Raw genomic sequence first — 144,179 nt, forward strand, 5'->3', positions numbered from 1 at the left:
AGGGTTCTTTAATCTGCTGTAATTGCTGAATAATAATGATTATCTTTCTTTTAGCATCCCGAATATAATACTGTGATGAGTCAATGATCGACTGAAATCCTTGTGGACTCAAAAATGGATTCTGAAATTCCTATGAACTTCAAAATGGATTGAGAATCTAATCTTTGGAAATCCAATCTAGCAAGATGATGACAATTAAGGGTTTTTTTATTTGCTGGAATTGCTGAATAATAATGATTATCTTTCTTTTAGCATCCCAAATATAATACTGGGATGAATCAATGATCGACTGAAATCCATGTGGACTCAAAAATGGATTCTGAAATTCCTATGAACTTTAAAACGGATTGAGAATCTAATCTTGATGTTCTTGGATCATTTTTGCCTTTTCTTGAAGAGAAGTCATTCCGATTTCATCTTGTTGAAAATGTGGAAAATATGTTTGGAACTGCTTAAGTATGGACCACTTAGCCTGATCTCCATACTACTTTTACCTTTACTCGGAGTGTGGAGTATCCCAAGATGCATCCTCAAATAGGTGATTGGTAGCAAACATTCTATTTTCTGTTACTAACTAATGGAAATCCTACTGAAGCATTTCCCTCTTCAAGCAACTTAAGGCAGCAAGATTCTCTCTCCTCTACTTGTTTATTGTACTATCATGACGGAAGCCCAATGGAAAACCTTTCAAGTCACATGAGAGAGATATCAAATAAACAGCCTTACGCCTCCTAACTCAGCCGATTTACAGATATATATATCTGCACTTTTTGTATATCCCAGAAGTAGCTTTAGGATCAAATTTATCCTTACAATATGTAAACAAGTATCAGGATCAAAGTTATCCTCACAATATGTAAACACGTATCAGGACAACGGATAAATTCTGCTTAATGCCAACATACAGTGAGCTAGGGAGGGAGGAGCCATACAATTATTGGATAGATAAGTTCAATAAATCCTCTAAATGATACCATCAGTTAAAATTGCGATCAGCTGCCTAAAGGGGCAGTTTTTAGTTATGTTCTTCCAAGTTACTATCTGTTCACCATGTTACAGAAAAATCCCTTTCCTGTCCACAAGTTTTTTCGGTTGCTAAAATGAAACAATAGGAATCACCTGCCTCTATATATGGTTGCCTATGCCAATATGACAGAGGTTAATTTAAGTCATGAGAGGGCAGACTTCCTACACAGGTTATGCTTATAGCTTTGATCAGTCCTCATCAAACTAAACACTTCTCAAAAAATTAGTGAAAGTGTCTTCATTAAAGTGAAATTGATGCTTGCTTTGAATCTTGGTCAGCCATAGCTTCGTAAGATTTTATTTATCCATCCCCTGTTTCTCTTTTGGTTGATTAAAATGTCTGAGTTCAACGAGTATTATACAGAGGAATACAAATTGCACCTCAATGGTTTGCACCTCCCATTTATCAGGAGTAAAGATTTGAATGAGGTTTATTTACCGGGAGTATACATTTCCCTACTTTGCCCAAACAACTGCAGACTCAGATGATTTAAATATGACGATCACAGTATTGTCTAGGATCAGGCAGGAGACGCAGATAATGAATAAGTAGCTATTTACATACCTCCTTGCTACCAATATGATGTCCCAATGTACCCTGAAAACTGGCCATTTTTTCTGATAACAAGGAAGCTTCTACCCAGCTTCCAAACATGATTACGAATTCTGCATAAATGCAGAGATTATGGAAATTGATGAGCTCCACAATCCACTGGCTATTATGTCCCCCATGGTTTTAACTAATGTCTTCTTTACTGTTTTTTTTTTCTTTGTTTTTATATGGTTTGTCATTTGATGACGAAAAGTAAGATGAATATGGCTCAGATACCGGTTCTCCCCTATTTTGGCTGGGTCCTGGTCCTGGTCCGTGCCCGGTCCTGGTCCTGGTCCGGTTCGCTCTGGGTCCCACCCGGGTCCTGCCCAGGCGGCTGGGTTCCCTGTGGGTCCTGCCTGCCCAGGCGGCTGGGTTCCCTGTGGGTCCTGGCAGGACCCACAGGGAACCCAGCCGCCTGGGCAGGACCCGGGTGGGACCCAGGGCGAACCCAGGAGGACCTGGGTGAACCCAAGCCCGTGGGTTCCCAAAAACGGGGCCCACGGGTTAGCAAGCATTTAAAAACAATAAAAAAACAATATTTTTAATCATATTCATAATTTGCAAAAAAGATAATATTCAAGTTTCAAGTTTCAAAATGTGAAAATGTCATGACACAATAAAGTATAAAGTTAAACATTCAAATTACAAGCCATCTATGGGATTTAAATTCCATATTCATCTTCATCTGAAGCATCCAACCCAAGCCATTAATTCAGAATATTTATTGGCATTGGCAATTATGGATTTATGATTTATTGATTTATGATTTATCTGTTATCATCTATGTATCATTGTATGGGAAAGTTACATTGTATGTTTGATGTTTCATATTTGTATGTTTGAACTGTGAACATATATAATTTTGATGTTTGAAGTTTGAACATATATATATATATATTAAAAAAAATTAAAATATATATATATATATGTACGGACGAACCCGTACCCGTACCCAAATTTTTTTTTTTTTTGCCGAATCCGCGAACCCGTACCCGAATCCGAACCCGAATCCGAACCGGAACCGGTAACTTAGGAATATGGTAATGCATGCACTAGATTAGGTCTCACAAGCTATATATATGTTTTACTGAATATGATTCTGGATTTGTAATCTTTTGGTGGGCTCAGGTGTCATGTCCTTGCCAAAACAGACCACAAACCTACTCAGATATCACAAGTTTTCCATGCAAACTGCTTCATCTTATTGAGTCGGTGATACACAAAATCTGAGTAGCCAGTAATCCAAGGATCTCACAATTGTGAAAAATAGATTTGCTTAGATAATCATTGTCATGCCTCCGCCCAGTACCAGATTCTTGCTTTGAATCTTGGTCATAGATTTTTAAGTTTTTTTTTCCATCTCCTGTTTCTCTTTTGTTTGAATAAAATGGTTGAATATGCAGAGGAATACAAATTGCACCTCAATGCTCTTCAATGCTCTGCACCTACCATTTTGATTGGCACATTACAACATACAGTCAATGAAAATACAATTTGCAGAACCCATCTTCTAAACATGCATATGTTTGACTAGTATACCCATATCATGACTGCCTAATATTAATTTGGCATTTGCAAAGTATCCAGATATATGGAATGTGCAAATTATAACGGAATGGAATTTTGTTGAAAGTATACAGAGACATATTAGCAAAGGCTTCACAAAGAAGTCCTTCAGTATTCATTACATCTTCAAATATATTTCACTTGCTTTTATATTTGATATTTTCATACCTTCATTGATAGTCAAATAATATCAATTGTCAGTTGTTAAGTGAAATTTCATGACATTTTTTAATGAATATTATTTTTTAGAGTATTTATTTTAGGGGTTAAGTGAAATTTTTAATGTGTGATTTATATGAATTATATGAAATGAAAATTTACTCTTTTGAAGTTTTCTGTCTGTGAATTTATATTTATTTTCTACAACAATCAAACGAGAGTTTGCACAATAATAAAATTTTCAGTGCATGATTTTATTCAGATTATATAAGTAAAATTCACTCTTTCGAAGTTTTCCATCTCTTAAAGTTGCATTTAAAGAAAACTGAGTTTGCATCAGTGAAAATTTTACATTACGCAAAATTCTGATTGAGTTGTACGAAGTAAAATTTACAATTTGTTTTGCATGATAGAGACAATTTAAAACAAGGTTTGGACAAGCGAGAATTTGAACACAGAGAAACTCATTACAAGATTTGTGCACGGCGATAGAAATTGAACATGAAGATTTCAAAGAAGGGATCAACTTACAATATTGTTTAATAGTGGAATGGAAGTATGAAATATGTGACATTTCATTTAAATTGATTATTTATGTTTATTGTAAACATTCCTCAACAATTATAATCAATAAAGATATATCATTTTTTTTTAGGAGGGGTAGAAATACCCCTCCAAAAACTCTCAAAGATGGCCATGAACATCTTTGAGAGTTTCTCTTGTTTCTCTGCTACTATTATTTTGTTTCATTTTTGTTTTTGTTTTTTTAAATTAGTCAAAAATATGATTGTTGTAATTTATTTAAATGATAATAAGTTTTATGGTAACTAAAAATTGTATATATATGAAAAATAATTTGCTTAGATTTCAATTGAAATATAAAATGTCCATCAAAATTTATTTAAATGACATATATTTGTATGCCCATATATGTCGTTTTAAAATACTAATCAAAGTTAACTAAATTACTTGCTCATAGCCAATTAAATACTTATAGAACTTTATAATTCTCAAATAGTTCTCATGGATGGTGGATTAACTTGAAACTACACCATAATATAGTAATAAAAAAAATGATTAATAAAACTTTCTTCAAATAGCTAGAAATGAATATCTACTTTAATTTTATGTGTTTTTAGCTACATTGTTCTTGTAAAATATGATTGTAGTTAGTCCTTTTTTGTGAATGTTAGATTATAGATTGTAGTTAGTCCTTTTAAATTGTCTACTTTATCATAAATATAGAGTTTATTTATTTATTGAATTTAAATTTGTATAATGTATTGTCTATTTGAGTTAAATAGTGTGTACATGTAACATGTGGTAAAAATGCATGGCATACATGGACCTTGTGCACTTTAGGGTTGAATAAAGGGTGCGCCAAGTCTGCATCAAGTGTGAGCAAAGTCATTAAGTCGTATACATGTGATTGATTCATATAAAATGTAAATTGCTATTATTTCGTATAATGGTTGATGGTTTGTATGTCATGGAGTTGTGCATAACACTCTCCATGATGGATAAATAGGACCAATTTTCATTGAAGTTGTATGGAGTGCTATTGTGAGTACATGTATGCATAACACATTTTGGCATGGTACATCCTTGTTTAAATAATATTTATGCTATGATTGCATCACATTTGTGAATTGAATTTATGTGGTGTACATTGTTTGCTCTTGTGCATTAGGATTGAATGATATTTATATCGATGAGTCATATGTGATTGATTTGTATGTCGCATATGATGATAATTCATATTAAGGGTTTTTTGTGTGCCCAATATGTATATGCTAATAATGACTATAGTGCATACATAAAGCTACTTAATATTAAAGTTGTATAATGATATACGAATGAGGTGTTGACATTTTTGCAATTAACTTGCTATTTACATAAGATTTATGTTAATGATTATATTACATGTGTAAATCCAATTTGTAGGGTGTGTGTCATGTGCATTAGGTTTGAATGTTAATTATATCCTTGCATTGTATTTGATTAATTTGTGTTGCATATACACCATACAAATTCATTTCACATGTAATGTAATCATAACATAAATTTAATTTAAACAAGAACATGTATACAAGTCAATTGCATAAATGTCAATTCATATTAAGGTTGTATTGTGTGGAATGTGTATGTGCATAATATTTTTGTGTTTGTGTTGCATTAAGTGTGTACATAGAGCTACTTTTTATGTTTGTGAATTTAAGCTTTGACATTTATTGAATTGAATTGTAGACATTTTATTGTTTATACAATTTTTTTGTTTTGATTACATCACCTAAAAATTGAATTTGTATGGTGTATGTCATGTGCTTGTGTGCATTAGAATTGAATGGTATTTATATCATTGAGTTGGATGTGATTAATTTGTATTTATACACCATACAAATTCAATTTATATGTGATGTAATCATACAATACATTTAATTTAAACAAGAACATGTATACAAGTCAATTGCATAATGTTTTCAAGTCAAGTGTGTACATAGAGCTACTTTTTATTAAATTTGTATGGTGACCTAATGTGAATTAGGTTTTGACATTTATGCAATTGAATTGTAGACTTTTTCTTGTTTATACAAAATATATGTTATCATTACATCATGGAAAAATTGAATTTGTATGGTGTATGTCAAGTACATGGCGTGCATTAGGATTGAATGGTATTTATATCATTGAGTTGGATGTGATTGATTTGTATTTCATATACACCATACAAATCCAATTTACATTTGTGATAGAATCATAACATAAATTCAATTTAAGCAAGAATATGTATACAATTCAATTGCATATATGTCAATTCATATTAAGGTTGTATTGTGTGGCCAATGTGTATATGTGCATAATGGAGTTATGTTTGTGTTGCATAAAGTGTGCACTTAACACTACTTTTTAGTAAAATTGACATTTATACAATTGACTTGAATACATATTCTTGTTTATATAAAATTTATGTTATATCATATGTGGAAACTGAATGAGTATGGTATATATGGAATACAAATCATATATTATTGCATTGTGTACATAAAGCTACCTTTTTATTAAAATTGTATGGTGATCTTATGTTGATTAGGCATTGGCATTTGGAATAAAAATCAATCACATAACTCAATGATATAAATACCATTCAAACTTAGTGCACATAAGCATATGACAATTCAATACAAATTTTGCTTACACGTGATGTAGTTGTAACATAAATTCTATATAAACAAGAGTATGTACAATAAAGTTGCATAAATGTCAAAACCTAATTCACATTAGGTCACCATACAACTTTAATAAAAAGTAGCTTGTAACATAAATTTTATACAAACAAGAATATGTACAAGTTAGTTGCATAAATGTCAAAGCCTAATTCACATTAGGTCACCAACATAAAAGTAGCATGCACATGTAAATATTGGTCACACGATATAACCCTAATATGTATTAACATTTTGCAATTGATTTGTATACATATTATTGTTATATAATTTTTTTGTTATGATTATATATATCACATGTGAATTGAATTTGTATGGTGTATACAAAAAACAAAATAATCACTCCTAAAGAAAATGACACCATAAATTTTATATAAATAGGACTATGTATACAAGACAATTGCATAAATGCCAAAGCCTAATTAACATTAAGTTACTATACAACTTTAATAAAAAGAAACCACAAGTCTAATTCACACTAGGTCACAATAGAACTTTAATAAAAAGTAGTTTTATGTGCACATTTGATGCAACACCAACATAAAAATATGAATTGATCACCCAATACAACTTTAACATGAACTGACATTTACATAATTGACTTGTACATTTCCTTGTGTATATAAAATTATGTTATGATTATGTTACACATGTAAATAGAAGTTGTATGATGTACATTGTGTGTTTGTGCATTAGGATTGAATGGTAATTATATCATTGTTTTGTATATTTGATTGATTTGTATTCCATGTACACCATACAAATTCAATCTACACGAGATGTAATCAACACTTTTTTACATAAACAAGAAAATGTATACAAGTCGATTGCATAAATGTCAAAGCCTAATTCACATTAGGTTATCATACAACTAAAATGTAGCTTCATGTACACACTTGGTGCAACACAAACATATCATTTGTATTCCATTTACACCACTCATTCAATTTGCATATGTGATATGTATAAACATGGATATGTATACAAGTCAACTACATAAATGTCAAAGAACTAATTAACATTAGGTCACCTTATAATATTTATTGGATATAGTGTTTTTAACACACTTGATGCAACACCAACAATAAAGCATATGCACATTGGTTGCACAATATAACCTTACCACATTGACATTTATGTAATGACTTGTATACATATTCTTGTTTATGTAAAATTTAGGTTAAAATTACTTTTCACATGTAAATAGAATTTGCATGGTGTGTGCCATGTGCAATGGTATTATATCATTGATTCATATGTGATTGATTTGCATTTCATATACACCATATAAATTCAATTTACATGTGATGTAATCAACACAAATTTTATATAAACAAAAATATGTATAAAAGTCAATTGCATAAATATCAATCCATATTAAGGTTGTATTGTGTGGCCAATTTATATACATATATATTGCTTTTATGATGGTGTTGTATCAAGTATGTACATATAGCTACTTTTTTTTAAAGTTATGCATTAACCTAATGCAATTGACTTTTTTACATATTATTGTTCATATAAAAATTTATGGTATGATAACATAACGTGCAAATTAGAGATTGAATCTTCCTTGGGATCTTGGGTCCAACCACTCGACTTTGAAGGTATCCCCTTTAGATGTCGAAAGTGCTTCCAGACTGGACATGTTGCTGCAGGGTGTGAAATAGATAAAAAGAAAAAAAGATCTACTTCTTGGTGGAAAGGTGCATCCTCTGAATATTGTTAAAAAGAAAAGCTTCTCCCAGGTGGTGGCACAGGTTCCTCAGACTAAGGGTACGCCTCTTGTTTCTGGTGTTGCCTTGCCTTAGGAATGTGTGGATGCCTGTGGTGGCATCCCGAGTGATCGTTTGAAAAATGTCGGATCTTCTTCTTCGATGGATGACCCTCTCGCATCTTAGATTGTTGTTGGATCTTCTGCTGTCTATGCCTCTCTAGATGTTGGCTATGTTCCTCCTGATGATGGGAGGTCCTCTATTCCGGACCCATACTCTTGGCAAAAGGTTGTTGCTAGGGTTGAGGAGGGATGGATTATTGTTAAAAGTAAAAAATCTAAATTGTCCTAGTCCTCTTTTGATATGACCGTTCGATCCCATAAGGGTAGGTCAAATTCTTGATCCTTCCTGGTTGGGTTAGGGCTGCTGGTTTTTTGCAGCCTGTTGGTTTTTGGTGGGGGTTAATGTTGTTCCCCTTCTTTTGATTGGCTGGGCCAAATCTCTTTTGTGTTCTGTTTCTTTGAGTGGTCTTTCAAGTTTATCTTTCGGTTTGGGTTGCAGGTCCTTCTAAAACCTGTCTTGTATAGGGTTTCTGGTCCCTTAAAAACTTGTTTTTCCTTAATCAAAAACATAACATGCAAATTGAATTTGTATAGTGTATGTTGTGTGTTTGTGTGCTTTAGGGTTGAATGTTATTTATATCATTGAGTTATATATGTGATTGATTTGTATTTCATATACACCATACAAATTTAGTCAACACATGTGATGTAACCATAACATAAGTTTTATATATGCTAGAATATATATACAAGCCAATTGCATAAATTTCAATTCCTATTAAGGTTGTATTGTGTGACTAACTTGTACATGTACATAATACTTTTATGTTGGTGTTGCATCAAGTGTGTACATAATGCTACATTATCTAAAAGTTGTATGGTGACCTAATGTGGATTAGGCTTTGACTTTTCTGGAATTGATTTGTATATATATTCTTGTTTATATAAAATCCATGTCAATTATGGTGTATGGTTTATGTCATATGCTTGTATGCATTAGGATTGATTGGCATGTATATCATAAATTTATATGTGATTGATTTGCATTCCACCTACACCATACAAATTCAATTTACATGTGATATAATCATACCATAAACAAGTCAATTACATAGATATCAATTCATATTAAGGTTGCATTGTGTGGCCAATGTGTATTTGTGCACAATGCTTTTAAGTTGGTGTTGCATAAGTGTACATAAAAATACTTTTTTTTATTAAAGTTGTATGGTGACCTAATGTGAATTAGGCTTTGATATTTATGTGATTGACTTGTATATATATTATTGTTTATGTAAAATCTATGTTATCATTGCATCACCCATGTAAATTGAATTTGTATGGTGTGTTGTGTTCTTGTGTGGATTAGGATTGAATGATATTTGATTGATTTTATATATACACCATATAAATTCAATTTACATATATGAAAATGTATTGCATGTGACCCATGTGTATATGTGCGTTTTTATGTTGGTGATGCATAAAGCATGTACATAAAAGTACTTATATTTTATTAAAGTTGTATGGTGACTTAATATGACTTAGGATGACATTTATGCAATTAACTTGTAAACATATTTTCTTTAATAATTTAAAATTCATGTTATGATTGCATCATTTGTAAATTAAATTTGTATGGTGTATGTCATGTGCTTGTGAGCATTACAATTTATTACGTTGATAGACATATTACACTCACATATGGATGTTAAAACATGTGTTAATAAAAAACTAATCACAATTAATTTGGTGTGCTTGTGAGTTTTAGTGAAATTAAATTAAATAATATAAATTATTGTATTTAAATTCGAGTTATCTAAAAGGAATATCATAATTTAATTTTATTTCATGGTTTGATACATTAAAAGAAATATCTTACTTTTTTTTTATAAAATTAAGAGAAAAAATAAGCAAATTAAAATTTAAGAACATTTTAAGAATTAAAAAAATAAGTTAAATTATTAAATTAAATAACTATTTTTCTATAATTTTCTTTGAAGTTAGAGGATCGAACTGAGTGGAGAGAGCGATGGGAGAGGTAACACCCTAGTTCATGGGCTAGGGCTCGGTTTTGGGCCTACGGGTTATATAGTTTCAGGGGTGTTTGTGAGTGATTGCACATGGGGATGTTGCCAAGGCGATAGAAGGTTTTTGTGCAAATTGGGGAGAGTCTTGAGTAGCGATTCAAGGTGTGTGGAGATTGGAGTGTGTTGTTGTGGTTTCAGAGTGTTGGAAGACTAATTGTTGGGTGAAGCTTTAGGTGTTTTCATTGCAAATTCGTGGTTTATTGATTGAAAATTTGGTTTTTTTGGAACCCTTGTTTGGTTTTTCTCATTTTTGTTCTTAGACTAGCCTTGCATGGCTATGCAAGGAGGCCTTTTTGGAGGGATAAGCATGCAGTTTAAAGATGTTTTGATTGGTGGTTCCCCAACTACGAACATGCATGATAATAGACTTGTGTTGGTAATTCAGCTAGATTTTGTGGTGGAAGACATTAGTTATTTGTCTAAACATGCCTTGATTTGCAAGTTTATGGGGATTCGAGTGTCTGCCATTCCTAGAGTCATGGGCTCAGCGGATTTACATGGAATTCGAAGGGGGAAATGGAAGTATTGTTGGCAGCCAACGACTACATTTTGGTGATTTTCTCTTGCATGTCTAATAGAAATAAAGTTTTTGAAGGGGGGCCCTATTGCTACAATCAAGTTGATCTCTTGACATATTTGATTTAAGCCTACATAAGAGCCTCCGTTGCGAGTTCTTGTATGGGTAAGGCTTCCATGGATTCCACTGGAGTTTTGGACAGAGGACATCTTCAACTTGGTTGTAGCGTAGCTTGGGAAGCTAGTGGGTCCTTCAAGGCAAACAATCGAAAAAAAGGTAATTACCTATGCTTGTGTGTGTGTTGAAATAGATCTAAATAAACCCTTACCTGATTCTATGGAAATCTGGTTGGGAACTAGCTCATGGATCCAACAACTGGATTATGAAATGCTACCATTTTGATATAGAACTTGTCATGAATATGGACATTTACAAAAGATGTGTCCCAAATCTAAATTGGTAGGGGCCTCTAAGATGGGGACAAATACTACACCTCCCAAACAGGATAAAGGGAAAGCTCCTATGAGGGGGGATAAAGAGAGATTTATTCCACTTAAAATTTGTAATGAGGGACAAGGCCAAAAGAGTGTCACTAAATGACAGGCAGATGAATGAGGTGTTTAACAGGTTTGATGCTCTAGATGATTTAGATCAGTTTGATGGAGCTATTGCAAATATGCATGTTGGCTAAGATCTTGTGGTAGCAAGGGAATTAGTTGGTGAAGAAAACAATACTATTCATGTTAATTCATAGGATGGGATAGATGTGCAAATGGACATAGATACCCCCTTAGAGTCCTTCGGTGAATTGGGAACAAGTGAATGCAAAGAAAAGATAGCTCAGGTATTACTAGCTTTATGGCTTGTGTGGATAAGGTAGCAAAAGTAAGGGCACTCCACTTGTATTAGGAATTCATCAAAAGGTTTTAAAGAAAGGTGCTTTGGAGAAGCCTCTTAGGTGGCAATGAAATTGGTTGGGGAGACTTTAGTGGAGTTTGGCCATGTGAAGCCCATTGACTCTCATTTTCCTTCATCTTAGAAATGATTGTCCTATCATGGAATGTAAGGGGGTTGAATAACATCCCTAGACAAAAGGCTATTTGTGAGTTGATTGTCTCTCATTCTCCTAATGTGGTCTTTATTCAGGAAACTAAGTTATTAGTTGATGGTATGATGGACAAGGCTTTAAAGATTTGGGTGTGATGTTGCCAATGCATTGGGGTCCAAGACAATTTAGGGGTTATCGCTTATTTGTGGGACCCACGTAAAATTATCTCACTTTGGTGGACTTCTAGTAGGTCTTCTATTTCTTTGGTGGCTATAAGTTTTGAATCTGGTGAGACTCTTCTTTTTACTAATGTTTATGCCTCAACTGATTTTTTGAGGAAGTGTTTGCTTTGGTCACATATAAGATTTGTTCGCTCTCTTGGATTTTGGCAGGAGACTTTAATGCAATCTCAAGTTTGGAAGAGAAAAGGGGAGGACTTCCCAGATTGGATCCTTCTGCAAGTCTTCTTAGAAATAATACTGAGATTTTAAGAATGGTGAATGTTAAGCCCAATAATGGTCTGTTTACTTGGAATAATAGGTGTGGGGTGGAGGCAATAGCTAAAAGATTGGACATATTCTTGGTCTCCTACTTTTGGATGGAGGATAGCTAGAATTCTAGCTCAAAGATTTTGGATTCGAGAGGGTCAGATCATTGGCCAATCAAGTTCTTTGTCGTTAAGTTTCGTGTGGCAAAGAATCCCTTTTAAATTTCAACTCATGTGGCTTTGAGACCCTTCCCTTCATGATCTCATGCTAAGTTGGTGGAGTGAGGGGAAACCTACTTATGGTACTGCAATGTACTCCTTTGTCACAAGCAACTGCAATTTATTAAGTTTAAATTGAAAAGGTGGAACGAGATGAGCTTTGGCAATATATTCCTGGCAAAAATGAATGCTCACTCTCAGGTTGACCCTATTTTAATGTTATAAATTTCTTCCCGTGCAATTTTGTGTCACATAAACATCTTTGCTCCAAGTCGATGGAGATCATGCATCGCCATATTTGCCCTTTTGTCCACATGGATCATTTTCCAGCTTGAAACTTGGCTTCTAGCAACCATGTTGACCAATTGAGCATAGGATTGTAGCGCACTGTGGAGACGTTCATGTGCCACACTCGCGTCCCACAAATTTGTTAACCTATAGGTGGTTGTTTGAGCATTATGCCTATGCCCAGAAGAGTTTGTAATGCCTTTGTCCACAACCATCGATGTCAGGATTTGTTTGGGAGGTTATATCTCTCACATTTCTAGTCTTTCTTGGGACTTCTTGATCGTTCCAAGATATTTTGAGCTCTTGGCATCCATTCTCTTAATCATATACAGGTTTTCTGGCATCTTGAAGACCACCATTATTGCAGCCTCTTGAAGAACTCACGGTGTTATCTTCACAAGTGTTGGAGGGAGTTTACTTACTCTTGGTCTATTTGCACATCTATAATCTCTCATTTCAACTTACCTATTATCTTAATTGTGCCTCTTGTATTGTTGATTTAGTTTGTTATTGTATCACTTGTGTAGTAGTTTTATCATACTTGTTGCCTTTGTATAGCTTTTGTGTTTTGTTCGTACAAGATGACAACAAGTTGTGTTGATGTCCCAGTCTTGTGCTCTTGTTTTGAGGGCAGAGACTCAACAGAGTCGTCTGAGAGTCTCATTTGTAGTTTGTTAGCTTAGCTTTTCATTCTCATCCTCTAGCTCACCTTTAGCGCTAGTATAAGTGAGGTAGAGTGAAGGTAGGTTTGTTCGTTGAGTTTCATCACCTTGAGGGTGACAAATCTCATCCTCTAAATCTATTACCTGCCAAATTAAGGATCAAGGTTTATTGGAATCTTTGTACTAGGAGGAAGTTCTTGTGATGAATGAACTTGAGGAATGGGAAGTTCAGGAAGAGATTTACGGGAAGCAAAAGGCTCGAGTGGATTGGCTTTAGGAAGGGGACAAAAACATGAGATTCTTTTATAATACAGTCAAGGATAGAAGATATGGGAGTTTAATTAGTTCTCTCATTTCCTCTGAGGGAGTTCTTCTATCCTTCCATAAAGAGATTGCTGAGGAAGCCTTCAGATGTTTTATGAATCTATTTTATGAGGATTTTGCTCTTGCTAGGGAGGAGGAAGGATTGGTGTTGGATTCCATTCCTTCCTTAGTTTTCAATGGGATGAACAAGGATCTTATTCGACCTATTTCCTTAAATGGGGTTGAGGCTATCATTTTTGGCATGAAGAAGGGTAAAGCTTCAAGGCCAGATGGCTTTCATGTCAAATTTTATCAAGAATTTTGGGAAATTATTAAGATGGATCTCTTTTAGGTTGCACAGGAATCCTTTAGAAATAAGCAGATGCTCAAAGCTCTGAATGCTACTTGTCTTGCCCTTATTCCAAAAAAGGAAGGAAAAAATTCTCTCGGCTCCTTTAAAACTATAGCTTTATGTAATGTGGTTTACAAAATAATTACAAAGTTGATTGCAGAAAGGCTTAAGCCATGGTTGAGTAAATTAATCTTTGAGGAAGGCAAATTTGAGATGGGATTATTATAGCAACAAAGGTGGTATATTCTATGGTTGTTTCTAAAGAGAAGACCAAGTTCATAAAATTGGATATGGCTAAAGCTTAAATGATAGGGTCAAATGGGTTTTTTTGCATAAAGTGATCACTGCCTTCGGTTTTGGGACCGACTGGAGTTGTTGGGTGATGAGTTGCATCACTTCTTCTTTTGCTATTCTTATTAATAGTGAGCCCACAGAGCTATTTGGTGAATCAAGAGGTCTTCGACAAGGAGATCTCCTCTTTCCTTCCTTGCCTCTTTATTTTAATGGTTGAAGGATTAGGGAGATTTTTGAAATCTCGAGTTAGATAGGGCTTGATACAAGGTTGGAATTGGGGTAATGGTATTCCTTCTTCTCATCTTCAATTTGTGGATGATACTTCCCTTATGGGTGCTACCAAAATCAATGAGGTCGTCAATTTCAGAAAGCCTCTAGACAAAGATTAATAAAGGGAAATCTTCTATTTTCTTTTTCAATACTCTTGCTCTTATTCAAGCTAGGATTTTCTAGGATTTTGAGGTTTCAGATTGGTACTCTTTCGTTTGTTTATCTTGGTGTTCTTCTCTCAAAAAGTCACTTACATGGGGGATTTTGGCAAGAGATACTTGATAAGTTTCAGTGCAAGGTTAGTTTAATCTAGTTGTCCAACATAGTATCAAAGCCATTTTGAGCCATCCAAATGTAACAATAGCCATCATTGGATGATATGTGCACAACATGCAAAAAACTTTGACAAGTCAATCATGGGAGATGAAAGTTGGGGGATGGATCTGGGTAGTTATTATCTAGCTTGTTTTTATGGATTATGAATTTTTAGATATGTAATGCTGTTATGTACAACAATTATGGTACATACCATGCTTCCCTTGTCAATCTTTGGTCTATCCAACTTTGGATAGATTTCATCAAATTGTGGGTGGGATCTATCATCAATAAGGAAAAATGCATTCTGCTCTTTAACTCAATCACATTGCATTGCAATTTCTTTTTCAAACCCCTCATTCATCAACTTTCATATTACTAGGACATCATCCAACTATTAGCTTCTGCATAAATATTTGAAAGCAGCATAGGGTAAGTGCACCAAGATAGTGAACAAAAAGGGGGGTATAAGTGGACATTTTTTCTGAAATCAGCTAAACCTAAACTTGGAGGAGCAAGTTGAGACTCATCCACTCAAAATTTGAAGATACCCAAAGAACAAAGATTTAAGTATTCTAAATCTAGTTTCCAAACTACTATTTTTTTTCTTCAAAATTGCATAAGATTAAGGGGGTCAAATCTTTCACACACACAAAAGCGTTCCTATTTTTTTTTCAGCAAAACATAACATAGTGTTTGGCGTGCACATCAAAAAATTTATAGTTGCATTTAGTATTTTGAAAATCTCTTTGGTAGAAAGATATTTAAGAGTGAGCTCTAGAAGTGTAGAGTAATAATATATAATTTGTTTCAAATTTGGACAAGTAGTTCAAAAGTTATATAAAAAATGGTACACATTTGTCTTTGAGAACTCTAGAGACATTGGTAAAAGAAATTAAAGATTAATATATTAATGTTGTTCAAATTTTTTAAAAATTATATGGTTAGAAAGCTCAAAAGATGGGTGAGATTATGGTGGCAATTTTACAAATACCCACTTGATAATGTGTAAACCTGATGATGGTGAAGTTGAGAAACTAGATTGAAAGAATAAAATACATAAAAATGAGAGAAATAAGGCTCCCAAGCCTAAGGACAAGGCAAAACGTGTACGAGGTTTTGTTTTTTAATAACGAGTATAAGGTATTATTTTGAAAAATGTGCTCGAGGTTCTATTTTTTACATAACACGTATGTTCTTTAATTTTCATATATGTTAACGTAGATATATTCATATATAGTTTCATACTAATAGACATACATATGTTCATATATATAGATGTGCATATATTCATATATGTAGACATGCATATATTCATATATCTATATCTATCTATCTATGTCTCCTGCCTCTCTCTCTCTCTCTCTCTCTCTCTCTCTCTTGGGTGGGATTCAATTAGAATTTGTATATTTATATGTGATTGAAGAATAACAAGTCTATTTTATTGATTTATACTTCATAATAATATTCATCTTGTGTAGATTGTTTATAATAGTTCATAAAAATGGATCATTTTGTTTTATATTTCATCAATAGCAATACGTAAAAATCTATGTTTAATTCGCAAAATTTGTTGTTTTATTTTTAATAGTCAAAATTTGTCTTTCATTACCAAAAGGTTGCATGTTTACGAATAACTACTCATTTTATTGATTTATCTTTGATAGTAATAGTTCATAAAAATTTGTCATTTTGTTTTATATTTTATCAATCCTTTCTCTTCCGAACACTGAATCACTTCTGCAGCTCAGATTTTTAGCTCTACCCTTTGCATTAGCTTCCTTCAATTTTATCTCATCTGGAGTCTTAGCACCACCCTATTGAGAAGTTTAGATAGGATAATAAATGCCAACAAGAGTTTTAGTTGCTCAAAGATTATCTCATAAATCCACCAGTTCTTATGCCACCAATCGAAGGAAAGCCCTTACTACTACACATATCAACAACAACAAGGGCACTGGGTGCATTTCTGGCATAACGCGATTACAAAGGAAAGGGCATAGCCATCTATTATATAAGTCAAACACTAGTTGGATATGAACTTAGTTATATTCCTATTGAGCGTACATGTCTTACTATAGTTTCCCTTGTAATGACCGAAGTTGACTAATATTCTTTAGAGGTGGCATCTCTAAGATAGCTTTGACTTTTGTAGAATCCAATTCAATGCCTCTATGTGACACTATGTATCATAGGAGCTTCCATGAGGCTACTCCGAAGACACATTTCTTGGGATTTAATCTCACTTTATATTTCTCCAACTGAGTAAAGATTTTTTCTAGAACATTCAAATAGTCTTCTATTATGAGTCACTTTCCCAAGAGGTCATCTAAATAATAAATATTTAAAACAATTTTATAGTGTAAGACCAAAATGCAAAACCAAAATTACAAATGATAAAGACTACGAGGCCTTACCTCAAAGTTAGAACCACAAGATGAATACCAAGGAAATGCTTTATGTTATTGATTAAATAATAGTATATATTAGAATGCAATACATGCTCAGATTTCCCAATGAACTTGCCATTCCTTCCCTTCATCAAACATGGATGAATCAAAGGTTCAAGTTCCTTACATTTACAATGGAGTATAGTCTCACATAGTAATGCATTTTCATTAGCTTTCTCCATGATCTTAAGGACCAATACCTTGATTCTCAATGATTTCAATTTCCTTGCTTGTTGTTGAAGTATCATTGCAAGATAGAGTGATGCCATGCCCCTTGCTTGTTCTTGTATTGTTATTTTCCTTCCCATTTTTGTTATTTTGCTTGTTTTGGTGTTTTGTATGTATGTATTTCAAGACTCAGATCTAGTCCAATCGTTATGTATGAGAGCTTATGTAGTTCTTTTGATATAGATGCCAACTACTCCTTTATATAGAATTATATTGTAATTTTTGTGGTCATAGGTTTGAAACCCTTGCACTCTCTAACACAAGGTACTACTGAGGTGCCCTTTCCTATCAACTTGGCAAGGACAACAGAAAGGAAATCTCAACCGTTTGATAGTGTTTTGGTCATATTTAGAGTGTACAAATATATTTTATATAAGTTATTTTAGTTATTTAGGTAACTTTTGGAGGGATTGGGCAAGGTAAGGGAGTTTGGAGTATGTTTGTATAGAGAATTTTCGCTCACCCCTTGCGATAAAACCCTAATGTTTTAGAAATTCGGATATACATTTATGAAATAATAATAGAACTACATAAGCTTTCATATATAATGATCAGACCTGATTTGAGTCGTGATACACTAATCTCTCATGGTATGTAAACATAATTATTTAGCATATATACACACGTACAAATACATACATACATACATACATACAATAACAATGCAAGAACAAGCAAGGGGCATGGCATCATTCTATCTATAACATAATATAACTAATTACATTAAACTTTGCAATAATAACATATCTAGTTATTATTGGGTGGATTCTCTTCTGGAGGAAGTGGGTGAGGCTCTTGGGGACTTTCTGATGTTCGACACTGATTCTTTTAATATTTGTCATTCTACCTATACTCACATTTTGGTGGACATTGACGTGTCTAAGGGTTTATCTGCAAAGATCAAGCTTAAGTCTTCTAAGGACCATTGGACTATGAAGGGATTCCCTTCAGGTGCAGAAAGTGCTTTAAAATGGGTCATGTGGCTACTAAATGTGACCTTAGTGTTACAAAGAAACGTTCTGTGTCTTGGTGGAATGGTGCTCCAGATCAACATTATGTTGTTGTGAAGAACTCTTCAAAATGAAGTTTCTCCCAGGTGGTTGCTCAGGCTAGCTTGGCTGCTAGTGTGGCTCCCCTGGCGGACGGGGTGGCTTCCTCTAGGGAGGGTGGCTTTGATTCTTCATGACCTTTGGTGGCTGTTGGGGCTTGTGGATCACAGGCTGGTGGTTCTTTAGATGATGTTGTCCTTCCCGTTGTTGACAGGGAGGAAGTTGGTACTGCTGGCTCTTTGGATGCTAGTTCTTTGGGCTTGGATGACTCTTTCTCGAGTCCTTTGCATCCGACTTCTTGGATGGATTCTGCTGCGAAGGTGGAAGAAGGGTGGATATCAGTGAAAAGGAGAAAATCTAAATCTATGACTGCTTTTGATATGACCCTTCGTTCCCATAAAGGGAAGAAGTAATGTGTTGTTTGTTCTTTTCTGGTTGAGGGAGCCAACTAAAACCCTAGTACCCCCTGGTTCAGAGTGCCTGTATTTGGGATAGTATCTTGCTATCCTTTTTCTTGTGTTGGTCAGGGTTGCTGGTGTTTAATGTCTATCTATTTGGGCAACCTTATCTATTGGGTTTCAGTCCCTGGTTCTCTTTTGTAAGCAGTTTTGGGTCCCCTCAAAACCTATTTTAACCTTAATCAAAAACATATCTAGCATCTCTTTAATATGTATTTGCGTATTTGTTACTTTTGGTATTTTGCTTGTTTTGGTGTTCTTAATCTTCTTCCTTAATTGTTGAACTAATTTTATTCTTTTCCTCATAGGTTCGTTGCATTGATTAAAACAACCAATATTAAGGAAAAGAATAAAATCAGTTCAACAATTAAGGAAGAAGACTGTTGGAATGTTGGATTTGGAGTGAACAAAGACAAACAAGAGTGATGCCATACCCCTTGCTTGTTCTTGGATTGTTAATTTCCTTCCCATTTTTGTTATTTTTCTTGTTTTGGTGTTCTGTATGTATGTATGTATGTATGTATGAATGCATGTATGTATGTATGTATTTATGCATGTGTTTGTATATGCTAAATAATTATGTCTTCATACCATAAGAGACAAAACATACATACATACAATACAATAACAATGCAAGAACAAGCAAGGGGCATGACATCACTCTATTTTGTCTTAGTTCACTCAAAATCCAACATTCCAACTGTCTTCTTCCTTAATTGTTGAACTAATTTTATTCTTTTCCTCGTAGCGCCCAATATTAATGTCGTTGTCTTAATCTTGTGTGTGTGTGTGTGTGTGTGAGAGAGAGAGAGAGAGAGAGAGAGAGAGAGAGAGAGAGAGAGAGAGAGAGAGAGAGAGAGAGAGAGAGAGAGAGAGAGATGTTATTATTGCTAACTTTAATGTAATTAGTTATATTATGTTAGAATAATTATTAATATGATATCAAGATTTATTGCAGTAATAACACTTAAGCATAATAAGTAAAATTAATTGTACAATTTAATGAAACATTTGTTAGTAAAGATATTATAAAAAGAAGATGTTTTGCCTCTTTGTTGTTAATCTCTCATGGTATGTAGACATAATTATTTTGCATATACACACACATACAAATGCATACATACATACAATAACAATGCAAGAACAAGCAAGGGGCATGACATCACTCTATCTCTAACATAATATAACTATTTACATCTTTTCTAGACAAAGCCGTGTGAGCATATCAGTTCAGGCCATTTGTTTCCTTTGCAGTAGAAATGTGAGCAGCGCACTTACTTTTATCTTCTTATATATTCATTATGCCAAGAGGCATCTACAATGATATCAAAGTGTCCGTAAACAAAAATCCATTTTTGAAAAAAATTGACATGCAAATGACAGGTAAATGCATGAAAAATGCCATGTTTCAGCTTTTGTGGAGGTGTTATTTTATTACTCCAAATAAAATAGAACCCTCGCCACTTGTCTCCTCTCCACCTAAATTCACAGTTTTTTGCATGCAAGACTTTAATGAATTTACATTTATTTTACAAATGATTCTTTTCTATTATAAGATATCTCTCGACATATTTTACATATATTTTTAAAATATATGTATATTGGTTATATCGAAAGGCATCTTCAATGGCATACAAATATCCGTAAACAAAAAAATTATTTTCAATAAATTTGATGTGTAGATATTTCAGTTTCTCTATAAGTATTATTTTATTACTTTGAATAAAATAGAATCATTGTCATTTGTCTCTAAGTATATGAAACTATTACATCTTTAATGAGAATGAAAGAGTGTAGCATAGCTCCATGTCCTTCTTGACAACTAATAAACATGCAAGACAATTATATGATATCTTTGATATTATTTTACATATATTATATTAGAATATAAGTATACTAATTGTACTAGAATTCGTATTCTTGTTATATGATAGAATTAATCTTAATTCCTATTCATATAAGAGTTTAATTATTATGTAGCTACATGTGCTTATATTTTTGATATATCAAAATAATTTAACGCGTATAATGGTTAGATGGATAGACAAGACTTACATTCCTTATAATTTCCATTGAGCGTTAAAGTCTAAACATTAATAGAAACCCTCACTCATCCATATCCACTCAAATTATTTTTGTGAAAGATAACTTGGGCACATTAGCCACTATCCTAAAAACCCTTATCATTCATGGAGCCCTGGTTATATTTTCCTAGACTGTTATGAACGGATCTATTTATTATCGGTTTTGAAAAGTTTGAAACTAATTTGTTCACCAAAAATGTCGTCTGCTGCAAATGTTATTGTTTTGCTGGGATTGGGAATAGCTGGGATACTATTGGCGGTGCAGAGAAGGAAGAAGACAATTAAGGAAGATTTCGGTGCATTCGTTGATCGGATTCAGCTGCTTCCGCCACCTCAGCCCGCCCCTCCTAAAGCCACGTATCCTCTTACGGGCCTTGTTTTTGCAATAAAAGAACTGTATGTTCTCTTCGTTTAAACAAAAATAAATAAATTTGCGGTTTATCTTATCCATTGTGATCGCTTTACCGCGGTGCTGGCCAAAGCCGTGGATTGCTTATCCGTTGTACAGATTGTCTGTATTGTCTGTACTAGGGTTCGAATCCCTTCTTTTGGTTCAGTCACCTGATGTGAAACCTCAGAGCCCATAATTTTTTTTTCTTTTTTCCCTTACAGACAGAGACCTTTGTTATGACCTTTGAACCAATATTGCTCACTATTCTTTACACCACGATGGAAATGTGAAGATAAAGAGATTAAATGAAAACATCACTCCTTTGGAAATCTTTATTAGAATGACAGAGGATGGGTAATTAAACTTTGAATTTAGATATTGCTACTGTAAGACTAAGCAGTAGTCTCATGTTTATCAAAATTAATATTAATTTGATCTCCACATTGAAAAATTGGGAATTGATGAAATTTTGATCTGTTTTGTTTGTCTTTTCCTCTTTCCCGGACTAGAAGAAGATAAGAAGGGACTCAAGGGCAAGTTCAAATTGTCACAATGAGCACTCTGATAATTTTTACAAACAAAATGTAGGAACAATTATGTCAATTGTCTGAAGAGAAGTTATTTTAAAGAAAATCAAATATATTGAAAATTCTCACAGCTACTCACTCTTTTAACAATAAATCTGATTGATATTTTTTCACCGGGGATGGCATATTCTTATCAATACCTAACAGTCTTGACTCCGAATATGATAGATTCAGAATTGACAATTAAAAAGTATTGAACACTGGAGGTAAGTATTTTGATATGAGTGAAACCACAATGAATGAATGAAGGAATTTTAATAACGTCTACGAGACCAACAGTCTAAGGGACCCAGCACCAAATTTATGTCATCTTCATGTTCTTCTCGATATCTGCTCTTCGGTTATGGATCTTTATAAAGAAACCAGCAATTTTGTGTAACCTTTCCTCTTCAAAAAGTAGGTATAGACAACCCTCTTTCAAGTTGTTCTCATACTGCCCACGGATATCTTGATAAGCAGCACACTCAAAAATGAAGTGCCATTCAGTTTCAACAACTCCTTTATTATAGAAAACACATGTTCTTTCTTCCCAAGTCTCTTTGGGAACCGTCCATCTACCTGTTTCGCACCTCAGATGATGAGACCTGGTTCTAAGTTGTGACACTAACAATCTAGCCTTACTCTTAATTGCCACTCATAAGTAGTCTTTCTCATCATGTTCCCAAGTGGGGTTGAACTCTTTCACATAATGGGCTTTTTTCCGCCCCATTTGTTTTGTCCACATGACAGCCCTGAATTTTTCTAACACAAGTCTTTTTATCTCTTCCTTAGTATTGGGACACGTGTGCAAGTCGATGTCCCATTTGCTCACCCATTCCTTGTTTTGGTTCATCCACGTCTTCTTTCTATGAACCAGTCTCTCCTCAACAACCAACTTGGGCCAGTGGTGTTTATCCATTTTCTCCACTTTCTTTAAATAGCTTAACAATTGGATAACTGCCGAGGCTTCCATCGGAAACATACCTGTTTCAGCCAGGAGAATCTCATAGGGAACCGTCGATTTGACTTTAAGGTTGCTAGTGATAAGATGTTTTTTGTATTCTTTCAATTTGTTTCCACTTGTGGTTTGACAGACTGTTCCCCCAAACCTCGCAACCATAGAGGACAACAGGTGTAACCAACAAACCAAAAAGAGTCTTCTTCGTTTTCCAATCGATGGAATTGATGCTCCATAAAATAAAGAGCGAACAAGGGAGAACAGTTACAAAATTTGGTTAGTGACAGTGCTTCAAGATCAATGTATATGGTAAAACTATTGAAACAATAAATGATTCGTCTTATATCAAGTGAATTTTTCTTCTTTAACAAAAAGAAATCGAAGCTCTCTTTAAGATTATTGAAAACTCATGGTAGTTCATGAAACAAAAGCTAATAGAAAAATAACATAAGGATAACTGGCATTACATCAACAACTGGATTGAAAATCACACGTCTTTGGGTTATTCACAGGAAAAGTGGCATCGTCTAGACAAGCATTGAGGTTGAGGTTAATTGGCATTTTGACTCTATGATGAATATAAAGGATGTAAACTTAGTGTTTTTTCAATTAATCGAAACTTTTCAGCAAGACTGGTCACCCTCAAACATATCAAAGAAGGACTTGAGGTTTAAGTAGTATCTCATTGCATGTATTGGCTGGTGAAGTTGGTTTGTCCATCTACGATCAATTGATGCATCAAATGATTTTATAATTTCCCTTGTTTTTTATCATAAGAATGCAACATTTCATAGAAAAAGGTTCAAATGTTTTATATATCACTTGTACACCTTTAAATTTGCCACAAGGACTTTTCTATTGCAGTTGTTAACTTGCCACACCGTCTGATTGAGATTGTGCCTGCAATCTATTTTGATGCATATTGGAAGTTCTGATACAGTCGTCAAATCTTAAAACAACCGCTGTAGTGTGCCGGCCCTCCAACTTACCTAAAAATGCAAGGGAAAAAAGGTGGATCGAAGCTAAACTTAGAAAATAGGAGGGAATGCATGAAGAACACTAACTACCTGAATCTGATGCTAAAGATAAGCATAACTCATTCAATTGTAAGAGGTAAGGATTAACACTACAATGGATGAACCATCCATAGATTATTTTAGATCAAGAGTAGAGAAAGAAACCACAAGATCTTGATTATTTGCTTAAAAATATAAAGTTACATACTATGTTGCAGGTTCTCTTAATTTCTAGCAGAAACTTTGAAATTTGGCGAACTTAAAGAAAATCCCAAAAATTATCATTCAACTTGCTCTAAAATTTGTATAGAAAAGGGCTTAGGTTTTTAACTTGAACATATTTTAAAGATGTATTTTTTATTAGCTTTTTATAAAAAATCTATGAGAAAAAAATCGTGAGCTTCACTATTATTTTGTGGGTGCATCTTTTTCTTGCAAGAATGTTTAGTGTTTCATTGATAGTCTGGTGTTTACCCCATGTCCCCATGTGACTGCTTAAGTTTGTTTTCTGTTTAAATTTGAGCAGCTAAGTGTTCCCATGCAAATTTTTAATCATGGAAAAACAATAATTTGGAATCTTTCCCTCTTTTAATGGAGCAGCTACTGTTTAGGAATTGAAAATAGGCTGTGGAAAAAAAGAAGGGGCTGGAAATATGCAGCAACTGCATATTGACAAAAATATCACATGGCTCCACAGCTTACCCTCATTTTTAACATTTGACTCCAATTTTACCTGCAAAAATTATTTTAAAATTAATTATACAATAAAAAAAAATTTAAGATGTCTGTTTAAGAATAAGCAGAAAAATTAAATATTCACGGGGCCACCAGATCTACAAATAATTCCTTAAAATATTGAGCAATGGCTGCTAGCCAAAATAAGCTAAGCAGCCACATGGAGTCCTACCCTTAGTGTTGGGTGGTCTCTATTGTAGATGTGGACATCATCGATTGCCATGTTAAGTGTTGTTCTTGTATTGTAGACTGTCAGCTAACCCCTTGGAATGAGATGAGTCAGAGAGGTCCTGTCTGAGCTAGAGACAAGGCTGTTCGACAGTTGAAAAGAAGATATTAGTTTGGATTGATATATGCTTCCAAAGGCTTACTTGGATTCCCAAAGAGTAGACAAGGAATGAAGAATGATTTAGAGGGTATCGATATGCTACCATTCTCCCTTACTTTGTAAGACACAGCTGCAGTAGGCAAAAATAGAGGATAAGTATAATTTGTTTTTTAAGGTTTTTTAATTTTAATTTTTGTAAAATTTAAGACATTATTTTCTTGTATAAAAAAAATCTATAAACTAATATTCGTCAAATTTAATCCTGATTTTTTTTGCCAAATTTTTTCTTGGCTGAATTTGATCCAAATCTTCTCCTTGCCAAACACGAATACAAACACAAACCTTGTGACATGGGTTACATATGCTGTTCAAGGCTAGACAACATCAGATTGTTTAAAAGTAAATGTTATGGCTAATTACTCCAATTTAAACTCTGAAAGGGTTAGAACATTCTAAATATTAAAGATATTTACAAAGACCTACTCTGTTACTATATATACAAAGCAAATCAAGGGTAGGGGAATTGAATTGTGCCACATGCATTGATCCAAATTGTCCTTCAAACACAAAGAACACATATCAGCATAGATCTAAAATTTGCTAGATATTGGAATCTCTTCCTTTTTTCAACCATTTCTTCACTTGAGAATTCTTGTGCAGCAGATCTTTGTTGGGGCATGATAGGTAAAGATTGCTTAAGGGCTAGAAGAATTCTACGGGCACATGCCTTACCTGTATTTGATGGCAAGTGGGAACTCATTATAAAATGGATGGTGATTGTGGGTCCAAGGAGAATATTCAACTTTCTCTTTCTTTGTTTCTATAGTAGGCTGTCACATGGAAGTATTTCGATGTTGTGGCCATTTGATTCACTTGCGCAATGAGGAACTTCAGCTGTTAGATCATAGCTTATGGGAGATCAAGAATGGGCTCATACGTAGGAGATTGTTATACCCTAAAACACTTCAAAATGGTCAAAGGCTGCAACACCTTTGAGTAGTGTCAAACCTCTATTTTCCTTTGAAACAAAGTTGCTAGGTATGCCCACCCCAACCCCTTATCCCTCTCAAATGAGTTTGGGTCCAAGTCTATCAGGGTTTTACGTAGGTATCTTATCTTAGGAAGTTAGAGTTATCTTGGGTGGACACACAGGCTGACTGACATTTAAAGTTAAACAAAATGTTAATTTAATTAAAGAACCCCTTTTTTCCATAGTTCCACAGGGACCTATCCCTTGTCACCTCCCTGCTGTTGCAGGTAGGGGCATCCTAGAACCACCCTTGCTGAAGTATGGAATGTTGGGGGCATGCCTTGATGTGTGTTCTTGGATTATCTTGTGGACATTAGGGAGCCCCCAATCATTATAATGTTTCTCTATGTCATGATAACAACCTTGGAAGAAAGAAGGAATGTTTATATAGTAGTAGAGGCAAAATTAAAACAATTGTTATTGTTTTTGTTTACTCAAATGCATGCTCTCTTATCTATATTTTAGGAAGTTGGTGATCAAGATTTTCTTAATTTGTACATCATTGACACCTTGGGCTTAGTAGGAAGTGGAGGAAGCTATGAGGGTGTACGGTGATGGATTTTATCAAGTTTTCATAAATGATAAATGGTTGTAATTTTGTGTTAATTGTTGTTAAGTTTTTTTTCTAAAAATAAAGAAGAAAATGAATAAAAAGATTATTCCTTCAATGGTGTAACCCTCATCTTTAAGATTGGTTAGATTACCCAATTTCACTGTTACTTCTTTGAAGAATGAAGATTTGGTGAAAAAATAATGATCATTTGGTGTTGAAGAAACCATTATAATAAATTTTTGAAAATTGACATACATTATGAAGGTCTATGTGTTCTTGAAGGCCTTAATTTGAACTTAGTGGCGAGGGGCTCTATTGCCCTACATTGCGATAGAGAAATTACAAGGGTTGTTGCCTCTCGACCTCATTGGGTGCTCTATCCCCAACCTCCACTTTAGTTTTAACCATAGAAACGGGACTCAGACTCGGCTCGGACTCGACAAGGCCGACCCGGACTCGGACTCGAGACTCGGAGTTAGCCTCGGCTTTAGACTTGGGAAAGTGAAAAACTCAAGAAATTTAGAGATTTTTAAAGATTTAAAACTTGTTTCATGCACCCTTTATTGAATACACATTAAAGACACAATAACATCATCAAAATCGGCTCATTTGATTACATACACAAGTATACATCAATCACATAAGCATAAACGCAAATTGTAGCTGAAGGAAATAACAAACATAGATATATAAATATTGTCAAATGTATACAATATTACAAAACTCATGGAATAAAAAATCCATGTCATCATATGATCATCATTAAATGTTCCATACAAATACCAAAGGTAAATACAACTACAAGCCTATGGCTCAGAGGAGCTTGCACCCTCCGGCCTCGGCCCTGGCCCCCTGCGAAGGCGTCTAAGGTAGGTCCTGGATGATTTGACAACCATAGCTTCTCCTCGTGACACCATGCCATGCTCACCAACATCTGTGTCACTATCTGCCTCTGAATCTCTTGTCTCTGCTCGTGCTCTCCGCTCCTCCTCTGCCATGGCTACAGTCTCAACCCCTATATCTATTTGGTCGATCCAATCAATGTCAGACTTGGAGGTTAAATTTTCCCTACTTCTATCGACGCAGTTTCCCCCCATATTTTTTGACGGAGGTTTGGGGGCAACGCCCCTTGCGCGCCCCCTGTCGCAATACAGGGCGGGGTCGAGGGGCAGCGCTCTGCGAGGCCAAAAAGACTTTTATTATTTAATAAAGGCATCGGGTGTTATTTTTCTATTGGCTGACATGTTGTAACCCTAATTTTTCTCATTCTCAGGTGGAGGTTGTAGTGAACAAAGACGAGATCATTCATTGAAAAAAAACTTTTAAAAATGTTTTTTTTGTCATTTTATTTAACCCAGCCGGCGGCTGAGTTTCAAGCACTGGACTCACCGAATTTGGCGATTTTAGGCCAAGGCAAGTTCGCCCCTAGACTTGGATGAGTCCGAGTCCGAGTCCGAGCTCGCTAGACTCGGGGGGCATAAATCGTACTCGGACTCGCCGAGTTTGGCGAGTCCTGGGCGATTTTCCGATCTATGGTTTTAACATTATGTATTTGTGCCACCAACCTCTACCCCCCAATGTTGTCAGATCTAAGTCCATGGTCCACTTGTTCCCTTGTTTCCTTGTTTTAGAACTTTGTGGATCATTGCTTTTTAAAAAAAGAAAAGAAAATGGAAAACAGAAAACTTAGAAGGTAATCTCAAAGCCTAAAACACAAATACTAAACAGAAACACAACTTTAATTCTAGCTTTACCCAAACTTGTATTTTCCAAGAGCAAAGAGTGTTGGATTTTTGAGCAGTGAAGGATTGCAAAGGACTGAAGGAGCATTTGATAAATGTTAGGGGACAAAAATAGTTTGCACCTAGGGAATTCATTGTTCAAGGGTAAGTTTATTTTAAGTTATAATATTTTTTCCAAGCTTCCTAAGTTTTCTTTTAAATGAATTGTTTTTTTTTTTTTCAATTTGTTCTTCATTTTTAATGTATAATAGGGTTATATTGGTGTGTTTTACTTTTATACGTCGATGTAGCTTAGGGAGGTACATTTTTTTTTTTTCAATTTTCCACGTTTTTTGTTTCAAAACAAGTAGGCATTGGTTTTATTATTGTTCACAATGATTATTGAAATTCAAGTTTAATGGCGCTTCAGAGATATGGGACAATGTTTAAGGATCTCCTAGTAGGTGAGGGCTTTCTTTGGTTGTGTAGTTAGTGCAATAATGAGTACAAGAGATCGTATAGTTGGGTGAAAGCTCACTTCTGCTATGGTCAACCAAGGGATTAGAGTTTGTCTAGGGCCAAACAAAAATGGATTGCCCAAGGAACAAACTCTCTTATATAAGAGAGCAAGCAAAAGTAGATAGTAAGACTAAGAGAGCAAAACCTAAATATCATCCTTTATCCAAGAAAGGATTGCATAGACCACCTATAAGGCCATCTTTTACATCTTCAATAGTGGCTGCCCAACATTTATTCATTGTGACACCGTTTACACAAGAAGGCAAAATCCCCTCCCTTTCCTACAAAATAGGCCCATCAATAGGGCATCTCAAAAGGAGACAAGGGACATAGCAGATGAGCATATTGAGCACCATGGTCATTAGCAACCTTTGAATTGTTTGGATGAAAACAAATTTAGAGAGGGCCCAAAAGGTCAAATCAATGATTTTGGAAGATGATTGTCGGGCTTGCATGGACTACATCTTCAGTTTCATCAAGCCCATTATGAATATGGTTGGGTTTTCTCATATGGATTGACCGCGTTTGGGAGAGATATATGTTGACATGGACTCCAATCTTGAAAAAATTAAGGAGATTGATTCCACAAAAGCATTTTTCAAAAGGGTGCAAAGAATCATTGTTTATTGTTGAACAAGACTATCACACCCTTACATCTCCTTGTGTTTGCATTGTCTTCCAAATATTATGGTACAAAGACACTTGCTTTGTCCAAGAGAGTGGTACCATGCAGAGACATAGAAGTTGCTAATGCGTTCAAGGTTGTATTCCAAAGAATCTTTCTAGATCCAACTGTGGAGGATTTGTTGTAGGTGAGTTTAGTAGCTTCATAATGTTAGAGAATTATAGTCAAATCACTCTTCGAGACAAGTACAAGGATGCTCATACCTAGTAGTTCCTCCATGGGCAAGGTTCTATGTGTGTACAAGTCCTTGCAACCAAAGTTCTACTATAGGTAAACATTTTTTATTTTTTTTTAACATGCTAAGTATTCTTTTGCAGCGTTATATTATGTATTATAATTACAAATTGTGTATTGACTTTCTCCAGTTTTGATAGGCTGAGTTTTTCTTCAACTGATTTGAGTTAGAGTACTGTTGTGACGTTTTCACACATCGCCCCATTGCAAATGGGGACCCTGGCTTTTTTTTTGCTTTTTAGGGTTTGTTTTCTAGGTCTTTTAGGGTTTTGTTAGTTAGCCTTTGCATTTTTGAGTGCTGTCGGGGAGATCAATAGGATAGCAGGTCCTGCTAGAGTGAAGTCCTGATCCTGAAAATTTGGCTAAGTCTGAAAGTCCTGATCCTGAAAATTTGGCTAAGTCTGAAAGTCCTGATCCTGAAATTTGGCTAAGTCTGGAATGTCCTGATCCTGAAATTTGACTAAGTCTAGAAACTGAAAAACCTCAAAAAAACTAGATCTTGCAATATAACTCCTGGAGGTCTAAAACCACTCTCAAACATCCTGAAAGTATATATGGAATATAACTTAAAGTATAAGAAAGAAGAAAGATAGAAGGCAATGTTAATGTTATATTCCATAAAAATTATCCTGATAGAGATTTCAAAAAGTCAAATTTCGCTCCTGTCCTTCACTGGGGATCCAGAGCGAATTTGGCTCCTGTCCCTCTCCAAGGGACCAAGGCAAAGTGCTCCTGTCCCTCACCAAGGGACCAGGGCGAAAAGACTTATTTAAGTCATTCCTGACCTTGTTTGGTCAAATTGGAACATCAAAGGCATGGTGAAGGATGAAATGAACGTAATAGAGCATCCAGACTTGACAATGAAATGATGAAGTTTTTTGCCTAGAAGGTCAAATTCGCTCCTGTCCCTCACTGAAGGACCAGAGCGATTTTCTTTATATGCACAATTTCAAACCTTTTTTGGACATTAACTTTTATTCATAGCATTAAGTAAGGTGAAATCTTCCCTAGCAAAGGAATTTCGAGATGAAAAGTGAAAAGATTTGGCCTAGAGGACAAAAATCGCTCCTGTCCCTCACTGAAGGACCGGAGCTTGAATTCCAAATTTGCATTATCCTTGCAAGATTTAAGTGATTTCACGATTTGAAGAGGTCAAGGGAAGTGTGTTTTATTCGTTGAATATAACTTGAGTGGCCTACAAAGGAGAGAATCAACCCAAGTTGCAATAGGCGCTCCTGTCCCTCTCCAAGGGACCAGAGCGATTTTCTCACAGGACAAATTTCTGGCAAAGGTAAAGCGAATTTCAAGTTTGAGGTGAATGAAGAAAGGCATAATCGGTCCATTGGAGATAATTTCGAAGACTAGCAAAGCACAAGTGAGCTTATAATTGCAAAATCGCTCCTGTCCCTCACCAAGGGACCAGGGCGAAAATGTTCTAAGGCACGCTCCTTCCAAAGATCACATGAATTGAACTTAAAGTTCCAGATAAAATGCCATTTTGAACGTCAGGAACGAGGTTTTGAACGTAAAAAATGAAGGATGGAGCACAAAAATGCAGGAGCGCTCCTGTCCCTCTCAAAGGGACCAGAGCGAAGTTATCAAAATTCATTATTTTTTGCCTTATTTTAGCAAATCGCACTAGATGCCAAGTTCGCCAAAAAACTTTGAAATATTTTTAAAAAATTCTAATTAAAATGGGCATTTAATGAGTTCGCATAAGGCATTTAATAATTAATTTAGCCTTTTAAAAAATCGAAATTTTAATTGCAAAGGCATTTAAATTAATTATTATTAAAATTAAATGAAAAGAGTGCGCTTGGGGTATTATTTTAATATTTTAATAAAGGTCGGCCTCCTCTTTATTTAATTTTTATTTATTTTTAGGCTTATTTTCATCAAGTCGGCCTATGGGGAGGTGAAATGGTGAGCGCTCTATATATTTGGGGCATGTTTTCATTATTCAAATCATTCACTCATTGTTTCAAGTGGGATTTGGAGAAGCAAGGAAGGAGGTGCGAAATCTAGCTTGTGTGGAGCGAATTTCTACTAAGTGTGGAGAAGCTAGTGGAGGGCAAAATTCATCTTGAAGGCTATTGGAGAGGCGTATTTCTTGCTAGTTTGGAGGATAATTTCCAGATTTTTGAAGACATTTGAAGGCGAATTTCCAGATTTTTGAAGAGGAAGGTGGAGTTCTTTTCCAAGCTAAAGGAGGTGCATTTTATCCAAGGGAGAGCTTTGATCTACACTTTGCCTAGCAAAATTCATCTATTTTTACATCATTTCTTAGAGTTTAAAACTCAAGAGGAGGTATGGCGAAATCATCTTGACACCCTTATTCAAGGTTTGATTTTTTAGACATTTTTTGGAAAAATCTAAGTATTACATGGTTAATTAGGAAATGATAACTCAAGATTTATCATGAAATTTCCTAATTAAAATCTTGAATCTTCCTTTTAAAGTTTAATTTTTAGATTTCAAGATATATTACTAATTTTGAAATGTTTTGTAGGCATCAAATGGAGATCCCGGAGTTGGAAAATCAAGCCAGATCAAGGACGGTCTCCTCCAAGGACGATCAAGCAAGGACAAGGGCGACCTCCTCTAGCCTAGCATCGACAAGGACGGCCTTCTTTGGACTAACGTCATCAAGGGCGACCTCTTCCAATCCAGCATTCCAAGGCGAGGTACATCATCATCCTGCAAATCAAGGACACAGGAAGTCAGAGCAAAGGGTTCGTTGAAGAAGCAGATAATTTCAGAAGAGTTAATTAAAGATAGCTTCTCAACAACATCAAGTTGAATATCTACCAAGTTACAAGTGTCAGACGAGGTGGCATCCTAGTCATCACTTCTCCAATCAGTGTGGTCCACCTCAGCATTTCCAGATTCAATGTACCTAACTCATGGAAGGTGGCACAAACTCCGATGTACCTACCCCAGCTATCCATTGGTGGAATTTTCTAGAGAGGACATGTGTCCAAGCAATACAATTTTATCATTGGTCAAGCATTAAATGTTATGTAATAGTTGTAACAAACCCTAATTAGGGTTTTCATTGTTGAATCTTGGCCATTGATCTCGAATTGATCTAAGCCATCGAATTGTATTGAGGGCACTATATAAGCCCTGGCATTTCATTTTGTAAAAAATAGTTAGTTAGGAATAGTTGGAAGCAGTTAGAAGATAGAAATAGAATAGTAATTAGAGTAGAGTAGAGAGAGAAGGCAAAGATTGTTGCCAAGATGTTGTTGTAAAAGACTTGTAACTTCATTGAAGAAATGGTGAAATTTATGGGTCGATTCGACAATTTGCATGGTCTTTATACTTCTCATATTTGATTTCATGTTATTAGATGAGTGGAAGAAATGTGCTTGATTGATGGTGGAATTCGTACATCCATACTACTAGCAGTTTGTTGATTGCAGACTTGCCTTGCGTAGTCAACTGGAATCATTCAGCTTAAGCTTAACTTCAATTGTCGCTTCTTCATTGATATGCATCAACCTGATGGTGTCTATGCCTGCAGTGATGATTTGAACATCATAAAGCTTTCCTTCGAAGATCGCACTAACCTTGTGGAGATGTTCCTGTGATGTCAAAACAAGACTTAGTTAGAATTTCATCAAAGATCATTCATTGTTCTTACATTCTTAGTGTTAGGATTAGATCCTTTCCTCGCCCTCATCTTTTTTCCTTTTTTCAAGTCAAAGCTAGTGAGAGCATATGTTCCAGCAATATTCAAAGCAGATCAAACGTTCAATCATCAAATGTAAGTCCCCTTGTGATTCCAGCAAATCACATCATACCACAGAGAGCTTATCCACACGTAGAGACCTGTTGACGTGTATTTTGTACACCATCATACACAGAATAAAATACCTAAAGGCATCTTATCCTCTCTTGAATAAAGTCTCTAATTGCTGAAGATTCGCATGAAGGATCAGTTAGGATGACTCCAATGTTCTGGTTAGTAGGGTCTCTACGTGTGGATAAGCTCCAGCGGTATGATGTGATTTGTTGTGTTCTTAAGGGGCCTTACACTCCGAAAGTCTTACTAAACTAAAGAAGCTTTTCAAAAAAATAACAAAAGGATAGGGTTTGCAAGAGGTCTAATCTAATCTAACCCTAAGAATGACTTCATGTGGACAAGACTTGGCAAGATTCTACCAACTTCAATTTCGCCATAAAATAACAACTCAATTGAAATTGATGCGATCTTCTAAGGTAACAAATGATTTTCAACGCATCAAAGATCAAAGACACTACCACGAAGGTACATATCCAAGATACAATAATGATTGAAGGTTAAGTGATTCAAATATCTCCAGTCGACCACGCAAGGCGTTCCTACAATCAGCAAGAAGCTAGTGGTTTGGATTACGAATCCTACCAAAGATCAAGTCTCACACTATGTCCTTCAAATTAACACACTACTTTGATTGAGCATGATTCAAATGAATTGAACAACCATGAAGATAACCAAGAAAGTTGCAACAAAACACCATAACTTCAATATTTCATTGATTTCAAAGTCATCATGTACAACAATTGCTTGAATTCCTTTCCTCAAATTCAATCTTGCTACAAAAATAAATTGCTTCTAAACTCTAATCTCTCTAATACATCAAACTCTCTCTCTAATCTCTTAACTATCTCTATTATAAATGAAATGAAAATGAGGGTATAAATAGCATCCTCAATTACAATGAATGGTCCAGATTGAAAGCAGATCAACGGTCAAGATCATGACACCTAAGCCCTAATTAGGGTTTGTTACAAATGGCCTCCTTTTTACTGAACAATATTAAATGCATAGCCAAATATTAAATTCGGCACAAAAACCTAGGAGACATAAACCAATGACAATTAAGGTGCCATGTCATCTATAACAACCTCTCATCTAGAATCTTATTCCCTTTCCAATGTTCCTTTTTAGCATATGCAATGAATCTTGATACGATTCCTTCAATCTTAGCAATTGGAATCTCGGGAAGATTCTTCATACTTTCTTCCAAGTGGATGACCTGATCGAATGCATCTAGAAGAGCTGCGTCCCAAGTAGATTCAAGTTCCTTTGTTCTTTCAATCAGGAGCATGGTGGCAAACATCTGATCATATTGCTCGTCTGTGATATTAGTGTCCTTACAAAAGATGACCTTGATTCTATCCTCTAATTCCTGCATATCCACATCTGTCTCGACCTCGATCCTCCTGCCAAGAATGGTATGAAGTACCTCAAATACTCTGTCCTGGATCGGATTGATCACCTCCTCAACTTGACTACATCTAGTACTGATGTCCTCAAAGAAAACACTCTTCATATGGAGTAAGGTTGACCACTGAAGCAAACTGTGAGGTCCTCCATCCATGATCTTTTCCTGCGCTAAGACCTTCCTTGATGTGTGTCTAATTACTTTCAAGACAGGAATGATAACATCTTTGGTATGAGCAAATGCGGCTACTGTTATCATCAAATTGTGGATTATCTCAAGAACCTGGATAGCTTGATGAATAGTCTTCATCATCCTTGTTACAAATTCTACGGCAACTGTATGAGATTTATCCATCCAAGTACTCGTACGCTGGACCATATTCCTGAATCTTTCTGCCTCATTAATTGATTGAAGGGGAAGTGCCTGCACTGGTGATCTAGCTGGATCTTGACGTCCCAAAGGTTCATTGAGATGACTGAAATATGTCCTCCATGCACCGACCTCTCTCTCAAGCTTTCTACTCTTCTCCATTTCTTCTCTAAGCTTGTCCTTCAATGCCTCAAAGGAATCTGTGGCATCATCTAGTGTCTGTTCAGCTGTGGATGGACCTAGCTGAAATGTCTCTACATCATATTCCTCTGCTAGGATCTCACCTTCGTACTTGTCTACTGCCGGTGTAGCTATCTGTAATTTTCTGGATCCAGTCTCATCTCTAATCATCTTGGACATCTTGGTAGCCTTTCTCTTCTCTGTCACTTCCTGGGAATGTCCAACAAGGCTCTCTAAATCAATCACATTGTCTTCGTCCTCGATCACAATCACCTTCGTTAATCTTTCCTTCAACCAATCTGGGATGGCTGATCTTGTCTCTTTGACCTGTATTTCCTTATGCACTATTTCTTCTTCTCTGTGAGGAGATGTTACTTCGTCATTATTCTTGTCTTCATGTAATTCATAATCTTGGAGAGATCCACTTGGTGACCCTTGAGGTACCTGTCCTTCTTTATCATTCTGAACCATCGACTCCATAGACTCTTCCACTTCAAGTGTCCTTTTCTCTTGTAGAGAAGATGTACCGGATGAACGATCTCGGCTGGCCTCTTGTTTCTTCTTGGAAGATTCTCTCTTTCCAGGTCTTTCTTTCCTCTTCGAGCCTCTTGGATGGAGATTGCCTTCACTTGCACTTCGAAGGTTACCTTCACCTGAATTTCTAGGATTAGGATTGCCTTCGCTTACACTAGCTCCACCTTCGGCTGGTTTCTCTTCCAAAGTGAAAGTCATAGTTATGCCTTGCTCTCTCAACTTCTAATGCTGTACGTCAACCCATCTGCGAGTACAAGACAAGACTGGAGCCATCAAAGCATCTAAATCCACAACCTCGGGCTCATTCCAATCTAACCTTACTGATTTACTCTCTCGATCATAGGATGACTGGATATGTCTGCCACTGTCCTGAGCTTGGTCGGCCACTCTGTAAATCCTGCATTTCCTGATGAAATCCAAAGGCAATCTAGAATGCATTTTTCGTTTCACTTCAAGATCATCTAAGAGATTCATCATAAAATCTTCAATTTGGTACTCATGCTTAAACTTCCTACCGACTGTCTCTTCTAAATATCCATGTGGATCAAAGCTTTCTCTCAAAGCAAAGGATGAAAAAGAATACAAAGCTAACTCCTTCTCTGCGTCATCCATGGCTAAAGCATTAGGACATACCTCAACTGAATTGCCCAATATGATAGGTACCGGAACTCCATTTCCATGTCTGTGTCTGAATGCCTTCGCATAAGCTGCCAACTGTCTTGTTACCTCAAGTAACACTATTCTGTCTGTCGGATACCTCGGCAACATGTATGGAGGTAAAGGACATCCATGTACTCTGATATAAGTAAACTTCGGAAATTGGATAAACCAAGCACCGTACCTCTTTACTAGTTCCTGTGCATCCTGAGATAATCTGTTGTGAATCCCACCTTGCAATGTCCTTGTGATGTTCATCGTGAAGGTATCATTAACTAATTTGTAGTTGCTTCCTGGCAGATGATGCAAGTGAACATAGGAATCACAAATTCTGACCTCGCCGGGTCCTCTTCCAATCACTCCTCTGTGAGGTAGTCCTGCGTACTCAAAGCTCCTAATCAAAGCATATATGACGTATGAACTCATGTGGAAGGACTTGGTAGCCTTTAGTCTCCTCAACTGTACGTCCAAGCAATGGCTAATCATTCTAGCCCAATGAATTGTTCCTTTACCCTGAACTATCACCTGGATGAAGTAGAACATCCACTTTTCAAAGTAAAAAGCTTGAGGTGCACCTGTGACTCGGTTGAGCATTGTAATCAAATCTCTGTACTCCTCCTGGAAATCAATCCTGTGTGGTGTGTTCGGTACCTTACTCAAGCGAGGACGACTCTTGAGTAACCAGTTCTTGTTGATGATGCTTAGGCAAGCATCTGGATCATCTTCGTACATTGACCTGGCTCCTTCTATGCTCTTGTAGACCATATCTCTGTGCTCTGGAAGATGGAAAGCCTCACTTATAGCTTCCTCTGAAAGATACGCCAAAGTGTTTCCTTCCTTGGACACGATCGTTCTGGATTGAGGATCATAATGACGAGCACACTCGATCATCAACTCATGACACTGTACTGCTGGAGGGAAGCCGGCCGCCTTAATGATGCCACTTTCAATTATCCTCCAGGCGACAGGTGATGGCTTGCCAATGTAAGGGACATCTCGAAACTTCTTCGTGCTGAAGTTGCCCAAGTTAGTATCTCCAATGTTGTTCCACTTAGACACGATCTTGGTCTCCACTTCTTCGGTCCTTTGATCTTCCTTCATGAGAGTTGGACGACTGGTGGATGCTCCCGCCTTCGGGGTCGCCATACCTACACAATATTTCATAATGAGAAACTAGATTTTGCAATGCATAACTAGATTAGATTAAAGATTAATTTTTTAGGAAACTTCATGATAAGTCCTTGAGTTATCATTTCCTAAAAACAATTGAGCAACTGGAATTCAAAATTTCAAAATTCAAAATTTGAAGCTATGACGATCAACATTCAAAATCAAAACAAGGGATCCTCGCCATACCTTATTTGAGAGCTTAACTCTAGAATGAAAAATAAAGAGAATTCGCCTAGGCAAAAATCGAAATTAGATGGCTTCAACGTGATCTCCTTCAAATGAACGTCCTCTTTATCAATTCGCCACCCTTGGGGATGCCTTTGACGTGATCTTCAATATCCTTGGCAAGTTCGCTCAATATGGAAACTAAGGTTCGCACCTCCTTTGATGATGCTCGCGCCTTCCTTTGCTAAATTTGCACTCTCTAAACACAATTCGCACTTCTCCTTCCAAGATCGCATGTGAGATGATAAAATGATAATGTGAAAATAACAATTTTCACCCTCCCTTTATAAGCGCTCACCCCATATTCACTTTAAGGCCGACTTTTACAAAATATAGCAATTAAAAACCAATTTTAAAATAAAAAACAAGGCCGACTTTTGTAAATAAAAGAATTTAAATTCCAAGCGCCCCATTTTATTTATTTAAAATAATAATTAATTAATTAAATGCCATCGTTTTTTAATTAAACAAATTCGATTTTTTACAAGGCAAAAATAATTAATTAACATCTTGCGCAAATTTTAAATGCTATTTTAATTGAATTTTTTAATTTATCGAATTTAGCATTTAAAATAAATTAAAAAATGTTTGTTAGCGCCAAAATTCGAAGGTGAAAAGTACAAACCTCATCGCCCTGGTCCCTGACTGAGGGACAGGAGCGAAATATCAACTTGGTCTTGGTTCTCGTGCTTTGGACGTTTAAAATCTCCATCCTTACGTTGAAACTGGCGTTTTTGCAAGGGATTTCGAACTTGAGTGACTTGACTTTGAAAATGAATGTCCTTTAGATGTGATATCGCCCTGGTCCCTTGATGAGGGACAGGAGCGAACCCTACGTTCTTACTTGAAATTCTTCGTTCTTGATTTTAACTCCTCGTTCATTACCTTTCAAACGACGTTTTAAACCCTTTGCAACTTTGTTTTGACATGATCTTCGAAGGATAACAAGTGTTTTAGCAAATATCGCCCTGGTCCCTTGGTGAGGGACAAGAGCGATCCTGGTGTTTCTCTCCTTGATCTCGCTTCTTTAATCACCAATACTCTTTATATGGCAAGCAATGACATAGTTTCTCCATTCCACGCTTGTTTCACTTGACTTCCACAAGGCATATAGATGTTTGGAGGATTATCGCCCTGGTCCCTTGGTGAGGGACAGGAGCGATCTCCATGTTCTAGTCAAAACTCGCCATCTTTCAACCTTTGTTCTTCGTTCATTGCTTCCTAAATGATGTCCTTGATCTTGCCTATCCTTGCCTTGTCTTGATTTTGAAGGAAAATGAAGGATCCTGTGAAAATCGCCCTGGTCCCTGACTGAGGGACAGGAGCGATATAGCTTCCTTGGCTCAATTGATAGTCATTTGACGTTTGAAACCTTTGTATATCATCTTCTTAAGACACCTTAGACCTTTTATCATCTCACATAACCTTGACTTAACGTGATCTTTTGAAGGATTTGGTCAATATGGTAAATATCGCCCTGGTCCCTGACTGAGGGACAGGAGCGAACTTCAATGTCCTGGGCTCATGCTTGCTTTTAACAACTTGCCATTACTTTCATCGTGTAAAATGAAGTCCTTTGATCCTTCTTGGTCGCTTAATACTTGTTAAACTTTCAAAATCTAGGCCTTTATGAAAATTTCGCTCTGGTCCCTGCCTGAGGGACAGGAGCGAACTGGGTGTCTTGGTGTAATTCCTTCAACATTGGCGACTTTGGATACTTCGTTCTTCATTGAGATGCCTTAAAATGTCCTCACCACCTTGTACTTCGTCTTGGAGTGTCTTGAACTTGGAGGAAAGGCAATATAACCATCATATCGCCCTGGTCCCTGACTGAGGGACAGGAGCGATCTTGCTCTTGTAGGCTTCATCTCACTTTGCTAACTTCAAAAATTATCTTCAATGGTCTTGTAGTGCTCCGTTTCACTCATCCATGCCTTGGAATTTGCTCTTACTTGGCAAGAAATTTGTCTAAGGTAAAAATCGCTCTGGTCCCTGACTGAGGGACAGGAGCGAACTTAGGCATTTGGGTCCCTTGTAGATGTTTTGTAATCTTCAATTTGTCTTCAACGGGTTCAATTCACCTCCTTTCTTGCCATCAAACTTAAAACTTGCTTGATCTTTGTTTAAAACATGCCTTATGAAGAATTTCGCTCTGGTCCCTGGGAGAGGGACGGGAGCTACAATGGATTTCGCCTTGGTCCCTGACTGAGGGACAGGAGCGATCTTGGCATTCTGGTCCACTTTTCTTCATGTTTGTGCCTTCAAATTATATTCATCTGGTAAAATGCACTCCCTTGGATCTCTCCAAATCGTCAAGTTGTTAAAATCCTGCAAGGACGAGGTGATGTTTGATTTTAAGCTCCGGTCCTTCACTGAGGGACAGGAGCGATTTTGCTTCCTGAGGCATTTCTGTGTTCGTGAAATTCTTCAATTTATATTCAACGGAAAGATCACGCCTTTCTTTACTACTTCCATTCGAAAAATCATCTTGATCCTGCAGCGATAGTAAGATTTTTGAAAACGAGCTCCGGTCCTTCACTGAGGGACAGGAGCGATTTTGCTCCTATAGGCCAAAATATCATGATTTCACAAGTTTAATCACTTCACAAGGCAAAAACAAATCATTCCCCATGCCCAGGATCAAATATCAAAAAACTCAAAATTTAGGTCAAAATTACTCAATTGAATAAAATTCACATTTTCATCATCAACACTTAGACAAATTAAGACTCTGCACTCAAAATTCCAATTGAAAATAGACCATTCTGGCGAATTCATTCCATTCAAAATTGTATCCTACAAAAGGAAGCTTAAAAAGCTCTCAAGACTGACTGGACTCTAGCCTGAAAAGATCAAAATGGAAACCCTAAGGCTTGACCCTAATCCAGACAACTGACAAACTACCAAAACCCTAAAAAGCAAAGTGAAAGGCGAGCAAAAACGAGCAAAAAGAGGGGGTCCCCATTTTAAATGGGGTGATGTGTGAAATGGTCACAACAAGACCCTACATACAAGAACCTTGAAGTCATCCCGATTGATCCTTTTCGTGACATCTTCAGCATTCGGAGGCTTTATTCAAGAGAGGATAAGGTACCCTTGGGTATTTTATTCTGTGTTAGGCAGTGTACAAAATACACGTCAACAAGTACATACTCCTTTATCTCAATTAAGTGCAACCTGTTGGCTGCAAAAGAAAGTAAAAGATTTTGGTCTATATACATTCTAACCTGCACCTCTTACCACATAAGCAAGTCAACTACAAGGAAGGGGCGATGAAGAATTGGGATGTAAGCCTTGAGTGTACTGACTTGGATGCATCTACTGCTTGGATTTCCATAGTCTCTTTAGAGGATGAGGAGCTCCTACATAGGATGTAGGTAGTGGAGTGGCATTGTGGTTGCTTGTGGTTCAAATGAACCAAGTGATAACTGTGATGCTCTCAATGAAAGAGTAAGATGAAGATTATTGATTGTATTTTGTATTGATTTGACATTTGACATTGAATTATCAATTATCTTTATCATCATCAATTTCAAACTGTCTTTTCAATTTTGTTTCCAGCCGTACCAAACAAGGGAAAAAATTCTTATAGTAGCAAACTTGACCCAACAACTTAGCTTTGAAACTCCATCTGTTGAACACATCTGGATTACTATTGCTTCCTTTCAACTGTCTATTCAATTTTTCATAAATTATGGGTATATATGTATTGTATGTGTGTGAGAGAGAGATAAACTGTACCCAGCTGTACCAAACTTGAGGAGAAAAAATTTCATACTGGTGATCTTGAGCAAACAACTTACATGTACATATGTGTGTGTGTGTGTGAGAGAGAGAGAGAGAGAGTACCGATCTTGAGCAAACAACTTACATTGTATGACTGTACCCAGCCATATCAGCATACTTGACCGGTGACCCAATGACTTAGCTTTGAAACTTTCTTTGTTGAACACATGTCAAGCTGCTTCCAATGATTTTTGAACTTGGTGCAGTGCATGATGGTGCTAGATCAAGGATTTATTGATATTTTTGGACAAGGCAGAGTTGGTCATTAATTGAAACTTCAGAGCAATGCATTAGAAACTATTACACAAAAGCTTCAAGTTTATAATGAATTGTTTTTAGCACTACAGTAGTCAAATCAGATCTGTACTAGAACATGATAATGTTGCTTATTTTTCACTGTATTGGCTATGTGAGAAGGCATGTAGCCATGTTTTTGTCTGGATTTACTTTACAGTTTTGTTAGCAGTATTTTCAATTTTGTTGTTTGGACTTGAAGCTTTTGTGTAGATTTATCAAGATTACAGTTTTTTTATAAATGTTTATTTTCTTGAATATGTATCTCACACAAAATGCATTTATGGTGCTTACCACTTCATAATATATTCTTTTTAATCACTATTGGTATTCTTTCTACGTGTTTTTTCAATAGCCAAATAAACTAGGACCAAGGCTTGAGTTAATTGTTTTAGTTTCCAGAAGGTGTAGTGGAAGACAGTAGATCGCTAGGTGATGAGAGATATATATAAAATATCAGCTTCTGAAAGATTTTTGCATATAGTAAGACAGCCTTTTTGTGTTTAGATTCTTTGTTTATAACTTTAGTCTGGGTACTGGCAGAACTCATTACTAATAAAAGTGAGGAACCATTTAATGTGATGATAGATTTGATGTAGAAGGATATGTAACTGGCTTTGGAAATCCTGACTGGCGGAAAACCCATGAACCTGCTGTTCATACAGCCCCAGCTGTTTCGCTTCTTATAGAAGGGGGAGCCACATGTGTGGGAAGAACTGTTATGGACGAGATGGCATACAGGTTGGCAGTGATCTCCAAATATTTATAAATATTTTGTGTTGGATATACAATTTTAATTATCTTTATATCTAGCTGTATGTTTATCATGTCTATAATCTTTTGCATGAAATTACATCTGACAAAGTTATAGTTCAGGTTGTTGATAGCATCTAAGCTAGCATTATCCATATTTGAGAGGGAATTTCTTTGAAATGAACGTTTGTATTGCTCAACTTCATAATTTTTTATTTTGACTATGAGTCTACATTTATCCTGGAACTTACTACTGCTAGTGAACTTCTAGGTTCTGTAAAATATTTTTAAAGAAAATATGGCTTCTTCAAGTTTAATGCATGAAACCATTCCAACCAGAGGTTGATCTTTATTAACTGTGTTTAATTTGAATTTGCATTTTGAAATCATTATTAATTTTGAACCCTTGCATCAACATGAATCAATGGAAGGATTGTTCATTCCAGTTGCGGTTGTGTTTTATAACTTTATATTCCTAGTTGCCTATTGATTCTTGACAATATAACTTTTTATTTTATCACAAATCTATTAGTTTGGGTGATTCAGATATTGACTTTATCTAATCTTTGCAGTATCAATGGGGAAAATAAATACTATGGAACTCCAACTAATCCAGCTGCACCTTCAAGGGTGCCTGGTGGATCTTCCAGTGGATCTGCTGTAGCTGTTGCAGCAGAGCTTGTGGACTTTTCTCTTGGTGAGGGTCCTAGTTCTAGAAACTAATCCGTGTACATTGCAGCTATTTATCAAATTGAATGGAAACTTACATGCTTAGGTCACAAGAATTACACTTGATGACAAACTACATATATACTAGTGGTAGTGGTTAATAAATTTATTAACAATGAAAAAGAAGAGCTTCACCTGAAAAAGTTTAATTCAATACTAAAAATATGAACCGTCCCAATGATGTTGAATGTGATTGATGCTAATGACAGACTAATAATAACAAACTATGATTATAGAATATATTTTAATCACTGAAAACATCTAACTTTGTTGAAAGGGACTGTCACTGAAAAAAGGCTAGTCCTGGTGAGTGATGGTGAGCGAAATGTTTAGTACTCTATATAATTTGAAAATGGATGGAAGATGCCGATTATACTGTATTGAAATCGTTAAAAGTATTCCTAAAGAATGATTACATACAATTTCCCTGTCATGCTTGGTAAGATGAAATTTCCAGAAAATGACGTTTATGTGTCTGGTGCAGCTGGTATTTTTTGTTAAAGCTCAACTCTTTCCATCAAATTGCATCAGTAAAGTTTTATTGCAATCTTGTAAACTGGTTGGAAACCTGTTGGCAAAATTTGGATTGTACCTATCCACTTGATGACAATAAAAGGCCCAAGGTTTTTTTCCATGTTTTTTGAAGTTGATGCATGTAAGATTTATTTTAAATGGCAATGTTTCTGTATACTTTCATTCTTTCTACTATATAATACAATTAACTATTTCTCAATGCATTCATTGAGAATCGAGATTGTCCAAGAGGAAGCTTGGTGAACACATAAACATCAGTTAATATCGTTCTGGAGGAAGCCCAATCCTGATACAACCACATCACCATTATAGGAACCAAAAAGATATGATGCAAAAGGAGGTGCCAAGGCTTAGAAGACATTAATGCAATTGCTCCTAAATTAGAACTAGAGCTACATTAAGAACACGATAGAGCATTTAACAGGTGCAATATCCTTTTGTAGCTGTATTTTAATTTTTTGGGAATTGTTGTTTAATTGTTTTCTAAGTCTTGGTAGTATGTCCTCTCCCATGAAGTTCTTTTTTGGTTTCTCTGATGGTTTTGTGTGTGTTACGACAGCTGGGCTTCCACTTGGACAAAATCAACTAATGTATCTCAGTTAAGTTTGGACTTTGAGATTTTTCAAAGTTGTATGTTTTTGCATGAGTGGTCTGCTCCTGTCATAGTGGAAAGGTTTTGATGGCATTGAAGGTTACTGCCCAAGGCTACATTAGCCCTTGCCTTTGAATAGATAATATCTTTGGATATTCTTGGTGTTAATTTTACGTTTCTCACGTAGATGACAAGAGTTATTTGCTATTGAGAAAAAATATTTATTCTCTCTACTGAGTTTTCTTTATTAACATATCATATTGACTGTATTCTTTCTTTGGATTGCTGAGGTTTGAGCTGGTTCACAGAGGCTAATATTTCTTTTTAATGTGCTTCAGTAACATTCACTTATTTTGGTTACTAGTTGACATTAAATTAACTTTTAATTTTAATAATGTAATGTTTCTGAAACTTGTTGCTAACATTGTTTGTAAATTTAGAATACAAAACTCAATCTGTATTTTACTTAGTCAAATTTTTATGTCATTCTATATGCCTAGAATGCTGGCAATAGCATTTTGTCCCATCATCGCTGTCAACATTGTTGATCTCTGTGAATGCTGTTTTCTGGATTTTATTAAATGATTCTATTGTTCTATTGTCTTGAGGATGATATGAAGATGTTCGAGGATTCTAAATAAAGAAATTTGGCCTTGACCTCAATTATCTGGTCCATGAAGTCCTGTCTTTGATCACTTTTCCAACTTTTTTAACACTCCAATTTAATAGTAATGTTTTTCAAATAAACTTCTTGCATCTTATTTCCTTAGTTTTCTTGTCTCCTTTCCTTGCAGAGGAGTAGCGCAGTTCCTTGTTGATTCAAAAGCCATCTATCTACATTGTCTCAAATCATTACTTAGTGCCAGTGTCAACAGTTTCTACATGCTGCCTTATCATCAGAACTGCAGGATGAAATGTTTCTTCTTCTACATATTTAAACTGATGTGTATTCATATCTTACTATCAGTATTACTATTACTTAGTGCCATTGTCATCAGAACTGCTCAAAGAACCGTTTTTCTTCTACATCTTCATTAATCCATACATATGTTCTGGGGCAGATGCACATTCGTTCATCTATTCTTAAAGATTTCTATGTACAGAACTTTCATTTTAATTTTTCTTAGCTCTTTATAACTTTCTTTGACACATGAAAGAACGAATGTTTTCTTCCTTTAGATTTCTGCTGGAAAATTATTTCCTCTAGATCACATCAATTCCTGCAACTTACTGCGCTGTCCCTGATATTGCTCCTAGGATCCAGATGAGTTCTTCAGGCTGGTGGATCTATCAGTCCCAAGTAGTAGTCGGTGTTAGACAGTCAGTACTAGATGAAGTAGCTACTCATCATAATAGTTTGACTTCTCCATCCTCTAACAGATGTCACAAGCGCTTGCATACCTATGAACACCCTTGGATGAAGACTGCTATATCTCTGCAAGACAAATCTTCTGTGTCTATCATCTCTCCTCAGTAGCACCTACAATAGTACAAACAATGCTTTCTTGGGTTTCTCTTTATAATAACCTATGATTTTTGCATGATGAGATGTCACTGCAATCTTGAGTTAGGTCCTAATTTACACACCCATCCCTCATCAACATTTAGGATGCTACCTCCAATCAACTTTGCAATATTAGTCATCTCAATAGGTAACACATCCATATTGGTAAGATATGCATTAGGTTAATTGCTGTAGAAACATCTAGTTCATTGCCCTGTCTTGATTCTCAATGAATTATGATCAAGTCCAAGATTTTGGTTTCTTGATTTGGCCTCCAACTTGAAATCCAACTCTTGTAATAAGAGTTCAGACATTGTTGAATGCATAAGTGTATGGTATGCTTAATATTTCAGTACCTCTTGGTGGGTAGGTAAAGGATTAGAAAACAAATTTGTAATGTCCCCTTCTGAGGAATAGTCAGAAGTGACCACTTCCCCTATTTAATTCCCGTAGGCTAAAGTCAGGTCGTAAGAGAATAAGTTAAATAAACTATTTAATGTTACCCAATAAAGTACATTTTAAGGGTAACTTTATTTAATTAATTTGATAAAGTGACTTAAGTGAAATAATAAAAAGGGAAATATTAAAATCACTTTCTTGATTGGACTTTAATGAATTATTTAAAGTGAGAATTTGAAAAGGTTTTGTTTTTTGAATTGATAATATATTACCAAAAGGGAGTCTGAGAGTACATTCATTACAGCATAGAGTGCAAAATACCCCACTTTTTAAAACTTCTGTCACAGTTCAAGATTACACTGCAGTATCCAAGGAAGATCCACCTACAAGTATAGACAATACGAACTGGACGACAGAATGAGATTACAACCAGAGCAAAGTCAGAAGGAGAACATGAAACAGTACAGTCTCAATAGTAGAGAAAGAACTGCCATATATCCATATTCTAAGATCACTCTGAACCTGCCAAAGAATCATAGAGAACATAGCAGCAAATTCTGATATTTCACAGCTGCAAGCATACCCCAAGGCTGAAGCATCCAGCTTTATATAGTTTGGGACAAACGAAGAACTGCTTCTATGAAACTATCACCTGTAGAATAATTGCTAGGTATCATGAACAAATCAAACATGGAGAAGTTCTTCCACTGAAATCTCCACAAAAACTGGCATCCACCAAGAGCAAGGAATACTATCATAGCAGCAAAGCCTGGCACTGTAATAACTGCATGAATATCCCAGTCTGAGGCAAGCAGCGTTGTTTGTCTGGGACAGCTGATGAACTGCCACTCATGAATACTACCACCTGTAGAGTGAGTGATAGGTACCATGAAGGCCTCAAAGGAGAGAATATCTGACCCTGCAATCACTGTAAAACTGGAACCAAAGAAGACTCAAGCAAAACTGTCACTAATAAGATCCATATCATTACGACCAGTAGGAGGCCCAATGCTGGATTCAACATCATCAGGAATGAATATTCTATTCTCAGCTCTGATATCCTGGTTTTTGCAGAATGTGCCTGGAACTTCTTTCTGTGAAAGCAAAACTGAATGATTGAAATCCCTCAGCTCATCAAATCTGCTCCTGATTTTCAAGTGATATAGTCACCACAGTCTAAACTACTCTAAAGCACCCAACTTTATAAATTCTGAGACAAACGATGAACTGTATCTATACATACTGTCATTGCAGAAAATAGCATCAAAATGCATGGTCTTCACCCAAAGGCTCTAACAATTCTGTCGCTAAGAACTTCCCTGTCATAACAGCCACTGGGAAGTTCACTTATAAAGTCATCTTCACGAAGAGTAAAATTTTTATTCCCATCTCTGATATCCAAGTCTTAGAGGAAATTGACCTATTGTTTCTTGTTGTACTGGTTCTGGAACTCTATGAAGGCATTCAAAAACTCATCATTACTCTTCCTTAAAACATGCCAATGACTTGCAAAAGTTGCCTCAGGTCTGCTAGAATCTGTGTGATCAAAGTCCCACAGCCCATCAAATTTAACTCTGAAGGTCTCAAAAGGGATAGTCACCTGCATAGTCACAGTATGGAACATGAGTCTTTTAAAAGACTCAGTAAGTTTCCTCATTTGACCTTGGTACAATTTATCGTTCCTAACCTTCCATAAAGCCCAAAGAATTTCAGTAGAAAGGACAAGCCAGAAGAAGTTTCATGCTTTACGGAGATCTTTAATACATCCAACCAAGATTTCAAAGATACACTGACTATAATTAAGAGACCAATCATTTAAGCCAGCCAAAAACATGGACCAAACTTCTTTTGCAAACAAGCACTTAAAAAGATATGTTCAACATTTTCAGGAACCCTACACAATGGGCAAAGATTAACATCAGATTTAGACAAGGAATGCTTTTTCAGAAAAAGAAGCCATTTGAAGCATGCTTTCTTTGGTTCTACAACACTAGACCACAGATGAACAAGATTCTTAGACCATCAGGCAGGATTAAGGTGAAGTTATAGCTGGGTAATTGAAGGGTTTATTATATTGCCAAGGCAATGTGTGAAGATTGAAGATTAGTTTGGCGCACCTATTTTCATTTCTGTGCATGAAACAAATATTTGTTATGGCGTGAGGGTTGAGAGTTGTCACTGTGATTGGAGCTGGTTGCTGGTTGATTGATTGATAGTTTGGTTAAATGCTGAAACACAAATATTATTCTGGCGTAAATATTGCACAAAATTGAGCATGGGATGAGTATTGATGTTGACTGAGACTTTCAAAGTTGGCAGAAGCATTTTAGTTTATCAAGTTGTGGGGTTTGGAGCTGGCTTGGCGTGACTCTCCTGGATAGGTCGTGGTCTTCAATGAACAACAATACCACTTTAAAATTGATGTTGGAAGCTACAACCGAGAGTAATAGACACTTGGACAGAAAATTCTAAGTCTGTAGGACATTTGAGATTGTATTTGAATCTTTCTTCATTGGCATAAGCTTGTAATCTCCAAGAATACGGTAACCAGCAAATAGAGGTCATATTTAAGTCATTTGTTTCTATATATTACTTGGAACAGTCCTTTATGGAATTAATTTGTCAAACCAAATATCAAAGACAGATTTTTAAATTACATTTTGTTTCACCGTTAACGAAGTGTTGAAATTTTATGTATGATATACATTTTCAATATGGAATGAAACTACCATAAATTCTGAAACACATAAATCTGCAAGAAAACTTTCATGCATGTCAACCATTTGACAAAATGTTACTGGGTGAAAGCACAAAAATTGGTGAAAAATAAGAAGAGATTTCACAGCAGTATCGGAGCTTAGAGCTTGCCAGCCTATTTGGTTTGATACAAAACTTGATAGGACATAATAGATAGGAACAATAGCATCCTAGTGTATTGGCCATGTTAATTGATTTAGCTAGAGGACAACAACAATTGGTTTAGACAATAACCCGGGTGATGGAAACTGTTGTCAGAAAAGCTCGCACCCTTGCTGAGCTATCAACTCAGCAACCTTGTGAAACATGGAAACAACCCTGAAGTGTGGGACCTTGTGCAAGGGGGTTGAATCTTCGGAGAAGGCCGACTTCCTTCTCAATCCAGGTGCAGGTGTTGAACCAACTCAACACTTCAAAATTTACTCCTAAGCCTATCCTAACAACTTGCAGAGGAAAAGGGAAGAGATAAATGCTTAAAATAGAAGGAGGTGATGCACCAAGATAAGAGATTGTTTCTCTCCCTACCCGAAATGACACAAAGAATCAACTGAAATACCTAGGAGATGCACAAACTTCAGTTGTATGAGTGACCCCAATGCATGTATGGAGGTTAGAATTCACTAAATGTCAAGAGGGGAGAAGGTTTCCCAAAAGTCACACTCAGAAATAAGTTAACACAACATATATGAGAGAAGAGCCACAAAACATACACCTATGATGAAGGTAAGGAAATATGCATAGCATACATAAGTTGAAGGAAGGCAAGAATGGTGATTTCAATTCATCATAAGGCCAATGGCCAACTTACAGTTGCAAAAATACAAGATAAATACAAGAGAAGTGAAAAAGCATAGAATAGCTCAAGCCTGCAGGGAGAGAACCCTTGACAATGAGGCATAATAGCCTTTATATAGAAAATTGGTTACAAGAGTGATCATGACCCCTATGTGTGCAGGGAAATGTCAGTTTGGGATTGTAGGGAAGTGCATGCACTTGACTTCTGTAGATGCAAGCAACCTAGCCATACCTTGAAAATGCAACCCTGAGAAGGGTGGATTGACTGACCTCCCAAAGTCAGAGCATGCAGACATGACATAAGTTACCACAACAAGCATGACCCTGTACCTCTCTTGATGGAAATCCTGCCAAAATCATTAAATGCACCCCTGTAGCTCCACAAAAGAAGGTGCACAAGTCGCAAAAGTCGTCGGAGCATTTAAAGCTTTGAGTGTTGATCACGCCATCCGGAAGTGTTGCAAGCCGGAAAGAAGTCCGAGGACTTTGGAGACTTGGGTTCCCGAAGTGAGGAAGACAAGGAAGGAACTTCGGAACCTCGGGGTTCCAGGGTTCCGGGGAAGGGGAAGGAGAACTTCGGAACCTTGGGGTTCCAGAGTTTCGGGAAAGGGAAGAAGAGACTAAGCAAAAGGAAAAGGGGAGACCTAGCAAAGGAACTTTGGAAGCTCAGGGTTTCAGAGAAGAGGGAAAGGCTAAGGGAAAGGAACTTCGGAACCTCGAGGTTCCAGAGTTCCGAAGGAGGCAAGGAAAGGAACTTCGGAACCTCGGGGTTCTGAAGTTCCGGAGAACTGAAGAGGAGGGGGAAGGAAAGGGAGGAACTGAAGAGGAGGAAGGAAAGGGAGGAACTTTGGAACCTCGGGGTTCCGGAGTTCCGGGGAACTGAAGAGAAGGAGGAAGGAAAGGGAGGAACTTCGGAATCACGGGGTTCTGGAGTTTTGGGGAAGGGAAGGAGAGGCAGCAAGGAACTTCGAAACCTCGGGGTTTCGGAGCTCCGGGAAACTAGAAAAAAGCAAAGTTACCCCGAGTTTCCGGGACGGGGATGGCAGGGGACGGCGGGACGCGTTTCCGGGACGGCAAATTTTTTGCCAAATTTGGGGACGGCGGGGGACGGCAAAGGGGACGGCTATATAAAATATAGGAAAAATTTAAAATATATAGGAAAATTTCAAAATTCTAAATGTTCATATGAAAACATGGATAAAGCATGCATACATACATTATATTCATATGAAAACAATAAAACATGGATATAGCATGTGTATGATACTATGAAAAGTTGAAAACATTTTAGAATGTAAATTCTGAACATACAACATTGTTAATACTCAATACACAATATGCAATTATGCATTCATAAATCAGAATTTCAATTCATTCACATTGTCAATATGCATATCAATAGACTCGGAGGTTAAATTTTCCCTACTTCGATTGACGCAGTTTGCCCCCATATTTTTCAACAGGGGTTTGGGGGCAGCGCCCCCAAGGTGGGGTCAAGGGGCATCGCCCCTTGCGGGGTCAAGGGGAACCGCCCCGCGAGGCCAAAAAAACTTATATTTTAATAAAGGCGTTGGGTGTTATTTTTCTATTGACTTGCCGAGTTTGGCGATTTTCTAATCTCTGTGTCAAAATGCCCAAAGGCTACACTGCTGCCATATAGTTTCATTGTCAAAATTATGAATTAAATTAATAAATTTAAAATTTAATTAATGTTATCTTTTTATTTTATTTATTTTTAATAACAATTTGAATTAATAAGGGGCATATATTAGAAAATTTAAATAAAAAATAAAAAATACAACTTTTAAATTTTTTTTAATATTTTAAGGGCCTTAGAATGGGGGACGTCTGGTCGTCCCTGGGACGGATTGGGGACGTCCCAGTCGTCCCCAGCTGACCCCGGGACGTACGAACGTCCCCCAAAGCTAGGGCAGGCGTCCCCCTGTTTCGGGGACGTCCCCTCAAAAAACAGGGCAATTTGGGGACGGGGGGAAATGTCCCCTGGCCGTCCCCAAGTCCCCGAAACGTTCCCGGGACAGGGACGGGGGTTTTCAGGTCGGGGACGTGTCTCGGGTAACTCTGGAAAAAAGGGCTAAAGAAGGAACTTCGGAACCTCGGGGCTCTGGAGTTCCGGGGAACTAGAGAGAAAAGGAAGCAAAGGAAGGAACTTTGGAACCTCTGGGTTCCGGAGTTCTGGGGAAGAGAGAAAAGGCTAAGGAAGGAACTTCCTTCAGACAAGACAACACTTCACTCTTCATAAATCCACTACTTTTCTCCTTGATCAACTGAGGAAGCGTTGGTCCATGGAACATATCTCTGATCGGTTCTCACTGATGGACCAAGGGTGTCATATAATGACAACAGAAATCATGAATGCAAATAACAGAAATAATCAAGGTGGTCTTGAGAAGTGAGAACAATGGCAACAATAATGGCAATAATGGGCATAATGGTAACCATGGAGAAGGTAGCAACATTAAAATTCCTATAAACACTTCTAGGGCAGCAAGTAGAACCACTCCTAAGCCTCTAATGCCTAAAAATTTGGAAGCACACCGTAGAGAGCAAGTAGTACACCAAGGAGATGGTGAAGGTTGGGGTGATTATTTACAGGAGTACCAATCTTTGGGTGATGAGTGTTGTCACAAAAGTTTGCACCCTTGTTGAGCTATCAACTCAGCAACCTTGTGAAACATGGAAACAACCCCGAAGTGTGGGACCTTCCGCAAGGGGGTTGAATCTCCGAAGAAGGCCGGTTTCCTTCTCAACCCAAGTGCAGGTGTTGAACCAACCCAACACTCCAAATTCTACTTCTAAACCTATCCTAACAACTTGTAGAGAAAAGGGAAGAAGAAAAACTAAAATGAAAGGAGGTGATGCACCAAGATAAGAGTTGTTCCTCACCCCACCCGAAATGACACAAAGAATCAGTTGAAATATCCTGGAGATGCACAAACTTCAGTTGCATGAATGACCTCAATGCATGTATGGAGGTTAGAACTTGGTGAATGTCAAGAGGGGAGAAGGTTTCCCACAAGTCACACTCGGAAACAGGTTAACACAACATATATGTGAGAGAAAGCCACAAACACACACTTACAATGAAGGTAAGAACACATACACAACATGCATAAGTTGAAGGGAGGCAAGAAAGACAATTTCAATTCATTCTAAGGCCAATTGCCAAACTTACAGTTGCAGAAATGCAAGAAATATACAAGTCTTCAAGAGAAGTGAAAGAGCATAAGAATAGCTCAAGACAACAAGGGGAGAACCCTTTACAATGAGGCTTAACAACCCTTATATAGAAAACTGGTCGCAAAGGAGAGACTTGTTGATGTTGTTTTCATGCACATGCAAACACAGAATAAAATACCCAAAAGTATCTTATCCTCTCTTGAACAAAGCTTCCCAAATGCTGAAGATTGGCTTAAGGATCACTTGAGACAACTCCAAGGTTCATAAATGTAAGGTCTTGACGTGTGGATAAGCACAGTTGGTTGATGTGATTGCTGGTATCACAAGGAGACTTATGTTGAATTGTCGAATGCTCGAATCGCTGGAACTTTATCATCTGATGTTGCAATCTTGTGATCCTTTTTTATCCTAAACTGGCTTGACTTTGAAAAAAGGGGCAAAAGATGAAGGGTTGAGAAACTCTATCTTAAAGCCTAGAATGTAAGAAGATGGATGAATGATTAGATGGAATCCTACTGGGCAAGGTCTCACCATCAACTTGAACAATTTGACATAAGCTCAGTGCAATCTTCTAAGGGCATTTCAAAAATATTCGAATCAATACCATCAAACATTGATCACCATTCAAGTTAATGCATAAGCAATGGATGTATAAAAATTTGAAGTTAAGTTCATATCATTCCAGTTGACCACACAAGGCACACTTACAATCAACAAGAGGTTAGTGGTATGGACGAAACGGATTCCACACAAATGCATTCAACAAATTCCTCCATTCAATCTAATGGACATGAAAATAAATTGAGAAGTAAAGACCATGCAAGTTGTTGAAGTAACAAATCAAATTCACCATAGCTTCAATGAAATCAATTGTTCATTACAACAAGGTTTGGCAACAATCTTTGCCTTCTAAGTAAAGACCATGCAAGTTGTTGAAGTAACAAATCAAATTCACCATAGCTTCAATGAAATCAATTGTTCTTTACAACAAGGTTTGGCAACAATCTTTGCCTTCTACTTTAACTCCTATTCTAATCTATTCACTATTCTATTCTTCAAAAACTACCTATTAACTACTCACTCTCCACTATTAACCTTTACAAATGAAGAGCTTGAGCCTTTTAAAATGCTCTCAATACAATTCAATGGCTCAGATCAATGGTGGAGATTTTACAATAAAAACCCTAATTAGGGTTTGTTACAACAAGCTCAATTCTGTTAATGAAATAATTACAACACTTTGTCATAACCAATAGATAATAAGGGTAGGTGCCTCGAAGTTTGTGCCATCACAGACGAGTCAGGTACATTGTATCTAGACATGTTGATGTGGAACTTCTCTGATTGGCGAGTGGTGACTAGGATGATGACTAGGATTCCACCTTTAACTTGCACTTGCAAGCTTGATAGATCATCATGAAGGAATATTTCTTGATACTCAACATTATCCAGCTTTAGTGGTGATGATCATGATCTTCTAACTTTGATTAACTCTTTTGAAACTATCCTCTTGAGGGCTTCAATCATGGAGGTGCAAGGTATAGATCTTGTCTTCCTCTTAGTTTTGAAGTATTGATGTTGCCTTGGAACGAATTCTTGATGCCACAACTGCTTGTCTGCTTTGGAATTCCTTCTCCGTGACTCCTTTCATGTTGTTGGTGTTGTGGATCATGTCTTTGTGTAAGTGAATGCTTCTTGTGTAATCATCTTCTTGTGCTTGTATATGAAGTTCCCTTGAGGATATCTTCCTTGTATATTAATCTTGATGTTGAAATTTGATCCTTGAGAGACTTGTTTCAATCCTCCTCCGATGTGATCCCCTTGATTCCTTTCTTCATCTCCTGCAAAACAAACAAATGAGCATCAAACACACATGATATATACCTTCTATATAACCTCCTAGTTTGATATAATTATGTGATTTCATGTGGTTTGCAGGTTTAATAAGAGCATTTAGAGAAAATCCGCTCTCATGAAGGAGCATTTGAAGTTGTCTTTCGCTTCTAGAGAGGAGCACTTGCAGTTCGCTCCAACTTTGATGTTCACGAAGTTACCCTTAAGCTTGTCTTTGAACTTGCTTTGACTCACTTCCCAACATTCTATGGGTTCTAACATTGAGTCTTTCACCATCTATTGATGTAAACATGATAAACTGTCCTTAGGGAAGGCCTCTAGAAGAAATTTGCTCCACATGGTGTGGACATGAAGTTCGCTCCCCTCTCTCAATTCATGAAGTTTGCTCCCCTTTGTCCATTCATGAAGTTTGCTCCCCTCCTTCAGTTCATGAAGTTCGTTCCTAGATGGGAGCACATGAAGTGACCTTCTATCTTGCCTATTCATCTTCTTAACTCAAAATCACTCCTTCCAAGCATAATCTTGCAAATTTGCTCTTGATCTTATGCACATGAAGTTCACTTGTGTGTTTGAAGGTGAAGTTTGCTCCCCTCCTTTGATTCCTGAAGTTCGCTCTCCTGCTCTGATTCTTGAAGTTCACTCTCCTCCTTTGATTCTTGAAGTTCGCTCCCCTCCTCTGATTCTTGAAGTTCGCTTCCCTCCTCTGATTCTTGAAGTTCGCTCTTGTACCTCAGTTCATGAAGTTCACTTTTAACTCAAAATCACTATTTCTTTGCATATGAAGCTCACTCGTGGAGGTCATCACATGAAATTCTCTCTCAAACTCATTCTCATGAAGTTCACTCTCCATCCACAAGACATGAAGTTCACTCTCTTATGCCCAAACATGAAGTTCGCTCCTCTATGTCCATACATGAAGTTCGCTCCCCTCTGTCAATTCATGAAGTTCGCTCCCCTAGGCTTGAAGGTGAAGTTAAAACCAAAATGAGCTCTCCCTTCGTTACTTCATTGTTTCATCAATTCGATCCTTAGGTTTCTCAAACTTTCATTCACAAAAACATGTCAAACTTTCTTATGAAGGCCTAGAATGCAAAATCAGCTCATATCAAAGAATACATGAAGTAAAATTTGCTTTAACGGCTATGCACATGAAGTGAATTGAAATTCAACACTTAGTACTTTCTTGCTCATTCTCCTTCATTCCATTCATTCAAGCTTGTTAAAACTAGGCTCAAGGTGCCTACATACTTGACCCAATTGATGTTTCCCTCTATTAGACCTCTTTCTCTTTATGTTCATTTTGACTTCATTTCACCCCCAAAAGAAGAGCTATCCTCCTGACTCCTAGCTTCTTGATCAACTATACCACTCTAATGCAAAGGCTAATAGCTAAGGACCAAAACACTATCCTAGAAAGCAGGAAAAAGTGGGGGTCCCTATTTTGATGGGGCTATGTGTGAATATCTCACAACAAGACCATTGGTCAAGGAAGAGAAGCCTTGACCTTTGTGTGTGCAGAGGAATGTCAGTCAAGGAATGCAGGGAAGTGCATGGACTTGACATGGTGTACATGCAAGCAACCCGACCATACCTTGACATGGCAATCCCAAGAAGAAAAGTACTTCTAAAAGGAGGATTGCTTGGCATTCCAAAGTCAGAGCATGCAGGCCTGACATGAAGGCCATCAAGTACCATAAAGAAGCATGGCCCTGAACTCCACGTGATGGCAATCCTGCAAAAACATTAAACGCACCCCTGTAGCTCCATGAATGAAAGTGTACAAGTTGCAAGAGTTTGTGGAATGTTAAGAGCTTTGAGTGTTGATCACGCCATCTGGAAGTGTCGCAAGCCGGAAACCTGGGATTTCGGGGTCAAGGAAAAGGCATGGAACTTGGGAATTTTGGGATTCCGGGGTCAAGGAAGGCAAAGGCTAAGGAACTTGGGAATTTCAGAATTCCAGGATTTTGGGGTCAAAGAAGGCAAAGGCTTAGGAACTTGGAAATTTTGGGATTTCAGTAATTCGGGGTCGAAGAAGGCAAAGGATTAAGAACTTGGGAATTCTGGGATTCTGGGGGTCAAAGACTTGGGAAACTTGGGTTTCTGGGGTTTGGAAGACTTGGGAAACTTGGGTTTTCGGAGTTTGGAAGACTTGGGAAACTTGGGTTTCCGGAGTTTGGAAGACTTGGGAAACTTAGGTTTGCGGGAGACTTGGGAAACTTGGGTTTTTGAGGTTGGAAGACTTGGGAAACTTGGGGGTTGGAAGACTTGGGAAACTTGGGATTCCTTGGTTTCTGAGTTTGCCTCCCAACAAGACAACACTTCACATTTCATGATTCCATTGTTTTTTCCTTGATCAATTGGGGTAGCGTTGGTCCATGGAACGTATCGCTGATCGGTTCTCATTGATGGACCAAGGGTGTCATAAAAATGACAACAATGAGTTCCATGCATCTATGTCCTTGCTAGATTTTTGTAGCATCAAATACAAAAACAACCCTAGAGGGGAAAGAGGACAAGTAAATAACATAGATTTTCCGTGTAAGGTAGGCAAGGTAATCATCCCTAGTTATGATGTTTGAGTAAATGTAGTGCTCGTGCATGGGCGTAGAAAATGGACATTTATTTTCAGCTTAACCCCATGATAGAGATGGAAGCAATTAAGTATGCCACTTTTCATTTAGATGGAGAAGCACATGAGTGGTGGTACCATGGGTTAGTGACCTTGGGGTATGATAGCATTACTTCCTATGCATATTTTACATGGAGATTGATAGACAAAATTGATAGGAAGGATCTAGAAATCCATTACAGAGAATTGGCACAACTGAAACAAGTTGGTTTAGTTTATTCATATATATTAGAGATGCATTGGAGGAAAGTAAAAGATGCAAGTGGATTGTGAGGGGCAAGAAAAAGATGCAATTTTTATTGCCAATATCCTCATAGAACCCATTGAAATGGTGGGGCCTGAAAATGTTGTCCAAGTCATAATGGAAAATGCTAAAAATTGTAGGGTTGTTGGGTGTATAGTGGAGGAAATATAGTCTCCCTTTTTGGATACCATGTGCAGTCTACTCACTCAATTTAATATTGCAAAAGATTGTCACACAAATTGAGTGTGTCAAACATTACATGTGTTGGAAATATTGTCATTGATGTCAAAGGAGCATTAATGTCAAGACGATATTTATTAAAGAGAAAAGAGACTCAATTGGTTGGGTGACTCTTGGAATGATTTAAGGTAAATTAGTGTGATCTAATTTTGGCTGATCTATGCTTTTTGGCACCCAAGTCGTCTCAATATTTGGCGCCCCCATTTAATATTAATTTGGGGGTGTCTTTGAAATGGGCCTACCATATTTGGAGAAGTTGCCCCTCTTGGTGGAATTAAAAATTACGATTATTATTCTTAAATGGGGCCACTCCCCTTAAGGAATTGCCCCTCTTGGAGAATTCATCCCTCTTCATGAAGAAGCATAAGGGGGATATAAGATGAGATTGAGGTAAGGACAACAATAAAAAATGTAATATCATTAGAATACAAGTCGAATTTTGAAGAAGAGTGTATGTGTGAAAACTGTTGCATAATTTACAAGCAAATTTTGTGAAGGAAATATAAATGATCATCATCCATTGAAGAAGCAATATTCAAGAAGGTGAAAATTTTGTTCTTTTGGAGGTTGGTGTCACCTAATAGAAGAGATTGGTGTGTCTTGCTGTTGTGACCTTTTTCACACGTCACCCCATTGAGAATGGGGACCTCTCCTTTCCTGCTTTCTAGGGTTTTTGTTAGTGTCCCGTGGCCTTCCACTTCAGTTTTGCTCAGTTCTGTCAAGTTTTGAACGGTTTGAGTCTTAAGGATTGAAAGTTAGTTTTTGCAAGCCAAGTGATAACAGAGTCTAGACACCGTCAAAGTGCCTAGAAAGGCCAAAGGACGAAGAATGCAATTGATTTGAATGAATTCAGACAACTTTCTATTTTTGGAAAGTTTTCTTTTTTGTTTTTTCCTATTTTTTAGGAAGTTTCGTTTTTGACATTTTTAGCTCGATCCCCGGATGGCTATTTTTAGAAAGTTTTCCCTATTTTTTAGGGATGTCTGCTTTTTTCTTTTTCGGAGTGGGGACCTAGGGTTTGCACTGGTATCACTGACTTGCATCGATCACAATTGAAAATTTTCAAGTTTTGACCAAAAAAGCCAAGTTCCTACATTTTAGGGGTCATGGCGCTTCAGATGGGTTACTTGACTATGGATTTCAAATATCATGTTAATCTGGCTAAAATTGAAGAGGTTATCAAATTTTGAAGTTTTCCAAGTATTTTTCTAAATTTGGCTAATCATGTTTGGTGTTGAATGTTGTTCCAGGAACTCCAAAAAGTCCGCCCAAGCAAGGTATGATGGTACCTCAAGCTGCCAAGTCCGCCCTACTCTTCATAGCCATGGTGCAAGGAAGCCTCCCTCCTAAGATCATGAGTGAATCAAGTCCGCCTTAGGACATAAGCAAACTCCGCCCAAGCTAAGGAGTGATGGTGTCTAACTTCAACAGAGTCCGCCCTCCTTGGTGCAAGGAAGTGAAAAAGTCTGCCCTACTTTGCAATCAGCAGCGCCTAACTCTCAAAAAGTCTGCCCTCTTGGTGCACAATGTCAAGGAACCCTGCCCTATCATGAGACACGGTGCAAGGAAGTGATAAAGTCTGCCCAAGAGGAATGAAAGTAGCATGTGGAAGGTGCCAAACTCCCCTAAAGTCCGCCCTACTGCAAATGAAAGGTTCTCAAAGATGACAAAGTCCGCCCTTACCTTGGTCACATGAAGAGCAAAGTCCGCCCTAGAAAGAGAGGGTATGCTATGCATAAGTTTGGTGAACCCCACTCATGAAGAAGGTGCAAGGAAGTGATAAAGTCCACCCAATCTGCAAGGTGATGGCGCATGAATCTCTTGAACTCCGCCCATGAAGAAGGTGCATGAAGTTAAGGAAGTTCGCCAAGTATAAGGTAATGAAAGGTTCCTAATGATCACAAAGTCCGCCCTATGCAATGAGAAAGGTTCCTAACTCAAAGCAAGTCCACCTAGCAAACAAGCAATGTGGCATGAAGTTGATGAAGTCCGCCCTTGCCATGGTGTCAAGAGTTAGTAAAATCCGCCCAAGGGATTTAGAAATGCCATGTGAAAGGTTCCCAAGTTAAACAAAGTCCGCCCTATCATTGCACATGGTGCCTAATGTTAAGAAAGTACGCCCAACTTTGCAGCCAACAATTCCTAAATTTGATGAAGTCCGCCCCATGGTGGAGAAACTCATAAAGTCTGCCATGTGAAAGGAGAAGAAGGGGAGAAGCAATTCAAGTCCGCCCAAGGGTATGAAGATGGTGCCTAAGTCAAGTGAAGTCCGCCCTTGATCAACATGACTGGTGCCTAAATCTCCTCAATCCCGCCCATAAGGAAGGTCCAAAGAGGTGAGAAAGTCCGCCCTACTTTGCAATCAGCAGCACCCAAGATGAATAAAGTCCGCCCTCCAAAGGATCATACATCAAACAAAGTCCGCCCTATGGACGATGAAGAAGGTGCAAGGAAGTGAGAAAGTACGCCCTCCATGGTTCTCAAAATTGGTAAAGTCCGCCCCATGATGAAGAAGGAGAGAAGCCATTCAAGTCTGCCCTACCTCAAGTGCAAGAAGAAACACTTCAAGTAAAGTCCGCCCAGCAACATTTTGCAAAGGGAAACAAAGTCAGTCAAGTCCGCCCTCACGAGAAACATGCTAAATTTAGAGAGAAGGAATATTCCTATATCAGCACAATCTCTTGATCAAGTTCGAACTAAGTGCAGATTTGGAAAGTTTTTGAAAGAATAATATGGAAGATCAAATTTGATTTGCAGACTGAAAACCAAAATAGAAACTTCTATTCAGACTGAGATTTATAATTCAGTTCAACTGAGATTTAATTGAGAATCTTTCTCTTGCACTTTGAAGGACTAAAGACTAAATAGAAACAAAATTCAAGAGGATCTTCTCTGTTTCTAAATAAAGAATTCAAACTCTATACAAATACTTAATTCATTTCTTTCATTTCAACAGTTCGAGTTTGGAGAGCAAGATGCTTGAAGAGAAGATTATTTCAGAGCTTCAGGAACAGTTTAAGGATTTATCTAAGGCATTTACAAGAGGGAGAAGTGAAGATTTTCACACTAAGCATCCTTTCTACTCATATATTTTCTGAAATTTTGAAGATTTTGGGGACTAAGTTATTCAGAGTAATCAAAGACAAATTTCACTCCCAAACCTTCAAGTCAGATTGAGTTTTCAAGGATTTCTAAAATTCCTAAGTGTTCGCAGCTTGTTGAAAGCTAAAAGTGTTGAGGAAGTGGAAAATCAGAGCACTTTGCCATCAAACCTTCAAAATTCACGCGATGAATGTCTGAAAAGCTGAACTTTAGATCACATCAATTCATATTTGCGAGGAGTTGTCCAGGGCTTTTTATCCTCCTCCTGCGCAACATAAATTGGCAGCTGAAGGCGGGATCACTGCAGAAAACACAAATGGAGTTTCAAGCCAAATTCAGAATTGAAGACAAATCCACGAGTAGGGTTCAAGCATAGAGATGGCCAAAATTTGGCTGAGTATGAGAAATACTTCACAAAGGAATTCTTCTCCAAATTCAAGGCATCAAGGAAGAAAAGTTCTCACACTTGGTGAAAATATAGAAAAGAATTTCAGACTTCTGGAGGAATTTCATCCATACAACTTCTTGAAGGATTTCATCTCCTGAAGAAATTAAAAAACAAGCTCCCAATCAGAATCAGATGGTGAAAAGAAGAGACAAATTTCCATACTTAGACAATTTCTTCGCACAAATTGGAGAATTCAAGGAAGACATCCAACACGCTGAGGTGGTGCCTCATCATCTCCCAACCAATCAGATTGTTCCGAGTCAGCGTGTCTAGGTTCAATGAACCTGACTTACCCAAAAACTTCTAGAAGGGCACACTTCACAATGCAACAACCTTCTATTTTCATTGTTGGTTCATATTTAGCAAGAAGGATAAGTGTCCTTGTTGGTGTTGGAAATAAGCCACACCCGGACCGACGATGGACTGGTCCAAGAGGGGCCAGTAGCTCAATGGTAGAGCACTCCAGCAGTGTATGGAAGGTCCTAGGTTTGAGTCCTAGCTGGTCCATGTCTCAACATGGTATCAGAGCCAGGTCCAGGCTAGGAGCCCCAAGCACACGAGAGGTGTGGCTTAAGGGGGGGTGTTCGTGTTGGAAATAAGCCACACCTTGACCGACGATGGACTGGTCCAAGAGGGGCTAGTAGCTCAGTGGTAGAGCACTCCAGCAACGTATGGAAGGTCCTAGGTTCGAGTCCTAGCTGGTCCATGTTTCAACAGTCCCCAAATGTAATTTTCTCATTGATCGAGGGGTAGTTAGTTTTAGGAAACCCTAATTAGGGTTTTTATCTTTCAATCTGGGCCCTCGATCACTGTTCGATCTCGGCCGTTCAAAACTTTTGTATGCCTATATAAGGCTACCTCCTCTCATTTGGAGAGTGGGTGAGGTTTTAGATATATTGTTTGCGTGAAGGTCATTTTTCAAATAATACATTGCATGTGCGCTTTCTCTTAAGGCTTTGTAATCTCTGTTATTTGAGTGATTAGCATGGTTTCAATTTCCTCAACACATTAGTTAGAAGTTAGTTTAGATTTGCTTTCAAAGTTGTTAGAGTTGAATGAAGGATTTGATTAGTATTAATTAACGGTGTATCTCCGCTCATACTTTTGGTGAATGGATGATTTCCATTTCACTGTGCAAAGTTAGTCTGAGTCTATCCCTTGTGTATGCCAAAACTTCGATCATAAGCACAACCCATTGAAGATTGCACCCACTTTGTGTAGTTGTCCTTAGTGTGGCGAAGCAAAGTGTGGTTTCTCGAGAACACCTAGTTAATACCGGCTCCAAAATTCGTAGGTTTAGATCAGCTTTCTTAACCCAATCCCCTTTTCCCCTTTTTGAAAGCCTAAATCTCGGAAAATCCAAAAAAAAAAAGAGAGAGCCTGAAATTGACAAATTTATCTAAGTCCAAAAGATTGAAAGACATTTGTAATCGTAAGTCCCCCTTGAGATTTTCAGCATACACTATCCAAGTAGCTATCCCACTAAAGTCGCTTGTTCGCACATATAGACCTTGGAATCACCATATGATAAGCGGTGATTTTTCAGGAGAGGATAGAATAACTTTGGGTATCGTATTCTAATGTTCGGTATTTGATAACACGTACACCAACACTCTCTAAGTTGGTCTTTGTAGCGGAGATTGGTATCTCTAATGTTTTGGTGCCTACAAAGATTTGTAAGAGTATTTCATTTTTGGCTGGATTTGGACGATAGATCCAAGCAATCTTTATTTGTGGTTTTCTTTTGAAAGGGTTTCCACATAAATCTTATATTTCCTAGTTGTTAAATTTTAATAAGTAAAAGATTGTCATATATTGATTCAACCCCCCCGCTTAGTATAAGTGTGTGCTCGTCAACATAGGGGGTGAGGAGATCCAAATGTTTGTGACTAATCATCACATGTCACAAGGCATCTTCAAGACTTCTCCAAGTTGAAGTTGTTGAAGGTAATTCAAATTTAGTTTTTAATATATTTTTCAGTTTTAATTTTCTATTGTTGATATGTGACATGTATTTTTTTTTTATACCATGTTAGGTTGTGGAAACTCAATTTGCATCTCACACAATCATCTAAAGATGACTTGTGAATGTGCAAGAGGCCTTGAGTTCTATGGTCGTCGATAGCCCGTGGAGTGTATGGAGGTAATCAAGCATAGAAAGAGCCCAAAAAGTCGAAGCATTGATCCTAGATGATGAGTGGTGGGCTCATGTGGAATATGTTTTGAATTTCGCTAAGCCCATCATGAGCATGATTAGGTATGTTGATACTAATTGCCCATGTTTGGGTGAAATTTATGTTGGTAGGGAGTCAGGGACTCCATGGTGGAGAAAATAACAACAATCATAGAAGCCAAGGAACATGACCAAACATAAAAAAAATTCAAAATTCTGCAAAAGATTATCATTGACCTTTGGAACAAAATGACCACCCCCATACGTCCCTTAGCATTTTCTTTGTCACCAAAATATCATAGCAAAGAGGTACTTTCATTACCAAGGAGGTTGCCACCATATAGGGATGGAGAGGTTGCTGCTAGCTATAAGGCTACATTTAGAAAGATATATTCAGATATAGATATAAATTATTTCCTTGAACGAGTTTGGCCACTTCATATCTTAAAAAATTCATGATGTTTCTACTCTTCTAGACAAATATAGGAAAAGTGCTAACGAGTGGTGGTATCTGCATAGTCAAGGCTTCATTTACTTGCATTCTCTTGTAATTACAATGCTCTCCCAAGTATGTATCTTTCTATTTTTTATTTTTCTCATTTTTCCATTTGATGCTATGATGCTACATATCATATTTTATAAAAATATAATTTTATATTTATGTTTGAACTTAAAAAATTAAATACTAAATGTTCTATGCAAAATCAACAAGTTGCAAGTTCTTCAGTTGAACGGAATTGGATCCACTTGGTCAAGTGCAACTGTTTGAATAGGATAATTTCTGTTTGATTGCTTTCCTTAGGAATTTATGAACCAGGCTATATTCTAACAATCCTTCACTTTGTGTCTGATTTTAAAAAATAGATAAGAATACTTATATTTTATGAATCAAGTTGTCACCAGAATGCATCAAATGGTATTCTTTTTATACATCTAAAAGACTAAAAGTATGTTAGACGAAAATATAATAATGACTGTCTTAACATATATTGCTTGGAAATTAATTTTATTTTTTAACATTCAGATGGAAAGTCTGCAAAAATATATATGCCCCAAGCTTGGGCTTAGTAAAAATACATGAACTGCATATTGAAAAGACTTTAAGTATCAAAATTTTAAACCAAATTGAAGGGGACAAGCCAATTGGTGAGAAATATGCTGTTACACTTTTCACCAAGATTTCAAATCCCTGGAGATATGGTGAGGTCAGGTTCGATCCTTGGTGACTTTTATGGAATGGATCCCCTAGTCATGGCAGCTTAGATGAAGGTGAATTCTGGTATAGTTGTATCCTTACTCAACTTTTTGTAATCAATTGGAGTCAGAGATGCCAATATATATGTAACCCAGTTTAATCCATCAAAGAAACAGTTTTAAACCAAAATCAGCTAAAGCTGAACCACAAAAGTATTAGTGTTTAACAGCAATATAATTAGACAACACTGTTGGTAGCAAAGTCATCAGCAGGAACAGGGTCTTCATCTCAAGCCAAATCTTCACCTGCAACTTGAGGCACATCAGTGGAACAAACTTGAGCTGGTACTTGGGTGGAATGTTAACTGGGAGCCCGATCTCTAACGGCTCCTACCATGTTGTACTAGAAGGACATAATGAAATGTTTAGTTTGAAGAATGAGAAAAGTGTTGCAATAGTCTGAAATTCCTCCATCAAGTACAATCAGTGTCTTCCATAAACCAAACCTGTCCAATGCACTTGGCATGCTACAAATGCAAGGTTTAGAGATAACACGTGCCTTTACCATCAGTAGGGGTGACAGTATTATTTTGTATCAACTTCTTTGTAGAAGGCACCACATTAACAGGTTCACCAGAGAAAAAATGAGTTTCCTCACCCCTGATTGTGCTGGATTTCTAAACAAATTTGTCTCGCCCTTTCAAAGACAAACTTTACATTTGGCGGCATGCCTGTTATCACCATCACTATCTTTTTGAATCAATCTCTTGGTATAAAGGCACCACATTGACAGATTCACTAGAGGAAACTGAATGCCTGTGCCCATGATTGCACTGGTTCTCTCAGCAAAGTTTCCAACACTTCCTTGTCTTCCTCAGTTGTATCATCATCCATATAGCAGCAAGGTTAGAGTTAGACACACAAGGACCAACTGGCAATCCTGAACTGGTGGAACAACTAGAGCTAATGGAGGCATGGGATGAATGGTCAGCAGACCTTATGGCACTTTGAGAATGTTCATCCTGTTGTAAGGATGAATGAGAAGACAAAATAGCCAAGGCATTCTACCATTGAAATTTGGTTCATTGTCTGCTAAACATTCTGCTCAAAATGGAATCTAGTTGGTTCTGCATTCCCAGCACTGATGACTCCAAAATTGGATATTATGTTGTATTACTCTAAATGATTGTATTACTGTTGAATTTCAAGAATATCTCAAAAATTGTCATGAGGGTTTTGGCTCTTAGACCAAATTGTTGAGCTCAGCAATCGGAAAGGAAAAATGGATTTCTGTGATTGATCTCTTCCTATATTTGTGTAAGTATTTTTGGTTTTAGAGATGAGAATACCTTTGTGAAAAATATTTCATTTTTGATATGACAATTTTTGGAAATCCTTATAATGCCTTTACTGCTGTTAATATTTTCTTGACTTTCTTTTGCAGGTACTGATACAGGTGGTAGCGTGAGAGTGCCTGCTGCATATTGTGGCATTTTAGGATTCCGCCCTTCTCATGGAGCTCTTTCCACTGTTGGTGTTGTGCCAATGGCTCAGAGTTTTGATACTGTTGGTATGAAATTAAACAGATATATGATATTCCTTCTCAGTTTTCCTACTTTGTTTGTTTGGAGATTATTTTGGTTACAGTTAAGCATTAACATTTAATGGGTACCTTTAGTTCTTTGTCTTTCAGGTTGGTATCTGAAATAAGTGGATGAATGACCTCTTCTTCTGTTTGCATTAAAAACACTAACTTTCATAATCTTCATGAAATCTGTCAGAGGAATCAAACAGGGATAGGGATCATTCTGTTCCATCCAGTTTTGTCGGTGCGATAATTGGTAATGGAAGTGGCTTCTTCTGATCTGTATGCCTCTCAAGATCATACCTCTTCCCTTCTGATTAATAACAGTTTGGAGATGATATACTATGAAGTCCACAGAGGATTGTTTCGAAATTTGAAAATGCCAATTAATCAAAGCTAGGATGGTGCAGTGATAAGCAACTGGGAAGTTTCTGGACATGAGATGACAAGGATTTCTGCAAATTGACATCATTTTAGAAAACCAGTCATAAAAAGACTACATTGCCAGGTGTTAGCATTTCCATTTTGCAACAACACAAAATGGAACAGCGCATACAGTAGAACCGTTCTTTAAATTGTAAGGGAAAGCTCTTTGAGACCTGACTAAAGCTAAAACTAACCTTAGACTAAAACTCTATACAAAATTTGCAAGTATGAACACCATACAAGATTCAATGGGGGATTTGCATATAGATAATAATTGACTGTCTATGAATTTGCATTTGATGCATGTGCCAAATTTTTGAATGTTTAGGGACAGTAGTATACAAACACACATACTGTAGAATTGGATTTCACATTAATATATAACCGCAAGGGAAACTGGAAGATTGGCTTATTCTCTAGTAACATATCAGAGAAAATATAAAATATAAATAAAAGAAAGGGAACAAATCCCTGATTTACCTAGAGGACAGGAGACGTCCACTGCCACTCCTGTGTCCCCAGTACAGCAGTGGGGATGGATGGCAACGGGGGACATGGGGCTGGGGGCTAGGGACATGTCCCCATTGAATATAGTTTAAATTTTTAAGTTCTAAATATTCATAGAAATGCCAAGGTTTTATTGTACTGATTTGATATGCAATAATTTGTTGTGCAGATGACTTTTTCATGAATCTTGATGGTCATGTATAATGTCTTGACCTTTAGGTATGCACTCATGTATGGTGAATAATTGAAAAAAGTTGTATCCGTTATATGCATTAGTATTGTGTATGTGAATACAGTTATGTTTGTTTCATGCAGAAGCCTTCTTGACCTGCTTTTCCATCATATGGGCATAGCCGTTGTGTTTCCTATTTCTCATTTCTGGCAACTGCGGATAGAAGTTACAAAAGTAACAACTACAAATAAGCTATTAAGAGTTGCATATTATTCAATTCTTAAAAAATGAGAGATTCATGAAATTTCCATTTCAAATGTTTCAACCAAGGTTTCAAACTTTCAAATTAGCTGCAAATAAAAATGCCTTGAACATTCAGCAGGACATAGTGGAGTATCTGGATTATGTTTTGTCAAGGCAGTGGTTCTATAAATTTTACCTCACACGTTATTAATTTTGAATACCAACATAGTCATTAAATTCATATTTTAATACTTGGTTATCTTTAACTCTGGCTAATACCTATTACAAACACAAGTTTAGTGGAGCTATCCTCTAACTGTACTGCGTTTCTGATGTATCAACTGATGCAGGCTGGTTTGCAAGGGATCCAAATATTCTGCACCTTGTTGGTCATACACTATTACAGTTGCCACTTATGGAATCCAGAAAACCAAGCCGTGTTATAATTGCAGATGATTGCTTTCAACTTACAAATATTCCTAGTGGTCAGACTGTGACCATAGTTATTCAGTCAACTGAAAAATTATTTGGACGTATGTAATTATGTTTTCTTGAAGTTGTTTGTATTGGCAGGAACATCTATAGGAAAACTTGTCTTCCTAGCACAGAAATAGGAAATTGTGTCTAATTGGAGTAAACATTGAGTTCTGGTGTTCTTACTTTTTATCTTCTTTGATATGGCTAGGACAAGTCCTTAATCACATGAATATTGGGAAATATATTGCCGATAAAGTTCCTAGCCTGAAATATTTTCAAACTGAAGAAAGCAGAAATGGTGGAGATAGCATTTCTGATTTGAAGGCTCTATGCAATGCATTCCGTCTTTGTCAGAGGTATGGTAGCTATGCTTGATTGCTTGTTTTGTGATGTTCATATTTCATTTTTTGGAAAAGATTGTCTGTAAAGACTAGTGTAGGGCAAGTTCTTGAACCATATATTTCAGGGCAAGTGAACATGCTGGTTTGGAGTTTTAAGATCTGCCTCCCAGCTAAGTTTGGATTTACAAATTAGATATGCACTAGTCATCATGGTCATTGCCAGGAAATGTGCACTCCTGGCCAAAGACCAGGTGAAACAACCACTCCATCTTATAAATATAATGGTGTTAGGAACTTCCTTTGAGACTTAATGACAAAAGAGATAGTATCCAAGGCATAATGTGTGGACAAATGTGTTCATTCAAGGATACAGTCAGAGTATGTACTGTGCTTTATGCAGGAAAGCTTGGGGATGGATCAAAGGGCTAGATTTAGAAGTGTTGTGGCAATAATGCAATTCGCATGCCAATTTTTTGTAGTGATGACATTTCTTTTGCTTTAGGGTATGGTATTTAGAAGCTTTTGATTCAGAGAGAAGCTGGATATCTATGAGTTTTTCTTTTTGGTTAGACTAATAGAAAACACCATGTGATGGCAATGCTATATAGTAATTTTAAAATTGGGAATCCTTTTAGCCAAGAACTGAATTACAGTGAATTCTTCATTTATTAAGAATTTTAATTTTGTTGGTTCTTTAACTATGTGGGAGTATATTAATACTCAAGTCATCATTTGGTGACTCTTTACCAGTGTAGTAATTTGTTATGATGAGCTCATTGATATTTGTCAATAATCACAAGCCAAGTGAATTACAAACACACACGCACAAGAACCTCCACCACTTTGTCAGAACGGGGGAGGATTTATGGTTTTTTATTGAGAAAATCCACTTCTTTTTGCTTTTCACCCACTAGCCTCATTCCCAATTGGCAAATCTTTTTGTTATATGTTTTCCTTGCAAGGTCTTCTTGACTCATAATTATCACAAGTTTGGAATTTTCCATATTCAACACATTGTTTGTTTCTATTTTGTCAAAATTCACCCAAAATTTGCTACTTATCTCGTGTTCGTGGGACTTGCTGATCACTTGGCTGCATAATGAGTGGAGAAGAAACCCGATAGGACCTGAATCTGGGATTATCGTGGAAATCTCTCTACCTTAGTACTAGACCATAGGTTGCTAGATAATATAACCTTTATAATAACATCAATACCTTTTTAAAATAGTTGAAAAGGCACAGGTTGGAGGGGTCGTGGAGGGGATTATGTTATTAAGGTGTGAGGATGGAAGAAATGATTTAACCCATTAAACGTAATGGGTCATAATGAAAATTTCTTACCCTTTTGCTATGTGGACATTAAAATTCCGATCAGTTTTATCATTGACATTTACAATATCTGGAATTTTTTTTTTGATTGAGTATAAGAAAGAACAGCCTAAAGAAATTATATTAATATCCGTACATGACCAAAAATAATCACTGGAATCTGAAGAATACATTTAAGTACATTAGAGAAGTACTACCTAAATAAGGTCATAGATTTTGAAAAAGTAATTAAAACACAAAGCACTTTAGAAATGAAAATTAACAGAGAGAGGCAAACCCTAAGCAGTTCAATAGCAAAGGACCTAAGTACATGAAGAAACAACTTAAGGAAAAACAAAGATAATAAGAGTGATTCGTGATGATGAATTTGATACTATAGGTGAGAATGGCATTGATGTCAACAAGTTAGATGAATATATATCTTGATCAGCTATATCTGCTTAGACTGATCTCTGGGAAGGGAGAACTCTGGAAGGCTTGCTTGATAAGGATGATTGTTCATGGGAATTTGGTGAAATTTCATAGTTTTAACTTTCAAGGGTGTTAGCTACATGACAGAGCACCAAGGGGAGTTTTGCATTTGTATCTGTTTTCTATATCTGAAAATATGGTATGCATATAGGTAGCCTTCATATTCACTATCTTTATTTCAAATTAACAATTTTTGAACAAATATGGAAAGTGCTTTATCAAATCAGTGGAACTCATTTGATGATGGTGTTGGCGAAGCAAACAATTATCTTTGAGGTTAATGTAACCATAAGCAGTTTAGTTATATTCAAACAACCTCTATATAAGATCAGTCTGATGTTGGAATATGTAAACAAGTTAGTTCAAATATATAATGCTATTTGTTATAGGTAAAAAATATATTTCTATTTGTTATAGTTGGTTCAACCATCACAGCATGCATTCTAAAGTACAAATATTTGACTAGGGATTGAAGTTAATTGTAATATTTTATGTCAATATGATCCCATCTTAGGGTCATCATTTGCAAAGGGAGACATCTAATGGAACAAGTGAGGAGATCAACTTGTAATGAGATGTTGATTGAAGCTGGCCAATGTGCTTGACTTAAAGCTATTATTGACAATAAAATAGAGTGGCTATATTAATAAACAGCCATAATTCCATGGAGTTTTAGGATTGTGACACAGTAGTACATTTTGAGGTTGGGGGGACAAAGGACCAAAATTGGGCATGACAGGGAGACGAGAATGCAAATATTGTGCTTGACAGTTTAGTTATAATTTTTTTTTATAAGAAATAACAATTGAAATTGTAAACTACTAAACACAACTCATTGGAAATACCAAATATCAATATATTCTTATATTAAAAATGTCACCATGATGATCTAAGTTACTAGTTCAGGTATGGGTATCAAAACCTAGCTATGGTGGTACAACAATTTTTATCATTAGGTATTGGTACAGGAATATATATATGTTCAAAATTATAAATTTAATTATAAGTAGAAGAGTAATCCTCATAATTGTCGATAAATAGAATATTTAAATACCTCATGTTCATAATTTACAAAAAATGAAAATACTCAAGTCTCAAAATTTCATTACACAATGAAAATTCAAATTACAATCAATATTTAATAGTCTTCATATTCTTCTTCATCAAATGCATCAAGGCCAACATTTGGTTGAATTTCATTTGAACCACAATCAACTGGATTGTCACTCCCACTAGTTGTGTTAAGTGCAGAGCTACCTCATCTATAGAGACTTCCGCAAGCTGCTCAATTGTAGCATCTAAATAACAACACTCAAGGGTTAGATCCAAATTCTTTTCACATCCTCATTGTATTCAAGTTTCTTATGTGACAAGAGGCGAAGGTTGAAATGTTTATAGACTAAATCCTCTTTCTTTTTTTGCACCCAAATGGTTGTGCTTGACAGAGTGGATGGAGTATGTACTCTAATTCCACCTAGCAGAAGAATAACATTTAGTATTTAATTTTATAAATTCAAAACTTCAAGCATAAATTATAAAATTATTTTATTATAAAATATAATATATACTGTATAGCATAATAGCGTTGGACAAAAAACGAGAAAAAAAAATAGATACATACTTGAGAGAGTATTTTAATTGCAAGAGTCTGAGCCTTGATTATGTAGACACCACGGTCATCAACACTTTTTCCTATATTTGTCTAGAGGAGTGAAAATATCATGAATTTTTGAAGACGTGAAGTGGCCAAACTCGCTCAAGACAATACTTTAGATATCTCTATCTGAAAATATCTCTCTAAATGCAACCTTATAGCTAGCAACAACCTCCTGTTGTGCCTTGCACACCCTCCCCGTCGTCAACAGGGTCCTGTTGATGTGTTTTTCATGCACATGCGAACACAGAATAAAATACCTAAAGGTACCTTATCCTCTCTTGAACAAAGTTTCCCGACTACTGAAGATCTCGCCGAAGGATTAGTCGGAGTAACTCCAAGGTTCTAATATGTATGTTCTCTACGTGTGGATAAGCTTCTCGTGGTATGATGTGATTTTGCTGGAATCACAAGGGGACTTACACTTGATGACCTGAGTGTCTGATTTGCTCGAATCACAAGTCCTATTTACTAATTGGAAGATAAAGAAATGGCAAAAGATACAGGGTTCAAGAAGTCTACTCTAAGACCTAGAATGCGAGAAGATGGATGAATGACTAGGTGGAGTCCTACTGGGCTGGGTCTCACCATCAGGTTGAACAATTCAACACCAACTCAGTGCGATCTTCCAAGGGATGTTTCAAATATGTTCAAATTGTACACCATCAGATACTGATCACCATTCAAGATAATGCATGAACAACATAGGTGTTAAGACTCGGGATTAAGCTCGTTCTATGCCAGTTGACCACACAAGGCGCACTTACAGTCAGCAAAAGGCTAGTGGTTTGGACTAGATGGATTCCATGCGAGTGCATTCAATAACTTCTTTCATTCAAGTTAATTACCTATCATCTAAAACGAAGATTCAACAAGACCATGCATATTGCAAAGAAACAACACACTTCACCATAACTTCAATGAAAATGGAGTTTATTTATAATCAATGGCAACAATTTCTTGCCTTGTCCTCCTAATCTACTCTAATTGCTATTCTATCAGCTGACTATTCACTATTTCTAACTATTCACCGACTATTAACTATAACCTTTACAAATAAGGAGCTAGGGCTTTATATAGAGAACCCTTTACAAACAAACGACTCTGATTGAGTTAGAACCAATGGCTAGGATTACAAGATAGAAACCCTAATTAGGGTTTGTTACAACAAACTTCCTTAGCCAATTAGAAAATTACATTCCTAGGGTGAGGACCAATAGGAAGCAAGGGTAGGTACATCAAAGTTTGTGCCGCCTCCAGTAAATTAGGTATATTGAATCTGGTCATGTTGAGGTGGACCAATCCAACCGAAGGAATAATGACTGGGATGCCACCTTGTCTAACGCTTGTGACTTGGTTGATCCTTTTCTATCTCTGATGTGATGAACGATGTACTTCCTTTGCTTGATGAGGTTTCCTTATTGTCAAGTCTTCCTTCTTCGGTAGCACTCCTCCGCCTGGAAGTGCTGGCAAAGCCCTTTCTTTGTCATCTTGTAAAAGAATGACGTCTTGAGGCTAACTTAAACTCCTTGAACACTCCTAGTCTTCCAATGCTTCACAGCACCTTGAGTCTTCCCTTTTGCCCGTGGAACGCCCTTGATAACGATGGACTGGAAGAGATCGTCCTTGCCCTGACCAGGTCTTTTTCTATCTGCAAAATAAACCAAAAGGTGATTAAGGACACATAATAAATTCATTCCAACATAACATTTTCTACCTTAAATCACCAACAAGAAGAAATTAAAATGAAGTTCGCTTGAAATCCTTCCCAAGGACAGGCCCCATAAGGGATTTTGCCTTGGACCCTCTGGAAGGGTCAAGAGCAAAATTCTTGATTTAGCCTAAAATCTTCATTTCTGGTGGCCAAAATCCATCCAAGGGAAATCCTAGGGGCATCTCCCAACTTTTTTCACCTTGGTCTAGGCTTGGCTTGGCACACATTTTGGAAGATAGAATAGGTTTTAGGATTTTCGGTTTGGACCCTTTGGAAGGGTTAGGAGCGAAATCCTTGTCCTTGAGCTTATTCCTTCATTCTTCCACTTCAACTCACCTCAAAGGTCAAGGAAATGTTTCTCCATTCTTCCCTAAGCCATAAAAACCAAAAGCTTGACTTGATTTTCAAGGGAAATAGGTGATCTTAGGAATTTAGCTCTGGACCCTTTGGAAGGGTTAAGAGCGAAATTCTAGTTTTTGCTCAATTCCTTCGTATTTATTTATTACTAGCAACTCAAAGTCATTCCTAAGGACAAATCCAATCCTATCTCACCTTGACCCACACTTGACTTGGCACAAAATTGGGAAAAAAGAATGGTTTTGTGGAATTTCGCTTTGGACCCTTTGGAAGGGTTAGGAGCGAAATTCACACTCTAGGCTTGATATTTCATCTTTTCGACTCCAATCTTCTTTGCAAGGCAAATATACATCACTCTACCTGCATCCACACAATAGGAACCAAGGTCTTGACCTCATCTAAGGAGAAAATGGGAGTTTTCAAGAATTTCGCTCTGGACCCTTTGGAAGAGTCAGGAGCGAAATCCATGTTCTTGGTTGGTTTCCCACTTCCTTCATCCAATTCTCCTTCAAAGTTGATCGAATTCAAACTCCTTTCCTCTCACTTAAGTGAATCTATCATCAAATTAGCTCAAGACAAGGTCATTTTCATCATCTTAGGCAAGATAGGGGGTCAAACTAAGGATTTTTCTCTGGATCCTTTGGAAGGGTCAGGAGCGAAATTGTCCTTCTAGGTTGATTTCCACCACTTCATCACTTCAAACCTCCTCTCAAAGACAAATATGCATCAAAGCCTTCCCATCACGCGTTAGAAGCCAACAAACTTGGTCATATCAAAGAGCAAAGTGGATGAAAAGTGGATTTCGCTTTGGACCCTTTGGAAGGGTCTGGAGCGAAATCCATGTCTTAGATCAAAATCTTCATCTTTTAATGCTTTCAATCACTTTTCAAGGCAAGAACATATCAAAACCTTCACAACATGCCTTGGAAACTAAGACCTTGGTCTAATCCAGGAAGGAAAGGGTGTCTTCTAAGAATTTCGCTCTGGACCTTTTGGAAGGGTCAGGAGCGAAATTCATAAATTAGGTTGATTTCACACTCCATTGCCTTAATTCACCTTCAAACTTGATCAAATTCACCTCAACTCATCACCATCAAGTCTATTTGCCACTTAGCTCCGAAACAAGGTCTTTCCAATGTCCTAAGCAAAATAGAGGGTCAAATGAGGATTTCGCTCTGGACCCTTTGGAAGGGTCGCGAGCGAAATTTCCATTCTAGGTTGATTTTTACCATTTCATCGCCTCAAACCTCCTTTCAAAGGCTAGAACACCTCAAGGTCACTCCAACCATGCCTTAGAAGTCCAAAACTTGGCCACAACAAGGAAGATGATGAAGGTTATGTGAATTTCGCTCTGGTTGAGCAAATTTGCAAGGATATGGAAGGAAGAGGCCTAAGAAGTCATATTCAAGCCAAGAAAGGGAGGAAAAAGGTGGGAAATGAGCCCAAGTAGGAATTTCGCTCCTGACCCTTCCAAAAGGTCCAGAGCGAAATTCCTACTTGGGCTCATTTCCCACCTTTTTCCTCCCTTTCTTGGCTTGAATATGACTTCTTAGGCCTCTTCCTTCCATATCCTTGCAAATTTGCTCAACCATTCAATGACTTAGGTGAAGAATTTAGATCCTTTGTGAAATTTCGCTTTGGACCCTTTGGAAGGGTCAGGAGCGAAATTGAAATTCGCTTTGGACCCTTTGGAAGGGTCAGGAGCGAAATTTGACATTTTAGCCTCTCCGTTAGGATTCTTTTATGGAATATAACATTTAAGTATAAGAAAGTCACTTATACTTTAAGTTATATTCCATATATACTGTCAGGATGTTTGAGAGTGGTTTCGGACCTCCAGGAGTTATAATGCAAAATCTAGTTTTGGAGGATTCTTCAATTTTCCAGACCGAGTCAAATTTTAGGATCAGGAAGACATTCCAAACTTAGCCAAATTTCAGGGCATTTGAAGATCAGGATGACATTCCAGACTTCATCACTCACCAACTTGACCTAACTCAGACCTTCAAAGAGGATATTCACTCACCAAGCAAGACACAATTAGCAACAAGAGCAAAACCAGGCCCTAAGGAAGACTTTCAAAGAAACCCTAATTCTGGGGCCCCGTGGACTCACCCTAGCTCAAGCAGAGCCTGCCATCCTAGTGATCCCCCTGGCGACACTCAAAATGCAAAGGCTAACAGACAAAACCCTAAAAACCTAGAAAGCAAACCCTAGAAAGCAAAAAAAGTAGGGGTCCCCATTTGCAATGGGGCGATGTGTGAATACGTCACAACATCTATCACCACCTTGAATAAATGTTCCTGAACATTTCAGAGATAAAGAATCAATTAACACTTAGAACCTCCGGAAAATTCAACCCAACTTATCAAGAGATTAGAAAATGTACTCAAAATGGAAGGAGAATCCTTAACCCGATCAAGACACTTAGTCTTTGATTAGCCAGGTGTGTGCAAGTGTATTCATTCCTCTCAACAAGACAATTATGAGTTTTAGGTTCTCCTGTGATCGGCTACGTTGTATATCTAAACTTCATAAGCATCCTGGATGGAGCCTCGCTGCCAGTCAGACGTCTATAGTCTCGATGAGGTTATCGCCGCAATCTCACGAACATTGCTCCATTGCTAGCTGGTCGTCCATAGCCCCGATGGAGTTACTCATATGTTCCCATTAGCCAATTTTGATATTTCATTTCATTTCATTTTTTCTTGATTTTTCTCTTTCATTTTCTCATTTTTTCTTTTCGATATTGCTTTTTCATTCCGTCAATTCCTTTGGCTCGTAAGCAGTGAAGCCTACTAACATTTGAGGATTGCGGTGGTGCTGAAGTCAGATTTTAGATTTTTCACTAATCACAGCTTTGCCTGAAAACCATAATGACTCAAAGTCTATTAATGTGTAAAGATATAGTAATCAACAGATGTCGGCATCAAGACACAGAAAATGATTCCCTTTCGGGTCAAGTACAAGTCCTGATCAGATGATAAAGCTGGAGAGGAATAACCTCAGATTCAAAGCACTTCATGAATAGATATCTAAGAAATGAATTTAACATAAGATCCAAGATATTGCCAGGATGTGAGCAACAACACAAACGTCTTTCTCACGAATGGAGGCTCCTACTCAAGACACCTAAACTAAAGCAAACGACTGACCCAAAAGCAAACTAAGCTAAAGCGCACACCAAAAAGAAAACTATCTAAAGAAAGCAAACAACTGAACTACTTGAGCCACTCAAGATCATGAGTCAAATGACTCAAGGCAAATTAAGAACAAGACTCAAAAGACCTCTAAGCTAAAACACACGGAAGGAAAAACTACCCTAAACCTATATACAAGACTCCCAGACTCAACACGACTCAAGGAAGCGAAATATGTACATGTCTTTACATGATTTCTCAGGTTGTGCAACAGGAGCATGGCAAACGTGATGGTTCTTAGTCGGGCAAATTCATCCTTAAACACAGAAAAGCAAGCTCTCACCATGCATCTCTCATATTCAAGCAAGTTTTTACTTAAAATGATCAACTGGGGTAATTCGTTAGGACCATGATCAATCCAGATGCAAGTTGTTTTCCCAAAATCCCCATAATCAAAATCATAATAACTTTCAAGGCTAGGATTAAGGAAAGAGACAACCTGGGATATTTCAGGCTCAAATTGGACTGCATTGTTGGAAGTGAGGTCACCAGTTGCTTCAGGAGGTCGCCATTGATGATGAACTATTCCACGAGCATTCACAATATGTTGACCTTGATTTGGAAAGTCCTCTTGAAACAAGCTCAGCGCCCCTTTGAATAGCTCAACATTCTCTGTTTTCACTGAGATATCTTGCATAAACCAGACATCTTCATGAAATTTTGTTAGCATATCTTCGAAAATGAGAGTCTCCTTGATGGATTGAGCTTCAAACATCTCCTCTAGCTGATCAAGTATAATCTCTGGTGGCCTTTCTTCTTCAAGCATAGTCTCGGGAGGTCGGAGCTGATGATGGATCATATCACTCACAATAACTTGGTTATCTTGAAAAAAATTTGGCAGTGATTCCATTTGTACTTCTTCCATGAGACCTTTCAGTGCCTCCTCAAATATCATGATGATAATGGTGTCTCTGAGTGCCCCCTCGAATTGTTCTTCATACCTGGGCTCACTTATGATGATTTGTAGCTCTTTGTTTAACATCTCAACTTGATTGTCTTCTTCATGGATGCTATTTGAAACCTCTTGCAATTCAATCTCAAGGATCTCCTTTTGTAGCATGAATGAAAATTCCTCAAGGAATGATTCCTTTTCTTCTTTGATTGCTTGTTTAGCTCTTGGATCTTCCTTTATCACCGCTGGAGTATCTTCAACTGATTCTTCAACTTTTGTTTCATGATATTCCTTTTCAGGTGCAAGGCATGGCGAGCTATCCACTGTAATACATTGTTCCTTGGGTGCATTTGTATCGTCAACGTACAACTGATCCTTCTGACAATTAGATGTTGGAGCAATGTCTTGTTCATAAGTTCTCCTGAATTCGGCTGCGAGATATGCACCCCGAGATCTGTTCACAATACACTCTTCCTCGGACAAAGTTGGCATTCCAAACTGATTTCTGACTTGATTGATGGCCATTTCACATACTGAGCAAGTAAATTCAGAGTGAGGTGAATTGTGAATCCTACACCACAATGGAATTAATGTGTTCTCTAAACGCATTTCACCATTCAAAATAAGCTGACTCTCAATCATCCACAAGAAGCTCAGAAGAGGATCTTTGGTTTCTAGGACACTAAAATCGCTTTCATCTGCCTCTAGTCTGGGGACATCCCAAAAGAAGTCTTTCCCTGCGCGGTCGATTCTATCCTTGATAAGTATTTCAAGCAATGCATTTCATCATGTTCATCTGTCTCGTGGATTCGACACTGCCCTGGCCTTGCAAATTCGGACAATCTGCGTGGATAAAGCTGTGTATTCAATCTCCACCAAAGTTGAGGAAAATCAACTTGTTGCTCTTCGTGAAACTGTTGCCGCTCCATTGAGAAATCTTTCTTTTTTTTGATTTTTTGATTTTTTGATTTTTTGATTTTTTTGATTTTCTATTTTCACTTTTTTTGGATTTTCTATTTTTCACTTTTTTTTTTGGATTTTCTATTTTTCACTTTTTTTCGATTTTCTATTTTCACTTTTTTTGGATTTTCTATTTGGTTTTTTACTTTTTTTTTTGATTTTCTGGAATAAGAGAGATCTTGAATATCTCAGACTCAACTTGAGAGCTCAATTGGTTCCCGCTTGCTTCCTTCTTTTCGCAAGTCCAACTGACGACCCAACGATCACCTCCCTTCTTTGTACCAGCTCTACCGAGCGTTGAGAAAAGCCTCTCCATTGATCTTCCTTGGATTCAAGAGTTCGCATTCGCTGTCAGGCACTCCTAATTCTGTCAGTTGTTCAGGCATTTATCGCGATCATGCCCTCCTTCTAGTGCCAATTTTGTTGATGTGTTTTTCATGCACATGCGAACACAGAATAAAATACCTAAAGGTACCTTATCCTCTCTTGAACAAAGTTTCCCGACTGCTGAAGATCTCGCCGAAGGATCAGTCGGAGTAACTCCAAGGTTCTGATATGTAGGTTCTCTACGTGTGGATAAGCTTCTCGTGGTATGATGTGATTTTGCTGGAATCACAAGGGGACTTGCACTTGATGACCTGAGCGTCTGATTTGTTGGAATCACAAGTCCTATTTACTAACTGGAAGATAAAGAAATGGCAAAAGATATAGGGTTCAGGAAGTCTACTCTAAGACCTAGAATGCGAGAAGATGGATGAATGACTAGGTGGAGTCCTACTGGGCTGGGTCTCACCATCAGGCTGAACAATTCAACACCAACCCAGTGCGATCTTCTAAGGGATGTTTCAAATATGTTCAAATCGTACACCATCAGATACTGATCACCATCCAAGATAATGCATGAACAACAGAGGTGTTAAGACTCGGGATTAAGCTCGTTCTATGCCAGTTGACCACACAAGGCGCACTTACAGTCAGCAAAAGGCTAGTGGTTTGGACTAGATGGATTCCACGCGAGTGCATTCAATAACTTCTTTCATTCAATTTAATTACCTATCATCTAAAATGAAGATTCAACAAGAGACCATGCATATTGCAAAGAAACAACACACGTCACCATAACTTCAATGAAAATGGAGTTTATTTACAATCAATGGCAACAATATCTTGCCTTGTCCTCCTAATCTACTCTAATTGTTATTCTATCAGCTGACTATTCACTATTTCTAACTATTCACCGACTATTAACTATTAACCTTTACAAATGAGGAGCCAAGGCTTTATATAGAGAACCCTTTACAAACAAATGGCTCTGATTGAGTTAGAACCAATGGCTAGGATTACAAGATAGAAACCCTAATTAGGGTTTGTTACAACAAACTTCCTTAGCCAATTAGAAAATTACATTCCAAGGGTGAGGACCAATAGGAAGCAGGGGTAGGTACATCAAAGTTTGTGCCGCCTCCAGTAAATTAGGTATATTGAATCTGGTCATGCTGAGGTGGACCAATCCGACCAGAGGAATGATGACTGGGATGCCACCTTGTCTAATGCTTGTGACTTGGTTGATCCTTTTCTATCTCTGATGTGATGAACGATGTACTTCCTTTGCTTGATGAGGTTTCCTTATTGTCAAGTCTTCCTTCTCCGGTAGCACTCCTCCGCCTGGAAGTGTTGGCAAAGCCCTTTCTTTGTCATCTTGTGAAAGAATGAAGTCTTGAGGCTAGCTTAAACTCCTTGAACACTCCTAGTCTTCCAATGCTTCAAAGCACCTTGAGTCTTCCCTTTTGCCTGTGGAACGTCCTTGATAACGATGGACTGGAAGAGATCGTCCTTGCCCTGGCCTAGTCTTCTTCTATCTGCAAAATAAACCAAAAGGTGATTAAGGACACATAATAAATTCATTCCAACATAACATTTTCTACCTTAAATCACCAACAAGAAGAAATTAAAATGAAGTTCGCTTGAAATCCTTCCCAGGGACAGGCCCCATAAGGGATTTTGCCCTGGACCCTCTAGAAGGGTCTAGAGCGAAATTCTTGATTTAGCCTAAAATCTTCATTTCTGGTGGCCAAAATCCATCCAAGGGCAATCCTAGGGGCATCTTCCAACTTTTTCCACCTTGGTCTAGGCTTGGCTTGGCACACATTTTGGAAGATAGAATAGGTTTTAGGATTTTCGCTCTGGACCCTTTGGAAGGGTCAGGAGCGAAATCCTTGTCCTTGAGCTTGTTCCTTCATTCTTCCACTTCAACTCACCTCAAAGGTCAAGGAAACGTTGCTCCATTCTTCCCTAAGCCATAAAAACCAAAAGCTTGACTTGATTTTCAAGGGAAATAGGTGATCTTAGGAATTTCACTCTGGACCCTTTGGAAGGGTCAAGAGCGAAATTCTAGTTTTTGCTCAATTCCTTCGCATTTATTGATCACTAGCAACTCAAAGTCATTCCTAAGGACAAATCCAATCCTATCTCACCCTGACCCACACTTGACTTGGCACAAAATTGGGAAAAAAGAATGGTTTTGTGGAATTTCGCTCTGGACCCTTTGGAAGGGTTAGGAGCGAAATTCACACTCTGGGCTTGATATTTCATCTTTTCGACTCCAATCTTCTTTGCAAGGCAAATATACATCACTCTACCTGCATCCACACCATAGGAACCAAGGTCTTGACCTCATCTAAGGAGAAAATGGGAGTTTTCAAGAATTTCGCTCTAGACCCTTTGGAAGCGTCAGGAGTGAAATCCATGTTCTTGGTTGGTTTCCCACTTCCTTCATCCAATTCTCCTTCAAAGTTGATCAAGTTCAAGCTCCTTTCCTCTCATTTAAGTGAATCTATCATCAAATTAGCTCAAGAGAAGGTCATTTTCATCATTTTAGGCAAGATAGGGGGTCAAACTGAGGATTTCGCTTGGGACCCTTTGGAAGGGCCAGGAGCGAAATTCTCCTTCTAGGTTGATTTCCACCACTTCATCACTTCAAACCTCCTCTCAAAGACAAATATGCATCAAAGCCTTCCCATCACGCCTTAGAAGCCAACAAACTTGGTCATATCAAAGAGCAAAGTGGAAGAAAAGTGGATTTCGCTGTGGACCCTTTGGAAGGGTCAGGAGCGAAATCCATGTCTTAAATCAAAATCTTCATCTTTTAATGCTTTCAATCACTTTTCAAGGCAAGAACATATCAAAAACTTCACAACATGCCTTGGAAACTAAGACCTTGGTCTAATCCAGGAAGGAAAGGGTGTCTTCTAAGAATTTCGCCCTGGACCCTTTGGAAGGGTCAGGAACGAAATTCATAAATTAGGTTGATTTCACACTCCATTGCCTTAATTCACCTTCAAACCTGATCAAATTCACCTCAACTCATCACCATCAAGTCTATTAGCCACTTAGTTCCGAAACAAGGTCTTTCCAATGTCCTAAGCAAAATAGAGGGTCAAATGAGGATTTCGCTCTGGACCCTTTGGAAGGGTCAGGAACAAAATTTCCATTCTAGGTTGATTTTCACCATTTCATCGCCTCAAACCTCCTTTCAAAGGCTAGAACACCTCAAGGTCACTCCAACCATGCCTTAGAAGTCCAAAACTTGGCCACAACAAGGAAGATGATGAAGGTTATGTGAATTTTGCTCTGGACCCTTTGGAAGGATCAGGAGCGAAATTCTTACTTGGGCTCATTTCTCACCTTTTTCCTCCCTTTCTTGGCTTGAATATGACTTCTTAGGCCTCTTCCTTCCATATCCTTGCAAATTTGCTCAACCATTCAATAACTTAGGTGAAGAATTTAGATCCTTTGTGAAATTTCGCTCTGGACCCTTTGGAAGGGTCAAGAGCAAAATTTGACATTTTAGCCTCTTCGTCAGGATTCTTTTATGGAATATAACATTTAATACTTTAAGTTATATTCCATATATGCTGTCAGGATGTTTGAGAGTGGTTTCGGACCTCCAGGAGTTATAATGCAAAATCTAGTTTTGGAGGATTCTTCAATTTTCCAGACTTGATCAAATTTCAAGATCAGGAAGACATTCTAGACTTAGCCAAATTTCAGGGCATTTGAAGATCAGGATGACATTCCAGACTTCATCACTCACCAACTTGACCTAACTCAGACCTTCAAAGAGGATATTCACTCACCAAGCAAGACACAATTAGCAATAAGAGCAAAACCAGGCCCTAAGGAAGACTTTCAAAGAAACCCTAATTCTAGGGCCCCGTGGACTCACCCTAGCTCAAGCAGAGCCTGCCATCCTAGTGATCCCCCTGGCGACACTCAAAATGCAAAGGCTAACAGACAAAACCCTAAAAACCTAGAAAGCAAACCTCAGAAAGCAAAAACGTAGGGGTCCCCATTTGCAATGGGGCGATGTGTGGATACGTCACAACAGGTCCCCCCCTTTTCTTTTTGTTTTCTCGTCTCATACTTGCTCAAGTTTTGAGTAGGGAGTTTCGATAATTCGCAGGGAAGATGTAGCGGCTAAGAAATTTTTGAATGATGAGAGGATGAGTGAGCATAACGTTTTCAGAAATCGGTAAAATGAGTGGAACGCGAGCCAAAGTTCAAAGTAGGCCTAGAGGGTTAAAATGATGAAAGTTCAAGCAAATCGGCCTTGGGACTTGAACTTCAACCATAAAATGCGAATTCAGAATCCCTAAGGCCCAAAATTCGACCTCCAGACCAAGGTGCAAAGTCGTTAAAAGTTCAAAAATCAACCTTGTAAGTTGAAGTGCATTTAAAAGTGAGAAAATTGGCTTGATAGGCTGAAATTCATTAAAGCTACCAAACTCAGCTTATAACCCGAAATTCGCAAAGTGTCAATTTCGTGAAAAGTCATTTTAGGCCAAAAATGAGTAAACTCGCGAAAAGTCATTTTAGGCCGAAAACTTAAAGTTGATAAAATCGCACTGAAGTCGGCAATCACTTAAAATTTTAAAATCAGCCTATAAGGCCAGAACGTGAGAGAAGTTTGCAAAAAGGCCTTTTTAGGCCGAAAAGTGAAAGGAAAATGAGTAAACTCGCGAAAAGTCATTTTAGGCCGAAAATAGGCAAATCTCGCAAAGGAAGCCTCTAGGCTGAAAACCAAACCATAAATAAACTCGCGCATTTCTACTCAATTGGCCGAAAAGGCATAAAACGCCAGAAGTTTGGAAATATCCCGTTTATGCCGAAATCTTACAAAATAACCTTTTAGCCCGAAAACCTCACAAAGCGACTATTTATGCCGAAAACTTTGAAATCGCGAAGGAGCCTTTTTTTGCAAATTCGGTTTGCAAGTCGAAAAATGAGAAACTACTTAAAACTTGCAATATCATTATTTAGGCCAAAAACGAAGACTAAATCTCGCAAATGATCTGTCTTTCCCAAAAATCACAAGTTCGTAGTGTTAAGAGAAATCGCGAATTCCCTCTTATAACCCGAAAGTCATTGAGCTTCCAAAAATCGGCTTTTCAAGCTGAAAATCACAAAGTCGGTTTCCAACTAGAAATTGGCTATTGGAGTTCAAATTTGCGCAAGGCGACTAAGGAGCCCGCAATCTAGTAAGGGCGAGAGGAGGTTTTCGTGAAATTGGCTTTCAGACCGAAGTTGCTAAGGGAAGAAGGTTTGTGCAAAGCATACTCCTAAGCCAAAAATCTGTGGGTTTGCATAGTCGCGACAAAGGAAAAAATCATGAGAAATTATTCAAGGAAAGAATCATATGAGAAGCCGAAAAGGGAGGTAAATTCTAAATCACCATTTAACCTTCATTCTGTCGTATTTTCAAGCACATCTATCATGCTCTAAGTTTTAAATCACTCAAACTCTTTAAAAAGCCGAAAATGATAAGTTTGCATTTTGGAGTAATAGATTCAAGGTTTGCATTCTTTCTTTCAAAGCCGAAAATCGTAAAGGAGTTAAGTTCATTTGAGAGGAATCATGCGAAATAAATAGGGCGTGGGTTAAAGAGTCAAGCCCGAGAGGTTCTCCCTTCATCACCGAATTTCAACTGTTTTTGGTCAACAACCTATCATATTGCTGCCAGGTAAGATAAATTCGTCCTTCCCATGGTTGAAATGATCATATTTCTTTTACTTAAGATGGACTTGCAAAATAAATTGTGAAAATTTAAACTTAAACCTTTGGAATCAATCAAACATTCACCAAAACACTCTTTTCCAAGTGCATTCTCGAAACAATCAGCTTTCAATTATCAAAACATTTAAATGCTGAGTTGTGAGCCAGAACGTTTGTAACTTTCTACCGTTAACAATCAGGAGTAGCATTTCGAAATCTGCTTCAAGGACAATAGTTAACCAAACCAAGTTGACTTTCAGCTTCAAATTGCATTTAGCTTCCAGATGATCTGATTTAAATTGTTTAAATGTCGTGTTTTAGCAATATTTTCAAATTTCGATTACCTTGTTGATTGTCAATCTTAATGATAAAACTGTCTTCTGGTTCTGCTAACCCGTTTTTGTTACCTTAATCTTGTCTCGTAATCTGTGTTTGGTTGTGCAGGATAGATGCCTAAATTGGCGGTCGAGTCATGAAAGGCACCTGGCGCAACTGGAACATCCTGGATTTCCAAAGACGACATTTCCCGCAAGGTCGAAAAAGTGAAGTACTAGTACCAAGGAGGAGTTAGGGAGTCAAAGGTCCAGAGTGTCTAGGAAAACATAGGAGACACGGACCTTGGACATAATGATATTCAGGATTTCAGGAACAGAGTGTACTCTCTGAATGCCTATGGCAAGCCCAGACGGATAATGGAGAGTGGTATTGCTCAGGCAACTGGTTTCCCTCCGGCCGTGCAAAATTATAAATTAGTGGTTGAGGCTGCTAAACATTATCAGCCGGAAACCAAATTAGTGGTATTGAAGGGGATGGTACTAGCTGACTTCACGCTTGAAGCCCTTGGGGAAGCATTTGATATCCCGTTTTCTGATGATCCCATTGCCACAATTATCGATGAGGCTCAAGTTGTTTATGACATGAATCCTGCTAAGTGCAAAACATTGATAAATGAAGAATGGTTCAAGGAGCACTAGAATCAGTAAAAGGATCCCCAGAAGCGATTTTCACAATGATAATGGTGATATGGTTACCTTACTCAGCCGGGTCATGGGACTTCCTCAATCCAATCTCTTTGAGGAATGGATGTTCTACTTCACTGAGCAAGTCTTCGCTGGGAAGTCTAAGTTCGACTGGCCTTAGATCATCAGCGACAATATTCATACACAGCTGGTTGAGCTTGAAGAAAAAAAGTACTTTGCCATGACTTCCTACTTGGTCTACATGTTTGCCCGACACCAGCCATTGATGGGATTAATTAAGAAAGGTGAGATTGGGAACGGGCCGAATCAGGTAAAGGTATACGACTGCTACCCTCAGTTGCATTACTATGACATTGCCCAAAGAGAAAAGAATAACATCGCATACGCAATTTGTCAGTATGAGCGTGTTAATGACGCTTTTACAATGCGCCTGGTTAGATTAATGCAAGGAGGATTTCGTATAAGGTTGTCAAAATAGGCTACCACCCTGATCCGGAAATACGGTGCATGGTTCATCCAGTTCCCCAAGTTCACCTACATCAGAATAGCAGGCTTTGAGGGAACACCATTCTGGCTTCCGCGCTATCCATTAGACAGAGTAGTCCTCATGGAGGTAGCAAGGCAGGCACACCCAACAGGTAGCTTACTTAGAGACAAAAAGCAATCAGGGTTCACCTTCCCGATGATCTTGGGTAATCTTGATGCGCACTTCAAAAATTCAGTACAAGTTGAGGAGTCATTTGCTGAATTGGCATCCTATTGCTTACAAGAACATTTCCCTAGGAAATGCTTTGATCATGATGGATTGGGAAAGAGGGCCTACGACAAGCATTACGGGGCCAAGGTATCGATTGAGGACTATTGGAGCAATTGTTCAGATGACTTTGAGGTCCGTCGGCGAGAATATTCTAGGTTGAGTGTTCAACAAATGCAGCTTTATGAGTACCGCCAGGTCCCAGATCAAGTGACGGACTATGGAAATTGCTTGCAAGTCTGAGAATTTGAAGCAGTTAAGGACCTCCTGCTAGCCATTGATTGGACTCAGGACCCAATCACAGACTTTGAAGCAGTCATGGAAGGTCCAAGAATGTACACAGATAATTGGTTATCCCAACAAATTGAGAGACTGACCCATGAAGGAACCCAATTCACATACAATTTGATGGGTAGTCTCGATTCCCAGTCTTCAGAGGACGAAGGAACCTCAAGCGTGCCAAAAGAAGAGGTTGAAAAACCTGAAAAGAAGAGAAAGAAGGCAAGGGCCAATAGAGGGACTCGAGCATTGAAAAAAACAAGAAGAGAAAAGATCCCAATCAGGAGACCAGAGGTTACTTCGTCATCCAAGGACCCCAGTTCAGAGGATGATGTGGTTGAACTTGATTACATACCCACTCCACCTTCACAAAATGATCCTGTTGCATTCGAGGCAAATAATCCTCAAACACAAAATGAGCAAGAGGCAGAGGTGAGGATCATTGGCTTGGATGAATCTGGAAATCAGATCGAGGAGGGAGAGATTGCACCTGATCAAGGGATTGGTAAACATGAGTTCACGCAAGAGAGCAGGCATGAGTTGCAGTAGGAAGGCGGCAACAAAGATGACACCATGGTTGAGGGAGAACAAAAAGAAGATGCAACTCAAGAACCCAACAAAACTGAAGAGCAGCCATTACTAGAGAATACCCAACAGTTGCTCAGTGAGGTGGGGGAGAACTCAGCCATGAGTTAAGGATTAGATACTGCACCCATTCCTCCTATGCCCGATCAGTTACAGATAGGCAGCGAGTCAACTAAGGCCTCCAAAGAACAGAGTGAGAATCTTGCAATTGCATTCGGACAGACCATCCCTCAGGACTGGTTAATAGCTCGTGCACAGCAGAAAGTGGCTGTCAAGCCACCAATTAACTTGGAGGATATCTTCTCTCGAATAGGGGAAATAAAATCCAAAGGCAGGAAAAGGTCGAAGACTTACTCCAGGATTACACAAGACAAGCAAAGGAACCGCACGATTCATATTGCTACCCCACCTGCAGACAAACCAACAGATCAGATTGCATTGGCTGATTACAACGTCACGACCATCCCAATAGGACGAGCCACCAAAGACCAAGAGAGGGAAGAATTCAAGGATTCCGTGCAGAATATGCTCAGACAACTCGACGAAATGACCACTGAAAGAGATATGTACTAGGCTCGTGCTGAGCAAGTTGAGGGGTACATAGATCACTTGTTGAGACCGTTGCAGCATGCCGATGAATCCCATGTTCCCTCATTGGCACTAGCACAAAACACTACAACTGAATTTGAAGGAGTGCGTGATACCTCCAAGGCCGTCAGGGAATGGATTTGGGACATTAAAGAAAAGGGAGAGCAGATCATCAAAGATGTGCGGAAAATGGCCCACGACTGAGAGACCATTCGCGTCAGGATGTTTGAAGTAAAGAGGGAATGTTTCAAGGTCCATGAGGTGGTTGGTGTGGTTCTCCCCCTCATGAGGGCTCTTTTCTCATTTCTGGACCCACACTTAGATTCCACATTGCATACTATCTTGGAGCCCTACGACATCAGCACTTTCAAAGAGCGGTACTGGACTGCTAGCATGAAAAATGATATGAAAGATACCATAAATAAAGAGCAAGATGAGTGCGAGGAAATTTTGTCAAACATGAAGGATCTTGGTGAAAGCATCCTCAGATCAATGGTCCTTGGCTAGAAGAGTAGTATGATAGATAATGAGGTACAACCAAGGTGGGAGGATAGACCGAGAATTGATAAGGTCACGTACTCCATAGAGGACCTGGAATTTGCCAGTGAGTTGCGTACGGACATATTGGGTTTTGAAACTCATCAGTCGGTCAGGAGTGATGGGTTGAAACATGTGGATCGCCACCTTGAGGGTATGCAATACAAAATACGCCATCCTCCTATGCCCCCCAACATGGTACTATTCCAGCTGTGCATGAGATTTCAGGATTACGTTCGGGTAGAGTGTACAGCGGATCGAGACATCTGGGGGGAGTACTTGCACGACAAAGCTGAATTTTTGGAGAAAGAGTCTACAACGGGGAAGGAAAAAGTGCTTTCTTGAAAATATCTGTTTCTTTCAAATTCTAAGTGCACTTTTTCAACTATTAAGTTTCTTTCCAACTACCAAAGTCATTGTAAATTTTTGAGCTCCGTGCAAGTGCACTTTTTGGAGCAGCTTTATGTTTGGTAGTTGGTAGTTATTAGTTACTTTATGGTTGGTGTTGCTATTTTTCTTTCCATTTATGGGTATGGGCAGCCTTGTTTTAAGGGATGAATCTGGCCCACTTGTTTAAGTTTAATCTTGGCCATTCATCCATTTTGAAACTCTATATAAAGGAGTTGGTTTCTCCTTTATTTGAGGTAGAAAGTTAAAGATTGTTACAAAAGCTCTGGCAAAATTTATACAGATTTTAGTGGATGTTAAAGTTGTGTTATTTTACTGTGAGTGCATGGTCCTCTTCTCCACCCTTTTTTTAAATTTCTGCAAATGTATATAATTTTCAGACAGCTTGTTTAGATATATATTTGATGGAAATCTTGGTTCATACCATTAAGGAATGACTGATTGTTATTCCCTCTGCATGGTTAGTCTGAGCCCAATTTTATGCTAAGTTCAGTTGTTAAATTTGAATGAATGGGTGTGAAGATCCAACATTTATATTCAGCAATTTGAAAGTTTAAAGTTCCTAGATGATTGCATCATTTTTTACCTAGTTGTGCTCATTTGCTGGCAAAGTAATTTCTGGTTATTTTAAGATTTTCGTCTGTGTCTCAATATGCTGTCTTAGTTAAGTTAGCTAGCTGTTCTTATTACTCTCTATTCTTATCCCTTTTTTCCCTTTTCTTTCGACCCGCAAGTCAAACTAAAGCAGCATCATGTTAAAGGTAAATCAGATGAAATCAAACTATAAGATCTTAGGGAACCTGTGCAAAACCAATTCTGTCTAATCGTAAGTCTTGTTTGTGTTTCCAGCAAAACACATCAACTGTTGAGCTATCCTGCAGTCAAGACCTAACAATCGAAACCTTGAGGTCGTCCCCATTGATCAATTAAAACAGCATTAGGGATTTCCTTAGCTCAAGAGAGAAAAGGATACTTAGCATTCTATTTTGCGTTGATTGGAGAGAGTCGGAGTTCCGCGATTTTAGCCACGTCAACACCTCCCCATCCCTATATGGTGGCACCCTCCTCGGCAATGAAAGTACCTCTTTGCTATAATACTTAGTTGACAAAGCAAATTGTAAGAGATGTAAGGGGATGGTCATTTTCTTCCAATGGTCAATGATAATCTTTTACACTATTTTGAAAAATATTTTCATTTAGTCATGTTCCTTTGTTTCTATTATTGTTCTAATTTTCTCCACCATAGAGTCCCTGCCATTATAAATTTCGCCCAAACAAGGGTGATCGATATCACCATACCTAATCATGCTCATGATAGGCTCAATAAGATTCAAAACTTATTCCACACAAGCCCACCACTCATCATCTATGATCAATGCTTTTACTTTTTGGGCTCTTCCTTTGCTTGACTGTCTCCATACTCTCCACAAGGTGTTGACAACCATAGAACTCAAGGCATCTCGCACCTTCACAAGTTGTATTAAGACAATTGTGTGAGATGCAAATTGAGTTTCGGCAACTTGACATTGTATAAAATACATGTCACATATCAACAATAAAAAATTAAAAAATAAAATTTAAATTGCCTTCAACAACTCCAACTTGGAGAAGGTCCCGAAGATGCCTCGTGACATATGATGATTTGTCACAAACATTTGGATCTCCTCGTCCTCTATGTAGATTTGTTTGAACCTCTTAATTTATGTGCTATTCTTTTGCAATATCAAATTGAGTGAGTAGATTGCACATGGTGTCCTAAACATGTGACTATATATACCCTCCACTATAGATCTAGCTGCCCTATAATTGTTAGCATTGTCTATAATGATTTGGACAACAATTTCAGTCCCCATCATTTCAATGGATTTTATGAGGATATTTACAATGAAACTTGCATCTTTTACTTGCCTTCAAAAACGTCACCTCTTTAGGGGACATTGTTATATTATTGATCAATGGTCTATTTTTGCAATCTTTCCACCTATTAGAAATGATGGACACACATGTTTTGGGCCATGTCTCCTTGATTACTCTCAATGATGTCTCTACCAAAATTTTCTCCTTGGCCAATAAGGTGTTTTGCACCTTTTCATACCCACGACTAACATAATCAGGAGGTGTATTGCAAAGGGTCTTCACCATGTCCTGCTAGTATGGTGATTTGACAATGCTGAAAGGAAGCCCATTACATTAACAGCAATGAGAAGTGCTCTGATTTGCAACATCCCTCACTTCATTTTTGAAGGCCTTGTCCAATGGGCCTCTTTTTCGTGAAACCAAAACATTCTCTTCTTCCAAAGATGGTGACATTGATATCAAAGGATGTGAGCCAGCCAGTTGTGAGAAGCCAGGAGGTTTATGTGAGCTTCTCTTGACAAGAGGATGTGCAAGAGCCTTTGATCTATCACTTGCCTTGTCATCATCCTCTTGTTCTTTAATATAAACCATTATTTGTTCCTTTGGCAACCCTTTTTTATTTGGCCTAGGACAGACTTTTATTCCTTGACAAGGGATGGGGCATAAGTGTGCTTTCATTAAAAAATATGAGCTCTTATACATTTTTCCACATTGGATACAATGCCAAAGAAAATCTCCACCACCAAGAAATTGTTGAATCATTGTTGTATGTTGCCAAAGAGGTGATGCTACGTCAAATTTAAAAGAACTCTCTAGATTTTGGGCAACTGAACTAAAACTTCCAATCATTCTATATGAACCTAAAACAAAAAACATTACAAATTAACAACACTAAATTGAAAAAATTAAAAAATCAGCATTATAATCCCTTATTATGCATAAATAAGTTCAAAAAGATATTCAAAACTTTAAAAAATTAAAAAAAACTTGAAAAATCTTTAAAAATTTATTGAAAACTTAAAAAAAAATGAAAGATCTTCTTACCTTGATGACTAAATCTTCCTTGTGTAGCAATTCCTAATCTTTTGGTGTAGTTCTTACTCCCCTGTAGCCGTCACCTTCTAAAAAAATATGGGGCATAAGGGTTCTTTCATTCAAAAATATGAGCTCTTATACATTTTTCCACATTGGATTCAATGCCAAAGAAAATCTCCACCACCAAGAAATTGTTGAATCGTTGTTGTATGTTGCCAAAGAGGTGATACTACATCAAATTTAAAAGAACTCCCTACATTTTGGGCAACTGAACTAAAACTTCCAATCATTCTATATGAACCTAAAACGCAAAACATTACAAATTAACAACACTAAATTGAAAAAATAAAAAAAATCAGCATTATAATCCCTTATTATGCATAAAGAAGTTCAAAAAGATATTCAAAACTTTAAAAAATTAAAAAAATCTTGAAAAATCTTTAAAAATTTATTGAAAACTTAAAAAAAATAAAAGATCTACTTACCTTGATGACTAAATCCTCCCTGTGTAGCAATTCCTAACCTTTTGGTGTAGTTCTTACTCCCCTGTAGCTGTCACCTTCTAAAATAATGAAGCAACCTTCAAAACTCAACAATGGCAGCTTGGAGGAAAAAATGCTCTTCTTGATGTTTAGTGCTTGTCAAATGAGTTGCAAAGACCAAATACCCTCACTTTAGGGCAAATGGATGCATTGGGTGGACTGCAAAGATTAAAAATGTTTTGTTTGTTGAAAAAATCACTTTTTGGTGTCCTGCCCAGAGTATGCCCAGGATACAACCTAGGCACCCGAGTTCATTATGGGTTTTTCTTTGAAGGACCCACAACAAACCCAATGCCCAAGTGGTACCCTAGGTGTACTTGGAGGCATACCAAGGCTGATCTCGAACTCATATCATATCAGTATATGTACCTGACCCAAAACACAATTACCTAGTAGCATAGATGATTACATTGAAAATTGAAATATGATTGACTAATGCCTCTAATCATCACCCCCAAAGGTTGTGGCAAACTCCTCAGCTTTTGAATTTATTGTGTTGGATCCATCTAGCTCAAGATCTTCCAAGAGAACACCAACCAATCCTATTTACGCTACATTATCATCAATCTCTTTTAGCTCCTTTGGCTCTACATGCCATTGTGTTGTTACACTCTCCTTGTACATAAACATGTTGCAGTTAATCATAGGCAAGGCACATTGTATAGCTACAAGATCTTTCTTTGCTAGAGGTAAGCTTGTTCTTCTTCATAGAGTGCATTTCTTCTTAGCAAGAATAGAACTAGAAACTTAGGACAAGAGGCAAATGGCTAGTGTGGTTGTCAATGAATAAGTCCGTGAGTTCACCATATTATTGGGTACTCTTGTGCCATGGTATCCCTATCCGACTTTGCACAGCCAGTCTCCCTCTCGATATATAACAAATCTTACTTATATTATATCAATATCCCTTTATTAGTATTATTGACCAACAACACATTCATAATCTTGATCCCTTTTAACTTTCCAACACAATTGATAACAATAAAATCAGTAATTCCTATCCTTAAAAAGGTCAAAAATATTTACATTGTGGGGGATAGCTTATAAATCTGCAAGCCCATCATTTGGAAGAAAATATTCCCTTACAAAATTTCCTAAGCAACAATACCTTCAATATATTATGTCCAAAATAAAGGTACCTACATAATGTTAATAATACCCACATTGTATTGTTGTTTATAACAATTGCGCACTCTTACCATTCTCGTACTAAAAAGATTAAACTCGCTTAAATGTAGCTAAGAAACAATGGATCTATTGAGCCACACTAAACACACCCCTATGTGTGTCTCCCACATAAACTAATGAGTCCCCCAACACCCTAGCAGATGCCCCATTTCATATAAATAGGTTGATGGTCCACAACTCTACCATCTATAGATGAAAACATGTTCAATCTCCCCAACATGCTTGCAAATTGTTTGTCATCATTGTAAACAACCTGGAAAAACCCAACCTTGATATCTATGGAATGGAAGTCATCAATCTTTGTGTAAATCATGGTGACAATATTGGTCCATCATTGAAAAGTGTGGCCATTTGTTCTTCTGCAATCATATTTCTTTTCGTGACATCCTCACGGCTACAATGAGGTGTTTTCAGTTGTGACATCGTTGGCTTGTCTGAATTTCCTGTCATGTTCAGCCCAAATTATCACAAATACATTTTCATGGTTGACAGATAAGTGAATTTTCTAACAAACAATGTTAAAGCTATGATCTCCTATAAATAGATGGGTCCAAGGTGCCCCAAACCTTGAGCAGTAAAGAGGATGGGGGATGTCCAATTTTTGTGCCTATCCCGTCATCCCCCAAAGCTTTTTGGACTGCTAATTTGCATGTCTTGGCCTTGAGGATAGATAACTATGGAACATTGCATCAAAGTTTTCAAATCAAGAAACCTTACCATAAAGTTGTTATTTAGGATCCTTTCAAGCTTTGACTCATATGCTTATGGACGAGGGAGAGGTGCATGTGTGGGTTCTGCCCAATTGAGCTCCCTTAAAAAAAAATTCTTTCTTTGCAAAATAATACTAACAAATGAAAAATGACACAAACGAGAAGAAAGCTCAAAGTTTTGTAAATATCTAGGGTATTTGATACAAATTTGGGTATGAATATGGCATACATATTAGATACTCTAGGACATTTGTGTTGTATCCAAATAAGTTGGTTCCTTATGCGAAAGAACATGTATATATATATATATATGTATATCAAAATCAGTGTTCCACGGGCATTGGGGACGGGGGGACGAGGGGGACACGTTTCCGGGACGGGGGGACCAAGGGCCTAAATTTGGGGACGGCGAGGGGACGGCAGGGGGACGGCGGCAGGGGGGTGGCGGGGTGGTGGTGCTCATATATATACATATAGTACTTGAAAAACTAGTTTTGAAAAGATGTATAACAGTATAAGAATTAGATTTCAAATGAAACTATAGGAAATACCAAGATTACTTAGATTAGTAATACTAATTGCTAAATGCTAAATAAAATTTGACAAATGAAATTGTCAAATTGGAGATTTCTCATTTCTATCATATGAATATCGAAAAAGGAAAACGAAAATACGAATATCTGATGCCATTGCAAAGTCTATAATAATAAAGATGATTACATAATTCATCATTACAATGAGTAGCCAAATACAAATACGTGTAGCAATAGCATTACAAAAGAGACTAGAGTCAAAGACAAAATGACAAAACTCAAAATGTAGCTAATGGAGGCCTCTAATCATCTGCGAACTCCTCCTCACTGGAATTGCTGGACTCTTGAAGATCAAGGTCCCTCAAGCTCACACCAACTAGCCCTGTATCTGAAGTGGTAGGATCATCCTCATCAATCTGTGAAGGCTCCTCTGGCTCTACATCCCATCGTGCCGCTGGACTCTCCTTGTACACAAGTGTCTTGCGGTCTATGAGACGCAAAGCACTGTGTACAGCCACAAGCTTCTCTGCTCTCTTAGAGGTAAGTCTGTTCCTCTTAAGAGAGTGGATGAAGCTATATGTAGACCAGTTCCTCTCAGCAGCTGAAGAACTGGAAACCTGGGATAGCAGACGGATGGCTAGAGTGGTGGTCAAAGATTTCGAGCCATGACAAGTCCACCACAAAAGTGGGTCCTCCTATGCCATAGTGTCTATATCCATCTTTGCCGCATCTGAATAGCCTCTAAGAGTGGCAAATCTTCCCCACTCAGTGCGCATTGTGCCGGCATCTCTGGAATCAAACATCTTCTCTATGCACCTAAAGAAACCCGCCTTCACCTCATCATCCTCAATCGGTGTCATTCTACCCGGTCTAGCCTTGTACCACTTAGGATTCAAGGCAAAGGCAGCCATATGCAAAGGAGTGTTCAACTTGTCCCATCTACTTTGAATGATAGGCCGGATTTGCTCATTGTAGAATGCTAGAGAGGGGTCCTTCACTCGCACAGCAGCCCTCATCTGGTCAAGCATAGAGTCAATGCACTCATACACCTCTCCAAGGTTAGGTGCATCCCCATCCCCATATTTGATCACTTGGAATACTGGAGAAATGATGGAGACAATGTATTTCGCATCAGTCCAAAACACATCACTCTTCACTATCTCCTTCACCCTTCTCCCCTGCTCTGTCTTGGCCTCAGCCCACCTATTCCACTCATTAGTCATAACCATGAGTTGCAATGCCTCTTGCAACTCAATCATTCTCTCCAAGAGAATGAAATAGGATGCATATCTAGTCTCAACTGGTTTCAAGAACTCCTTCTTCGCGAAGGTCCTAAAGAGTGCATGTGAAGTGTGGTGGTTGCAGATAAACATCTGCACATCTCTCGCATTGGTGACCACTCCTCTAATCCAGTCAATCTTCCCCATGTCCTTGAGTGCATTGTTCATGGCATGCACACAACATGGGGTCCACCAAATGTGTCTATAGGCTGCCTCAACGAGTCTCCCTGCTGCTCTACACACATAGGCTGCATCTGTCACTACTTGGACCACATTTTGTGGCCCAACCTCCTTAATAGCCTCCCTGAGGACCTGAAACTGGAAATCAGCATCTTTATGATGCCCTGTACAATCAACTGCTCTAAGGAAGTATGGGCCCTCTGCACATGTGACCATGACGTTGATGAGTGGACGATGGCTAATGTTCGTCCACCCATCCATAACTATGCTGCGCCCTGATGCCACCCAACATGCCTTCATCTTCTCCATCAAAATATTGATTTTGGAATAGCTTTTATCCAAGATCGAGGTCCTCATTTTCGTCTCCCCTGGTGGCACATAAGATGGTCCTCCCTTGGCCACCATATCCATCATCTTCCTATAATAAGGAGACCGTGTAACATGAAATGGAATGCCATTGGCAAAGAAGAAATTGCCAATGGATTCATCTATCTCATCTCTCAGCTGCACATTAAACATATCAGCAATGGGGTTGCTCTGTGGTGTATGCAACCTATGTTTCCCAGCCCTGGCAGCAGTAGAAGTGGAAGTAGATGGAGATCCAAACATCATTCCTCCCGCCTGTGAAGCATGAGAAGTATGTGGCACTGGCACATTCTAGTTGTCGTGAAGTGATGCCCTAGCAGACAAAGTAGTAGGCATTGAAATATTTGTGTCATCTGGAACCCCCCAAAGCCTATTAAACTCAATTCTGTACTGTATATTTTTGGGTTCCTCCAAAAACTTACAATGTTTCACACCTTTTCCTCTCCAAAACAGAAAGTGTGCATTCACCCTGCTAATGCTACCGAACCATTCTCTGTCACAAATATTGCACTTCCACTTCCTTGTTCCCCCACTTGAATGTGATGCAGTGCCTTGTACTGATATTCGTGAAGCAAACTGTTTTAGAGGAGACTTAGGATCAAAATGACCCCTAGCATATGGTGCCAACAACTCTGAAGGGCAACCTGTACTAGCTGGTGCACTTGCCATAGAACTAGATTGGGCTCCAGGATCAGCCCCATGGTCACCCCCTTCATTTTCAGGTTCATATTCTGAATCATTCTCACTATGAGAATGGATTTCCATGTCATCTTCACTCATGCCTTGGGAGCTCATTGTGAAATTGACACTGCATTTCACAAAATAAAAATAAATATAAAATCAGCCTTGTTTAACAATATATTTTTAAATTTTTTTCCTATTCATCTCAAAATGAGATTTGATGTTGAATCTTGAGGGCAAAATGATGAATCATTTTGCTCTCAAGATTCAACATCAAATCTCATTTTGAGTCTTGAGATGAATAGGGAAAAAAAAACCAAAAATGACATAGAACAATGAAAATCAGAAAGTAAAACAAAAAAAAAACAAGAAGAAGTTGAAAAACCCTACCTTGTGCTTGAAAAATCTCTCCAAAATGTAGAAGAATCTTCTTCTTCCTCTTCTTCTTGCTTCTTCTAGCTCCTATCACGCTTGCAATCACTTTTCTCACCCCTTCAATCAATCTTCTTCAAGTATTTCCTCCTCTTCAAGTTGCTGGAAAAAAAATCAGTTTTCCAAAATGAGAGTGAAATCCAAAATAAACATGCTTTTGTGTTGTTTTGGGGGGTAGGGTGGGGCCCACATCCAATTAGGGTTACCCCTTAACCCCCCCCAAAAGGCACATGTTTTAAAAAAACTTTAAAAAGTGTCTTTTTTCGCGTGGGAACGTGGGAGATGCCCAGGCGTCTCCCATGGAGACGCCCAGATGTCTCCCAGGAGATGCCCAAACGTCTCCACGTCTGGGAGACGCGGAGACGCAGGGACGTCCCGACGGCATTTGGGTGGCGGTGGCGGGACGACGAGGGACGTCGCGTCCCCGTCCCCCCGTCCCCGAGACGTCTCTGACGGGGGGACGCGCCCAAAAAGGGGGGGGACGGGGAACCAACTTATTTGGATACAACACCACTATATATATATATATAGTTTAAATAGTAAAAGTTTGTTTAGGGTTGTATAAAAAGATCTTGTATTTATTTATTTTTATTTTTGTATAAAAAATAAAAAATCTATGTTACTTGGCACTTTTGAACTCATCGTTGTACCCATTTGAAAGAGAAATTCAAAGCTATTGACAATCAAGCTAATGTAGAGAAATGACCACAAGTTACTTTTCCAAAAGCATTTAAAACTGTGCTCCTCGAGGACATGTCCCTTGCCCCTTTGGACAAATTCCCGTTTTGGGACATTCCAGGTATGTGGGAAAGCCTTGGAAACACTTCCCCGCTATCATTAAATTGTCATTTGCTTAGGAGACATTTTTGAAACAGCTCAGAACTGGCAGCTTTATGTTACGACAACTAACCATCTTTTCTTGACTGCCCCCACACTAACAAATGTTATCAAGAGCAAGGTGCAACTTGAGGTAACAAAACTTAGTGAACAGTAAGCACAAAGGAGAAGTAGAACCATAGCAAGGTAAGTGTGTTTCTTTTTTTTTCTGATTATTTTTTCTAAGTTTCAAGTAATAAATATTTTAATTTTTTGTGTTAATTTTATTTTTTCTATTTTCAGTTTGCATTTATATTCTTTTTTTTTCCACAAAATAAGATGGGCAACAATAGTGATAGTAATGATCATGAAATGGAAGAAAGAAATAGAAGAGTTTGTAATCTCAATAGTGGTTTCATTAGGGTGTGGGAGCATTGTGGGTGAAGGAGATTAGCCACAAGAGCCGTGTGAGTGCCCTTCCACCTTCTTGAAATTTAATGCAAAGGGCCCTTTCAAACCCTCTAAGCATGTCCAAGTTTTGACAACTCTAGACAAGAAAAGAAATCTGGGGCGAGAGTAGAGTGTGGTGTCATATTAGCCATAAAGATTTAGAGGGTTCTATACTAGGATATATCTAAGTTACCGATTTACGGATATGGAATCGCGAAATTGGCAAAAAAAAATTTCCTTGGGTACAGGTACGGGTACGATTTAATATATATATATAGATATATTATTATATATAATACAATAGTCTATAGATGTTTATATATATGACTTTAAAAAATCTTTAAAATTAATAAATAAATAAATAAACATATTTTATTAAACATTATTAAATATATAAAAATAATTTTAATAGTCTTTATAATTATAGTGTTAAAGTTTTTTTTTTAAAATACAATGTTCTCTAATGCTGCGGATAAATGTGAAAGTTCAGGAAGATGTAACTGGCGATTTCCAGCGATCAATTCCCAGCAATTTCCATTGATTCTCGGAAATTTCCATCGATTCACAGCGATTTCCGTCAATTTGCGGCAATTTCCATCAATTCACAGCAATTTCTGTCGATTTGGGGCAATTTCTATTGATTCTTGGCGATTTAACCTAGGGCCGAACCTGCTAGGAACGTAGGGCTGAACCAAGGCCGGATCCGGACCCGACTCAAACCTGGCCCCGCACCTAGACCCTCTGTGATGATTCCGGTATCTTAGGGATATATAGTTACTTCTTGGGCATTATAGGATAGGGGGTTGAGGCTTGTGCAGATATAAAGGCAAAGGTTAATAGATTGTTTATGGAGAGTTTAGAGATGCAGTTTTGTTGATCTCTCAGTTACTCTTCAAAGATTAAAAACTATACTCTAACCTCCTTGATAAAGAATATTCTAAGGTGAATTTCGTAATAGAGGACATGAGGTATATTTGAATGAATATGGGTTACTCTATTGGTATGGATGGGTGGGCCAATATTAGATATTGTACACTCATCATAATAATCACGTGTAACTAGCTCTTATTTTCTTAGAGTTTTTGATTGTTTAGGGAAGCACAAAGATGTGGACTTCCAATTTTAGATTTTGAGAGAGGCCATAGAGGAGGCTGGGGCCTCAAATGTTGTACAAGTGGTCATTGATTCACCATGTGTGTGCAAATTAGATGACATGATAATGGAGGGAGAGCTTACAAGCACATCTTTTGGATCTTGTGCCTTCATGCATTGAACAACACATTGAAAGACGTAGGGAAGATAGATTGAGTGAAGCAAGTGGTTGTAGAAGTTAGATATATTCAAATGTTAATTGCAACCACTACACCTCACTTCCACTCTTTAGGACTTTTTTGAGGAAGTAATTCCTCAAACTTGTGGAGATTTCAAACTTCTACTTTAGTTATCACATGGCCTCTCAAGATTCTAGGGCATAATCCACCCACTCATGTGAGGATGATGCCTTGTACACCTACTAAGTGCCTAACTTCTTCCATTCATAATGTTTCATGCCCTAATCATAGCTACAAAGTACAAACAATCTTTTGGGAAAAGCATTGACAATTCTTGTGGTATCTCAAATCATTTCATCCACAACTCCGATAGGGAGGTTTTTCAACCATGAATGGTGATTGCTTGATTTTAGTTTGTCGTGAGTGGAGGTGAATAGGGCATCCTTTGATATTGGTCAAATCTCCCTTGGTGACTGTCTCTAAAGCTAAGTTTTGGGTTCTAGTAGGACGTCAAGTATGGGGTTTTGGTATGCTGACTATATGTGTGTGTGTGTGTGTGTGTGTTGTTTTGTGATCATTAGAGCTTTGTTGCAATTGTGTACTTGAACCATGTTGGTCCTATGATGGAGCCCATATTGCACCAACACTCTTGAAAATTGATAAGAGCTTGAGGTCTAGTGGAACTAAAAAAAGTTGATCCTATTGGAATGCAGATGAGGTTTTCGACTCTTGCATGTTTGAACCTGAGACATTAATTTGAGAAAGTTTTGTGGCTATCTATATGTGCCAAAGACCTTGGTCCTAAGTGGAGGATTGGATGCACTTGTTAACTATAATACCTAGTAATAATTGTAAATGTAGATGAAACCTAAGGTGGAAATAGTAATTTATATCACCATTTTAATTTTTCCTTATCAATTAGAGCATGACCAATGACTCGTCGAGAGTGAAAAGGGTCGTTCAAATCTAGTTTGTGATCAAATTCCTTGTATAACTCTAAGGTAAGGTTACAATGTTTTGATCAAACAAACCCTAGCCAGAGAGAGACATTTAACTCCGAAGGAAACATTGAACAAACCCTTTTCAACAAACCCCCAAACCAAATACAATCACAAGATTAATTTACAATTAACAACCCCATTGAGTTTCATTTTCAACTGAAATAGAAAAATAATTAGTAGACAATACTTAACTAGACTAACATCTCAAATCACCATTACAACCCATGGTCCCAACACTAAGATTACAAGAAGAACTATTACACAAGAAGAGAATGGGTTGTGTAGGCTTATTCTTGGAGAAAGAGTAAAGCATCATTAAAGAAAGGGTTCGAAGATTACTCTATGGCTAAATTTCTTTTTGGCATGTGCCCATTTGTTTGTGCCAAGAAACTTGTTTTTCCAAAAATATCATGGATATTTAGAGGTGGTTTAGCATGTAGGTTACGATTGAGCATGCATTTGCAAATTTCCCATGTTCCAGTCTAAGTTATCCTATGTGCACAAATGGATTTCCATGACCCGAAAGATGAAATTTATTTTCATCCATGTGCCCAGGGTTTTTCATTGAGTATGAATCTGTCTGGAATCAAAAGTATATCTTGAAGTGTGGTCTATGGGACGAAGGAATATGTTTTGTCTATTGAACCCTAGTCTTCCTCCTCCGATACCTGCAGTGGTTTCTTTTCATCTACCCACAATTAGGTCGAGTGTCATTATCTACCACTTCAATATTACTAGTATTCAAGATGGATGGCAATTGTGAACTTCTTTAGAAAATTTGTGTGTTTTGTAGTTGAGATGACTAACAAAACTTGTACTACCTACACCTGGTTTTGTGTGTTGATGGATCTGAGTTTCCCAAAGAAATTATTTTGAAGATCATGGATAGAAATTGGAAGCAATTAGTATATTATGAGAAAATCAATTGCAAGTGCAGGAAATGTTATGCCTATGAGTGCCTTACCTCCCCAATGTGATAGAAGGGATCTTTGAAATTTTGGGACAGAATCAAGCAATAAAATCTTATAAGACTTTCATGAACTCGATTGGTGGGTTGGAATGAAATCTCACCATCATTTAATCATTCTGAATGATAAAGTTTATGAATTGAGTTCCATTTCTTCATATTCAAGGGAGGCCATAGAGACTACACATTAAGATACATCCTACTCTACAGCTCTACATGAACTTTATTGTGCTTTTTCTGATAAGGCTTCATCCACTCTTGAGTCTCCAATAGGTCTTGAATCTGAGGTTCCATTAATATGCAACCAAAGACCATTTCAAAGATGGAGGCTCCAAGGGCCAATTTGGAGCATCTAAAATTTTCTGTCTGAATTGCAAGCTTCATCTTTGCTAGAACGGAATTGGATTGAGTTAATGTAGAAGAAGCATTGGATGACTTTCAGATCTTCCGAGGTTTTGAAAATGATTCTTCAGGGAACCAACAAAAGGAAGATAGTCATTACCAAAGTGAGATTCACTAGACATCTTAAGGTTAGTGTTTGGGGAGGGGGGGAATCATTAGTTCATTAAAGAACTTAGATGATTTTTTCATTTGTGATAATACTTAATCGCATGGGGAAACCAATGAACTTGTAGTTACTAGGTCCCAATGCTTTGAAGCCATTTTTTGTGGCCCTTGGGTGCCTAACCAAGTCTCTATAAGCAAAAAAAAAAAAAGTAGTGGGGGTGGGGGAGGGATTAATTTAATAATAAATATTTAAATAATATTACTCTATTTTTTATATTTATTTCTTTTTAATACATATTAAATATCAATCTATCTCTCTATGTATTGTACAACTGTACCCAGCTGTTCAGAACCCCATGGAAAGGAAATAGCCGTGGTAGCCAAACTCAAACCCATAGCCCGTCCCAACTCCATACCCAAACCGGGACTTAGTATAAATGTTAATATATTTCAGATTTTCATATGGACTTATCTGCATTACACCCCTATACTTAACATAGTAGCTTAGATTTTACATGACCGTTTCTATGCAGTTAATTGCCATTTTACACAACTTCTTGTAACCAATGCAGTTGCATGAAGTATCCAGCTTGTTATGTGATTCATGCTTGTAGATTTCATTCTTTTTCTAAATAACTGTTCTATTTTATCTTTCTAGATGTCCAATCTCATTGAGTCATTGTTTGGAAATGCAGGTATGAGTTCAAAAGGAATCATGAAGACTGGGTGAATTCAGTAAAGCCTAAGTTTGGACCTGGCATATCTGATCGTGTACGTGCAGCTCTAGACACAAATACAGATGATGAAAATATTAGCCATTCCTTGAGGGCTAGGGAAGAAGCGCGTGAAGCTATAAATTCTCTTGTAGAGGTATTTATGTTTCATTACTACAAAATGTGATCAATCATGCTTGCTACAATAGTATAATCCATCAGAGTGTGCTTTTATTGTTATGGAAGTTAATCAAGTCATTCAAGTATGTGAATTTTATTTTTGCTCTTTTGAAATTTAAATATATGGGAGCATGATTCATCCTTTATGACCAGAGTTTAGTTTTGGAAACTTGTACTGGGTTGACAGTGTCTCAATAATTTTAGGATGTAATGTACTTTCTGAAAGACTGCATTGACAAATTAGAGTTTGTAGCATGTAATTGGCAAGAACAAGCATCGAAAATACTATTTAGATGTATCTCTTCCTATCTTGTCTGTTTATTAGTTTCATAACTGCTGCATTGCGGATAAGTTGCAATGCTTTATCTGCTACATAAATGTGGCCCTTTGCTTTTTGATAGTGACTAAAAATAGTGACCAGACCTTCGGCTCTACTGATTTCAGTCAAAATCCTCACAACCTATATATGCATATCTCTACACACTTTTTCACGGGATGACTTCCAGTCACAAATCCTTTGCATGTAATTTTTGTGAATTTTGCTTCTTGTTCTTGTGTTATCTGACAGTAGATGCGGGTGTTCCCCTTTACCAGTTATGGGATGGATGAATTACCAACTTAAATTCTACAATTCACCAAGCTATCTTTACGAGAGATGAATTTGGATGTTTCAAGGCATATCCTGATAGCATAGTTCTATGTTTAGTGCTGGAACATTTTCAAATTAATTGCTGTCTAGTTTCAACTTTATAATCTAAAAATGTCCTTACCTTTGTGCTAGTGTATCATGTTCACAGGATGATGGAATACTAGTTATGCCTACAACCCCAGGTCCTCCTCCTCAGCTTAAAATGAAGGGGAATCCTTTGGAGGACTTCCGGACTAGAGCTTTCACTCTGTTAAGTATTGCTGGCATGTCTGGATGCTGTCAGGTATCATGAAAATTTTAAATAGATTCTGGCTGTTGGTACATTTCATTTTGCAAGTCTTCGGTTTCTTTCAGTAAAGAATATTCTAGGAGACAGCTGGGCTTCTTGATTTAAGAGGTGAATTGAAAAAATTATTGGATTGATCATTGAACAGTCAATTCTTTTGTTTTCTTAATGCAATAAGCACAGCTGGTGTTGGTTCAGAGATTCTATTACCAGCAATGAGACATTGCTTATTACGTTTCGTCGAAAACATTTGTTGCTAAATTTTGTTTATATACGCAAATGGACAGGTGAGCATACCTGTAGGACAATATGATAAGTGTCCTTTGGCTGTGTCATTCCTAGCAAGGCATGGAGGAGATGGTTTTCTTCTTGATACTGTAAGGGCTGCATATTCTACTCTTCAGGAACAAGTAGAGATAGTTTGAAGCATACAACCAGTGACTTCAATGAATGGCAAAATACAAGCCACAGAAATTGCTAAAGAAAAAGTACAACTGAGTCCCATTTTATCATAGTAAAGGTGATTTCAAAATTGAATAGTTATATAAAGTCTAGCAGGAATATTCAGGTAATTTAATTATAGATCCTGGAGAATGTTTATGTAATCCTTTTATTACTTCAAAAAAATATTACAACTTACTTTTAACTTGATTCTAATCATAACTTAAAATAATCATAACGTAATTGTTTGCATTGTTTCTCATTTTCCATTTCTTCTCTTACTTTCTTTGACATAGGCATGGCCATTGTTTTTTATTAAGAAAGCAGCAAAACAAGGGTGCTGACCCATTATACAACAGCCCATAGGCGGCAAAAGAGTGAACAAAACAAGGGTGCAAACCCAAAATAAACAAGGTTGGACAGGCCAAACATAGCAAGGCAGAAGACCACTGTAAAAACCTGTCAAACCTGCAACAAACTAAAACCCAACTCAAGAATGGGGAGAAACACCAAAAACTTGACAATGAGAGGTTTGGGGGAAGGGGGAAGACTTCTCTTTCCGCCTGCAACAAACAATAGTCTAGGCAATACTATCAATAGGAGCATTCAAAGAAAAATCAAGCGGGGAGGACCTCGCAAAGTTTATGTCAACAACAGCAGTGGAGTGTTGCTATGGAACAACATCAGGAGCAAATTTACCAAGAGTAGAGCGAAGATGTAGAGTAGGAGCAACAGATGTGGGAGCCTTGGGGGCGGAGGAGGCCACAACAATTGTAACAAGGGGGTTAGAAGAGGCTTCATCAGCAGTAAGGGGCACCTCATCCCAGGGGGAGACATCATCCTCTTGAGAGAAGTCGATAGAATCAGAATCAAAAGCATTGATAGTCAAGTGATCAATAGTAGCATCCTTCCACCAAGTAGCAACACCTCTGTGGCATGAGAGAGAGCAATCCAAAGCTAAATGACACGTTGAGAAGCATCTTTGGCAACAAAAAGGGAGACCCTCATAATCCAACGATTGAGTCCATGGCCTATCCCCAACCATAAGAACCACATCTGTAGGGAGGGGCAAAGAGATGTCGATATTGATTAATAGATGGGCAGAGGTAGAATGACCCATGGAAGACATGGCATCATCAACCTTCAAGAATCTGCCAATAGAGTTACCGATGGCCTCGCAACAAGAATGCTCCCAAAAATGGATGAGAAGATTAGGAAGGCAAACCCATACTAGACAAACATTAAGTGGTTCAGTAAGGGGGTTAAAGGAAATTGTCCAAGGTTTGATAGAGAGAGGGTGATCTCCCCAAGCCCACAACTTACCCAGAACCAAATCGCAAATCACTCACGTAGCAATGGTGGTCTAGGAGAGAAGGCCAAAACCCAACAAATTTGCAAACCAAAGCACAACGCTAGTAGAAATCAATGTTTTCCACAACCTCTTGGCCACAAACCACAACAAGGGAGGTCTTGGCACAAGGAAGAGGACGAATTCCCTTGGGAGGATGAGAAACAGATCTAGCCACGCGAGCAAAGCTTCACCCACCAACAAAGGAAGGAGGTCTGAGAGGAACCTTAACATTCACAATAAGATCACCCGCGGCAACAAAGGCAACAAAAGGAGCAACTCCTGCACCCACAGTAGAAGAAACGACACCCACACCCTTAGTAGAAACGGTACCCACATCTCTGGTACCCATGACAGTGTTAAGCGGAGATGCAAGGGCAAGCAAAGGCTGGGCGGTAGAGCAAGCCAAATCACCTGTGCAAACTGCATCACCACCACCAACAAAACCCCCAACACCAACGATAGCACCCATAGGAGTGGGGGGACTAGATCCTCTTGCAGAAGGAGCAAACACATTCAAAATAGTGTGGGCAAGAGAGCTATTAGAGGGAGCAGAGTGCGACATGTTATGCAAAATATGACCATTGTTTTTAGTGTGTGCAACATAATAATTTTTGCACATTCAGTTTGCAAGAAAAAATTTCAATTCAGTCATTTCTTCCAAATTCATCTGGTTATGAAACTTTGTTGAAGTTCTTTGATCTTTGGTCCATTTCCAAACTTTTGTGGCTCAATGTGAATTCTTTCTGGTCTTTACTTTGGTTTTCTTTTTAATTTATGCAATAGCTTATGATCAAAGAATTTTTTCATTGGTTGATTGAAATCATCTATTGTTTATGTAAAATACATACAAAATAATTCTTTTCATTTTGTCTTCCACAGATTGACTAAGGCAGATTTTCTAGAGTTTTAAAACCTCTTATGTTGTTTGAAGAGTGCAGATAGTCCCTTGTTCCACGAGAAATATCCCTGGTGCCCCCACAAAAACCCATTTGTTCTAGGGACAAAGATGTTCTAGAGACATGGGAATTTGGGGGAAACATCACCACCATCCAACCACTACCATGTACTCAAGGACTTTTCCAAGACTTCTTAGTTTGGGATGCCTTTGAGACTCCAAGACACCCCTAAGACACTCAAGGAACTCCCAAGCATCTCCCGACTGCACCTAGGACTTCTAGGCCTCCCCAACAACAAATCATTGAAAAGATTATTTTTTGAATAAAAAATAAAAAACTTATTTAGATCTTTGTGCCAAAAACCCTAACTCTAATGGTCTATGGGCTCCACATAGACTCTAAGTAGTCACAAGAAACCTATAAATAGTTATCTAAGCCTCGTTCCAAATTATTCCCAAGTTTCAACAAGCTTCAAAGTTGCAACAAGGTATAGGCCAGCAAGAGTGAGAAAGATTCCAAGTGAAGGCATTAGGAAGAGAAAGAGTAAGAGCAAGAGGAAAGCAAATGCAAAGTCTTCATCAATCAACCATTGATACAATGCATTCTTCAAGCATTAAGTTAAGCTTTGGCGTTTCATTAGGTTTTTTTTAATTTTTATTTGTTTTCAATTTAGCAGTTTGAGTTGAGTAATTTAATAATTTATTTATGCACTGGGGTTTACATTGTTACAAAATGAACAAATTTTAAAGCTTTTAATTTTATGACCACTATTTAGGTGTTTAAATTTATTTATTGAATTATTTATAAATATTTTTTTCTTAATTTGCATAAATATTTGATTAATAATTGAATTTACAAGTCAAATTAGAATTTCATCTTTTGTGCATCTTCTACTTCTATGCTTCATGCAACCTAAAGTGAAAACAAAAAGACAATTCTTATTTGATGAAGGTTGCAAAATAAGGATTCATATTTTTTTGTGTATCCTCTACTTCTACACTAGTAAGAAAAACAGAAAGAAAATTATTTTCTTGATCTTGTCCATAATTTATTATTTAATGATATTATGACATGTATGGTAACCATAAATTTCATTACTTGAGTTTTGCTTCTCACAACATGAGTGATGAAGAGGATCAACAAGAACTTGTGGGGTTTCAGTCAAAGACTCCAATTACAAATGAGGTAGGTAAAACAACTAGTTATATTGGGACTGCTAGTTGCTCTTCCAAATTATTAGAGGATTTTGCCGAGGCTCCCTTTGATAAGAACTCACTATTAAAACAATTCCAATTCCAAGTGAACCTTGGGGCAATAGGGGGGCACTAGGCTATGGAGATGTCTTTTTTTGTTAATATGAATTTTAGAGCAATACTATAAGAATTAATCTACAAGATTATAAGAACATCAACACCTTGAAACTCCAAAACTTTGACACACACAAGGAAAATACAAGTATGTTGAACATCCCCTAACATTGATACCATGAGACAAGAGCATCGACCTTCTTGAAACTCTAAAACCCTAGAACTTTGAAACTTTGACATACGGAAGGAATATCTTGAAACTTTTTGTGAACACCATTAAAACACCTCTACCAAGGAAATAAAGGTTCCAATAGGAGAATAAGACCACATTGGGGTGGGGGGAAATAATACACAATAAAATCCCATGAAACTCATACATGAGCATGAGAATTTAGGGACTTAAGATTTTTAGTTACAAAGACTTCAACATCATTCAGGAAGATAAATACATACACAAACACAACCTTAGAACCAATCATAAAGTAATATTTCGTATTTGGCAAGATCCCAAAAAATGCCTCTAATTGGGGACGAGGGCCTCTTGTAGGCACTATGAGAATTAAGGAAACCTTGGTTGTAGACCACAACACAAAACAAAAAAATGATGCAAGAACCAAACACACTATCACTTCATCACAACAATAAGGCATGTGATTGCACTAATACAATGAGACTCACAAAATGGTATGACGAAAACACAAACAAATGTATACAAGGTTTGACTACGAAGCAAAAATAATGTACAAGAAACTCACCTATAATTAATAGCACGTCAAAACAAAAATTTATAACACATGGTTGGCAATGAAATTCATAGAAACTTTTGTAGGTCAAATCTTGCATTAAGGCCTGTGGTGCATTGATAAAACTAAATCACTTGCTTGCCTCTATCAAACATCATCCTATTGAAGGAAATAATCTCCCTCAATGTGGAGCAACCTCCCTCACTCAACTACAACAAATGTGGCCTCTTTCTCACATGCATACACCTATAATTACCCTTGAGGGTGAAAACTAATCTCACTATCGACATTTTCATTGCATGGCAATAACATAACATTGGCCACCAAACCATCTTGTAATACATTATATGTATCCATGCCAACTAGTGAGACAATTTAAAAAACAAGGTCAACCTCAAGAGGAATAAAAATTGAGTCATACATCCTAACCTCTTCCATTGAATTAAAGAAAAAATAAAGTGATGTCAGCTCATATTGCAATGGAACATATGCCTTACTATATTGTTGACTTGCACAAGGAAGCTCATCATCTAACATCTCAAACTAAAAATTCTAAAACTGTGACATATAAAAAACTTAGTATTTGGCTAATCCTCAACCTAGAAAATTTATTATTGCTCAACATCACCACATAGGAAGCCACATCTTCATCATGAAGGAAGACTTCAAGCTCAACTAATCTCATCTCATATTTACATATAATAGTTGGCTGACACACCACATGTGGATAACGTCCAAGTTTGGATCATATAGCTGCTCCACTTCTTTGCTATCAAGATCAACATAACAATTCGAACCACGAAACACCTCATATGAACAACATTCTTCAAATTTTACACATATTTTAACTTCATCTTGGCAACTAACAATGTGACACACACTATTGAAATCAAACCATGGTACACTCTTCATCACTGGTCACATTATTGAAAAAAGTACTAGGGTCAACTTTTTAACTCACACAAAAAATCATTATTTACCTCTTCATTATCATCATCCATAGATGAATGATCAACCAAAGTTAGCTATAAATAGTGTCACTCTCCTATGTGTTGTTGTCACAAAATGCACTAGCACCTTCCTCTACCTACATACAAACATAATCAACATTTGTTGTGTTAAAGCTTGATGAAATATCCATGTTGTCACTATCCACAGTAACATTTTCACTACCAACAACAACCACACCTAAGGATAACGATTTTGCAATCATGACCTTCCTCAAGCTATCCATTTAGTCAAAGCATATATATTCTCGTTGCATATTTATCAAATTAGATATTTCCTATATTGAAACTAAACTAGCATCATAGACCTCAAGAAATGTATCAGTATAGGTGGATAGGTTTGAAATATTTTGGAATCAAGGAAAGGGATACAATGAACCTATGACTAAACTCCATTATTAGACTCTCCATCTTTCTAATTGATGTGTTCCAAGTCTTGGACAATGACAGGAAGGTCTAAATGCAAACCAGAGTCTTCTTCAATTGCAACCTCAATATGATTCAACAAAGTAATGAGTGCTTGAGAAAACTCTCATACCAACATCTTGTCTTTCCATGAAAAGACTTAACAAATGCAAATAACCTCATCCACTTGTGTCCATCATAAAACTGAATTTTTTTTTCATGAACTCCACAAATACTCCAACATTTACATCTGCCTTGTGAATGGCCTACCCATCAAACCTAGGCATTAATATGTAGATCCTATATTTAATTGTTTACCTCTCATAGTTGAACCAAAAGAGGTCCAACTATTTGTAAATCGGGTCAAGTAGAATTATTGGGGATGCAAAAACCCAATTTTTTATAAGATCATTGTATTCTTTTATTGTAGTACTTTGACCCTTTCTTCACATTGTTTTTCAAGATTATTAAGCTATTCTATTCTTAACTTGTTCTTAAGTATGGATGCATGTAGATACTGTGCCTTGCTTGTCACGAGATACCGTTTTTGGTTTTCGGAATTTGTGCAAATGTATAGTTTTGCATGCAAACATAAATGTATTATCTCTTGGATATGTCCTTTTATCACTAAAGATAGGGGCGAATGGGCGATGTTTTAGGTGTTTGGTTCGCAAGAGCTAGTTTATATATGGTTAGTCCTTATGGAATTTATACTGTAACTTTTTCATATTAATATAAGAAAATATTTTACTAATAAAAAAAAAAGGAACAATAAAACCTCTATGCGGTTAAATTCCCTTGAAATACTTGGACTCATAGAGAAGAGGAAAAGTGTTTGGTTTTGTTTGAGGACTTGTCTCGATCAAGTCCTTGCTTCAGTGTTTCTACCTCCACATCAGTCAAATACATAGATAGGTGAAAGATAAATAGATTGATAAAATAATAAATGCTTTGATAAGGGATTCGATAAATCCCAAGATACTCAAGGATATAAGAGAGATATTACAAAAAATATTTGAGAAAGCCAAGATATTTGTAAAGACTATAGTGAGAGTGTTATAACAAGATATAGAGAGTTGTGCAAGCTTGAGAGTGCAAGTGAAAGAGAGATATCCAAGACAATTTTCTAGAATGAAAGAATATGTTTAAAAATGAGAAGAGGGAAAGAAAGAGGTCAAACAAGCCATTTTTTTTTTATCCCGACAAGTTGGTAGCTAGAAAACACTTTAGAACACCTTTTGAATGATTGAATATCATGGGACAGTAGCACTATGTGTAAACATCCATGCTATGTACTAGTTTGCAAATAAATCATTAAAAAATGAGGGGAGATGATAAAGTCACACGGTTAATGTAAAACTAATAGAAAAAGGTAGCTACTGAAAAATGTAAAACTAACAAAAAAAATGTAGCTACTAAAAAGAGATCTTGAGCATCCTAAGAGGGGAATAATAAAATAGAGATATTATACTGTAGAAAAAGAGAACAACAAAAATAAAAATAGAGAAAATAAGAACTCAATACCATTTCTTATTGATCAAATGATACATATTTATATAGTAGTGAATACAAATTGATTCCCTAGGAATTTGCTAATCAATCTGGCAACTAACTATAGTTGATTGACAACTAACTTGTGATGGCACTTTTCTTCAAGACTTAATTAATTATTTACAGCGGAATTAATAGATTAAATGTTAATGTAAAATTCATTAATTAAAGGTAATTATCTTTAAATTAGATGTAAATAACTAATGTAAATATAACATGTAATAATTTGATAATAATTACGAAGCAAATTAATAACACAATAAATGAAATAACATAACAACTTAATTCACCCTTATTATGAGCAAATCATATATAAAGCATTCTCAATATCTTATAGCATCAAGTTTTTCCAATACTTATCTTAATCTTAAGCACTTGGAACAATCATTCTCACTCCAAGAATATTCTAGTGGCCTTGGGTCCTTGATGGCTATGGTACCCCACAAAGGAAAACAATTCTTACATAGAACCCACCATATTACCTAAAATTCAAAGGAATAGTCACAGGTCTAGGCTCTTTTACAACAAATAAGCACTACAGGAGGACAGGTTCTTACACAAAACCTCGCATGCCTTCACGGCACGAAATAAACACAACCTTGGCTAGGACACTCCCTAGTGTACACTGTACTCCGAGTTGGACACACGTTGTGTGCCCCTTCTCCAATGCCCATGCCAACCAATGACCTTAACCTTTATTCCTTTGTGTCTTCTAAATTCCTATATTTCCACCCATGCCCATAGCCCACCAAGCCATCTTCTTCTTCCTTGAGTGATCTCCATGCCCCCTTCCAAGTCTCACATAAATGACTTATATAACCTTGTAAGGAGTGGTTTCCAAACCATCACACCCTTTTGAAAAGGTCACCTTTAATTATCCTTTAATAATAATAATTATTATTATTCCTCTCTTTTAAGAAAGTTTTTCATAAACATTCTTTATTAATGCTTCTTTGAACCAAGGATTATCATATCCTTTATTTTTATCTCCCTTTTTCATTCTAAAGGGGTTATTTCATTACTTTATCTTCTTTTGGAGAAATAGTCACATAACAATTCTCCCCCTCTAATTTAGCTGTTGTCCTCAGTAGCATGAGATATATCTACACCACAACTCAAAAAACACCTAATCAATAGTTGATTATGCTAGGATTGAATATTTATACTTCCTCAAATACATTTTTTTGTTCTTGATTCATAGATTTATTCTACCTTTGTTTATTTATATTAACAAATAACTTCAAGAGAATCAATTTTCCAAACAAAATTATCATGAAAACTATATATACACTAATTTATTATAAGTATATAAAAAATTTTCAATTACAAAAATTAATTATGCTTATTCTCATATATTTCAACTTCATCATTTTGTCTTGCTATTCAATCTATTTTCTTTGGTAAGGTAGTTTAACATGTAACTTAACATTAAATTTAAAGGTATCATTATATGTTGACATAATATTTACCTAGTGAATGACATGCATATCCCATACTATGTAGTCACTCATCATTATATATTTAACATATATTCCAAGATGATAATCTTGTATTTCGGAGTACATGAGTATTCACTTTTAGTATAAAATAAATCACATGTACAAAGTTATTGGGTTGGTCAAGTTCAATAAAAAGGTACATTAGATAAAATCGTACCCTAAAAAAAGGTTACTAAAAAAGAAAACAATAATACATTATGTCCACCCACAAAGTACTTCATAGAAACTAGTTATAAGCTTTCTTTTGTTTAAGTATGGTATTTGATTTTTGAATTTTAATTCAATGATACTAATCTAACCATAATAAAAATAAAACAAAAAAAATTAAAGGTAATCTCTCCCCTATATGGTTCAACATGTCCACATGTTTTCCTTCTAAAATATTTTAACTCATTTATATATCTTATTTTCTAGTTATAAAATTGATCTTGGGACTTGTGCATTATGGGCCCACAAAATCACTTGCATCAAACACATTTAGATGTCGAGTTTATGCCTCTAACTATAAACAAATTTATAATAATGTTTTTGTGTATAAAGTAAAGAAAATTATCATTTACATACAAAAATGATCATTATAGAGACCAACTTACTAACTCAATATTCTAAGACATCTTTCTTGTATAAGAGAGTACAAGACAAATGTAGACAAGCCTTAAACTTAATATCCCTAAAGTTGTCATATTCCAAAGACCAACATGTCCACCATAGTAATATTGGTACACCATGCATATCAATGTTGAAATTTTTTCTTTCGGACCTCAAACTTGGGTTTTCAAAATGAGACACCAATAATTTAGTTATCTGAACACAACTCTTTTTGGCCTCCAACTTTTGGATTCTAATTGCCTCAATCAAACATAAGCTTATGAAGTGTCATTATGGTAAAGGTTATAATATTGAACTTCATTATATATTCACTCAAACATATGGAGGAAGTCACAATAAAATATGTAAATCTTTTGAATCTTATACAAGCAAAGAGCATCAAATTTCAACATTTCTCTCATGAGAAGATTACTACACTTCTTGAGATTCCAAAGAATATTCTAATTTTAATATTATCATATAAATGATATATCAATTTTATCCTTCAAGTGGTTTTAAGGCAATATTTATATATATCCTTCAACCATGGTCAACCTTGCATTCATTTTTGAGAAATTATAATAGTGAAGGACAATAGCTAGAGAGGCTTACTAGTTATGAATTTTATTTGGTGAGATCTAAATTAGGAAAGAGACTTAATGACTAAATGGGATAAGTTATATCTTGATAACTCGATTATGAGTACATGAATTTGGATTCTATTCATATGAACACTTCCTTATCATTGTTCATTATGTAAGAACATCTTACATTCCTATGATAACAATGTGATACATGCATTTACATGATGAACAAAGGGGATAGACCCCAATAAACCTATTAAAGAAAAGACATTTGCTTAGCCACCCAATATTCCATTTATATAATTAATTCTTAAGTGAAACTTAGATATTTCTTCTGAAGAGATTTTTTAAGAAAGAGGAAAATCACTAAAGTTGGATTTCGTAGGTACTTTACATCTTTTTTATTGAATTATAAAATTTATAATGTTTAATACTAAGATTTTATATTTACTGTTTCATTATGTTCAATTTGTTTAAATTCACAAACTCCAAGAAATGAAGATCAAAACATTAACCATCTACTAATTGTATATAAAGACTCATTGTGATCTCATATCTAAGTCTAGGAATTGAATATATTTGCCTAATTGAATGTCTTTATAAGATGACTTAAAAGTTTATTATGTAAATTGAGAATCGAAGCACAATTTCATAGATGAGATCCAATTATTTTGAAGACCAACAACACTCATAAAGTGAGATGTCCACTGCTTAATGATGTTATTAGTGATCCATTGATTGACATGAGAAACGACCGTTGTTACGATACGATTGCAACTTCCTAAATTTAAGAACTTTGTTCAAAGTAAAAAAAATTCTATGCTCTTAGAGGGACACTGTTGTTTCAGCATATGTTTTTCCATTCCCATCACATATTTTATCCATATTACTAAATCTTTGTCATAATAGTCACCTTTGGACTTGTATATATGTCTAACAGGGCACGTGCAACTATAACATCTGACAAAAATCTTCTTCCCTTCATGATTTTACGAATATTTCATGTTCCCAGAGCATTTTGGCACTGTTAGGGAGGACTCTGAAAAAGGTCACCGAGTTTGACTTTATACCTGCCAATTGCATTTATCTGATCATTTTTAAAACCTTTTCAAAAAAACTTCATTCTGTGATACAACAACACAAGCTGTCAATCTAAGTCGATTGTGGTCTAGCTGATTAGTTTGCAAGTTAATCTTGTCATGGTCTATACGCTCCAACTATTGATGTAGGGCGATGAAGAGTCTCACAATTCTTAACTATAACATTTTCTATGATTTGCTCCCCATTCATTTCACATATTAAAGCACTCTTCAAGTTATAATTATTTATGATCCTTTGTTGTTTAATACAGACTACGTATTTAAACTCTTGTATAGAGTATCAAGCTCATTTGTTTTATGACGTATTAGAGTTTGATTGATGAAGCACAAAGATTTTGACATCTAAAGGATTTTGGAATCATTTAAACTGTAGTTCCACTGTTCAATTGTAATAGAATATGAGATCGAATGAAGACATATTCATCTTCAAAGGTACTGGACTGGTTGGCTGTCAGAAGTGAATTGGCCTCAACGAACCTTAAAAAAACTTTTACGCAAGCACCCACCTGGAAGTGGAAGCGTGAAAGCCTCAATTGGCGAATCCTTCTTTTCCTAATCCTTGATTCAACTGATCTTGAAATATGTGTGGAGGCATGGATTGCAAGTTAGTAATGGTTATGAATGATCTACTGGTTAATTCTGAGTTCGGTGTTAATTTATAAAGATCTTCGATGACTTCCTCTAGAGTGAAGGGAAACAAGAAATAGATCACATCCTTTAAAAGAAAAGACGGATCATTTTGTGTCTACATGAAAGTTCTTGCATTGTGCAGTCTATAAGTCCAAAAATTCATAGAGGTAGTAATATGTTCTTTCAATGAAGGTCTAGTACTCTATATACTCTTATACAATCTTTGAGTAGTTCACAAACAGACATTAATTATCACATGATATATAAAGAACACGAATAGCAAGTGAATTCGGAATGATTTTTTTTTTTTAATAAATATTATGGGTTTACGGGTCATAGAATAGTAAGCATAGTTAGTAACCAAGAGGAGCATTGAAATTGAAAAAGATTATGTGATGAGTTGAAAATTATTACCAAAAAATTGCCATGAATACCTCCACAGGAGGGTTGGGCTAAATATTTGAGCCTCGACTCTTTGGTTTGGCATCGATTGTAGTTGTGGAAGAGAGACACTCATATTTGCTTATGGGTGATAGTAGAATGATCAATCTTTGTCTATAAAAGTGATGGCCTTAAACTCCCTAGCAACCGAAGTTCAATGCATCGTTGAATTACATACGTTGTCAAACAAAATTCATTGATGTTTAAGCTAGGGGTTCCTTATAAGGGTGTCACTATCATGGTTGTCCACACACACACACACACACACACACACACACATGGATATTTATTTAACATTCTTTTTAATATAATTAACAATTTAATCGTTATAAATATTGGAGTCTTAGTAACCAAGGATATCTAACTTAACCATATGAATTGTTCTATTGAAGATATCTCTTTGTTTAATTAAATTTCATTCACATTGTTAAATCTAAATTTAAAGTGTATGTGTGAAATAGAATACTACAATTTTCCGTATAAATGACTATTAGTACAACCTAAGCCAAATTAAATCTAAATTTAATGGAAAGATGTTTAAAGTGATCTTATGTATTTATCCCTATAGCTTTATCACTCTTAACTATTAAAACAAGGCTTTTAACAATTAACAACTTTAAGACCTAGTCTTTGGCTCTGATACCAAATGTGATGACACTTTTCTTTAAGACTTATTAATTATTTGCAGCGGAATTAATAGATTAAATGTTAATGTAAAATTCATTAATTAAAGGTAATTAGATGTAAATAACTAATGTAAATATAACATGTAATAATTTGATAATAATTATGAAGTAAATTAATAACACAATAAATGGAATAACATAACCACTTAATTCACCCTTATTATGAGCAAATCATATATAAAGCATTCTCAATATCTTATAGCATCAAGGTTTTCCAATACTTATCTTAATCTTGAGCACTTGGAACGGTCATTCTCACTCCAAGAATATTCTAGTGGCCTTGGGTCCTTTATGGCTATGGTACCCCATGGAGGAAAACAGTTCTTACATAAAACCCACCATATTATCTAGAATTCAAAGGAATAGTCACGGGTCTAGGCTCTTTTACAACAAATAAGCACTCCAGGAGGATAGGTTCTTACACAGAACCTCGCATGCCTTCACGACACGAAATAAACATAGCCCTGGCCAGGACACTCCCAAGTGTACATTGTACCCCAAGTTGGACACACATTGTGTGCCCCTTCTCCAATGCCCATGCCAACCAATGACCTTAACCTTTATTCCTTTGTGCCTTCTAAATTCCTATATTTCCTCCCATGTCCATAGCCCACCAAGCCACCTTCTTCTTCTTCCTTGAGTGATCTCCATGTCCCCTTCCAAGTCTCACATAAATGACTTATATAACCTTGTAAGGAGTGGTTTCCAAACCATCACACACTTTCGAAAAGGTCACCTTTAATTATCCTTTAATAATAATAATTATTCCTCTCTTTTAAGAGAGTTTTTCATAAACATTCTTTATTAATTCTTCTTTGAACCAAGGATTATAATATCCTTTATTTTTATCTCCCTTTTTCATTCTAAAGGGGTTATTTCATTACTTTATCTTCTTTTGGAGAAATAGTTACCTAATATAACTGGTATTGTTTGACAACATATTAAACTTAATTAAACATATTGGACACCTAACACTATTTGATGACACATACTCAAAACTTCATTATGAAATTCATTTATGTTGGAGCATTAATTCCAACAGGGAAAAGGTCTATACAGGTGAAATTGCAAAAGCATTAATTCCAACAGGGAAAAGGTCTATACAGGTGAAATTGCAAAGGTATGCAATTTTTTACACTACATTTTGCCCCCACTTTAGCAGGCTTATGAACTTATGTGAATGTGATGTGAATACACATGCTAAAGAAAAGCTAATAAAAATAAATAAATCATGGAAACCAAAAGGATATTTTAGAGGAAGTGGAAAACTCTTCAAGCTAAGGAAGCATGCCCCTAAGTTGAAGACCTACTAAAAAGAATGCATTAGACAAGAAAAATTTGTACAAGATAGCAAAGTTAGAAAATGAAAGCTACAAAACCACAACATTAGAAATTCATAAACATATAGATAAATCATATAGAACATATACACAAAAGAAAATAACACATAACAAGAAAACTAAAAATTTGAGTCAACAAAGTGAAAGAGACCTGGATGTGAGAGGTTTATTTCAATACGATGTGTTATCCCCAAAATAATAATAGAAACAAAACACATAGAATAATTATTAAATAAAGAGAATAATTTGATTATTGAGTGCTTCAAGGAAGAAATGCATCTAAAAGATAGCGAAGAAATCAATTTGAAAGAGATAACATGACTCAGACACTTGCTTACTTTGTCACTAGAGGTCATGTAGATGTTAACCATTAAAAAAACATATGGAACCAACCCTAATCTAGAGGTAAAGAAACCATTATATTAACAAATTTAATGAAGATGTGGAACAAACCCTAATCTAGAGGGAAATCCATCATTAGATTAGATGGAACCAACCCTGTTGAAGAGGGAAAGACACCATTTGATTATATTGAACCAACCATAATGTCGAGGTAAATCCACCATATAATTTTAATAGATTTGATCAAATAAAATAATATTGATGTGTTGCAAAGGTCAAGATAGATAAGGATCACAACTGGCAAAAATAGATAAGTGTCACAGTGGGTAAAAATAGATAAGCACCATAGTGGATGAAAAAAAGATAAGGTGCCTGTGGAAATGCATAAGTAGAAGATATGCTCCCCTTAAAATATAAGCATGTATAATATATAGATATTTTAATGGGAAAAGGGGGGGGAAGAAAGAAGATAATGAATCCTCAAGAGGGATGTACACCTTCAAAACAAGTTGTCCCTATCCCCTAATATATAGTTAAGGACAACCATGATAAAGAATATTGTGTTGTTACCATAGAGAAATCTAAATGAACATAAGGTTGTACTACCATGAATGCCAATGAGAAAACACAGAAAGATAAAGTTCTACATAGTGAGTAGCAACACAATAAAATAAATGAGGTGTAAGAACCTCATAAGAGAATTAGATTGTTATGTAGAATGAATAAGATAGAGGTGAACCCCAATATAACTTGGCATGTAAAGAAGAAGAAACAAGTGTATCAATCGATGGAATATTGATGACACTTGATTTAAGAAGTTGTATTTTATCCCTTAAGCCCCAATATTCAATAGTGGAATGGCTAAGCACTTAATGATATGCATAGAAATAATTTTTTGTTCGATTATTAAAAAAACAATCTTGTGTAGGAGGAAGAAAATCAAGCACAATTTGAGAAGCCGCAACAAGATACACTCTTTCTTAGATAGAGGTGATAAACTTATAAAGCACTGAGAGGGGGGGGGGGTGAATCAGTGATAGCAAAAACAATAACACTAATCCCAGACTGGTAAAAACATTTAACCAGTTTACTTAAGACTTTGGATGCAATCCAAAGTGTTATAAAAGCATTCACAACAAGTAAAACATTCATCATAACACAAGTATTTATACGTGGAAAACCCAACTGGGAAAAACCACGGTGAGATGGAACTCACAAGTTAACTATCTGCAGAAATAGGTAACTAACCGGTTAAGGTCTACAAAGTGCTCTATTAGGAGCAGATCATGTTAAAGATCCAAGCCCTGTTAGGAGCTATACCTCGTTAAAGGTAACCTCAATGAAGGATTTAGATCCAAGCTAATGAATCACCTTGTTAGAGGATTTCTACAATGAAGCTTGTTAGAGCTTACCCGGTTAGGGGATTTAAACTATTGTAGTGATTAGAAAACATCAGGTGGTATGATCTAGGAGTAGCACATTCTACTTGTTTAGATCCTTTTATGCTCACTCATTACTGCATCTCCAACATACTCTGCAACTCCTTCAACAAATCACATCATCTCTAACTCATAACATCACTTGTATCTTGCATATTAAAATAACTCATCACAATGTCTTTTTATAGACATTAGATTTCATGTCGGCTCCTAAACCTCAACACAATTTCCTAGGTTCAATGAATCTGGAAAAACTTTCTTAACACATCACAAATCACCGCCAAAAATGTCAGTTGGTGGTAACACATCAGAACCGATGATAACTTATCACACAATCTGGGAAACCGGTTAGAACACCGATATCGATTGAGTGTTGACCGCTTCCAACTCACATACCAATTGTCTCCATGTGCCTCCTTGTCTCTCTCCGCTGCATCTCGTAACTGGTAATAGTGGAATTGACCAAATCCGATTGTCTTAACTACATATACCGGTTGTCTACATATACCGATTAATATACATATGATATCGGTTTACAATACAAAGACTTAATAGTAGTATCAGTTTGACCTAACTGGTATACAAAAATGACTATGACAATCAAAACATATGTGTGCCATCAATGACAACACATAAAGTTTTTCAATACAAAAATCATCATCATGCCAACAAGAGGATGTGGGGCAGTTTCTCTTGTGGAGAAAGGTTTGACTGCTTAAATGAAGAAGACATAGATACATCAAACAATAGAAGAGGATATGTAAATAAAGGAGAGGGCCAATAACCTTAACCCACTGTAAAAGAGTGTGGTGTTGATTCCATATGGACCTTAACTTCTTGTTCCATGCACCCAAGGTCATTTTCTTTGTATCCATTCTTAAAAATAATTTTGAATCCAAGCCCATAATGTGTCTCCAAATCCAAGGGAGAGGGAGAATCAACAGTATGAGCCTTAGAAAAATGAGAAGTATAATTGCAATTATTTTTCACATTATCTTGCAATATAAAAGTGATCATCTTTGACAACAGTGTGAATGACATTTGTGCGATATCGAGGTGAGCGGGATTAACTTTATATTCTCCAATAAATTATTTTGTAAATTCTAAGGAACCTGAGTCACTAAGACATGCACTTTCTTTGGAAGAATAAGAAGGGTCTAGAAGATCCCTTTTAAAAGAATTATTGTTATTAGGAGGAATAAGGATAGGTAAAATCACCCTCGAAAGAGTTATAAGAGGGTGTTGTTACACTATTAGGAGATATTGAAGGAATTAATTATTAAAAATAGGAGGAATCAAATGCCATTCACATTGTTGTCATTCACACTGTTGTCAAAGATGAAAACTATTATAAGAGGATGTTGTTACACTATTAGGAGATATTGGGAGATAATATCAAAGGGCTTTAAGGTCAACTTTTATTGTAATTACTTGATTATCACTAACAAATTTCATTGATTGATGCAAAGTAGATAGTATTGCACCCATGTCATGAATCTACAATCTTTCTAGAAGAAGATTATATGGTAAAGCACCTGACATTACATATATCAAGGTGGGTGAAGTAATGGGTCCAAACTTCAATGGTAATATTATTGAACCTAAAGTTTGTCAATCAACATTAATCAAACCTAGAAATGAATAAAGATGTAGTAGGAAGAAAACTAGGATCAATTTTAATTTTAGGTAATAGATCAAAACTACAAACATTGAGTGTCAAAGTGGTATCAACGAGAGTGTGGCTAATACCAATAATATCTATAGAAGCTATTATCATCAATGGATTAGCTTGACTTTGTACTTCAAGTGGAGAAAGTTCATGTTGATTGAATATAATGTATGAAGTATTAGAGTGCATACAATCCATCAAAGCATTCATATCACTTGATCTAGCAAAATATGGCACAAGGATTTTTTATTGAGCCTCTTGAAGCATACCATGATAAAGAGGAGAAGTTTAAAGAAGATCCTAGAGAGATATATTATTGGGAGTAATACAAATTTTATCAATAAGATCATACTCTATTGAGGATTGAGGAAGATGTTTAGGAGCATATGAAAGAATAGGTTGAGAAGGTGGAAGAGATTTTGGAATGTTAATGAATTTTTTTTTTTAACTTCTTCTAGTATGATAAGTGTGGATTAATTTATAATTAGTAGCCCTACTCTTCTTAGAGTTATATATTGACAAATTTTCAAGGAAAAACTCAAAGGTGAACCATAGAAATATCACCACAAATATGTATTACTTTCTTTGGTTTAGGATTTTCTCCATTAACATAGATTATTGGTCTCTTAGGCTTATCAAGAACTTTAGAGACAACAATCATGTTAAAGATTCATTATGACTTTAAAAAAATTATTTGAAGAAGGGTTTGAAGAAATATGCTCAACATTGACCTGTTGAAGATTCAATGTGAGGAAAGATTCATCATTCACTAATGCATCATCTTTAGAAATGAGTGCATTTGGATAAAAAGAGGGAAACATAACAATAATAAAAAACATCAATGATTTATTTCTCTTGCAACAAAATATCCTTTGAAATAAGAGGAATCTCATGAGAGGGACCAAAAGCATAAAGTGACATAGGAAGAGCTAAGTCACCATCACATGCTTGGAAAGGAACATCTTTAATATTTTGAGTAAAACTAGAAGTAGAACTAATAGAAGAAGATATTGACCCCATTCTGAAAATAAGAAGATAGATTTAAAAAATGCATAAATGAGTTAGCCAAAGGTTGGCATATTATTCCTATCTTGATGGCAAAGAATGGGGTTCAAGAAAATTGAAAAATATTTTTTAATATGTCATTTTTTTAACTATTAAGGTTGCTTACAATAATAACAAAAAGAAAGAGTATGGTGCTCGAGGTAGGGTTTCAGGTTGCTCAGGGTAAGGCTTCAGGCAATGCTTCTGCGGATCCTAGCGGATCCCTTCCAAGTTCACAGGGTACTGGCTCGAGATCCCCTGGATCTGTTGGCACTAAGGACAACCAGGGAGATGCAGAGATTGAAGATGGTAGGGACCCAAAAATGAGTTTTCAGGTGGACCCAGGGGACAGGTTTCCATCGGGGGTTCCCCTTGTGGATGTTTCTCATGATATGTATTCATCACGGGTTTCCCGGGTTGTCCAGCCTATCACAGGGGCCAAGGAATGTGTCTTTTTAGCTGGTGCCATGAGTAATCATTGGGGAGCTTTATTTGGGGTTAAGCCGTCTAGAAAGTCTTCCTTTCCCATGTCTTTGTCACTTGTGATAAGGTGAGTTGTAAGGTTGCTCTTTCTAATCCTGACCAAGTGATTGACCACAACATTGCTATCATGGCGCTCACCCTTGTTGGAAATTTCTTCGAGCCTATACCCAACATTGACTCGGTGAGGATTTTTGTTAGTTGGAGGTGGAAGATCAAAGGACAAGTTGAGGTGTCGGCTCTCCCTCAAGGTATTTTCTCCTTTGCGTTCTCTTGTGCTGAGGATATTCCAACTATCCTCTATGGTGGCCCTTGGATTATGGGGAGGTCTTCCTTAACCCTTAACAAGTGGAGTCTGAATATGGACTTGTTTGATGCCTTTTTTAAAACTATTCCTTTTTGGGTCAAGTTGTCGGGGCTTCCTCTGGAATATTGGCATGAAGATATTTTCAAGGGCATTGCTAGAGTGTTTGGGGAACTTCTTTCCATTGATCCAATGATGGTTGCCAGGAAAAGAATGGTCTATGCCAGGATTTGTGTGGGGTGTCTAGATCCAAGGACCTCCCTTCGTCAATTGAACTGGTGTCGAAGCTGGGAACGTTAGTTCAAACTATTGAGTTTGAATTGTTACCTTTCATCTATTTCTTGTACAAAAAGGCATACCATTGGGCAAAGAAATGCCCTTAGAATACTAAGAAAGATTCCAACAAAGGACCTATTTTCTGGAAGCCCAAACTTGTGGAAAAAGAAGCTCAGAACAAGAAGGAAGATATTGTGCACCAGGAAGGGCCTGATGGGAGCCACAAAATCAATAAGGAAAATAATGTTCAACCAAGCCAGAACAGTGAATTGAAAGAAACAAATCAGGAGGAAGACAATAAAGAGAGTATCCATGAAGATCAAAACCTTGAGGTTAAGGATATGGATCAGAAGATTATTTCTGAGGAGGCCCCTGTTCAGGATGAAGAAGATATAGCTAAGGGGAATGTGGTCACTGTAAATGAAGAAGAAAAGGAATCAGTAGATGAATTGGAGGATGGAGAACTTTCACCCCCAAACCACCATAAATTCAAGGATATGGAAGAATGTACCTTCAAATACCAACAATCTTCTCTGGTTCTTGGGTCATCATTCAGTAATCTTGGGTTCAACGATTTGAAGAAGATCCTTGAGGATGACTCCTCTTCACAACACTCTATTTGTGCCTTCCCTGACTTGGACCAAAATGTTGTTATTCTGGTTACCTTGCAGTCCCTGAAGGTTGATGATTCAACAGGTTTGGAGGGACTTGAATTTGACAAAGAAATGAGCTATACTAAGGTAGTATCGAAGAAAAATAAGTAATAGAAAAAAATTGGAGTTACTACTCACAACAGAGTGAAGGTGGATTGTGGACCACCTCGAAGTCCAGGGAGAAAATCTAATAGGTGGCAAAGAGAGCAAGAGTGCATGCAAAACATAGCGGATGGATCACAGAAAACTATCCATGACATTCTATTTAATTCTCCTAGTAAGAAATGAAGATCCTTTCCTGGAATATTAGAGGTCTTAACAGTAGTCATAAACAAGACATAATCCATAATATTGCTAGGGATCATAGATCGGATATTTTACTTATTCAAGAAACTAAAATGTTGAAACATAAAGTGGAGAAAAGTAAGTTTTCTAAATTTTGTGAATCTCAAGAGATCATCTCTGATGGGGCTTCTGGGGGGGGTTGTTACTTGTTAGGCCTCGGAGACAACTGAGAGGGGGGGTGAATCAGTTGTTTGATAAAAACAAACCAAAAACAACTTAACCAATTTACTGCTTAATCTCACATATACCTTATAATTCCTTTTTGCATTCCATATCTGATCTTACATTTATACCATAACCTAGGACCAATTTTAGTAGGTCGGCTCTACAAGATATTACAATAAAACATTTTACAAGCAAAACAATATCTGATGCAATAACCGATTGAACATGTCAGCTTAATGCATTTACAACAATAATTAATCATCTCCAAGGCGTGTCATGTTGATCTGGAAAAGATAAACCTGCTAGTGCATAACCTGGACCTATTTGCCGGTAATAGCAAATATGCAAATATGTTTATACCAATAACCAATTCTCCAAGACAAGATGTCCAAATGATTTCTTCGACATTACCAAGTGTTTTCCATGCCATTCCAAGTGCCGGTGATCATTATATCCTGCTGGTGTACCATATACCAATGACTGTGCAAAAGTCACTTGCTTGCCGATGAATGTTGCTGGATCTCCAAAGTGCTAGAGTTTTAGTAGGTGTTAACATCAATGACAAAACCATACCAAAATACCAACAATCTCCCCCTTTGGCATTGATGGCAACACAAGACGGAAAAACCATCAAAGTGCCAATACAAAAATGCCAAATACCGAAGTACTAATAATTACCAGAGTATAAGACAATCTCTCCTCCTGAGAGTAACATGTTTTTCATACCAATCTCTCCCAAAAGATAATGTGTTTTTCCATAGATATCACTCCCCCTTTGACATCAAATGCCAAAGTTACAACAAAACCAAGTTCATATGCAAAATACCAACTAATTCAATATACCAGCTACTCCCCCTAAGAAGTAGCTTCCTCATTAAAGCCGGAAATAAAAGATTTCTCTGTTAATTCTGTCGGTTGATGACAAACATCAACTGTCTAAGTCTCTACCGATGGGGGTATAACCCCAAGCTGATCTCTGAGATATTCAAAAGTTGCCTTAGGCAGAGGTTTAGTAAAAATGTTTGCAATCTGCTCTTTTGTATTCACATAAACCAGTTTTATTTCTTTTGCTTCAACTTTCTCCCTTAGAAAATTCAGTTTTATAGAAACATGTTTGGTTTTAGAGTGTAATACCGGGTTTTTAGATATATCAATTGTTGCAGTATTATCACAATATATAGTTATAGGTTCCTTGCATTTTACCTTTATGTCCTTCAACATTTGTTTGAGCCATAATACTCGTGTATAGTTTGTTGCTGCTGCAATATATTCTGATTCAGCTATTGATAAGGATGTAGAACTTTGTTTCTTGCTTAACCAAGAAATTAGTTTGTTTCCAAGGAAAAAGGCTCCACCTGTGGTGCTCTTCCTATCATCCACATCTCCTACCCAATTTGCATCTGTGTATGCATATAATTCAAAGTTTTCATCTCTAGGATACCATAATCCAAGATTTGTAGTGCCTTGTAAGTACCAGAAAATCCTCTTTACTACTGATTCATGATTTTCTCTAGGATTACTCTGAAATCTTGAAACAATACATTCTGCATTCATAGTATCGGGTCTGGTTTGTGTTAAATACAGTAAATGTCCTATCATAGATTTGTACCTAGTTGGATTAACAGGTGTAGATTCATCTCTTAGTGATAATTTGTCAATTGTAGTCTGAGAAATCTGCAATCTTAAAAAGAATTTTATTACTCTCTGGGATACTCAGTTCATTCAAGGCACTCTTATTTGTCATGATGGTAACCATACATGGCTACTCTATTTAAACATTCAAGGGATGGGTTCTCGTGGATCCTATCTAATGTGTATGCTCCCAATAATAAAGTCCGTAGGAGGAAATTTTGGCTAAAGCTCTCTTCTTTTCGAAGTCGTTATCCCAACATTCCTTTGTTGGTGATAGGGGATTTTAATACCCCTCTTATGGAGTCTGGGAAATTTGGGGGATCCCAGATACAAAATGATAGCAAACGAAACTTAGTTGACTTTATCAATGGCTAGGGTCTCATTGATTTGGACTTATCTAGAGTTTCCTTCACTTGGTCTAATCGTCGTGTTCGAGCTGAGTTGATTCAAGTTAGACTTGATCAGGCCTTGATTTCAGTTGAGTGGATCTAGCATTGTTTGTTCTCTAAATTCCATGGTTAGAATCAGATCTGACCACTTTCCTATATGTTTGATGGCTGAGCCTAAGAATGGCCCACAAAGGATGTCTTCTTTTAGATTTGAGAAAAAGTGGCTTTCCCACCCAAACCTTTCTAATAGCATGAAAGATTGGTGGAATGTTCAAGTGGATAGTTTTGCTATGTTCTGGGTTGCTAAAAAGTTAAGGCATGTTAATTAGAAGGTTAAAAAGTGGAATAGAGAAGTCTTTGGGGACACCTTCGTTCAGAAATATACTCTTCAAGAGGATTTGAGCCTGATCCGGGATAAAGTCCAAAATGAAGGTTATGTGAATGATAATTTTCCTAAGAAAGTGAGGTTTTGTCCAAATACCACAAAATTATAGCCCGAGAAGAGACCTTTTGGAGGCAGAGATCCAGATCCTTATGGCTTAAGGATGGTGGTAAAAACACTAGATGCTTCCACATCTCTACCCTTAAATATAGGGCTGCAAATAGAATTGGCCACCTTGTGAAGAATGGGAGAAGAATAGATAATGAAGATTAAATAAGTGGAGTTGTTGATTTCTTTGCCGATCTTCTGAAGAAAGATACTTTATTAGACTCGGAGGCTCAAAATATGTTGGTTGATATCATACCTAAAGTCCTATCTGATAACCAAAATCATAATTTGGCTGCCATTCCTTCAAAGGAGGAAATTAGGAGTGTTGTCTTTTCTTTTGATGGCAGTAAAGCTCCTTGCTCCGACGACTTTCCTATGTTCTTCTTTTAGCACTTTTGGGAAGTTGTTGAGAAAGATGTGTCCAATGTTGTGAAAGAGTTTTTTGGATCTAGATCCCTATTGAAGGAACTGAATGCAACTTTTATTGTCCTCATCCCTAAGAGGCAGGGGGTTAATTCTTTGGATGCTTTTAGGCCTATCAACTTGTGCAATTATTTCTACAAAATTATCTCCAAGGTCCTTACATCGAGGATGCTGAAGATTCTTCCTCTTCTGATTTCTCCTCAACAAAATGGATTTGTGCTAGGGAAACAGATTCTTGACTCTATCATCATTGTTCATGAAAACATCCATTCACTTTTGGAAGCGAAGTCTCAAGGATTTCTACTGAAATTGGACATTGCTCAGGCTTATGATAGGGTGGATTGGTGCTTCTTATAAAAAGTTCTTCATGATTTTGGTTTCTCTGGTAAGGTCATCATTCTGATTTGGCAACTTATATCCAATGCTTCAATTGCAGTTATTGTCAGTGGACCGCCATCCCATTTCTTTAGAACATCGAGGGGACTAAGGCATGGTGATCCTATATCACCTATTTTGTTCACTATAATGGCAGAAAGTTTGGGAAGATAAATTCATAAAAAGGTGGTGGAAGGATCTCTGAAGGGCCTCAAGCCATCCTCCGCCAATTTAATTTTCTCTCATCAACAATTTGTTGATGATATTATTTTAATGGGAATCTCCTTTGTTGGGGAAGCCAGAGTCATTAGATCAATTCTCTGCCTTTATGAAAAGGCTTCTAGACAAACGGTTAATAGAACCAAGAGTTTTATCTACTTCATTAATACTCCTAAGAAACATCAAATGAAGATTGCTAACATTCTTTGCTGCCTCATAGGTAAGCTCCCCTCTACTTACCTAGGTCTCCCTCTGGGATCTAAACCTTCTTATTCCTTTTGGCTCTCTTTAATTGATCGATTTAATAGGAAGTTGGTTGGGTGGAAAGGCACCCTTTTGAGTCAGGCTAGTAAAATTTAGTTGCTGAAAGCTACACTTCAGAACCTCCTAGTGTATGCCCTTAGTTTGTTCAAGATTTCGTCTAAATCTATTGAAATTATTGATAAAATTCAGAAAAGATTCCTTTGGTCTGGGGTTGAGGAAAAGAAAATAATCCCTCTTGTTTCCTGGGAGAATGTCTGCAAGTCTAGGAGATATGGTGGATTGGGAATTAGAAGCATGAAAACATTTAACAATGCTCTTTTGGCTAAATAGGTCTGGAGATCTTATGACTATAGAAGGGAATGGAACACCTTATGACACAATAAATACCTTTCTAATGTTCATTCTTTGCAGGATTTTTTGATTTCTTCTCATATCCCCGTTGGGTCTCATCTTTGGAACAATATCCTCAAGGATAGGGAAGTGGCTAGTTGGGGAGCCTATTGGAAGTTGGGGAATGATAGAAGAATCTGGTTTTGGGATGACTGTTGGATCGGGAATCACTCACTTGCTTCTGATCCTACATTGGGATCTTTAAGGGATCTTTGTGTGGCATGTTTTGGCTTAATGATGGCTAACTATTGGAAGGAGGGTAAGTGGGTGAATCTTTTTGTTGTTAATCCTTCTTTTACTCACTTGCATCTTTCCCTAAATTCTTTTGGTCTGGAGGATGGTGTGGAAGATGAGCTTATTTGGAAATTCACTCCTAATGGGAAGTTTTTTGTTTCTTATGTGGATTGTTGTAATGAACCCCATGTCTCTTGGTGTTCTAAGGTGTGGATCAAGGACCTCTCTCCTAAGGTCAATATGTTTTTTTGGCTCATCTTTCTTAATAAATTATTAACAATAGATAATCTTGTTAAGAGAGGCTTTTCTATCCCAAATAGATAATACTTGTGTATGAGGGATGTTGAATATGTTGATCATCTATTTTTACACTGCTCTTACACTTCTGAGATTTGGGGTCTGGTGCTTCAGAAATGGGGTCTTTGTTGGACTCCCTTGGGGGCCATAAAGGAGTTTGTTCACCAATGGAACCCGCCCTCAAGAAATCTTCTCTTGAAGAAGCTATGGTCCTTTGTGTTTCCTCACATGGCGCAGGGTTTATGGAAAGAATGTAATAATCGCATCTTCAGGAATATCCATCTCTCTCCTAATATTGTCTTCAAAAAAATTTCTAGAGCCTGATAATCTCTCGATTGTTAGCTCCAATGGTCTTTTTCAAAGTGGAATCCTTAAGGAGTATGAAGCCAATGTTGTCAAGGATTGGGATTTTGGTCATCTTCTTCATTTGGTCAAACCTAAGGTCAATCCTTGGGACAACATTAGTTGGAACTTTCCACCCCAAGGATGGGTGAAAATCAATTTTGATGGTGCAGCTAGGGAGAAACCTGGTCAAGTAGGCTGTGGAGGGGTGATACGGGATCACTATGACAACTTTATTTTTTCTATTTCTCCCCCTCTTTGAAAACAGACTAATAATATTGCAAAAGCTATAGGAGCCTATCACAACTTAAAAATTGCTAAACATTACAACTTTAAGCTTGTTTGGGTCGAGGGGGACTCAAAGAATATTATCAACTACCTAAAGGGCAAATCTACTCTGACTTGGAATGTTGATATATGGATGAAGAAGGACAAAGATATTATTAAAACCTTTGATAGATGCATTATTGTTCATGTATACAGACAAGCCAATGTGGTGGCCGACTTCCTTGCCAATAGAGGAGTGATGTGTAAGGCGCAACTTAGTTGGACTCAAGGTGACAAGATGGACTTGGAATTTGCTATGCATTTGTTCCACGAGCAAAGTCAGGGGAGTAAATTTAATGATAACTCGTGCCATAATGACTCCAAGTGTTTCTAGAGTTATTGATACCTTCCTTTTTGAGATAGGTGACCAGAGAGGACATGAGAATCAATGTGAACTTATTCCGCATGCTTTGTGGGCGATTTTAAACATTTTTTGGAGTCGAACTTTCACTCTGAAAATTCTTTGTAGAGAGTTTTACAAAGAGCAAGATAGAATGGGTGGTGTGAGAAAAATAATTGAGTCACCTAGCTGTGTGCAGTTGAAGAATGAAAAGAAGCTATGGCATATTTTGGAGAAAGGGGGGTTCACTCCCTACATTGAGAGGCTACAAGGTTGTAATCAGGATGTCACGAACTATTTTGCTCAGAACTGGAAGGACAAAATGATTGTTCTCCATGGTCGGAAGGTCTTGGTTGATGAAGCCCTTATTTCATAGGTCATAGGGTTATCTATGGAGGGTATGAAGTATTACATAAACAAAGTGTATACTAAGCAAGTTGTGCAGAATTCCCCAAGAAGGAGGCGAAGCAGGCCAAAATTGTTAAAAAGACAACCAATTACTATGACATTGCGGTCATTAAGTCTTTCTGGCAGAATCTTCTTAAGGTAATCATGAATTAACTTAATTTGGATGGTTGTTATACTAGGGTGTATGGTCATCACTTTGTTATATTGAATCATTTTTGCCAAGGTGTGAAGATGTCTTTCCCTTTCTATCTTATGCTTTCTCTTAGGGTTAACCATTCTCTTCCTCCCCCTGATGATTATATCCACATTGTTTCTGAGAATGATGAGACTAGTGTTGGTGAATCTAACAATGAAGCCTCTAGGTTTGGGTCTGAAGGGAATCCCCCTCCCCTAAAAAATGCTAAAATTGAAATACCCTCGAGTTCAAAACCTAAGGTGAGGAAGGGTATTAAAGGGAAAAATAACATTGTTATGTTCTCCTCCTCTACTTCTGTTGAGAATGGCCCCCCCTCTTCTAGCAAAAAGGCAGAAGATGGTAAGGACCCTGAATGCCCTAATGTCTCACCCTCTCCTTCATCCAATAAGGAGACTGGTAATGTGGGTGTGATTTGTATTAAAGACCTTCATCCCAAAAATGTTGAGCTTAATGATAAGAGGGAGGATTATGATAATGTGTTGGGCATGGCTCGTGAACATGCCATTGACACTTTCAACATGTTCAAATGGTTGTTCCATGAACTTAAGGAGATAAGGATCAACCAAAGAGCCCTCAAAAGCAAAAATGGAAGTGATCCCTATTGGTTCTACTCAAGGTAATTAGAATAATGAGAGGAATTGGGTTGAGGCTGAGAAGAAGTTGGCTATGGACTGCATCAATAAGACAGGTGAAGGGGTTGATCAACTAAAGAAAAGGCTAGAGGATCTCATTACTCGCGTTGAGGAAGGCTATAACAAGATCTAGGACACCCTCAAACTATTATGGCAAGCAGTTACAAAATTATCAAACAGTCTGCGGTTGTTATGAATACTATGGTGAATAGTCTGGAGTAGTCAGATAAGGTTGTTGTTATTATTGGGGATGATGTTGAGGCGGCTCAGGGTGGAGAAGGACCCTGCAAAAGGACCTGTGGGAATATGAAGAAAAAGATGACTATTCAGAATGTGGATTACAAAGATATGAAGTTTGTTGTTGATACAATGAATGTCTTTGAGGCTGAGGTCGCTGAGACCCTCAAAAGCCTTATGTAACTGGGTCTGTGTTGTTTTCTGGTTGTTGGCTCTGTCTGTGTCTGGGTTTGATCTCCTTATTGTCTTTGTGTGCCTGACTGAGCTTTTGTTGTCTCTTTGGCCATTGTTTCTTATGCTTATCCATGAAGCCCATTTTGTTTTGGATGTTAATCTCTGATTCTAATCCTCTTAGAATCATTTTGTAAAGGGTTTTGGGGCCCCTTAAAACCCTATTTTTGCCTTAATCCAAAACAAAAAGAAAGAGTACAACATTGGGTAAACAGAGTATAATGAACCACAACAAAAAAGAAGTAGTGAGGGGTGGGTTAACCAAAATGTAATGAAGTGTAACTCTATCAAAAGGGAAATTATGTTCTTTTTAGAGTCAATTTTATTACATACATTCAACTAAATTCAACTAGTTAAAACACCTAAATGAGAGTAAACTAGTTAAAATATCTATAAGCGAACAAATAAAATTAACTTTCTATAAACACATAAATTTGTCCACTTAATTAAATGAATACTTAGTATTTATTTGATTATTTAACCATCAATCAACAATTAATTAAATTAATATTTAATTAACTCACCCTAGCCCTCTTCTTCTATTAATTAAATAAATTATTCAATTTATTTGATTTAATTCACTTAACCAAATTCAGACAATTAATTAAATAAATAAAATATATTTATTTAATTAATCCCTCCCTGCACTTTTAAATAAATAAACATTTATTTAAATCCCCTTTTATCCTTCACCCACTTGCAGTTTCCTCATTTAAATAAATGAATATTTATTTAAATCCACATCCACTTGCATTCTCCTACAAATGCAAGTTGCACCACTATTTTAAATAAATGAATTATTTATTTAAAATCATATTTATCCTCACCTACTTGAAACCTTTAATGGCTTCCTTTAAAGTCTTCAAGCCTTTAATGGTTTCCTTCTAGAGTCTTCTTAAGCCTTTAATTGTTTCCCTCAAAGTCTTCAAGCATTTAATAGTTTCCTTCTACAGTCCTCTTAAGCCTATTTATTTAATTAAATGCCCCTTTCACATTTAATTATATTTATTTAAATATCTATCCAAATGCAAGTTGCACACATTTAAATAAATTTATATTCATTTAAAAATCATAAAAATCCCTCCCACTTGCATTCTTCTACAAAGTCCACTTGCTCACTAAACCCTTCTTCTAGAATATTCTAATCCATTCTAATTAGCCTAATTCCCTCCTAAACATTTGCATGTTCCTTAAGAAGGGGTTGTAATACCCTAAAAATGGTCATCCAAAACCATGGGCCCCTAATCTCGACTAATGTGCTTAAATTCAATAAAATTCATCAAGGTCCTGAATCAAATAATCAATTTAAATCAATCATGAGAGCCCCATTAATTAATTCCTAAAGTATAAAAATGCAACATGGCAATTACAATTAATTAAATTCTCATTTAATTAATTGATCAAATTCAAAATTCAAAATAGAAAATCTTTTTAAAATCAAATATCTCATTTATTTAATATCTTTTGCATATTTAATAAATAAATAAAAATTACCATAAATCTTCAAAAAAAGGAAACAAATCAAGAAAGAGGAATTAATTTGAAAAATAAGTTGCAAATTATGAGCACAAAAATTCAAAAAAGGAAACAAATCGATTGAACTCAAGAAAATGGAAAGAATCTGAGTTGCTAATTTGAACTCAATCTTATCTCTCCAAAATGGAATTAAATTGTCCAATCAAATCATTTCACCTGGATTGTGCTTCCTTCGAATTGATCTCGACTATTCATTAAAGATCAATCCTGTCCTTTGGTCTCCCTTTTGATTTTCCTATAAATTCAAGCTCTCATTCTTCAATCAGCATCCAAGGATTTTACATCATTATTATGTTAATATTGTGTTGCAATTTATCGAGGAAATTTTGAAGAAGCTTTGCATTTAATTTATCAATCAACTTAGTTTTCATTTAGCTTTCTTTTAATCTCAGAATCATTTAGACTTCTAGTTCATTAGCTTAGATTCATTTCTCTTATCTAGATTCAATTTCTTGCATATAATCTAGCTTAGCTTCATTTAGAGCTTTGATCATTTAGCTTGATAATCTCATTTCGCTTAATCAATTAATTTTGCATTCAATCTTTCATTCGCCTAGTTGCATGTATTTAAAAATCTTCTATTTGAGTGTAGTCTAGTCATTAGATAGCTTAGCAATCTGAGAGCAATCCACACTCGCACTTTCTAGGAGGCAATAAGCCAACTTGCAATGGATTTCATTTTGTTGTTTATGATTAACTAGCCCATGCAAATAATGGTTTATTGAAGTGTTTGTGCCCTTGTAGGCTCCCCAAATTTCACACACACAGGAGTCACTTCTCAAAAACATGCAAAGTCTTCATAAAGCATTAAAGGCTTTATTTCTTCAACAAGTTAACCTCCAAAGTCTTCCAAACCATTAAAGGCTCTTACATAACCATTAATTATTAATTCACCTTCTACCCTGGGTTAGAGACTTTCTTTCTATCTTAACCCTCCTTTTAACTCATGGGTCTCTTCAAGCATTCATTGTTTTGGCCATGATTGTCCCTTTAACCCTTGCACAAGAATTTATCCTTTGGATAAGGCTTTATCCATTTACTCAACCCTAACCAAACCCCCTAGGGCAACCACCATGTCTTCTTAGGCATTTAATGTCTCTTCTCTTTCCTCTCAAGCCTTCTCATGTTGAAAATTGTCACTTTTCATTGGTGAACATTGTAAACAGGGATTGAAGATCATTCAATCCTAGCCCTTGTTAAGATTACTCAGTCTTAACCATCTAATTGCTCATTTCTTCTATAAATAGAGCCTCATTCCTAAAGCAAAGGGGGAAGCATTTTAGAATTGTTACTATACTTGCATTCACACTCAAGCTTTCTCATAGCATTACTCTTTGCATTTGCATAGCACTAGTATTTCATTTTCAACCATCTTGAATCTCCATTTGGCATCCATGGTTAGTGCTAAAAACTAAGAGTTGCACTCATTTGGATCTTGGAGAGGAGAGAAACAAGGGAGAAGCAACAAGGGCATCATGGGAGCAACTTAGAGAGTCTCTTCTCCCTTATTTTCATTGTGTTAAGCTTCTTTTGTATACTTTTTAATATCTTTTGGTATGTATTGGAAGGTTTTTAGAACTGTCGTGTTTACTTGGGTTTTGGTTGAGACTAACAATACTAACTATTTGGTTCTTTTGCTTGTCCCCTTTTCCATGCATCTCTTTCTAATATTAAAAATAATAAATATTAAAACAAAGATCTTGCGATCAAGGTCTGAGCTTCTCAGCCAAGGACACTAGCATGACGTACAAATGTTCATGCATAACATTGTCATCTCATATGGACCACAAACAAAAAATACGCAGAAATAAGTAAAACCCAACACTCCAACCACCCTACAAAACTGAGAAACAAGAAGAAAACCAACAAATGTTGATGATGTTGTTGTTGTCCATGAGGAATCAACCTTTGTGGCTCTTGATTTGGATTCTACTCCTTTCGCTTTTGACTTGCAGCTCCGCTCTACACCTACTACTTTTGATCATGATGCCACTCCTCTATAGCAACCTGTTGTTGTGCTGCAATAGCCCCTTGCTATTTTGCAACAGTCAATTGTTGCCTTACAGATGCACTCTCCTAAATCTACTATTGGTACCCAAGCGGGGACCTTACCGCTTGACCACTCTCTTGACAATCCCAATGATAGTATCGCTAGGATAGTTGTTTGTCACAGGCAGAAGGGGAAGTTTTCCCCACCCTCCTAGATCCCTCCTTGTTAAGGCTCGGGTATCCCTAGCCCTCCTTGAGTTGGGCCTCGGTTGTTGATGGTTTCTAAGGTTTTATTTATTGTATTGGAGTTGTTGATAGTCTTTGACTATGTGTAAATATTTTGTTGATAGTCTCTAACTATGTAAAGGGTCAGCACCCTAGTTAACATTGCTTTTTTAATCAAAAACATATGCTAGATAATAGAAATACAAAGAAATAATTCAACAAGATATGTAAGATTAAATTAAAAGAAATGAACAATAAACAAGTGAATAAGAAAAACAAAACCTTTGTGTGGTTGAATTCCCTTAAAATACCTATACACGCACAAAATGTTGAATACTACTAGATGCTAAGAGGGGGGGTGAATCAATATATACTTAAACTTAATCAGATCAAACTACTTAAACCATAAGATTCATCAAAAACAATGTGCATGAAACTAAATAAAAGAAACAACAAATGCATCCACACAAGAACACCAAGATTTTTACATGGAAAGTCCAAACTAGGAAAAACCATGGTGAGAATCAAACTCACAATATATATCAATTGTTTAGAATATTTTAGGCCACAAGCTAGGGAGCTCACTGCTCTGAACTTGTAGGCTAAAACATACTACCTTAGGGAAAGATACAGTAAAAGGACTTTCTCAACTAAATATCGCTTCTTCAGGGAAAGATACAAAATGATTGTCTAGATACAATATGAAAAAATAGATTGAACTGCATAGGAAATAGCATCTATCAACATGCAGATAATAGTTCACGGATCAATACTTATATATATACTCTATAACATTTTCGGACCAGTACTTCACTTTACATTTGCACCATACTTAATATCTCACATATTCATCCATCATACATCTCTACATTTGTCTACTACTTGAAAACAACTAATCTATCCATTATATATCAACTAGATCAACAATAATCTCTATAAGCTCACCCAAAAGGAAATGTAACGTGTACATAATATCGACCCAAAATATTTCATGCAGAAGGTAAAGAAGACATTTGAGAGTTTACACCAAAGTCAGCACACCTTCCAAATATCACCAAAATACTTTACATGCAACCACTTAAACCAAAACACATAGGATGGTACAAACCAATCTGCTTTACCCAAAATACCTTAATCTGGATCCAAAAAAAATAAAGCAGTCAACCACATAAGAAGCACAACACCTTAGGAATAATAACAATTGATCCACAACATCCTTAAAGCAATATTGAGACAAAGAAAGCAATGTATTCCTTCGCATAGTCCTAAAACAATACCAAAACTAATCATAGACAACAATGTCACACACGAACAACCATCCAATCAATTAGAACTTTGAAATCAAACTACCAAAAACATTTTTCAATAACCAACATAGCCATTTGAAACATATCCAGTGCAAACACATATTTCAAACCATAATACAATTCCTCAAAACAGTCAACAGAGATAACAACACCAGTTCTAAACCAAACAAAAAACATTAATATTTTTTAAACTCCTCATATCATCAACCTAATCCATCTAAAAATAACAACATCAATCTGCACATAACTCTGTAGCATATAACCAATAGACATCCATACTAGCAACCATATGCAATCAGACATTAGGAATGCAAACCAAAATAAAATTTCAGACAAAGCATTGCACCATACACTTCTTCTATACATTACTTTTGTACCACGAACCAACGACACAACATTACAATACTACCAAACCATAATAACACCACAATACATCCATACCAACATCACAATACATCTAGACCAAACTTATAGCCAAACAGATCAACCATATTAGCACAAACAGTCCAATCATCAATCGGACCATCAACAATAGGTTTGACATCAATGTCAACAAAGACACATATTTGTAACAATCTCCCCCTTTATCATTGATGGAAAAACAAAAATATTTCTCATCAAAACTTCTCTCCTATCAACAAGATCTCTCCCCCTTTGATATCAAAGACACAGGATAACTCTTCTTGTGAAAATAGATTGATCATAATTGTAAATCCCCAACAAAACAACAAAAAGAAATAAACAGAATACAAGTACCTTCATACAACAACCCATACAGATTGTCATGCACTACCATGCCAAATATATTTTAACTAATTCTTTGGACCCACAAGAGAAGAGTTCCATGAGCAAAAAGTGGTTGAAATAATTCTATTCTGACATTCACACTCAAAGCTTAGATTTACTGCAAAATAAAAAAATATCTGCATTCATCACACTTCATTCTCCGTTGATAGCTTCTGCCAATAATCCGATAAATGTAGACAACCACGATTCCATTGCATCCTTAAGACCACAAAATAAATTAATATACTCGTCTCTTTGTCTATGCCTTCATTGCAATTGAGACTGAATAATGTGAACCTTATATCTCATAGCACCATTTGCATCCTTGTAGATATCAAATGAATGAGCTAACTCGATAAGCTAAGACTCAATAGAGTCTATCTCATCTTTGAATTTATTCATAGCAACATGCTACCTCAAACAATACCAATACAACCATGTAGCATTAACAATCACTTTCATAAACTCAATCAAGTCATTTTTATGATTAAGATGTGCCCTTAGGCACTTCTCTGTCTTTTTCTCTACCAAATTTGTCTCTGTACAGGGTTCACTCGATTCATTGCTAACACTTCCAGTTGAATTCATACACTCAATCAACAATTCTACTAGCACTTTCAGAATAACATAAGAAACACTATTAGGAACAAGATTGTTCTAGAGAAAATATGTCACACATGCCTATTCAGTAATGTCTTGATCACATGACGAAATAGTAAGATGCAACGCACCAACATCCTTTAGACCATTAGGTCGACCAACCAAACCAAGAACCTTATCAACATCAAGAAAATTTTCCTTAGAATGAGCATGGGAAGTAAATATCTTTTATTCAATCACAACATCCTTCTACACACTAACTTTTCCTGGTTTTTTATCATCACTTTCCACAATTACAACTTCTGCACATTTCTTTCTTTTCAGACTCACATGCTCAAGTTTTCAACACCTTAGACACAGAAGAAGAATCCTTTGCAAATGATTTCCTAGATATTTTGTCTTTTGATACACTTTCAAATTTACTGACTTTATTTCTGCCAGACATCCCCACAACCTCATCATATGTCTTGAATATTCCTTCACTCATGTCTTTTGGCAATTTAAGAAGTATCTCCGCAATGCTCATGCATTCATCTTTTAACACCTCATAGGGAAGCTTTGACACCCATGAATTTCTGAAAATTATATATTCCATAAAACAATTATCCTTATCAACTAAGAAATTAATGTTATCCTTATGCCATTCCGCAACCTTTGGAGGAATTTGATTCCTCATAACCATCTCTTTCCGAAGATCCACAAAGAACTTATGGCAAGTAGCATCACTATAATTCAAATTATCCAAATACTCCTTAATCTGAGTACCAACAGTAGCATCTCTTCTCCATACAACATTCTTCATTTTGGGTAATGCATTAAGAAAGTAGAAAATCAAGCAAATAATAAGAGATTCATACCAAAAGGGATACATCTCATCCTTCATCATCCAGAGGTTCTCAAACAGTTGATGCCTCAAAAGCTCACATTAATCTCAATCAACATTCTCTCTCACCATATAATAAGCCACATACATTGTTGTAGAGGATGATGTACCTTCCTAATTCTTGTAATATACCTTGTACAAAATTCCCATAGTCGCATAGCTGACTCTCAAATTAACAATGCTATCAATTCTAAGAGCTCTCTTATCAAATACAACACCGATTAATCTATTCACCTCTTCATTCCTCACTGACTTTAGAGTAGGTGCCTTTCCAGTAGAACATGTTGGTTCCCAAAATGGATGATGGGTTTACACTACCTACAGGGCAGAGACCAAGCTGATTTCCTCCAAATATCTATGGAGAGCCACCTCCAACTATCAATATCTACCAGGCTTGGACCAATAATAACAAGAACAGAAAGTCCTTCTGCGCTTTAGGCTCTGCAGAACTAGGGAGGGTGATCCCTTCAGTAAGAAATTCCTTCTCTCTGCAAGGATACTTAGGAATTTACTAAAAACAAAGTAGATTATCTCATAATAAGACTCAACAGAAAGGGAGAATGCTCAAGGATGGCAAATCCTTCAGTGATCCTCAACCTTAAACTGGAGTATGAGAGATGGTGAAACTATTTTCAGAAAATACATAAATCTTAGCAAATGATTCTTCTGATTGTTTATAAGATTCACTCTGAGAGATCATAAAGAAGATAAAACAGGAAACTGATAACCTAATGAGATTTGCAAGTGAATACTAGTGCCTTATCCATTTGTGTTACAAAGTTTATGAAAAGTGTTACTGAAAATCTGATAAAATTTCATCTAATAGTTGGTCTAGCTTGAAACAATACTGCCTTACAATATTGCTCTCCTTATAATCCTTCATCGAAACTACTTATCAAATCCTATGGCGAGCCTTATTTCCTCTCTAACCTTATTCAAGCATTTTAATTAACCCCTTGGACTAAATTATCGAATAGAAGAATGTATACATCATAACAATGCAATAAACAAATGAAACCCTTGATTCCATTTGCTAAAAAGAAGATAAAATCACACACAGGAGAGTAAAGACTGGGAAAAAATATATTTGCATTAATATCATAAGCTATGTTTTATCAGATGATAGCCAACAAATTCAAATAAAAAATGACCCACTTGAAAAAGGGGAACCTGCAACTGTTCTATTACTTTTGTGCTCTGCAAAATAACATTACAACCCCTGTTATTTCCTACGACTCTCTAGAACTATTTTTCGACCTAACCCTGAAGAAAAGATCTATTTTACAGAGATCTTTTTTAGAAAATTTAGACCCTAACTTATGGCCTTGAATTCCCTTTTATAGAAAATAAGGGAGCGACAAGCTTCAGGCCATAAGACTCTTGTCAACAACAGATTCACTCTTTGACAATTAGCCCTAAAGGTTGTGTACAGTTTTGTTTCAAAATATCCACATGTCTATGCCCCAGCACCTATGAATCATCGTTCTCAAACCAAAAATTGGTAGAAGAAAAACCATTTGAGTCATGTCATTATCGCCCTGACACCTTCATATGGCATGTGAGATGTTGCATTTTTGTCCCATAGAGCATTTCCCTTCCTTGGAAAGGGAAACAGAATCCCAGATAGAGGTAAAGTCTCCCCTCAAGCTAGAGGAGGAGCTCAACCTTCATGCCCAGGATCAGAGGTAGTGGGAGGTGAAGTTAGAGGGGAAACATAATATGCTGGGGAGGGGTCACAGCTTCCATGCAACTACATGGATGGATTGATGTCGCTCCCTACCCAAACATGCCCCTTTTTCATTTCTTCGCGGGCTCTGTCTCAAAACCCTCTGCCACCCAGAGACTGAGTAGACACAAAGGCTATGCCATGCGTGACCTTTGTTCACAAGAAAGGGCTTTCATGCCCCCTCTGGCAATCCTCCCCACTTTCACATCCCCTAAAGCAATAGACATACTCGCACATGAGAGAGAAATTCCATCTGGTATCACAAAGTATATTGCAACTCCATCTATAAGCTTGCTCAAACATCATTTCTTCTATAGAAAGAAAAACTGCACTTAGAAAATGAAAAGGCTTCATACTCTTCTACCAATTCGATCACCACCTTGCTATATTTATAGCTGAACCATACTTCATCAAGTAGTGCTTGTTCTTGAAATATCATCACTCTTGTGTTCTCAATTTACTCTCCCAACTATGGACACTAGAATTCATGC

General features: G+C 36.9%; 1 protein-coding gene and 1 long non-coding RNA gene across 2 annotated transcripts in view; both read left to right on the plus strand.

Moving 5' to 3' along the window:
- Window positions 1–4,490, plus strand: part of LOC131857882 (uncharacterized) — a 9,942-nt gene extending 5,452 nt beyond the window's left edge. Inside the window, exon 3 of the long non-coding RNA XR_009358770.1 lies at window positions 3,760–4,490. This is a non-coding gene — a long non-coding RNA (uncharacterized LOC131857882). The remainder of the gene's footprint in view (window positions 1–3,759) is intronic.
- Window positions 4,491–21,481: 16,991 nt separating this feature from the next.
- LOC131041592 (outer envelope protein 64, chloroplastic) lies at window positions 21,482–106,570 on the plus strand. The gene is made up of 9 exons (XM_057974727.2): window positions 21,482–21,857; window positions 43,214–43,366; window positions 43,951–44,075; window positions 67,215–67,340; window positions 69,054–69,236; window positions 69,389–69,536; window positions 104,792–104,966; window positions 105,787–105,921; window positions 106,212–106,570. Exons 1-9 carry the CDS (start codon window positions 21,658–21,660, stop codon window positions 106,347–106,349), a joined length of 1,383 nt encoding a protein of 460 aa, XP_057830710.2. The 5' UTR covers window positions 21,482–21,657; the 3' UTR covers window positions 106,350–106,570.
- The last annotated feature ends 37,609 nt before the right edge of the window (window positions 106,571–144,179 follow it).

Source organism: Cryptomeria japonica, chromosome 8 (genome assembly GCF_030272615.1).
Source record: "Cryptomeria japonica chromosome 8, Sugi_1.0, whole genome shotgun sequence".
NCBI classification, from domain to species: Eukaryota; Viridiplantae; Streptophyta; class Pinopsida; order Cupressales; family Cupressaceae; genus Cryptomeria; species Cryptomeria japonica.

Coding starts and splice junctions, on each gene's coding strand:
- LOC131041592 (XM_057974727.2), top strand. CDS start 21,658: ATGTCGTCTGCTGCAAATGTTATTGTTTTGCTGGGATTGGGAATAGCT. Junction 44,076..67,214: donor GCTTGTGGACTTTTCTCTTG/GTGAGGGTCCTA, acceptor TTTCTTTTGCAG/GTACTGATACAGGTGGTAGC. Junction 104,967..105,786: donor CTATAAATTCTCTTGTAGAG/GTATTTATGTTT, acceptor TCATGTTCACAG/GATGATGGAATACTAGTTAT.